The 119,755-nt window shown below is 44.0% G+C and overlaps 6 protein-coding genes across 9 annotated transcripts; 3 read left to right on the top strand and 3 right to left on the bottom strand.

Annotated features, from left to right (window-relative positions):
• Positions 1-3,380: 3,380 nt before the first annotated feature.
• qrsl1 (glutaminyl-tRNA amidotransferase subunit QRSL1) lies at positions 3,381-8,285 on the bottom strand. 2 transcript variants are annotated; one of them, XM_085441688.1, is made up of 11 exons: positions 8,182-8,285; positions 6,686-6,845; positions 6,511-6,609; positions 6,331-6,427; positions 5,318-5,479; positions 5,062-5,237; positions 4,782-4,894; positions 4,394-4,586; positions 4,201-4,318; positions 3,890-4,095; positions 3,381-3,658 (listed from the first exon to the last, which is right to left on the bottom strand). In XM_085441688.1, the coding sequence occupies exons 1-11, from the start codon at positions 8,203-8,205 to the stop codon at positions 3,462-3,464; spliced, it is 1,545 nt and encodes a 514-aa protein (XP_085297814.1). In that variant the 5' UTR covers positions 8,206-8,285; the 3' UTR covers positions 3,381-3,461. The 2 variants fall into 2 exon arrangements, with proteins under 2 accessions (XP_085297814.1, XP_085297815.1); XM_085441689.1 differs by lacking the exon at positions 8,182-8,285 and adding an exon at positions 7,287-7,884.
• A 66-nt stretch (positions 8,286-8,351) lies between these two features.
• Positions 8,352-34,305, top strand: rtn4ip1 (reticulon 4 interacting protein 1). Of its 3 annotated transcripts, XM_085441691.1 has the most exons (10): positions 8,352-8,827; positions 12,919-13,070; positions 14,276-14,344; positions 17,261-17,385; positions 18,542-18,590; positions 19,020-19,156; positions 19,232-19,415; positions 23,989-24,081; positions 24,221-24,306; positions 33,702-33,751. In XM_085441691.1, exons 1-9 carry the CDS (start codon positions 8,545-8,547, stop codon positions 24,290-24,292), a joined length of 1,164 nt encoding a protein of 387 aa, XP_085297817.1. In that variant the 5' UTR covers positions 8,352-8,544; the 3' UTR covers positions 24,293-24,306; positions 33,702-33,751. The 3 variants fall into 3 exon arrangements, with proteins under 3 accessions (XP_085297817.1, XP_085297818.1, XP_085297816.1); XM_085441692.1 differs by lacking the exons at positions 24,221-24,306; positions 33,702-33,751 and adding an exon at positions 30,951-31,487; XM_085441690.1 differs by lacking the exon at positions 24,221-24,306 and having other exon boundaries at positions 8,355-8,827; positions 33,702-34,305.
• On the bottom strand, positions 29,214-32,902 carry LOC146685781 (nucleic acid dioxygenase ALKBH1-like). The gene is made up of 6 exons (XM_085441693.1): positions 32,720-32,902; positions 32,149-32,258; positions 31,481-31,643; positions 30,455-30,545; positions 30,129-30,322; positions 29,214-30,051 (listed from the first exon to the last, which is right to left on the bottom strand). The coding sequence occupies exons 1-6, from the start codon at positions 32,854-32,856 to the stop codon at positions 29,610-29,612; spliced, it is 1,137 nt and encodes a 378-aa protein (XP_085297819.1). The 5' UTR covers positions 32,857-32,902; the 3' UTR covers positions 29,214-29,609.
• On the bottom strand, positions 34,086-89,194 carry LOC146685779 (uncharacterized). The gene is made up of 23 exons (XM_085441687.1): positions 88,799-89,194; positions 64,587-64,719; positions 55,117-56,372; positions 52,737-53,755; positions 44,668-52,229; positions 43,607-43,645; positions 43,414-43,532; positions 43,020-43,197; positions 42,766-42,905; positions 42,230-42,356; positions 41,887-41,922; positions 41,135-41,289; positions 40,789-40,915; positions 40,532-40,677; positions 38,337-38,463; positions 38,228-38,254; positions 38,014-38,126; positions 37,528-37,660; positions 37,306-37,445; positions 36,151-36,274; positions 35,719-35,877; positions 34,910-35,072; positions 34,086-34,705 (listed from the first exon to the last, which is right to left on the bottom strand). The coding sequence occupies exons 1-23, from the start codon at positions 89,152-89,154 to the stop codon at positions 34,617-34,619; spliced, it is 12,468 nt and encodes a 4,155-aa protein (XP_085297813.1). The 5' UTR covers positions 89,155-89,194; the 3' UTR covers positions 34,086-34,616.
• An 853-nt stretch (positions 89,195-90,047) lies between these two features.
• On the top strand, positions 90,048-99,371 carry LOC146685778 (interferon-inducible GTPase 5-like). The gene is made up of 6 exons (XM_085442440.1): positions 90,048-90,154; positions 93,107-93,230; positions 94,108-94,678; positions 95,247-95,437; positions 96,496-97,066; positions 97,671-99,371. The coding sequence occupies exons 1-6, from the start codon at positions 90,048-90,050 to the stop codon at positions 98,306-98,308; spliced, it is 2,202 nt and encodes a 733-aa protein (XP_085298566.1). The 3' UTR covers positions 98,309-99,371.
• Positions 99,372-100,771: 1,400 nt separating this feature from the next.
• LOC146685777 (interferon-inducible GTPase 5-like) lies at positions 100,772-103,986 on the top strand. Its single transcript, XM_085442226.1, has 3 exons — positions 100,772-100,828; positions 102,139-102,704; positions 102,832-103,986. The coding sequence occupies exons 2-3, from the start codon at positions 102,146-102,148 to the stop codon at positions 103,455-103,457; spliced, it is 1,185 nt and encodes a 394-aa protein (XP_085298352.1). The 5' UTR covers positions 100,772-100,828; positions 102,139-102,145; the 3' UTR covers positions 103,458-103,986.
• The last annotated feature ends 15,769 nt before the right edge of the window (positions 103,987-119,755 follow it).

The raw sequence follows: 119,755 nt of genomic DNA, 5'->3' as shown, positions 1-119,755 counted from the left end.
TATTATTATGCATGCTGTTTGCTTAACTATACTCCAGTTTCGGAGTAAAGATAACTTAGCGCTCCATCCAAACGTGGTCACAGTTGTTGGAGGTTTAAAATGAAAACCCAGAAACCAGTGGGTGATGATGTTTTCTTGTCTTTTATATAGTCTTTGTTCTTCTGTGGAGCCGCCCTCCGCTCGTTGTACCTGAGGAGGGTTAAATGCAGAGAGCAGAGCTCTGGTCTTGCATGTTCATTGACGTTTTCAGTCGTCTTCAGCATATTTTAACCCCATTTGCTCAGTGCAACAGTGCAAAGCAACAGCGCAAAGGAAGCTAGGCTCGGTGTAATGTTTATCACCTTAAAGGATCGTATTGACTGTTATGTGCGGTTTTAAGCTCATGCCTCATTAGTTAAGAGCATGCAGATTCCTTCAAACTGAGGAACAGAAACGGCGCCTCCGTCACACTTCAGCAGAGGCAGAACGATGATTTTAATAATTTTATGATGTGTAGAACCATATCATTAAAAACATACTGTACTCTTGGAAACAACTGGGCATGCAGCACCATGACAAGGAGGCTCATTTGAGCCCATCACCACATCCTGTAGAAAAATGGAAGATAAGGTAGAAAGACAACAGAAACCAACATGTATGATTTTAATTGATTTCACCGCTCGAGATGAAACATTTATTGTTTGTAGTATTCCTGTTGTACTACAGGGACTTACTACAGTGATCTCAGATTCCCAGAGGTTTAAGCATTAATGCATGCAAATGCATCCTCTCACACATCCTCATTTCATTTCCTCTCTTTCACACAATCACAAAACCTTAATGTGTGCATCACACATTTGCTTTAAGGACTCCTTCAGGTAAATAACAGAACTCAGGGCTCAACCCAGTATGCACACACCAGCTGAGTGACAGCGAGTTGGGATGCATTAACACTGGTTAAACCATAGACTGTATGTAAAAGATGGAGCTAGTTACCCTGACATCTCCAGTCGGTGTATAACCTCTGCATTTTGAAGCACTGATAGTTTGGCTCATGCTGTGTTGGATGTTTATGGGCAGTTGAGTCCTCAGCTAGCTTGGATACCCGGCTGCATCCATAGACTGCAGGGCTTCATCACACAGACACAGATACCAGCTGAAACACGAGCTTCAAGACAAGTTTATCATCTTTTTAAAAATTTTTTTAAATCCACCAGCATCAGGTGAACAGCAGGAGTTAGGGGCCGTTATGTTTCAGAACATCTTTGCAGAGGAAGAGGAAACCTGCAGAAAGCAGCAGCAGTTTCAAACGGTAAAGGAAACGCGCAGCATTATTTTGAGACTGGCTTCTTCATCCTCGCAGGCCCACGCACTCTGTTCACATCTTCACTGCTTACTCTGCATAAAAGTCAGCTTTTCCTCTCACTCACCTCGTTTCTGTTGTAGTTTGTCACAGTGTGAATAACACGTTTACAGTGTGTTAACACTGCAGTGGCTGAAGTGAGGATTGTTTTTGTTTTTTCCATTTCCAGTCGTACTCTTGTAAACATGTTGAAAATCTGCATTAAATAAAGGATGTTGATAATGCAGAAAGTGTCTGTGCTACCCGTTAGGATTTCTTGCAGTCTCTGAAACTCATGAAGACGACACACGTTGGGATATTTCAGTCTGGACTAACAGAGGAAAACATTTCAGGTTATGCTGTGAAGTCTTGGAGCAGATGATGACATCTTAATGGGAAGTGTTCTCAGTGATATGGCCTTCGCATGAGAACAACATCAGCTTTTCGTTTCACTTCCCCCTCAGAGCTGTCGGGTGAAGCGAGCGTCCTGCTGGGAAACTGGTGCGATGATGGAGTGACATCGATCTCCAGCACTTCAGAGCTGCAGCTTTGGACCCACAGGGAAACATGAATGTGGAATCAGATCTAATGGACAAATCACAGGCAAGAAGAACCTTTGACAGACTGTATGTCAAAGATGGATGTCGCCATTGTGATATCACCACTGGTTAGATGAGGTAAACACAGCCTGGGCCAAACCAGCACAGAGTTGAAGTCTGAAGTGGTTCCTACTGAGGAAGACTGATTTAGTGTCTCTGACTCTAACAGTGACCAAAGGAGGCAACTATACGAATCAGAAAATAAAAAGATGAGACTTCATGATCCAGCCTGGTCACAGACATGTTAGCATGTTAGCAATAAAACTAAAGCACACCGGTGATGTTTGGATTCAGAAATAAGCTCTCAGCTGAAGAACGAGCAGCTCGTGACAGCAGAGGCTGAGCTGTGAAGAGTGCAGCAGACTGTTGTTTACATCCTGACATGTGACACGAGTCCAGGAAAACACAATGTTTGTGTGGCGTGAAAAAAAGCTTTCAAAGCCTTTTACACATCAGCTTTCAGTTTGACAGCTGCAGACCGGCGCCTGCATGCTATTATCAAGCATAACAGGAACCACTCCTCTGCTCTTCGCTTGCACGTCCTCCTCATGTGGGCGACTTTGTAATGAAGACCGGGATCAGATGAGGAGCGATGGAAAGAGTCGGGCAGGTGGGAGGGGTCAAATAAATCCTCACGTCTGCAGGGGACAACGTGAGAAACAATGGCGCATTTTTACCTTCATACTATCTGTAGTGACAATTTCTTTTGTTTGACAAACCAAACATCCCACAATTAAAAGTCAACAAGCCCCTGCTGCACTGAGATCATATTTTGTACGCAGGCAAAAGAAGTCCACTGTCCAAACTTAAAAGTTGCGTTTTTATGGTTTATTCATCCAGTTTGGCAATAACAAGATCACCCCCCCCCCCCCCAGTGCATGCTGGTCCTATACCAGTCTCTTTATTTATAGAAACGTGACACAGAGGTTCTACAACCTCGCTGTTAAACAGGAAACCAGAAGAAACCAGTTAGCGACCAGTTGGCTTGAGTGCTCTTTGGCAAAGAGACTCGTCACAAATGAGTTGTGAGTATATTTGAATCTGCCCGTTTATAAATTAGATGGAAATGATGTGAAAACCTTCAGAGTGACTGCAGAAGGTCCAAACTGGGCAACATCTGTGTGGAGACGATCGCTGTGTGAACAAAGCCTCATGGCACTGCTCACTCAGCCTCTGGGTAACCATTTGGTCACCAAAGCTACTTGCAACATGCTGGGCAACCGTTGTTTCTTAGGAGTTAGATATTGCTTCTCTATTTTTACTCTCGTGTGGCTGTTAGCCAACTTTCCTCTGATTGGCTATAGAAGATATAAAGAGCAGGTGGGAGGGGCTTGAGATACCAGACATGGCCATATTAGGCAGCCACTCATACAGATACGAGATCCAAGCTGTTTAAACTGAGCGTCCCTATGGATCCTAAGAATGTCCTGAAAGGCTGAGGAGTAAAAAAAAGACCTTAGAACAAATGCATGTGTTTATTAGCACGACAAATAAAGTCAGCTGTGACAGACAGTCAAGGTAACGGAGAAGCTTCAAGCTCCTCACGCAGCTCCCGTCTGCTCCCGTCTCGTCATTCCCGAGTCCTCAAAGTCACTGATCGAGGGGAAACCAACCCTCTGCTCGATCCACTGGGCCACGCTGAGCAGCTTTCGGTCTTGGAGAGCGGGAGCTATGAGCTGTAGGCCAATGGGAAGGCCCCGTCTCGACAAAGCCGTCGGCACAGAGACAGCAGGGAGACCTGGTGTGCAGAGAGAGAGAGAGTTGAGAGAAGCTGGATGCTCTAAGTCACAGAGTGAACAGAGAACGCCGCTTCGGCTCAAAAACACCAGTTTCATTTCACTTCATGTGCAGGAGGGAAACGAGAAGCAGCTTCTTAAGCTCCTCAGTTACAGGTGTGCATGGTGTGCTTATCCCCAACATATTTAAATGCTCCTCCCACACTTCCTCTGCATGCAGCTTCAGTGCCTACCTGCCATGTTGGCGGGCTGCGTGAAGACGTCTTCCTGTGCGCTGCGCGTTCGGTTATCTTCCTGAGTGAAGTCGTGGTAACGAGCCGCATCCGTCAGCGTGGTGGGCGTCAGCAGTACATCGACACCAGAGCTGAACACGCGCTGGAAGTCATTCGCAATGAGCCGGCGAACTTTCTGAGCCTTCACAAAGTAGTGCTGGTAGTTCCTGAGGGAAAATAAAAGGACACAATTATTCTTTAGAAAAAGATCGAGAGATGGAGAGGATCACAGGATCCCTCCATGGCTCGGAAACACGACGGCTCAGTCTCACCGTTTTAGCAGGAAGTAGTTCCCAGACAGAATCCTCCCTCTGACGACGTCGTTGAAGCCCTCGTGCCTGCTCGAGGCGTACATGACCTCTGTCGAGGTGTCCATCTGGCTGCGGTGGCCTGCTGGCAGAGTCAGACTTCATCACATCTGCTATAAGAAGTGCCAAACCCACACACCACAGCACGATTCATTACCGTATTCCAGGCCGTCAAACCGGGCCATGTTGGACGCCACCTCGGCGTGGCACAGGACGTGGTAGCACACGATGGAGTACTGCGTATGGGGGAGCGACACTCGCTCCACCCGCGCTCCAGCTTCCTCAAACAAGTCGGCCACGCTGCTCCACTGGGCCAGAGTCTCCTCGGAGAGGCCCGGGGCGTGATACTCCTGACGTGCAGCACAGGAGAGACGGAACAACAGCTCAACATGTTGTTCATACTCGACTTTCATCTACCTGCCTTTGCAATCAATGCAATCATCTCAGCAGCTTCCATGTTAAGGTTCATCTCAGTGCTGACCTCAATATTCACTCCTGCAAAGTAATATGTTGGCGTGTAATGCTGAGGTAGTTTGTAGTGTCACCTTAGGGATGCCCACACAGATGTTCTTAACATCAAAGTCTTCAGGAAGCTCTGTTAGTGATGAAGGGGCGGGAACTGTTGTTGAATCTCTGACGTCGAGGCCTTGGAGGATACCTGCACGACACGACAACATAATCCCAGGTGAGTCGTGCTGTTTGGCCGATGTGCTGCGAAATGAGACAGCTGCAGTTTCCTTTAGAGCGGCAGACATTCTTATTCAGACATTCTTAATCATAGAGCTGCTGCGTGTTGATGTCCAGGGTCACCTGGGGGATTCTCACCTAAGACGACGGCCGCATCGTTCACGCTGCGTGTCATTATGCCCGGGACGTCCATGGAGTTAACGAGGGGGATGAGACCGTGTCTGGACAGCAGACCATACGTGGGCTTCAGGGCCACGACGCCACACAACGACCCGGGGTTTCGTGTGGATCCGCCCGTGTCTGAACCCAAAGCTCTGCCAAGAAGAGCATCACATGTAAACACGGAGATCCTGACAGTCTTACTGAAGACGAGAGCCCGAACAAGTCTCCTCACAGGTAGCTGGTGAGCGAGGCCACAGCTGCGGCGCTTCCACCTGAACTGCCTCCAGTGACGACCCAGTCCGAGTCCGGGTCTGCCTTCGTCCGCTCTCTGTAGGGTGCGGCGTAACCCCAGGGGTTCTTTACGGCGCCGAAAGCACCATCAGTACTGCCCGCACTGCGAGGAAAACAAACGGATCCATATGAGAAAAACTGCAGCTCACCTGCAGAATTCACAGAAATCTTTTTTGTAACCTTTGTTTGTTCAGTGAATTTATCTTTTTAACCACATTTTGATTCCTCCTCACACGAGAATGCTGTGAGTCAGCGCTACACAAAGATGGAGTTTGCAAGTATAACTTAGATGGAACGGGGATGAACATTTTGAATCATGTCCAAAGAACCTGAACAACACCAGTGGGGCAACATGCATGACAATGCACGGCGCCTTGCAGTCATTCAGGCTTCATGACTCTGACAATTCCCAAACAGTAATTTTCCTGGTATGTAGTTTAGTGTTGGATATGAAGATTTTTCCCATCATAACCCTCATTTTACATAATCTGATGATGCAAACAGCTTAACAATACAGACCGACAGGACAGAAGGATCCACATGTAACTCCACAATGACTAGAAAATGAGCCAGGAGGCATCACATGTAGGCACAAAGGTCACCTTTCATCTGCTCTAACTTGTTCTGAGCAGCCACTTATCTCACATGCTGATATGAGCCTGCAAAGTTTACCCAGAATGCACTTTGTCACATTTCCTCCAGCTCAAAGATCCAGTTTAACCTCCCAGTGCTGGTTTCTGTTCCTCTACATCAGAAACATTAAACTGCTGCAGTTTGTTCACACTGTGGTCGATCCATCGCACAGACGACCAGTTCGTTAGTCTGACTCTGCGCTTAGACTGCAACACTTGATGTAGGTGTGAACGGATTTGGTTGCAGATTTTAACAACACTTAAATGTTCAGTCCTGACATCTCTTCTACTTTAATCAAAAATACTGCAAAAACTCAGTTACCCCATTGCAAACTCATCCATGTTGGTCTTCCCCATTAAAACTGCCCCCTGGTCGAGGAGTTTCTGGACCACTGTGGCGTTATAAGGAGGAGTGTAGTCTGCAGGAAAAGCAGGATATATAAGTACTGGGCTGCAATGGAGTGGAAAACAAGTTGTTTTTATTACCCCACTTCACACAGACCTTTAAGCATCCTGGAGGCACATGTGGTCCTGATATTCTCCGTGCAGAAATTATCCTTGACAGCAAACGGGATTCCATCCAGAGGACCTTTGGGCACACCTGAAGGTAGAAGAGATCAAGCAGTGACACCCGAGTCACACGGAACCAAATTGAGCCCGACTCGAGATGTCCTCACCTCGCTGCAGTCTGCGTTCTGCCTGCTGAGCCTGCTCCAGAGCACGCTCCTCTGTCACCGTTATGTAAGCGTTCAGGTGCTGCGTTTTCCTGATGCGATTCAGGCATTTTCTGCAGAGCTCTGTCGGAGAGATTCGTCCCTCCCGCAGCGCTAAAGACACCTGAAGAACGACGATGAAACAGCAGAGCTGGAATCAAACTCGTGCATTTTATTAATAACATTACAGTATCACAAAGAAACTACATCGAAGCTTTTTTAACTGTGACAGTGAAGCAGCAAAAAGAATCAACGCAGGACTGCACATTCAACAGCAGACAGAACAGGCCGATACAGACACAACACAGTGCAGACACAGCAGACTGCTGTTCTGTGGGGGACAGATGGACTGGGAGACTCCCGTGTTTCTTATATATTGCAGTCGATATATAGGAGAAAGATGCATAGCAGTGAGAATGTATGCTAATGATACTGCCTAAGGGAAGCATGTATAATGTAAACAGAATTGGTCCCAGCACTGAACCCTGTGGAACTCCAGACTCTCCATTTACATGAACAAATTAGAATCTGTTAGTGTTTCCTCTTCTTCTGCTTTTTCACTCACCATGTGTTTTTACACCTCACTGAATTTAACCATGAGTTATTAATAATCTCTGGCTCTCTTCCACAGCGCGTCTCACCCCAACCAGTCACAGCAGATGGCTGCCCCTCCCTAAGCTTGGAGATGCCGGAGGTGAGCGCTTGCTCACAGGTGTCATGTGACTGTTGGGTTTTCTGTTTCCTCTGTATAACTGTATGGTCTCGACCTTACAGTATAAAGCAGCTTGAGGCAACTGTTGTTGTGATTTTCTGCTGTAAAAATAAAGTTGAATTGAAAATGTCCTTCACGACATCCATCATCGTCTGAGGTTTTCCGCTTTTCCTCCTGCCTGCAGCTCCATCTTCATCTTCCTTTCTCCAAGATATCCTCTCTCCCTCCTCGGCAGATGTCCAAACCCTCTCAGCCTCTCCCCTCTAACTCTGAGTCCCTCTGATGGACTCGCATCTAATCTTCGCCATCCTGCTCACTCCCAGAGAACATCTAAACACCTTCAGCTGTCTTTTTGTCATTGCCATCGTCTCCAAATCATACACCATAGCATGCCTTCACTTCACAAATGTGCTCTGACCCCCACTGCTGTCTGTGATCCACAGTGCTCTGCGCTTCTCCATCAACATGATGCTCGCTGACCACCTCTCTGTTGTTCCTGCAGCTTTCTCATGAAATAAAGACGTCATTACAAAGCGGCACAAACGGGCTTCATTCGTTATAAACATGTTGCATATCTCAATATGAAACCGCCGCTATTCTCAGCTATGCCTTCATGCTACCTGTACGCGTTTTAGTGGCTGCTAACGCGTCACTGCGTGCTGTCTGATGAAGATGATTCGTCGTCTGTCTGATGAAGACTTCGTGTGTTGGTGAGTCGCTGCGCGGCACAGACACTGCCGTCACTGACCTGCTTTATCGTCCGGCTCAGCATCTCGGAGCACCTTTCACTTTACAAACAACCTTCCCGCAGCGAACGGCCTCTGCGAGCCGCCATGTTTGTTTCCTCTAACACGCTTGCCTGTGATTCGACAGCGGTTTAGTAACTCGCGCTCTGATTGGCGGAGACACCGGAGGAGGAAGCCGGTGTTAGAGAAGAGCGGAAGGACGTTTCCACATGGGGATTTTAAGCATTTCCACTTCGTTTAGATGAATGTGAGACTTCCACGTGTGTTTACATGACAGAGAGAGCAGGTAGGGGCAGATTTCAACCAGCTTCAACTTCTAATCTGCACACGTTGAATGCGCCTGCGCGTCCAGTTGTATTTGTGAGATGCTAAAGATGACTTCTCTGAGACGTTTGGTGCACAGCAGGGTGCTGCTCCACCTGAGCGAGTCTCCAGGTGTGCACAGCTCCCTGCCCAGGTGCGCCAGGCTGCTCAGCACCTCCAGCAGATGCAGGACTGTCATGCCCGCCTGGGTCATTGATAAATACGGAAGCAATGAGGTCTTACGGTTCACCAAGAACGCCAGCTTTCCCATCATCAACTATCCCAATGAGGTGATTGTCAAGGTGTTTGCAGCAGGACTCAGCCCCATCGACGTCGCCATGAGAGGTGAGCGCGATTCAAGGCTGGCAAACGAGAACAGCAGCCGCACAGCGGTTGTTTTCTGCTCTGTGGTCGAAAAGAGTCAGAATGAGAGTGGCCTCTCCTCCACAAACCGCAGCATATCACTGTGGAAAGTCTGTTTCACAGTTTAAATTTTTGCACGCAGGTGCAAGAAAACACATTGTGATAAATCCGTGGTTCTTATCAGGATGAGCCAGAGGCCCGGGCCCAGCTCCAGGGTCCCCCGGGGCAGCTCTTATAGGCACCGTTAGATAAGATATCATTTACTTATCTGAAAATCACTGTAGCCAAAACAATAAACACAGCCTATAACAGGTGAAAAAAAGAAGCTCAGTAATGGAAAAGTGCACAAAAGGAAGAAGATGAATGAATAAATTAAAACTTTTAAGAGTGGAATAATTTAAAAGAGGAATAAAATGTGCATGACTCACTGTGATGATATAAAAACTGTGATTATCACAGAGCTGTTAGTTTAGATCACAGGTGTCAAACTCTGGCCCGCGGGCCAAATTTGGCCCGCAGCCTAATTACATTTGGCCCGCGAAGCCATACCAAATTACTATCAGAGCTGACCTACTGGTATTATACAGCTAATATATATATTGTTTAGTATTAAGCTTTGCTGTTCCATATTCAGTTTTTCAGCTAAACTTGTTTGAGTCCATAAGAAAAGATTCATTCTTATATCTGGAGGAAGATTTTTTTTTTTTTCAATAAATATTAACGTTAGCCCGCGACTTTGTTCCATTTTGAATTTTGGCCCACTGTGTATTTCAGTTTGACACCCCTGGTTTAGATCATTTCAGCTGAAAGTCTTTCTGAAACATGTCACTGGGATGTGTGTGGTGCACCTCAACCACCTGTTTTTGCACAGCATGATTCTTTTGACCTACTCTGAGCACCAGCATTATTAGAGATATCATATTATCAACCACATGCCTGCATGGATAAAATATACAAACAACGGTGTAATAAAACATGTGATTCTGAGGGGGTTGATGGGAAACTGTTCTTTTGGTTGTTTTCAAATCTAATCAAATCACTTTTATTGTCACGTTACATGTGCAGGTACACTGGTACAGTACATGTGAGTGAAATTCTTGTGTGCGAGCTTCACGAGCAACAGAGGTGTGCAATAACATAAGAACAAGCAAATATAAGAATGGCTAAATCTGAGAATTATATGAATAAATATATGTACAATATAAGAGTGTATGCATATTACTGAATGCGTATACTAAATATGTATGTCTACGTGTGTGTACATATGTGTGTGTGTGTATACATATTTTACAAATTAAATAGAGTAAAATAAATAGATAAAATTTACAGAGGTTGGTAGTTGGATATTGTGCAAAACAGTGGCATTACTGTACAGTGTTGAGTGCATAATGTTGAAGTTCCAGTAGTGGAGGTGAGGTGTCTATGACGTGTTCAGCAGTCTGATGGCCTGGTGGAAGAAGCTGTCTCTCAGTCTGCTGGTACGGGACCGGATGCTGCAGAACCTCCTTCCTGATGGAAGTAGTCTGAACAGTTTATGGCTGGGGTGACTGGAGTCCTTGATGATCCTCCCCGCTTTCCTCAGGCACCGCTTCCTGTAGATGTCTTGGAGGGAGGGAAGCTCACCGCCAATTATCCGTTCAGAGCACCGCACTACTCTCTGGAGAGCTTTGCGATTGTAAGCGGTGCTGTTGCCGTACCAGGTGGTGATGCATCCAGTGAGGATGCTCTCAATGGCACAGTGATAGAAGGTCCTGAGGATGTGGGGGCTTGTGCCGAATCTTTTCAGTCTCCTGAGAAAGAAGAGGCGCTGCTGCGCCTTCTTCACTGTTTTGTTTGTGTGTACTGACCACGTAAGATCCTCAGCCAGATGTACACCAAGGAAGCGGAAGCTGCTCACTCTCTCCACAGCAGGGCTGTTGATGGTGATGGGGGTGTGTACTTTTCTGCACCTCCGGAAGTCCACTATCAACTCCTTTGTCTTTGCGACGTTGAGGGTGAGATGGTTGTCTTGACACCAGTGGGTCAGGGCGCTGACCTCCTCCCTGTAAGCCGTCTCATCACCGTTGGTAATAAGACCCACCACTGTAGTGTCGTCCGCAAACTTTACAATGATGTTGGAGCTGTTAGTGGCCGTGCAGTCGTAGGTGTAGAGTGAGTACAGGAGAGGGCTCAGTACACACTGAGCACTAGGGCTGCCACGATTAGTCGACTATCACAATCGTCAACGACTGATTTAATAGTCGACGCTCGTTTGAAGCTTTGTAAGATCACAAAAGACGCAGGAATAAGTAGCAGGATTTAAGAGTGTAATAACGGACTGAAACAGAAGATGGCAGCACTGCATGTACAAGGATGCCAGCTGCCGTTAAACCCCGAAGAAGAAGTACCTCTGTCCCAGAATTCATAGCGCAGCCCAGCTCAGTTTCCAACAATGGCAGCAGCTAGTTAGTTTTAATGTTACTCTTATTATTCTTTCTGGGTCACAAAATAAATGTTTAACATATATTCAGGCGAGAATGTAGCTGTGTAAACCTCAAATATCTGCTCAGTTTATCAAGACACCACATATTTTCAAAAGCGCTCCGATAGCTAGCCGGAGGCAAGGCTCACTAGAGCCGTGAGAACAGCGGACTCCCCGCAAATCATTTTCAAACCCACCACCATCTTTCGCTACTCAGGTTAAACATATATAAGTCACTTAGATAACTTAAAAATGTTATTGTTTGGCTTCTTTTTAGTATTTTATTTGTTCCTGAGTTAATCGGTTTGGCTGAGATTAAAGTTTTTACACAGCTGAATAAACGTCAAGCAGACAGCTGATTATCAGACGTGTGAGATGCTGGAGAATTTACTCCGGTGTCCTGTTATATTTTAGATAGCAAGGAGTTTATTAAATTTCACCAAAACAATCTGCAAATTTCATTAAAATTTAATAAACTATCATCTTGTCTTTATTTTTAGTTAGCACAGACCTTAAACACTTAAAGCTGTAAGCTAATGATGGTTATATAAGAGCAGATGCTGCTTGTGCAATAAGCTGTATGGATGCATGATCTGATTAGTCGACTAATCGCAAAAATAATCGGTGACTAGTCGACTATCAAAATAATCGTTTGTGGCAGCCCTAGTGAGCACCAGTGTTCAGTGTGATGGGGGATGAGGTGATGCTGCCCAGTCTGACCACTTGGCGTCTGTCAGACAGGAAGCTAAGGATCCAGCTGCAGAGGGAGCTGCTCAGTCCTAGATCCTGCAGTTTCCTGTCCAGCTTCGAGGGAACGATGGTATTGAATGCTGAGCTGTAATCTACAAACAGCATTCTCACATACGTGTCTCTCTTCTCCAGGTGTGACAGGGCAGTATGTAGTGTAGTATGTAAACCAGCGATCCCCAACCTTTTTTGCGCCACGGACCGGTCTTTAAGGTGTCGCGGATAAATACAACAAAATAAAACTAGTACCGGTACCGAAAAAAAGAAGATTTATTCATAATACATGTGAAAAGACCCAGGAAAACAGAGTTAACGATAAAAACGATAACAAAATAACGCTGAAAACCGATAAAAACCCTGAAAACCATACATTTCACACCTGAGCCTCAACTCTCGCAGCCCGGTACCAAACGACTCACGGACCGGTACCGGTCCGAGGCACGGGGGTTGGGGACCGCTGATGTAAACACTCCAGCCAACCATCTACTCTATCTGCTGTATCTGAGTAAAGCTTCAGTATGATAAACTTCATCTGTGACCTCTGTACTTTCAAAACGCTCTGTGAAGTAGAAGAGGACCGAGAACGGATCCTTGAGGAGCTGCACGCGTGAATTTGAAAGTAGTAATAATTATAGGAAGTTTGAAGAGGAAGTTTTGGATTCATGCTCCTTTTAATTATGTTGCTAAGTTACTTTAAGAGACACTTTAGGACTGAGGGGCAGGATAAAGGATTAATTTGAACTGTCCAAGAATGAAAATGTGGAGCTGAAAATTACAGTTGGTGAATTACTTTGACGTCCCAGTACAAACATTCATAAACAGCATTAAATCTTTATGTAATAATCATAAACTCTTTCCCCGTCAGGTGGCTACGGCGCAGCTACATTGTCCATGAAGAGAGATCCTTTGAACATCAAGCAGTCGGGCAGTGAGTTTCCTCTCGTTCTGGGCCGGGATGTGTCCGGGGTCATCATGGAGTGCGGCCTGGACGTGAAGCACTTCAGAGAGGGGGACGAGGTAAAGACAAGAGGTGTACGCACAGAGAGCAGAATCCAATTAACTGTGATTCTTCACGGCTGCCGTCAACAAACCCTTTTAAGAGAGAAAATTCAGAAGGCCTCAGGTTTTCCTCTACGCTGTGCTGCTGCTCTCAGAAAGAATGCAACCTTCCTACAAGTTGGCAACATTGCTGACCCGGAAACAATTCCCTGATCTGCTGAAGTCAGTGTTTTTGTTTCTGTGTTAATTTAATCTGACAGTGTTGCACTTGCTAATGGTGCTAACAATCTCAGTGGGCGTGGCAGAGCCCGTGTGATTGGCTACATCCACCTTCAGAGAAACCAGTACAACTTGATCCCAATAGACTTTTATTGGTCGAACATTTGGTTCTGCACTTACGGCATTCATACCTTAACGCGAACACAGTTGTTTTCATCTCTCGCTTTTTTTCTTCCCCTCTCTTTGAAAGAGTAACATAACATTGGCTCCACAGCAAACGGTGTTCAAATGCAAGCGGATGAATCCTGGTGAGGGACATCCATGTATGCGATTCAAGTTTTTCTAGTTTGGAAAGAAACAACAACTAATTATTAGTTTTAGTCAGCATCCGGCTGGCATCAGCCCTCATGAGGCTCCTGGCGTGTGAAATATATTTTACTTTCATCTTCACACTGCGCTGCCCCACAAATATCACAAAGGAAATGAGAGGAAACGTCACACCTTCATAACTTTGTGAGGTTAAACTGTTATCAGTCATAACATCTGGCTTGTTCTCCATTTTGGTAACAAGACCTCAAAAGGTCACAAATGCTCTTTAAATGCTGCATTTTTAAAAAATGTGCTTTTATTTCCTTCTGGGACCTTTCAGTTCACAGCTCCATTTTTATCTTATCACCACCCGTGTTGGTCAAGTTACTTGAAAAAAGTAATTATTTACTAATTATTGATTACGTCTCAAAGAAGGTATTTCATTACTTCAAAAGTAAGGTTAGGGTTCAAAAGTAATTAGTTACTTTATTACTTAGTTTAGTGTGTATGTTTGTGTGTGTGTGTAGGTGTGTGTGCGCTGTGACTTTAAATGTACTGTATTTTTTAACACCCATGAAGTCATTCTGCTTTTTTTACTACATCCGTAACCGTTTCCCAGAGGAGCACATGTGTGAAGTTTCTCTGAACTAGCTGCACAGAAATGCAGATTTGAGCCGTTTGTGTGTCGTCCTCAGGTTTGGGCGGCGATCCCGCCGTGGAAGCAGGGCAGCCTGGCGGAGTTTGTGGTGCTGAGCGCCAACGAGGTAATGCTCAGCGTTATGTATTTAAAATACATAAATGTCTAATTTCTCCTGTTTGTGAAGTGGAAACTTTCATCAGTGTCAGTTCTGCAGAAACAGTTTCCTTATTTATTTAGATTTTTGTTTGTTACACAGTTTAAGTTTCAACATCAGTGTGAAAACAAACAAACAAAATAAACTAAACTGACAGACGGTGACGGTCAGTGAAAGTTAAACTGAAGGTTTTTAGATAAACTCACGGGCACGTCACTGCAACCCCCCCTGGCTTCTGCTCCACGGCTGCTGAGTGGCCCCTCATCTGGGACTCTCGTCAGCTCTTTCGGGGATAGTGGCGCAGCTGCCCCTCTGTTGGTCTTCCTTGGTCTCTTGTGTTCTGAGGGCCTCCCGATGTCTGGAGTTTTGATCTCCACCAGTAGGCAACTTCACCCGTTGCCTACTGGTGGTGGTCAGAGGGCCCGGTGGCGCAGCCTCGCCTCTGTCAGTGCGCCCCAGGGTGGCTACAACATAGCTTGCCATCACCAGTGTGTGAGTGTGTGTGTGGATGACTGTGTAAAGCGCTTTGGGGTCCTTAGGGACTAGTAAAGCGCTATACAAATACCATTTACCATTCATCTCAACTGGCTCCTTTCGATGTGGAGGAGCAGCGGTTCTACTCTGAGCCCCTCCCGGATGGCTGAACTTCTCACCCTATTTCTAAGGGAGAGGCCACCCTTCGGAGGAAGCTCATTTCCGCTGCTTGTATCCGTGATCTCGTTCTTTCGGTCACTACCCACAGTTCGTGACCATAGGTGAAGTTAGGGACATAGATCGACCAGTAAATTGGGAGCTTAGTGTAAAAGCACCACAACAGACCCGTACAGCGTCAGCAGCACCAATCTGTCCTTCTCCCTGGAGGGGTTTAAGTAAGGCGAGATACATAAACTCCTCCACTCGTGGCAAGCACTCATCCCTGACCCAGAGTGGGCACTCCACCCTTTTCCGGCTGAGGACCATGGCCTCAGATTTGGAGGTGCTAATTGTCATTCACACCGTTTCACACTCTGCTGCGAACCGTGATCAAAGCTGATCCAGTGTTCCACGGCCAGGACGAAAACCGCATTGTTCCTCCTGTATTCAAGGTTTGACTAACATACGGACTCTCCTCTCCAGCACCCTGGCATAGACTTTCCCAGGGAGGCTGAGGAGTGTGATTCCCCTGTAGTTGGAACACACCCTCCGGTCCCCTTTCTTAAAGATGGGGACCACCACCCCGGTCTGCCAATCCAGGGGTACTGCCCCTGATCTCCACGCAACATTGTAGAGGCGTGTCAACCAAGACAGCCCTACAACATCCAGAGCCTTCAGGAACTCGGTGTGGACCTTGTCCACACCAGAGGCTCTGCCACCAAGGAGTTGTTTAACTGCCTCCGTGACCTCGCCCCCAGAGATTGGCAGGTCATCCCCTTCGTCCCCAGACTCTGCTTCCACCTCGGAAGATGTGTCAGTGGGATTGAGGAGGTCCTTGAAGTAGTCCTTCCACCGCCCGACAATTTTCTCAGTCGAAGTCAGCAGAACTCCACCCGCACTATACACAGTGCAGGTAGAACACCATTTTCCCCTCCTGAGTCACATGACGGGTTGCTTTTTCCATGGCCTCTCCGAACTCCTCCCACACCCAAGTTTTTGCTTCAGGCACCGCCCGAGCCACCTTCTGCTTAGCCTGTCGGTACCTACCAGCTGCCTCCGGAGTCCCACAGGCTAACCAAGCCTGAGCTCGTTGACTCCCCTCACCTCTGTTGTCCACCACGACAGGCACCAACCACCTTGCGGGCGCAGCTTAGTGCAGCGGCTTCAGCAATTGAGGTGCTGAACACGGTCCATTTGGACTCAATGTCCCCAGTCTTGGAATGCTGTTGAAGCTCTGCCTGAGGTGTGTGTTGAAGCTCTCAAAGACTGGAGCCTCTGCTAGCCTTTCCCAGCACACGCCAGGTCTGTCCAGCGTCCTCCCTCACCTGATCCAACTCACCACCAGGTGGTGAGCAGTTGACAGCTCAGCCCATCTCTTTACCCAAGTGTCCAAAACATATGGCCTCAGGTCTGGTGATACGATTAAAATACATCATCGACCTGTGGCCTAGAGCGTCCTGGTGCTACGTGCACTTATGGACACTCTTATGTTTGAACATGGTGTTCGTTATGGCCAAACTGTGGTTTGCACAGAAGTCCAACAACAAAACACCGCTCGGGTTCAGCGGTAAACCCGGTGCTCCCTAACTCTGTCCCGGGCAGGATGAACTGTTCCCTCGATGGTCTTGTCATAGTGGTCTTCTGAATCGCTCTTTGTGTGGTCCCTCACCCAGGACCAATTTGCCATGGGAGACCCTACCGGGGGGGCAAAAGCCCCCAGACAACGTAGCCCCTGGGATCCCTGGGACACACAAACCCCTCCACCACGATAAGGTAGCGATACGTGGAGGGGCTTCTACTTTTTTAAAGTTTAATTTACTCTGAGTCTATTTTCTTGTAAATGTTCTGGGTTTTTAGCTCATACAGGTGAAGGTTTACTGAGCCTCTGTCTGTTTGTCCTGTCACAGTTCACAAGAACTATAACTCAGTCAGATTTTACATAACGATCTCTGATTGGTCTTAATCTGAATCCTACTCAAGTTCAAGGTCCCATTTGTCACTGTATAGACGATAAGCTATGAACTGTGATGCTTTTTTCTCAAATTTCCTTTTTTTCCCTGTAATATATTTTAATACTGTAATCCTGACTTTTTTTAGCCCAGTCACCCCCACCTTAATTATTTTGAATGACACCAATACTCCTTTTTACTGCTTCACTTCCTCTAAAATGTAGAGATGAGCTGTTTTCATGATGACTACAGGAAGCTGCTGCTCTTATTAACTGCTGCTATTATTACTGTTTGTCCTGTTTAGGTGTCCCACAAACCAAAGTGTCTGAGCCACATCGAGGCTGCTGCCATTCCCTACGTGGCAACCACCGCCTGGTCAGCGCTGGTTAATACTGGCGGTCTGAGAAAGGACAACTGTGCCAACAAGAGGTGAGGACATGGAAAGTTTAATCCATCCCAGTGAAGCTCGCCAACTGTTCCTCCTGAGCCCCTTTTAGCTCGCTTAAGGCGGGATCTAAAAGGAGCCTCGTAAACTCTAGATGCAAATAATATGATGAGTGAAACAATATAATTGATTAATTGACCAATCAGACGAGGCCAAAGTCATGCCACCGCCACCCTAACGATTAGTTAATAACATTTAGCCATTTCATCAAATATTACTTCATTCCTCACAAACTGCTTCTGCATCTGTGCTTTTTGTGGCATAAATAACGACACGGTTTAATCTGTCAGGTGCTGTGGCTCATCTGAGGTTGTACTAACCTCATCTTAGAACCTGATAATTATAAAGATATTTTTTATTAAGTCCTGAGATTGGACCGGGTAATGAGCCCTGACCAGTGTGTTTACAATTTGCACTAATTTACCTGCAAGACAAAACAGAGGGAAAAATGACCTTACCCCACATCAGTCTCAGTGTAAATAAAATGGGCCACCGGAAACATACCAATAAACCAGCTACAGCGATGTAACTAACCTGTGAGTGATGGCCATATCCACCAGGCACCTGCTGACACTTACCTGAAACCCTCATGTGACAATCACGAGGACAAAAACCACCAACTTAGAAATACAATACAAATACGAGCAGCAGGATTGAACCTCGGATCTCATGTTACACAACATGGAAGCATGGAGAGTATTTTTTAACTTCAGGTAAATAAAGTCCTGTTTTAATACATGATGCAGATACATGCAGTAATTTAGAATTATTGTCTTATATTTCTCATATTAGCTGCATTGCCTTGACTTTATCCCATCGCAGCTTTGTTTCTATTTGACCAAAGGTTTCTTCTGCTTAATGTTAGCTTACCTGCTAACATGAACACACCTGTATAACAGTCGCCTCCGACCAACACAACCAGCTGCTTTTTAATGTTTGCCTTTATTAATTGGTTTGATAAAAGACAGTTTTCTCGCCCTTATTTTGAAAGTACCTGCAAGCTGAAAGGAGAAAAAATAAGTTTTTTTTCCTTGTAGTTGTTTTTTTCTTTTTTGGGGGGAAAAGTCGCCGGGTTTCCCTTCAGTTGACCAGGTGATTGCTTCGGTTGTCTCCTTCATTGTTTTGGCTTTTCTGTTGCAGGATTTTGATCCTTGGAGGATCTGGAGGAGTGGGAACGTTTGCTGTACAGGTACGCATGAAAAGCTGGACAATAATGACCACTTGTGGTCACCTAAACACTCGACATGTCACAATGAAGTAACGTTTGATCTGAAAAACGCTCACAGGTTAGACGCTCACCTGGTCTCTGGGAAACATTTAATATTTGATTTAAGCACAGTTAACTCTGACGTCTGATCGCAGACGTAAACCGTTAAAAAACAGCCGGAGTTTTTCCACTAGGTAAAAACACATTAAAGCTAAACATGTAAAATATCCTTAAAATCAGCTTAAACACCATCTCTCTTTAAATATTAGAGAAAAAAAAACAACCGCACTTCTTTAGCTTAAAAAGAACAAATTCTTACATTTTTTCTTCATCATGGTTAAAATGAAAAACTAAACATTTGATTTAACCGAAATGAAACTTGTATACAAGTCTGGTGTTGTTCCTGCTCAGATGGTGAAGGCGTGGGGCGCCCACGTGACCGTTACCTGCTCCCAGAACGCCGAGCAGTTCTTAAGGGGGCTCGGGGCGGACCACGTGGTGGACTACACCGCTGGGCCCGTCGAGGAGCCGCTCAGCGCTCTGGAGAAGTAAGCAGGCCTCACTCCGACTGAATCTCTGCCTCCGTTTGTCATCTTGGTCTGATTTACTTTGTTATCTTTAAGGTTCGACCTGATCCTGGATAATGTCGGGGGTGACACGGAGAGTTGGGCGTTGAAGCTGCTGAAGCCGTGGAGCGGCGCCAAGTACGTCACCCTGGTGACGCCGTTCATGCAGAACACCGACAGGCTGGGTGTAGCTGACGGCATGATGCAGTCCGCCGCTACAGTGGCCAGCAAGGCCTTAAAAGTAAGCTTAGATGGAGTTGTTTAGTTTTCTAACTTTCATAGAAACAGGAGGTTTTTTACACTTTGTTTTCTCGGTTGTAGGGTCGGAATATTAAACCAGCGACAGACACATTCAGTGGTGTTTATTTTCAATTTTAACACCTGGGTTTGGGTACAGCTATAGTGGAAGGTTGGCTCGTATCACTGCCCTTGTTCCTGGTGGGGTTTGTACTCCACCACGCCTGCCCTTGGAGTTCTGTTCATAATGTTCATGAGCAAAGGTTGTAGGTGCAGTGGTCTCAGAATCTCGTGGTAGTTTGCAGGGATGAAAAGTTGCACCTTGAAGTTTAAGGTCATGATTCTCCACCAGAAAAAGGGTGGAGTGCTCACTCTGGGTTGGGGAGGAATTTCTGCCCTGAATGCAGAAGTCTGTGTTTCAGGAGTGCGAGGTGCAGTGTTGCACGCTGTGATGACCCTGAAGGTGCTGATGTTGTGGTTGTTCTACACGCCTACTCTCACCATGTGACTGCAACCTGCGGTAGAGCGAAGGAAGACGATCGAGCTCCTCTGTGAGAGCTGACGGTGAAGAGCCGAGGTTGTTTGGCATCTGATCCAGATGCTGTTTTGGACATGCCATGTTGGGAGGAGCTCCTGGGCCAGACACGGGACTAATGTTTGGCTATTAATGAACAAATCCACACAATAATTCATACAGATGTTTAACTTTGTCTTTTACGTTCCATTTTTGACTGTCTGCCGAGTTGTTCTTACAAAATAATATATTTTTTCTCTCCCAATTGCCAAGTATGGAATCTAAGTTAGAATTAGAACAGATTTATTCCAGTAGTAGCTCTGACTTGTGTCATAATATGTGCAGTTGTGGACTTTCTGCAGATAAATTTAGGTTTGTGTTCCTTTTATACTCTCCACATTTCTTCCAGGTCCCTAAAAATCAGACATGGTACCTGAAGAAACAGGTGGAAAAAATGTGAAAATGCAGCAGGTTACTTTCTGGTGGCTGAGGCCCCGCCCCCTGCTGCAAGGCAGATAAAGAAAACAGTCCTGAACTCCTAAACTCTCTGTCGGAGCAGATGACATCGTCCACCTATACACAGACGCACGCACAAGCACTCACATCCTCTGTGGGTGTTATAGTAACAGCCTGCACTTTGCATGCAGTGCACTCGCCCGACCACAGAATCCACAGCTGTGCTCGGCTCTGCACAGCAAAGGATGCAGAATCAAGATGCAAGGAGATAATCTAGAGTTTTAGAACAATAAGTTACACCCTTCAGTCTTTGTGGAAATATGAGCGGTTACACATTAAGCCACATCTTTTTCTTTTTTTCAATTCAGTAATAAATAAATATATGATTGAAATGGAAACTTTAATTCCAGTTTAACAGCATGAACTTCATTTGCTGTCAGCAAATGAAGTGTAGAAGTCACGGGCACTGGCTGATTCGGTGTTTCCACAATGCTCTGCAGACCTGCCGGTGGGTCTCTCTGCCTTCAGTGTTGGATTCAGGCACTGATAAGCTTCTCTGTTAGGTTGAGATCCGGTGACTGACTTGCTCGTTGTAGAATCTCTCATTTCTTGGGTTGTTTTTGTAGTATCGTATCCACCTGCTGTGGAGCTGTGTATGAATCTGAGCAGAGAGTACAGCCTCGAACACATCACACTCATCCTGCTTCTATCATTCTGGTCTAACTTCATTTGGGTTTAATCTTTCCAAACTGGTTTCCTGAACCCTGCACATAAATGTATTTGAAGCATAATGTGGCCTTCCTGCTCTTTAGCGTAACCAGTGGCTGCGCACTGTGGTCGTAACTCAATATTTCCATTTATGGAGCCGTCTCTTTATTGTTGACATGAAAAAATAACGCCTACGTCCTTCAGTGCGTTCTTGACCTGATTCGATGTGGTGATGATGTTTGTGTAAATCATGGAAATGATTCTGTCATCATACACTTCACTTGTCTCAGGCTGTTATTTATATGTACAGTTAAAACATGTCCCAGACTGTTGATTTGAGCAGTGACATCTTTGGATCTTCGCTTCAGTCTGAACGAACACTTACCAAATATAAGTTCAACACTTTGAGTCAACTTCAAAAATAGTTTGCTTTAATTATCATTAACTAGCAAAGGTTTAGGCCTCGCCCAGTCCTGAAACTGCTCGTCAGTCAGTTGTCCACTTACTTTTGAGCGTCTCAAAATGGGGAGCTGTTTGTAAAAATAGCTGCAGTTCTGTCAAACTAGTCATTCTTGTGGAAATTACATAAAAATGAATAATTGTCCAGAAACCTGTGGGCTCAGTGTAGGTGGGGAATGGAAAATAAACAGCAGTACCATGTGTTGCATGTGTAGAGAGGATTCGTGTCAATTTTTTTCAAATTAAAAAGGAAAGTATTTGTATCTGAAACATCGTCTGAGGTCAGGCAAGTGTGGGTAACTTCAGAAGTAGTTCAGAGTTTCAGGTTAGTCTCATTTTCCACGGCGGCATAAACCACTGTAACTGAAATTCCCCAACACAAAGTTTGTAGTAGCAACCAAATTCTGCATGTAGTTACACACACGGGTAACCGTGCACGAATGATTTTGCAATATCAAATTCACATTGAATGATAATTCGTGGTGCATTTAGTGTTTAAGGATGTTTTTTAGCTCATCTGCGACCTGCAGATCTGATCCTCATTTATGAAAAGCTCTTAGATTTAAGCAATCAGCACAACTTTGAAGCAGGGAGGAGAGTTTAATCAGGAATGACTCATGGACTAAAAGACAAAAGAGAAAGAGGCTGAAATGAAACCAAAACTGAGCGAGAACAAGATGCTGGCATTCAGGACAGAAGAGGTTCATGTTTAGCTCGTTCCAGGCGTCCAAACGTTCATCGTTGGCTTTTTCAAACAAATTAATCTTTTTGTTTTGTTTTGTTTTGTTTTTACAGGTTTCTAAGTGTCATGTTCAAGGCTGAAATATTGTCAGCTCTGTTTTGTTCCCGATCATAAATGTTTACGAATTAAGAAAAAAGAAAAAGAAGCTGCAGTTCCTCTGAGATCCACTAGAGGCTCCAGCAGTGAGGTTCGGCCTGTTTACGGCCTGATACAGAAAGTCTCTCTTCATATCAGCTGCACAGGGGGAGGATGTTTTTGTAATGCACCCGTTTAAAACTTTATTAAGACTTAAAGTTTGCAGTATTTTGGGGGTGTGGCCTCTTTGACTGACAGGTGGATGCTATACATGCTAGCAGTCTGCTCAGCTCCACCTCAGCTATTGCAGACCCGGATCTGCACCTGTATTTGTGCTGTTTGCATGTTTTTATGCAGTTGTGTGACTAATACTGTGGCAGCTGTGACGTTGTTGTGCTAACAGACCATCCAAGAGGCTGGAAACTCAGGACTCTGGCTCCTGTTATGGTAGCTTGACTGCAAAAGGCACAGCTGGGTCACAGTGGCCGTATCCATCTCTTGTATACAGTTGTTGTTTATAAGACTCGAGTTAATTTGCCAAAAAAGGGAAAAACCACAAATTTATTGTCATTTTTCAAAATTTTCTATCAGTGTCGTGTTTGTTCTGGTTTCTCATTTTAAAGTAAATTTAACCTTTGCATCAGGAAGGAGGCGGAAGAAGAGCGTGGATGGCGGTAACAGGGCGGGACTGCCCCACAAACCTTCCATTGTTTTTCTTGTTAAATGTAAAGTTACTGAGTTGATGTCAGACTGTGGGGGTTGCAGGCTGGCACATATTCTACTCACGCTAACTTATTCCAGAATAACATCAGTTTTGAAGATTTGAAGGTGAAGCAGGATGGAGGTATACCTGGAGCAAATCTACAGGAAACAAATGAAACTGTGTGTTTGTGCACTTTGTGTTTTCGCTTCCTTTAACACAGAGACTAAGTTTCCAATCCCCCCCTGCCCACACACACACACACACACCCTGGCCTTCTTTACCACCTTCATCCTGCATATAACCACACAGTGACTGTTTCCATTTCCACAGAAGTGTAAGGGTTGAAATGGGGTTATCTGCTTTTGTCGCACACTGTGTTTGTTGAATATCAGACGATTTGATTCACAGCATTGTCTTATTATTTTGCGCCTACAGAATCTGTGTAATCTGAACTCAGATCTGTGACGGCGCAGGTTTTCCAGCAGCTGATTCATAGTTTGGGTGTTCGGTGACTTGAGTTTTGTGGGTTGTTATCGACTCACAGATGTATTTAAGCAACACGAGCTTTAAAAACAAACAAACCGAAACTGGTGCGAATCTGTCCTTATCCACGTTTTTATCTTTTATTTATTCATATTTTGGTCATTACATCAAATATATTTCTCCCTTTGTGTTTGATGAGATTGAATCAGCACAAATATTAAAAATAAATGGAACTAGAAAATATGTCAGTGGGAACACGATTTAAATTAAAAGAAAGTTTCATAAAGACAACAACAATAATATCAAAATAAGTCATCATGTTTCTGTTTTTTGAAATATATCTTTACATTATGATTGTCTTTTATTTTAAATGTATTAAAGTATTTCAGTGTTCTGTGTTTGTGCTGATTCATTTTTTTTCTGCTGTTTTCGTGCAGCACCTGATGAAAGGAGTTCATTACCGCTGGGGATTCTTTGCACCCAGCGGCTGCGCCTTGGATGAAATCAGGGACATGGTGGATGCAAAACAGGTATGACGCTGTATTTACCCTGCGAGCTGAACATGGATGCTGTTCCATCGTGGTTTAACACTGTTAGCACATTAAATACCACAGACTGTATGTAAAAATGAGCATAGCTACTTCAACTCTGCCTTGTTTTCCTTAATAGCCCCCCTGGTTGGATGTTTCTGGAGACGTCATGGCCTCGTATATATATACACATATACACATATACAGCTGACTCCCACTCCAAAGGTGTGTAGTCTTACCACTACACTACCCAGCTCACAACTTCATATCTCCAGTTCCCCACTTTACCCTCTATCTGAAACGTGCCCTTGTGCAAACCTTCTTCTGTTTGGCTGTTTCCATCAACGGCACCCGTTGCTTGTTAGCTCCGCCTCATTCTCTTTCACCTGGAAGTCCATCATAGCTGCCTCTTTTCATGGAAGACTCCTGTGTTGAGGAATCAAAACCTGTTATTTGTAGTGGGTGGGTGTGGCTTCTGTGCCTCTGACATCATAGAGTTCTAAGAGTTGAAAAAACTGATAAATTGTGTGTTCAGAGCAGCCTGTGCTTTTGGCTTACAGGGTAACTTGTCAATTCAGGTTCTGCAGCCTTAAAGTACGCAGCCTCAACGTTCCTCAAGGGCCGCGTACTTAAAGACCGCTAAGGCCGGAAGTGCTAGGCTTGTGAAATGGGACGGTCTAGCCTTCAGAATTAAGTCATGAGCTCTCTCAGTGGAGTGAAACTCAGCCGTCTGCTCCTTGCTGTCTAAAATATAATCAGACGCTGACGTAGATTCTCGACCATCTCACACTTCTGTTTAATCAGTTTTCTGTTTGACGTTTAGTCAGCTGTGTGAAAATCCCGGAGGAACCCCCCCGAGGGATTAATAAAGTTTTTATTTAATCTAATCTAATAACTTTAATCTCAGCCAAACCGATTTACTCACGAACAAATAAAACACTGAAAAAGGCCAAACAATAACATGTTTAAGTTATTTGAAGTTTACTCAGCTACATTCTCGCCTGAAAATATGTTAAAAGTTTATTTTGCGACCCAGAAAGAGTAACAAGAGTAATGGTGGCTCCAGGAGATTTTCGGGAGGGGCACTGAAATTCGGGATTCTCCTGCAAAAATCGGGAGGGTTGGCATGTACGCACTCTGGAGGAACATGTTATGGCATGACCAACACCAGGGATCTATATAGCAAAAAGAAGAAAGGATCTTTGTATTAGGAATGTTAGAAAAACCAAAAGTAAACCTACTCTAAGCTGTAGCTGGCAGGACTTTTATTGTAACAAACTCAGTGCGAGTGATTTACCAGTAATAACAGTTTAACACTAAAATGGTGGAAGGTGTGGGTCCATCAAGAAGTGAGCAGCTTTCTAAATGCTGTGCATGATGTTTACAAAATGAAACGATGGACAGGTCATTACTATGCTGACTATGGAGCTAGCATGAAGCTTAGATTAGCTGGAAACTCAATGCTTTCTTTCACTCGCTGTCCTTATTTATATTATAGCATTTTGGTCTGTGTGACCTTCGTCAGGTACAGAGATGAAGGTCGCATTAGCATGTTCGTGTGACTTGTTATTTGAATGCTTCAGAAATCCAGAGGTCAATAACAACAGGTCGAGTCTCCTAAAATAGCCACATAATAAAAATAAAGCTGAAAACACGGTTCAGAGTAGAGTAACATGCACATTTTATTTCTCACCTTTCTAAAACTAAAACTACTCTTCTGAAAATGTAGCTTACACCAGTGGTGGCAGCAGTAGAAGGACAGTATGGTGGCTGTGACAGGTTTTGGTGACATTGTTTGTAGATGAAAACAGGTTTATTCTGCCAAGTTCAGATGTGCCAACAGTACAGACACTCTGTACTTAAGTAGAAGTACAGATACTAGTGTTGAAAAATACTCCAGTAAAGTCAAAATACTGATTCAACTTTTACTCAAGTAAAAAAGTACAGGCTCAGAAATGTACTGAAAGTAAAAAGCACCTCTTTGGAGGACATTTCTATTCAATTCAATACAATTATTTATACAATGTCAAATCACAACCACAGCTGTGGCTCCAGCTATTTGTGTCTAAAGCTGCCTGAACCATGTGCTATATTAATGTAATGGTAAAATAATATTATTTGAAAGGAATACAAACTTTATTTCAGTCTAAATTTTCAGTCTAATAATTCTACTCATCTTGAATCAGTTCAGTTGAACATGAGCAGAGAAAAAGAAGGAAAGTAAAAATATGTTTCTATTTCCTGTTGCCTCCATTGTAGAGGGGACTTTGCCTCTAAACAGGAAATGTGTGCGGTCAGGGGTTAAAGTGGATTCAGGAGGTGGGGGGACACTAAAAGTGGTTATAATGTCTCAGTGTGGGGAAAAGAATCAAGCTCACAATAATTAAAAGCTCCAGTAGATTTTCTTAGTGTACAGGCTGTGATCAGCTGACCTGCTGCTCTCTGTGGATGTACACACCTGGATTCATCCAGATGTGAGCAGATGTTTCATGAGTTGTCCTGGCTGATTTCATCCTCTACACTGACAGTACGCTGTTTATGCTCTCTTTATATTAGACACTAGTGATGGCCCGCTTGAAGCTGACGCTCCGGTGCGTGTGTCAAAAAAATCAACACACTGCTTTAGAAGCACTGTATCGAAGCTTGATTCGTTTGGCCAGAGTCACGTGATCAGTGATGTCCGAATGGTTTAAAAGGAAGTGAATCATTTGCGGGATTTGTGGAGTGTTTTGATGGTGACAGATAGCGAACCACTGATCATTCCACTGAGAGATTTGAAACCAGCGAGGAATAGAGGAGGTTCTGTTGTGTGGGAGTATTTTGAGTTGATTTTGGTCAGTCGGGTGGGTTTTCCAGCTTTGTGTTGTGGCCGTTTGCTTTTGTTTTGCGCGTGTTTATTTTATCTTATAATGGGAAAAAACTTAAAATGTCAAAAAAATCTGCTTCCATAATATAAATATCATTAAATAACTTTAGAAAAACTTCCACTTGACTCTTTACATGTAATGTTATAAAAATATATATTTTATTGTTTAATTAATCTGAAAATGTTAGTCTGCCAAATGTGCAGCAATTTAATCTATTTATTCTCTTTAGCTGATAGTTTGTGGGGCCCAGGTAGAATGTATAACTGCATCTCTACCAGTTTCTCTGCACTGCAGCCTCTTCTGTGCCATGTGAAGGGAATTTCCTTAATGCAGGAGAAATGATCTCCATGAAAAGGAACAGGTTCGGCCATCACACACTAGAACAAATTCTCTTCTTAAATAAAAATGAAAAAGGGCTACTTTAAATGCATCATGTTTTTAATTTGCAAGTTCATAAGCATTTTCCCTTTCCCTTACGTCAAGAAGTGATGAAAGTGGTGTATTTGGCTGAGCTTTCCGTCAGAGGTATCTGCCAAAACCCCATATTAGCGTCCAGCTTGCTGAATATGCTGGCACCAGCCAATCTGCCCAATGTTTCCTCCAGCGATGGCAGTATGTACTTCTCTTGACACACAGACTCATTGAGGTGTGTAAGGTCGACACATATGCGTATATCTTCTGTCTTCTTCGGTACCACCACCATGCCTGAGCACCAATCAGTTGGCTCCTCAATCCTGCTGATCACCCCTAGTTCTTCCATACGGGCCAGCTCCTGCTTAACTTTGTCCATCAGAGGCAACGGGATTTTCCGTGGCGTCTTCAAGGAAAAAGGTTGAGCTCCAGGTTTCAGTTTGATGTCGTACGGCTGACGTACTTCACAGCTTTGGGTAGCACTTTTTAAGCGTCTCTATAGTTATGCTCTCAAGACGAGCCACAAGCTCCAGCTTGCTAATGGCAGGTCTCCCCAGCAAAGCAGTTGAGGTGGCGGAGTCACGCCTAAGGCAGAAAACACTGATGGGGGTCTTAGCAACAGGGGGAGCAGGCTTGGGGTATGTCCCAAAGGCCCAGGTCAGCAGGGCACAGGGAAAGGAGAGACGCCAGCTACTCCAGGAAGAGGTCCGAGCAGGTGTGGAGGAGGAGCGAGTAAGTAGAGCTGTAGGCCTTAAGCGGCAGGGAGCATGGACAAGGTGGGAGAGCACCTTGCAGCGCAAGGTCACCTGGGCAAACATCATGCAGGCAGACTTCCACCGGATCCGATTCCTAGTGCAGGCAGTATACGACACTCTGCCAAGCCCAGCAAACCTCCATCTGTGGGGAAAGAGCGAGACACCTGCCTGTCCCCTGTGCTCTGGAAGAGGGACCCTAGAACACCTCCTTAGCAGCTGCCCAAGGGCCCTGGCCGATGGTCGGTATCGTTGGCGGCACGACCAGGTGCTCAGAGTAGTTGCTGAAAAGATTGCCTCAGCAATCAGCACCAGCAAGCATCCTAAGCTAAATGTTGCTTCTTCCTGACGTTGCCGACCTCGGGGAGGACGATATCCCCCCTGTCTTGGCGTCCTGACTCCTCCTTGCCGTAGCACATGTGTTGTACCTCATCACCATGAGAGATAAGCACTGGATTCAAGCAGGACTTGAACTTGTGACTCTCACTCCAAAGGCGTAGAGTCTTACCACTACACTATCCAGCTGATAGCGACATGAGCATCAATATATATATATATATCACATCTTCTATTAAAAAAAAAAAAGAAGAATTAAAAACTTCTTCAAAAAAGTAATTCAGGTATTTATTTTTGTTTGCAGCTATTTTCTTTTTAAAGGTGTCTCAAACTATTTACAGCACAATCAGCTGTTCTGCATCATTGTTCTGACACACACAACAAAACTATTGACTACACTACACACTGATTATGGTGCAAATCTCTCACAGTGAGGGTGTTTTTGGTTTTGTTTTTGCTCACAGGCTTTCGAGCATTTCCTTATAAAACAATGTTTTTACCGTTTCTTCCTGCAGTAAATATAAACAACGATCAACACAATTTAAAAACTGGTATAAAGTCCACACTTTTCCCGTCAGTTGTTCCGTCTGTCCTGCTCACGTCTCCAATGGTTGTACATGTTGTCATTAACGTGTCATAGCCTGTCAACCACGTTGGTTAGCTGCGTATATACGAATGTGAATCGCATCATTGGCTGGACTATGGGATACGGTGGCATCGTTCTGATCCCATATGGGAGCAGCCAGTCACTGACTCACACTGCAAAACAGGATTGTTAAAGTTTTAATTTCAATTCAGGTTAGATTTTTTTGTGCGCAACGCAGATGTTCTGTGCGCAGAGACGTGCCAGCAGTGCGCATGTGCGCAGCTTAGAGGGAACATTGCATACATACATAGAGCTCGATCTGGGTACTGGATTATATCTTCTTTCTTCATGACTACTGCTCACTGAATCATGGACTGTATTCACACAATCGTTAAACAATCATTTTAACAGATTAACAGATCCAGATTAGCACCGACTCCTAAGAGTTCATCTTTAGATCGGGTCTCGTCCCGTCTCTGGCAGCATCTACACACTGACCCACATAAATCCTTTAACAAATAAACCCAGTAACCAAGCAGAAGCCGTCCTTCATGGAGGCCCGTGCTGTAAGTGCCCTCAGTGAGTCTCTGCAGCATAAGGAGAGTCACTGCTGCTCCTCTTCCTCTTTCCGTTCTCTCCATCATCGTATCCGTCCGTCTGTCCAGTGTCTGTGGTTTGGTGAGAACGGGGAGTTTCTGGAAATTTCTGTCCAGGTGCCAGCACCTGTCTGACAGTCACATTCACTCTGGAGCTCTGGATGTACCTGGAGCAGACAGCCCATTCCTCCTCGGACACCGGCTCCACCACGGAGCCTTCCTGTGGTGGGGGGGTCTGGATGCTTCCCCCCGTCTCTAATGCCAGACGCCCCGGAGGTGCGGGGAGGATTCGTGGGACTGCGTGGTACAGAAGGCGGCTGGGCCCTGACATCACCATCACGTCCCCACTGTGCATGAGCATGGCTGTGGGGGGGTCCTGTCTGTGGGGGCCGCCCAGGAGAAAGATGGCTGACTGACCAAAACTGTAAAGACAACACGGAAAAACAGGGAATTCAAACATGTCCTTCGCATAACGACGGTGAAAAAACAAGCGTCCCACCTAAACGACAGCAGCGGTCGAGTGTGGTCCAGCTCCGACTCGTCCACGTGGATTCCCAGAGAAGAGTCTGATCGGTAATAGTTGAGGATTCCCGCTTCCGAGATAAAGCCAGGGAAGCCGCAGGCAGCTGTCACGTGAGCGGAGAGGAGGTGGAGGTCACGTGGGAAAGGAGTGTGACTGCTGGGAGAGTACGTCTGCAAACAGGAGGGGAGGAGTGAGATGAAGAGAAAGGGCGCCACAACAGACCGTGGCAAACGTTTGCTCTGAAACCGTCCCCGCCTGTGCTGCTGGAGGAGCAGCAGTAAAGAGGTGAAGCAGATGCTCACCTTTGTGTCCCAGTTGTAATGATAGCCCAGTGTGACCCAGCGCAGCCTCTCCAGGAGAGTCCGCGCTTCTCGTTTTCCAGCCGGAGAAGATCTGCGGATCAAAGTTTTACATATTGTGTTATTTCTTAAATCTGTAGATCTGGAACACATTGCATTGTTAAATAGTCTGGTCTGTTACTGTACTGGAGCAACTGTAACCCACATAATTTCCTTAGGGATCAGTAAAGTATGCTGATTCTGAAATAGGTTAAAGAGGAAGACGAGGGCACACAGTTTGTTCAAAGATCCGACAGCAGCTGAACAACAGCAGACTTTAAAACAGCGCCACCTAGTGGCACTGAATTCATTAGACACTGCAGCAGTCGAGCACCGAGGATTTTCAGTAATTAAACACTTGAGTTGCTTTTTCTTGCATAAATAGGAAACAGAGGCTCCGAGGTTTTGTTTGCACTCTCATAAACACTAACCCTTCCTCACTTTTTCACTTCACTCTCAGCTTTCACAGCAGAAGGTCACAAAAAGCAGCTGCTCGACACCAACGATGGCAATACGAACATCAGGTTAAAGAAACAATCTGCGCTCCTGTCAACATCAGCGGAACGTCAGGCGAATGTCAGAATTGTCGGGGGAACATCAGAGGAACATTTGGGAAAAATCTGAGGAACATTGGAGAAATGTTCGAGGAACATTGGGGGAAGATCAGAGGAATGTTAGAGGAATGTTGGGGGAGAAAAAGCGGCATTTTAAACGGGGTCATTTGCATAATTTGAGGATTTGGAAGAAGCGAAACGGTTTGAAAATCAGCTGTAAACTCAGAGCTCTGATGGTCTTTAGCCATGCTCAGACCGCCACCTCCAAACACGCACACGCACGCATGACCAGGCGCAGATACACCTGAGCAGCTGGTGGCTGTGGTGGTGTCGCAGTGACCCCTGCTGGTAGTAGACTGTTTACCTTCATCGGGAGGTCGAGCTCCTCCTGCTGTGACCTGTGCAGCATGTACCTGTACACACCTGTGAGTCTCACCTCAGGCTGTGCACGCTCTGTCCCCAGATGTCCTGAGTCTCTAAGGGGGACATGTGCATGTCCAGGTTGCAGATGTTTGGTTTCTGAGGGTAAATCTTCAGACACTGTCGGAGCCAAAACGGCTGCGTGCCGCGCAGGAACGGATCGGAGATGAAGATGAACCCTGGACGAGGAAGAGCGCAGAATCATCATCATCATCATCATCGTGTACCCAGAGCACTAAACTCGGTCCAGTTCATGGGCCATCTTCAGATGAAGCATTTGTTACCGGCTTCATCTGAAGCAAGTAACAAAGACATAAAGCAGCTCGTGTGTTCAGCAGCAGGCCACAGCAGAGTGAATGCAGAGCATCGTCTTCATCCAGCGAGTCCTCGCTGGATGAAGACGATGCTGACATTACGTTCCCAGTGGACAGCCAATCAGAACTGTCCATTACAGTCGAGACCATTCTGCTGAGCTAAACTAAAAACACTTCAGTTCCTGAAACATGGAAAAATGAGACTAACTCTCAGTAACCTGCCTCAGAGCCGGCTTCTCCCTACGCTTTACCTCACAGTACGAGGCGCCGTGAGGCAACTGTCGCTGTTATTTGGTTCTTTACAGCCGGACTGAATTGAACCAGACCGCACGCATCCAAACTTTATTTAAACTCTGACGTGCGCGTGTACCTGGGTGTCCTCGCAGGCCGAAGGCTCGCCACTCTCTGACGGGCTGTAATCCGACTCTAGTGGCTTCTACATCGCTCACCGTGGCGGCGTCGAGGTTAACTGGAACAATCCACACACACACACACACACACACACACACACACACACACACACACATCATTAGCAGACGTCAGGGTTGTAAAATCATTTTCGCTCAGGTGCTGTCTGCACCTGTTCTTCAGCAGACCTGAACCAGTCAGGTGACACCCAGTCCACTGTGACGTTAGTCAGGTGGATTCAGGTGATCTGCAGATTCAGACTGTTCGTGTTTGAACTCTGACCCTCACACCTGTCTGCTGCTTCGACCACCTTCAAACTTCCCTCTGTGACACACAGTCATCGGTATGATCGATGAAATGATCGATCCAGGTGAGTTTGATCAGAAATGAAAGTGGACAGATGAGGGCAGGTGGAGGTAACCTGTGGAACTGTTCACTTTGTTGGTCAGAGAAGTCAAACTTCAAACTGACCCATGAAGAAGAACAAGGAGAAAGATGGCTGCTAAACGCCGGGAGCGCGCTTTGCTCTCACCTGTTCACCGGGCGCACACCTGGAAAAGTCGATGACGTCGCTAAGGTCCGGCGGGGGGTTCCTTCTCCTGTAAAACTTGAATATCTTCCGAAACGAATCCTCTCCACCCTCCACCATGGAGGCTGCCATCTTAGCCATGACGTCACTGTCTTGCACGCCCTGCTCCGGAAGTTAAAAACTAACAAAAATGAAAGAACAAAACAAACAAACAGATATTTAAACAGTTAACAGCGCGAGCGGGGAGAGACTAACTGTAACATGTTTCTATGGCTGTATCCCAATTCAGGGTCTGCAGCCTTAAAGTGCGCAGCCTCAACGATCCTCAAGGGCCGCGTACTTAAAGACCGCTAAGGCCGGAAGTGCGAGGCTTGTGAAAATCTTTTGTTCATTTGTTTGTTTGTTTCTACATGAGCTTTGATCATTCTCTGTAAGATTAAGCTCAGCTATTGAACGGCGTATATTTTAAAGTAAAGGCTTTAAAACCAAGTTAGTACAAACGTCACTAATGTCACATAACTTTGCAGACATGTGGCCAACAGTAATGTTTTAATGTTCTTCGTTATTAAACATTTGCACATAAATAAGTGACATAATATTCAGTACTTAAAGTTTACTCTTCGGGCGCCCCTCATCCGCCGTTTTTTTTCGGCAAAATTATCCACACCACCGCCGCGCTATGCATTCTGGGATATGTTGGGCCACGAAGTCTACACTGCCACAGCCTTAAAATTCAGGGAAATGAAGGACGCATTTCAGGGCCGCATTTCGAGCAGCCTTTGAATTGGGACAGCCTTCGTCGCTTCGCGGTGACGTAATCGGCCTTAAAATGCGGCCTTTAAGGCTGCAGACCCTGAATTGGGATACAGCCATATACTGACTTGGCCACGTTTAATGTGAACATCCTCACTGGAACAGGAGCTGTGACTATAAGGAGAAACACACTTTAAGAGAACTTGCTCACTTATTTGTCTCCTCCCTCTCAGATCCGGCCCGTGGTGGAGGAGACCTTCAGCTTTTCACAAGTGCCTCAGGCCTTTGAGAAGGTGGAGAAGGGTCACGCCCGAGGAAAGACGGTAGTCCAGATCAGCAAAGGGGGCGACGACGTATAGCTCTGCACATCGTGGGCTTTTCTTATTGAGTGCTGTCAATGCTTTTATAGACTCCGCCCACAAAACCAAAGACACATTGCACTTTGTTTTCTATCCAAAGTACATTGTTTACCTTTTCATCAGGTTTGTGTGGCTGTTTCTTTTCCACTGTTTGCTGAGGATCTGAGCAGGTCTCCCTTGAAAAAGAGGTTTTTAATCTCAATGGGATTTTCCCGGTTAAATAAAGGTTAATAATAATAACAAGCACTAAAACTGCTGTCAGCTTAAAAAAAAGCTTTTATTTTTCAGTGACTCAAAGGAAACTCTTCACTAAAATAAAGACATCACATTATTACTTTAATGTGTAACAATATTCTCACATTTACAACCAGCAGAGGGCAGCAGAGTTAAACTCAAGGTCTTTACACTCAGTGGTTCTGTACAAACGACAGTGTGTGTGTGTGTGTGTGTGTGTGTGTGTGTGTGTGTGTGTGTGTGTGTGTGTGTGTGTGTGTAAAAAAATTAAAAACTTTACAGCGGATCACTTTGATCTACAAACAGCTTCTGGAGTGTAAGAGAAGTACCGTACAGGAAAAGGTGCAGCATTGAAACAGGGCAGAGGTCTCGCTGAAGTAAACAGTCTTTGGGTTAAAGGTCAGCTAAAAACATTTTGTTCATCAACGTGAGCTCGTAATCCAGCGCATCGTCTTTCCAAGCAAACACGACAGCAAACATCGGTGTGGGCTCCACGGCTGAGCTGCGTCTGAGGGCCCAGCGTGACGGAGCTCCGTCAGGAGGCCGTGAGAGTCGTCACAGCAGCTCCAAACTCCACCTCTGGTTCAGCTTTCGCTCATCAAACGTGTTGAGGATCACCTGGTTTTTATCGTACTGATGCCCACCTGGAAACAGACGACACAGCTCGAGTTCAGTCATCACTGCAGCACGTGACGCTCACGCGCTCAGATTATTTCAGTCAACTTTTAATTTTGCGTTTTAGTTTTCTTAAAAAAAAGTTATCACTTTTTAATTAGCTCAACGTAAAATGAACAGCAAAGGAAAAAAAAGTAACGTGAACTGAAGGTGTAAAAATAAAGGTGTCTGACCTTTGACCTCCAGGATGAGGTCTGGTTTGAGGTTGCTGTGAACCACACCGTCCGGTCTGATGTTCCACAGCTGGCTATCTTTGCCTCGCTCGGGAGAAACGCAGATACGGCTGCCCGCCATCATCACGCTGCCCGAGGACTCCAGGAAACAGTCCTCAACCACCTGAGGACGCAGAGGAGGAAGTGGTCAGCATTAACAAGGAAACAAGTTCATATTGAAAATGATTAAAATGAACTTGCTGAACATGCTCTACTCTCCCTCTGTAACATGAACCAGCAGGTGGGAAGGGGTGGAGGATAAAGGCTCTTTCAATGGGAGACGCTGAGTTTTTACAAAGTGAGGAAGCAAAAAAGAGAAGAGCCAACAAGTGCAGAACAAAGAGACCCGAAAACATTTGAGACGCACCCTTAAACCCAAAGATTTATAAACAGAAGCAGAAGTAGGACGGATTATCAAACTGAACCCAAGTGCAGGTAAGTACGAGAAATTCAGAATTTAGCACCGAATTAAAAGCCCGAATCTAGCTGTATGTAGTGCTACCGTGGCTGTAGCTCAGGTGGTAGAGCAGGTCTCCTACTAATCTGCACGCCAAACATCCTTGGCATGCGGTCTGGGCAGGATACTAACGCCAAGATACTTCAATTGGAGTCTGAATGTGTGTGAATGTTAGAAGCACTTGCAGGGAATGAGCATGGAAAACGTGCTTGTGTGAATGAGGTTCAGAGTAAATAAGCTCATGTGAGAACCCGTCCATCGCAGGATAAACGCACTGTGCAGCTGTCAGTTTCAGCAGTTTTCGCCGGCGTACCTTGCAGGTGAGATATCCGTCCCGATAGAGCCACACCTGCTCCTCTCCCCCCGACTCCTCCACGGCCTGCACTCTCATCAGCTTGATGTCATCCAGCGTTCCCGTCAGAGACATCATGCATCCCGTCTCCCTGTTCCTCAGGCGGAAGTACATCGGTTTCTGTGTTAGGAGCAACAAGTACAAAATACAGATGTTAGTCACAGTGGACGTCAGGAAGAGATTCACGAAGCATCAGTCTGGCATTCGATGCAAAGACAAACACATTTAACATTTCTACTGAAATAAATAGAAGTCGCTCTCACTTAAAGAGGACCTACTCTGCCTCTCCTGTTCCTGTGGTAGATGTTCATGTTAAACATGACCAAAGTCTCAAATAACACCAATCCAAAAACATCTCAGGTGCTGGCGTTAAATGGGCCAGTCAGGACTTACCTGCAGTAAAGGCCGGAGGGATCCAATCCGCTGAAAGCCGCTATGCTGAAATAAATCAGCCTCTTGGCTTGGTTGGAGGATCAGCTGTCGACCTCTGTAGTTACTGCCCTCATACAACACCCACCTGGAGACAGACGGACATCGTTTTAGCTCGCCAGATTTTATCCATCGTTTCATTCAGTCCACCAAACAAGCCACGAAGCACCGTTTATGGACCTTTCTATGATCCAATCGTGACTGAAAGTTTTAATTAAAGCGCTGAAATAAACACTTTGTGGCAAAAGGGAAAATTTAATGTAAAGCCGGCTGGGGTGTGTAACTACACTAAAACTGGTACAATGCTAACACCTAGTGGTGAAACTTCAAAATTCATGCAAAGCTATAGTTATTAAAATATGTGCAGATATAAAAGCGGTCGATTAAAAGCTGGCAGTAATGGCAATAACTGGGAAATCGGGAAAATCAGCATATCGAGGATATCCGTTTATCATCTGGCTTTTCTTGTCCCACCATTATGGATCAGGCTAAGAGGTCACACGAAGCTGGTTATCAGTTATAATCAGTCTAACACATGCACAGGTCTATTGGCAGCACAGACACAAGCGGTAGTCAGGATAATATCACAATACTGAGGCTTCTAGAAAATGAAGAATATAAAGAAAACCTACAAAAACAGATCTAAATCTACTTTTAGTGAAACAAATCTCAGCTGTTTATTCATCATAAATCCCATTCATTTCAATTAGCTTCACTCTATATTGTCCCCTCATTGTCAGCTCCCTGCAGTGGCTGTATTGCTCCAGCTGGGGGCCCCATCACACAGTTTGAAAGCCTCCAGGTCACAGGAAGTGATGACTTTACATACAAAAGGCTGCTAATAAAATGCGTCCAATTATTTGGATGAAACAAAACATTCACTGGGCTGACTTATAATTCAAGTTCAGTACTTTGTGGTGAACTGCTGAATACTGTTATAAGATAACAATATTTTCATTCACTGTTGCATAATTACGCTTCTATGACCAGGTGTGCAGACACACCTGAAAGGTCCATTCTGAACCAGAACCTGCTGCATATAAAACCTTGGTGCCGATGGCAGGTGTCTGTCACATTTTTAAACCAGCAGAGGCTCAAACGTTCATCTCTGTCACTTACATTCCTCCGTCCACCACCAGGGAGCGTATGCGAGCGTCCAGGCCGGCCTGATGCAGGTTCACAGCTTCGTGTGTCAGCACCACCCTGCGACCTCTGCAGCCCACCTTCGTGAACAGGGCGATGGACGGCAGAGAGAACTCCTGGAGGTGGAGAGCAGAGGGTTGAGTTCACACAGAGCACCACAGAGGGCTGAAGACACGTCCAGGGAGAACAAACACTCACATGTCCTGCAGTCCGGATGGACCGGAAGCTCGAGTCTGAGGACAAGAAGCCCATGGCCTCTGTGCTGGGGTACTCCCCCTCCTCCAGGATGTACATGTTCTCCGTGAACTGGGATCCCTCATGTGCCACCCAGCTGACAACAAATATGCAGTATATTGAATGAAGCCATGCAAAAATGTTACCTCGTGCAGCAGCATTTCTGACCCCTCATGACTTCATAAGTACAGATGATAACCACATGACTTCAATTCTGATAAAAACACATTTGAAGTTCGATAAACTGCAACCAAATCAATTTTCCACCCACTCCAAGAGTCAATCTTTTTTGTTTAACAAACTCTGAGCATTAAAATCAGAAGATAAGAGTTTAATTCCTGACGTTCCTGAGGAACAGAAACAAACATTGTTCTATATGAGAACGTCTTACAGGAGAGTACTCTGAAAAGGACAAAGATTCCCTAAAACAGGCTTGTGGTGGTTGTTTACCTGCCAGCCAGCACCTTACAGGACCTGGGTGTGAAGTCTTCATCCAGAGCTGCCGCGCTGTCCTCCAGACACACCAGCCGTCCCTGGAAGTGCTCCTCAGAGTAGAGCTGGACCTGTAACACATCCAAACAGCCTCAGCGACCCAGCAGCACACACTAACAGAGACTCCTCATCATTTCTGATTGATGCCGAGCTGCACACGAACGAGCGATACCTTGAATTTTGTGGTTCCCATGCTGTCCTGCAGAACAAACAGTTGTTAGAGATGCACCTTTTATGACGTTAAGCCTTTGTGTGATTAACGGATGCTGATGGTTTCTTACGTGGAACACGGGCTGTATGGATGCGATCCTGAAGTTCTGAGCTCCCCAGTCCTCCGGGTTTGCGTACATGCCTTTCTCCAGGACGTAGAGTTCTCCGCTGAACCCAGGCTTCTCAAAGGCCACCCACCTGCAACGACAACCAGCTAAGAAATGAAACTACAGCCTCCATGTTTTCATCTGCATCACAAGCTATGCAGTGAATCCTGTAACCGTGAGAAGCACACGAGCCACGATTTACCCACTCATTACATGGATGAAGTTTATGTTTAGGATACTCTTACAGGGATGTCTGCTGAAACTGGAAACCACCTAACTCCAAAGAAACCAAAACAAAAGCCATTGTTGCTCTAAAATCAAGGAAGTGCTTGCAAACAGCACATCTTCAGGTTTCTCTGAATAATGACTTGAGCTGCAGCATTATCTGTATAAACAGGCCGAGTCTCGTCTCAGAGGCGGTAAAATGACAGGCGAGGCCGTCGCAGAGCTAACAGCAGAGTGTTGGGCAAACAAATCCAACCAGCTTTGAAAACCAACAAAGAAATCTTCCCTGTAAAAACTAACAGACTTGCTTTAGAGTTTTTTAGCCCTGTATCGCACGAGTTTTGAATATTTAATCAGCGCTGGCCAGTGTTGGTCAAGTTACTTGAAAAAAAGTAATCAGTAACTAATTACTGATTACCTCCCCCAAAAAGTAATCCCGTTACTTTACTGATTACTTATTTTCAAAAGTAATTAATTACTTAGTTACTTAGTTACTTTTTAAAAACACGATTTACAACCTGAAGAGGTGATAAAGCGATAGATCTTTCAGCCCAATTCTACTTTTTCTGCATAATCCATCATACAAAATGTAATCAAATGGAAAAGTCTCTTTTTAACTTGTTTTATTAGTTTTAATCTTTTAACTTTATGCATCAAGCAAAAATTTTATTATATGCAACATTCTCTGACTGGAAGAAATTTGTTTAATATTTAAACCTATTTTCTGCACATTCCAGCACATAAAATATTTTTTTTTGTGTTTACACTCAGTCTTTCAAATAGATGCAAGTAAAACACAGCAGAAAATAAATAAAGTCAAAGACTCAGCGGTCCTGTTGCTCTATTTTCACCTGTAAAGCAGGAGTTGGGTAGACGGAGGTTTACCCTGGTGCAGGTGTGTCGCAGCAGTCAGTGGAAGGATACGGCAGTTTCTCTGTGAGTTTCCCATTACGTCGTAGCTACTCGGTGCTTGCTTGGAAGTTTAGGGTTTTTTTTCGCTGTAAAAAGATGTTTTCTTCCCACGCACGATGGACGCTAATGTTTTTGTCACTTTTTATGGAATCAAACTCAAAGTAAGGTCAGTACTTCCACGCTTTAAATGCTGCACGCTCATACTCTCTCCCGTACTTGATATATGATCCACTGTTGATCTGCACACAGCTGTTGTCACTAACGGCGCACTCGCTTACGTCACTGTCGTGAGACATTCTCGCAAAAAAATCACGGTTTTAGTAACGCAGTAACGCAGCGTTCCTACGGGAAAGTAAAGGTAATCTAATTACCGTTTTTGCAATAGTAATCCCTTACTTTACTCGTTACTTGAAAAAAGTAATTGGATTACAGTAACGCGTTACAAGTAACGCGTTACTGCCCATCTCTGGCGCTGGCACATCTCAACGATCAGCTGGAGAGAAACTGTGGGAGTGGTTTGGGTGAACTGGCCCTTTAAAGTGTTGGAAAAAGAGAAACCCACAGATATTCATTACTGATTATCAGCACATACCACGCTACTTTTATCTTCAGTTCAATTTGATTCCATTTATTTATGTATCACTAAAGTTATTAAGTTATCACTAGAGTTATTTATGCATCACTAAATCACAACAACAGTCACCTAAAGTGCTTTATACTGTAATCACGAACTCATGAACTCTAAACTTTCACATCCTACGAGTTGCCTCTAACGCCCTCTGATAGTAACTAAATTCTGTTTTTGTAAAGCTCCGCCCTCGGGAAGCTTCCTTTCATCAATTCCATGAATGGATCCGTTTTACAGGCTCGTCCATAATCCATCCTCTGAGGCTGTAGGCGTGTATGTTTGCGTGTGCTGTGATAAAACACTGTAACGTGAGAAGCACACGCCCGAAACCTGAGAGAGAGAACATGAGTTTGAGCTTTGTGTTCATTTCTTTCTTCTTGTGTGTCTGACTTACACTCCACCAGTGACATCGACAGACTGGGTCTTTGCACCGTGGCCGGTCTCCTCCAGGTTGACGACGGGTCCCAGCAGGTTGGTGCTGAGGCTCCGCTCACCGAAGTCCTGCTCGCTGAACAGCTTAACGTGCGGGGACAGGAAGTCCTGACGAAGAAGGCGACACAGACAAAAAGTTTAAAAAAGAGAAATCACTGCATCAGATGGAAACGCCCTCCAACCAGGAGCCTGCGGGTTAGCGTCTCAGGTGATACGTACTGCGATTACAGGCCGAAGTGACTGCAGCCCATCCTCAGATCCCCCCCAGTGGCTGCAGTGAGGGTATTCCCCCTCCTCCAGGATGTACTGCTGGCCTTCAAAGTCTGCCTCCTGGTAGCCCACCCAGCTTCAACGTTGATACAAAGACACATTACAGACCTTTCCAACTGATATTTGTAGCACGTATAACAGTAAAGCCTTTTAAAGATCCCTGTTTAAAGTGCACTGTGCAGCTTTTCCATGTGTTCGATGTGCAACACGACTGTAACCTGACAAAGTGAGCCAGCTTCTAAGAATGTGACATTTAGGATTTGGAATGATGATGATGCCCCTGATAAATACTCACAGGCCGCCGAGGACCTTCAGAGACCCGACTGCACACAGCGTCTTCTTGTTCACAGCAGGTTCGTCGGATTCTTCGTCCGGCTCTTGTACGTTGTAGATGTCGTTGTGAACCTCTAAACACTCGCCGTCAAAGTTGGGCTTCTCGTACAGTAAGGCCTGCACGACAGACACACAAGCAGGAGTTTTTACCTCTGTGTGTTTTTAGCCCACTCCTGCCTAAAGGTACAATCCCATTCATTCCACAGATTAGTAGTGTAACATATTTCACATCCATCAGTGGAAACAGGCTAAAGTTCAGGCTGTAGGCTTGGAGCTGTCAGCGTACAAGGAGCTGATGGGGGAAAATGCCTGAGCATGCTCGTTACAGGAGGTCTTTCTTTGGCCTGTTCCTAAAGATATCGCAACTAAACTCGTAGGAAAAGAAATACATTTTGGGGAAACATGATGTGAAGACATCATTGGACTATTTTTTGGTGTTTTTTCATAGCACATTCTCCTTCAACCAACAGCTTCACAGGAATTCAGCCTCATCTCAACCACAGTGAGATCTGTAACAGGAAATTCATCCTTTTTCCTTTGAATTCTTCCCCAGGCCACTGAATCTGAGCCAAGTCATCAAACATAATGAATCGTGTCAGCCAAACATGTCTGGACTGAACTAAGCTCGTCACTTTAGGTCCGACTGAGATTCTCAGGAAACACAGCTGATGTGTGCAGCAGGTATTTACAGATGCGACGTAGAACAGAACAAACCTTGACTTCATTGGGACACTCCACTTTTATCAGCCCCTGTAATAAAGACGCACTCTATCAGACTCAGGTAACTCAAAGAATTACAGTAAAGTGCAAACGTTCACAGGTCAGCCACAACATTAGAACCACCTGTGCTAACTGAGATTAAACATTGTTCTATGACTAAAATAAACACAGCGATGTTTCTGCTAACAGATGATTTTCTGACCTTTTATGTTTGAAATCAAGTTTGCTTCCTGATGTATCCGACCCTGACACACTCCACTGTAATAAACTTCACCGGTTTTAATGTTGTGGCTGATCAGACTGCATAGCATCATATTGTGTATTCCCTGTACTTTACCATTCGGAGGGGTCGGAGCGAGCCTACGAAGGGCTCAGGGAAGCCCCAGGCCTCCGGGCAGGGATACTCTCCCACCTCCAGCACGCCCACGAACCCTCCAAACCCTGGATCGGTGTACACCAGCCAGCTGCAGACAGACACGAGACGGGGAGGAAAGTTGAGCAGGATTTCAACATTTAAGGGTTACTTTCCTGAAAGAAAACGTTAATCTTTGACACAATGGAGGGAATAATGAGCACTCTCACTACTCCCTCCACCCATCAGGAATCTGCTGCAGTTAACTGGGACAACCACAAGCTCCGGCCTGCCGCCTGCATTCCTTCACACACAGAACTCAGATGGATGATTTCCCATCAAACTTTATCTTTCTGTGCTCTTGAACCTCCACAGCGTTCCTGCTCCGGTTCAGACATCATAACTAATAATGTAAACAAATTAAAACATTCTTTTTCTGGCATTTAATCTCAGATTTGTAATGAGCCTGTACCACCAACAACAGCAAATTCCCATTTAAGGACATTTAAGGCTCCACTTACACTCCAGAATGGACCTTAATGGAGCCGGTGGTCTGTGGGATGCCATAGGAGCTGACCTCTACGGTGTCATCAAAGTAGGACGCCATCCTGCCCAAGCCGTTCACTTCTGAGAACAGGTCAATCTGGGGCATGCTGTAGTCCTATGAAACACACAAAAATAACACTGTGTGAGAGCTTTGACAGTTCATTTCTTCATTTACAATAAGCCTGGAAAACTGAGCTTTTTGAATCAGGTTAAATGAAACCCAACTCACCCTCACTGCCAGTCGAATGGAGCCGATGACCACAGGCGCTGTGGGAATAGGTTCACCTATCTCATCTAGCGTTGCAGGACTTTCCTCCTCTGCCCAGACATTCACGATGCCATCTGTAGGACCTTCTTCCAGAGCGATGATACGGCCCTGGAAACCAGGCTTCTCATACAGGACCCAGCTAAAGAGACACAATCACGTAATTCTACACTTTTCACAGAACAAGCACCAAAGGTTTCAGAGGACAGTTCAGTCACATCACCTGGATAAGTTAAAATGTGCTGCTACGTTACAATGGTCAAGTTTGTTTTGGGTTAAATCAAAACGGAGTGTTTTTCCATTAACTATGTCAACGTGTGATCATCACACTGAAGCGTGGATGCATGCTAACGCGTACCATCCTCTGATGACTCTGACTGATATGATGGGGGACAGCTTCATGGTGGTGGCATCTTCTACATCAGAGTAGAGCTCAAAGGCCTCTCCTCCAAACTGAGCATGCTCGTGTATGATGATCTAGATCAAGACAGACATGTCACTGGAATCCATCATTAGAAATTCAATCTATGTTTAGATATACACTGCAGTACCTTTCCAGGCCTTTTGTGGAACCCTCTTACTGCAGGAATCTGCAAGAAGAGTTGGAAAAGATTTAGGTTACAAACTTAAAGCTGAATTTTAAATATTACTTTGAGTGGTCATCTGAACTGAGTGTGTCCTGATGGCCCTGGCCATGTGAGTCGAATGCTTTTTTATTCTAGAACCGTTTTGTCTGTGTGACCTCAGTAAACACGTTGCTGACACCTCTAGTTTTTAGTTTTAAGGCAGTCGTTGGTTTCCACGTCAGGTTTGGGATGGTAGTCCTCCTTATTTTAACCCTGGTTACCCTGGAGTAACCTGCTGTCAGTTACCTGAGTGCTCACACAGCAACTTTAAGTATTAATTCATTACTTTTAGTGAAGTCCCATTCATTTAACAGTTACAGTTACAATAATACTTTTACCCAAGAGCTTCTTTCTTTCCCTAGTTCAGGTTTTATTTTAGACTTCCTAACAGGAGCAGTGCATGCTAAGAGACGTCAACAGAAATAAAAGATGTAAACGTGCTACATTTTTAGCAAGATTAGTGTAAAGTGTACTCTTAGCAGTCTGTTAAAGTTACTGTTAGTTTGGTATTTTAATCATCTGTGCAGTAAATGTTTTTGCCTCATTTTGTTCTACCTTAAAGTCAACAGCAAACATTAATTTGTTTTGATCAGTTTCCAGTGCTCCTGTTTCCTTTCATGCCCGCGGCAGAGAAACAAACAGTGTGATTATTTAAAGACACATTTCTTTTTATAGGTCTGCTTTATTTGCCTGTAGATGCAAATACTTCATCTCAGCCTGGAAGACAAGCCGATCTTGGAAGAAACTTCCTCTGAGAATTCCACATTGAGGACACGTTCATCTTTCCTGTCCTTACTTGTAAATGATTCACAGTTTGGTTGCAAAAGCATCACATAACAGTGTGAAGGTGGGGCGTGTGTGGCCATGGATATAAACTAGGAACTTATGAGTGCTTTGCAGATTTTCTTAGCTGATTAAAACCCATTCAGGCTTTGAGAATCCTTCCTGCTAACAGGCAAAGATATCATTTAAAGTCTCGTGCCTACCTTTGGCTTTGAAGTTGTCTTTTGAAATCCATTTGGAGGGCGCTGCTGGATGTAGTTGGTGATTGGAAGTTCTTCAGGGCTCTTCAGGTTCAGATCCACTTTAGATAGACCTGCTATCAGGTCCTGGTCCATAGCGATGCTCTCCTTTGTATTCTGGTTAGTTTGAATTGTCTGCGCTGTGGAGGTCTCCGTTTCTTTTTTGTTCTTCTTCAGTAATTTCTCTAAATGTTCAGGCAGCTTTATGTCAGAGAACGAGGGCAGCACAAGAGGAGGAGGAGAGGAGGAGCTAAAGACTGACTCACTAACTCTTCCTGTACCACCTCCTGTGACCGGGCTTTGATCGACGCCCATCCCACCCATGTGTGTGGCCTCAGGCTTTGATGAATCAGCAGCTTCCACGTTTCTGAGTGAGGGCATGCCCTGCTGCTGGTCAGAGGAAGGTGTGCTATTTGAGGCAGAGGAAACTTCCTCTGTACTCTTCCTGGTGGAACGAGTGGTAAGTAAGCTGGAGAGGATGGAAATCTTATTAAGTCTTGACGTAAGCTTCACAGGCTCTTCTCCATTGTCTTGCCCCTCTTTTCCTGCTTCAGCTTTGGCCCCCTCCTGGAGTGCAGATTTACCTTCAACCTCATCAAGTGTTTTTGCTTGCTGTTCAAGAGTGGGTGTGGCATTTTTTTCCAGAGTTTGGCCATTCCTTTGATTTCCCTTTTGTTTAAGAATTGTCGTAGGTAAAAGGTCAATAAAGGTTCGTCCATTTTTCCTTAAGCCAAACTGGAATTCCTCAGGATCGAACGTTTTCTCGAAGTGGTCCTCCTTAATGGCCGGCAAGACAAAATGTGGAGGTTGAGACTTTTTATGAACATGCTTCTTTGGAGGCAGTGCGAAAGGCATCCCACCTTCCTTAATGTTCCTGATAAAATCATCGGCATCAAGAGGGTCATCCACACTAGCGGACGTGTTAAATCTTCTTTTGTGGACCCTTCTCTTCTTCTGATGAGATTCCACATCTAACCAGCTGGAAGGAAAGTCTGCATTTGATTGCAGACTTGGGGATGAAGTGGATGATTTCTCTGCAGTCTGTAGTCCTTTTTTGAAAGCACTACCTAGAACATCTGTTTCTCTTTTTTCTTTTGTGTCTTTGTCCTTCAGGAACACCTCGCTGGAACCAACCGTGGGTGATTCTTTCTTGGCATTCATCTTTGAAGCCTTTAGTTTCTCATCCACTCCAACAACCTCTTTAATGAGGTTTTTCTGTTCCTGTTTGCCAGCTGCTCCAGCCATGGAAACACTTGATGTTACAGTTAATTCAGGATCTTTAGTTGTTTTCTTCAGATCCTTTGTTGCTACAGCCTTTGATTCCGGTTCCTGGTTAGTACCTGGAGCTGTGTGAGGTTCAGTAATTGTCTCTGGTTTCTTTATTTGCACAACTTTGACAGGTGTGCTCTTCTGGTCCTTTTGACTGCTAATTTCACTGTTAGCCTTTTCATTTTCCAAACTCTCTGCTGATGAGATCTTGGAGTCAGGACTCCCTTTATTTTCCACAGAACCCTGAGTTTTGCTTTCCATGTCATCTGTAGATTCTGTCTTTGCAGTCTCTGGTCCCTGTTGTAGACCAGGTTGTGGACATTTGGATTCTGTTGACTTATTCAGTTCTGGTATTGTCATGTCTGCATTCTGCTTGTCGCTAACTTTAGTTGCCACCTCACTCACCAGGCTCTCTGCTAATGAATCCTTGGTTTCAGGAGCCTGGACCTGCTGTTTGCTAACATTATTATCAGCACTTGCAGTTGTCGCAACTTTGACTTCGGTTTTTTCATTGGCACCTTCAGAGCCACCTGAGGTCAGTTCTTGGGTTGCGTCTGTATTTTGGATCTCTGTTGTCTTAACCTGAACTTGTGCTCTGACCGTCTCTGGTTTCTGTTCAGATTCATGAAGTTTAGATTCTGTCAGTTCTTTCTGGTCTTGGACTTCAGCCTTTACAGGTTGGATTCCAGCATCACTATGAGTCTGCAAAGTTTCTTTCTCACTCACGAGGCTCTCTGCTGATGAATCCTTGGTGTCACCTTTCTCTTCAGCTTCATCAGCATCCTTTAGGTCCTGATTTTGACTTTCTGCTGCCTCCTGCAGAGATTCTGCTTTTAGAGCAGATGTTGGACTTGTGGATTCTGCTGATTTGTCACCCTCTTTTTTTGTTATGCTCCCATCTTGATTGTTAACGGTTACAGGAGCCTGGATCTGCTGGTTGCTAACATCATTATCAGCATTTGCAGTTGATGCAACTTTGACTTCGGTTTTTTCATTGGCACCTTCAGAGCCACCTGAGGTCAGTTCTTGGGTTGCATCTGTATTTTGGATCTCTGTTGTCTTAACCCGAACTTGTGCTCTGACCGTCTCTGGTTTCTGTTCAGATTCATAAAGTTTAGATTCAGTCAGCTCTTTTTGGTCTTGGACTTCAGCCTTTACAGGTTTCAAGTCCTGTTGGATTCCAGCATCACTATGAGTCTGCAAAGCCGCCGTCTTATTTACTGAGCTTTCTGCAAATGAATTCTTTTTAGCTCCATCAGCATCCTTTAGGCCTCTAATTTGGCTTTCTGTTGCTTCCTGTGGAGATTCTGATTTTAGAACAGATGCTTGACTTGTGGATTCTGCTGATTTGTCACCCTCTTGTTTCGTTATGCTCCCATCTTGGTTGTTAAGGGTTACAGGAGCCTGGACCTGCTGGTTGCTAACATCATTATCAGCATTTGCAGTTGATGCAACTTTGACTTCAGTCTTTTCATTAGCACCTTCAGCACTAGAGCCACCCGAGGTCAGTTCTTGGGTTGCATCTGTATTTTGGATCTCTGTCTTCTGCTGACTTTCAGCTCTGACTGTCTCTGGTTTCTGTTTAACTTTATGATCTTGAATTTCAGATGTGGTTGAGCTCGTTTCCTCTACAGGCTTCAAATCCTGTTGGATTCCAGCATCACTATGAGGTTGCCAAGTTTCTTTCTCACTCACGAGGCTCTCTGCTGATGAATCCTTGGTGTCACCTTTCTCTTCAGCTTCATCAGCATTCTTTAGGTCTTGATTTTGACTTTCTGCTGCCTCCTGCAGAGATTCTGCTTTTAGAGCAGATGTTGGACTTGTGGATTCTGCCGATTTGTCACTCTCTTGTTTCGTTATGCTCCCATCTTGGTTGCTAACAGTTACAGGAGCCTGGACCTGCTGTTTGCTAACATCATTATTAGCATTTGCAGTTGATGCAACTTTGACTTCAGTTTTTTCATTGGCACCTTCAGAGCCACCCGAGGTCAGTTCTTGGGTTGCGTCTGTATTTTGGATCTCTGTTGTCTTAAGCTGAACTTCTGCTCCGACCGTCTCTGGTTTCTGTTCAGATTCATAAAGTTTAGATTCAGTCAGCTCTTTTTGGTCTTGGACTTCAGCCTTTACAGGTTTCAAGTCCTGTTGGATTCCAGCATCACTATGAGTCTGCAAAGCCGCTGTCTTATTTACTGAGCTTTCTGCAAATGAATTCTTTTTAGCTCCATCAGCATCCTTTAGGCCTCTAATTTGGCTTTCTGTTGCTTCTTGTGGAGATTCTGATTTTAGAACAGATGCTTGACTCGTGGATTCTGCTGATTTGTCACCCTCTTGTTTTGTTATGCTCCCATCTTGGTTGTTAACGGTTACAGGAGCCTGGACCTGCTGGTTGCTAACATCATTATCAGCATTTGCAGTTGATGCAACTTTGACTTCAGTCTTTTCATTGGCACCTTCAGCACTAGAGCCACCCGAGGTCAGTTCGTGGGTTGCATCTGTATTTTGGATCTCTGTCTTCTGCTGACTTTCAGCTCTGACTGTCTCTGGTTTTTGTTTAACTTCATGATCTTGAATTTCAGATGTGGTTGAGCTCGTTTCCTCTACAGGCTTCAAATCCTGTTGGATTCCAGCATCACTATGAGTCTGCAAAGTTTCTTTCTCACTCACGAGGCTCTCTGCTGATGAATCCTTGGTGTCACCTTTCTCTTCAGCTTCATCCGCATCCTTTAGGTCCTGATTTTGACTTTCTGCTGCCTCCTGCAGAGATTCTGCTTTTAGAGCAGATGTTGGACTTGTGGATTCTGCTGATTTGTCACTCTCTTGTTTCGTTATGCTCCCATCTTGGTTGTTAAGGGTTACAGGAGCCTGGACCTGCTGTTTGCTAACATCATTATCAGCATTTGCAGTTGTCGCAACTTTGACTTCAGTTTTTTCATTGGCACCTTCAGAGCCACCCGAGGTCAGTTCTTGGGTTGCGTCTGTATTTTGGATCTCTGTTGTCTTAACCTGAACTTCTGCTCCGACCGTCTCTGGTTTCTGTTCAGATTCATGAAGTTTAGATTCGGTCAGCTCTTTTTGGTCTTGGACTTCAGCCTTTACAGGTTTCAAGTCCTGTTGGATTCCAGCATCACTATGAGTCTGCAAAGCCGCCGTCTTATTTACTGAGCTTTCTGCAAATGAATCCTTGGTGTCACCTTTCTCTTCAGCTTCATCAGCATCCTTTAGGTCTTGATTTTGCCTTTCTGCTGCCTCCTGCAGAGATTCTGCTTTTAGAGCAGATGTTGGACTTGTGGATTCTGCTGATTTGTCACTCTCTTGTTTCGTTATGCTCCCATCTTGGTTGTTAAGGGTTACAGGAGCCTGGACCTGCTGTTTACTAACATCATTATCAGCATTTGCAGTTGATGCAACTTTGACTTCAGTCTTTTCATTGGCACCTTCAGAGCCACCCGAGGTCAGTTCTTGGGTTGCGTCTGTATTTTGGATCTCTGTTGTTTTAACCTCAACTTGTCCTCTGACCGTCTCTGGTTTCTGTTCAGATTCATAAAGTTTAGATTCGGTCAGTTCCTCTTTGTTGTCAACTTCAACCTTTACAGACTTCAGGTCCTGTTGGATTCCAGCATCACTGTTAGTACCCAAAGTTCTTGGCTTGTTCACCAAGCTTTCTGCTGATGAATCCTTGGTCTCATTCTTGTCTTTAGGTTCCACACAGACAGCCTTTAGGTCTTGAATCTGGATTTCTGCCTGCACGACAGACTCTGGTTGTACTATTCCCACTCGCTTTTTCAGACCAGATTTTAGACCAGATTTGTTACCATCCTTGTTTTCTGTCTTTTCTTTGGTTTTTGAACCTGTTGATTGGTTAATCTCTGGTTTGGTAACATTTCCATCTTGGTCAGTCTGTTGTTTGCTAACACTATTAGCATTCATATTAGCATTCATATCGCCCATCTCCTTTTTCAGGCTTTCTACTGATGAATCACTGACTTCTGTCTTTTCTCTGGTACCTTCTGTACTAGTGTTTACTGAGATCAGTTCTTGAACTATCACCTTTTCTTGGCTCTCCAATGTCTTCTCTTGAAGTGATTTTTCTTGGGCTGGTTTTGTTATACTTTCACCTCGAAGTTCAACTTCATTATCTGCAGTCACTGCATCATTCCCCAGACTGTCCACTGACAGGTCACTGGTTTTGGTTTTTTCTTTGGTGTCTTCAGTACTTAGAGAAGTCTGGTCTTGAATAACATCCATAATCCGGCTCTTCAGCATCTTCTCCTGACCTCCAGTTTTTACCATTTCTGGTTTCTGGTCTAATTTATCATCTGGATCTTTGACTGGTTTTGTTGTGTCCTTATCCAGGTCTCCAACAATTATGGACTTTTGGTCTTCCTGGATGTTAGATTTAATGTCAGCATTCACAGCTTCAGTCACACTCACCAAGCTATGCATTGACAAATCCTCTGTAGCTTCAGTGCTGGCAGCTTTTACTTCTTTAGTTGTATCTGATTTTAAAATATGTTTTTCTGATGTCTTCTTTGAGGCTTTCACCTCTGCAAGGTCCTGATTTAGATTAGCCTTTGTTGTAATGTCCTCACCTTGGTCTTTAGCAGCGGCCGCCTTCTTGTTTTCTTGAGCCACGTTCAATAAAGTCTTCTTTTCTTTATCAGCTTCAGCATCGAACATGTTCATGTCGTTTACTTCTGGAGTTCGTTTTTCTTTTACATCTCTGTCACGTTTGTCGTCCAGACTTGTGTCTTCACCTCCGACTTCCTCATTTTTTGTCAGAAGCAGTTTGGATTCATTTTTCACTTCTGATGCTTTTGTTTTCACACCGCTGCTCTCGGTGTTTTCTTTCAAAGACATCTCAGGCTGCTGTTTTGTAGTTTCATGGAGTATTGCTCGCTCCTCCCTCGTTTGTTCTTTCAGAGCGTTTGTAATCCCTGTCTGTGTTTCTTCCTTGGATTCAGCTGATAAACCTCTGTCCTCTGATGACAGATGTGCTGATTTCTCTGAATTTCTTATGGCTCTCTCTGCGGTTATGCCCTTGAGCGCCTCTTTGCAACTATTCTGTGACTCAGTGCTTTCCACTGCTGTGTCACTGAGCGTTTCATTTGGTTTTGAGCCTTTCCCTTCAGATCCTCCTGCGAGTAAAAGAGCCTCTTTGTGCAACTGATTTTCAACATTCTTGGACAATTCACCAACAGTCACAGCCTCTGTTTGAATGCCCAACCTCTCTGCTGGTTTCCTGCCACCCTCCTCTTTGCTTTTCTCCTCTACTTCAACATCTTTTGCTAAGGCCCTGTTTAATGTCAGGGACGTGTCCCTATCGTTTGTTAATTGATCCTCCCTTGATAAATCCTTTTGCTGCTCTGTATTGGCTGGTTTAGACTGATCTGAGTCATCCTTTGACATCAGTTTAGCAGGAAAACTGCTGCTGTTTATCTTTTGCTTGGAAGTGAATGCTTTTATTTTATTACCAGGAATACGTCCACGTATCTCCCTTTGAACGCTGTCACCCTCAGCGGGTTTGCTTAGCATGTCAGCTTCATCCTCAGGAGCTTGTTTTGTGTCGTGAGTTCGTGGTGCCGTGTTTTTATTTATGTTTCCTGTTAGCTTCAGTGTTTTCAGTGACGGGGATTTCGGTTCTCGTGTTGTGTTTTTATTTTGAATAACAGACACGTTTTCCGCTCGACTTCCATCAGTAACTTGAGACTGAATTGCTTTGTCGATCTCGCAGTTCGACTGCACCTCGGCTCCTGTGTCCGGAGCACTTTCTGTAATAACTGCGTCGCTGTTTTGCAACCACTGGATGTTTGAAATGTCTTCAGTTGCTGTACTGGTTCCGATCTCTTTTTCTTTCACTTTGGTTTCATCGGTGTGTTTTATAATACATTCCTCTCCCTCCGACTTGAATTTAAATACGTCTTTCGCCGTGACGCTTTCAGGTGCTTTTACATCCGTCTCTGTGTTGTGATTTGAGTCCTCAGAATTCCCACTTTGGGAACGTTGTCTGGGTTTTAGTTTATTGGAGCTTCTCTGGCCTCTTGTGGGAAGTTTGCTCACAGACGACGAAGTCTCAGGGGAATCTTTTGCAGGCATTTTTTGGTGCTGTTTGATGTTTTCGTTCCATTTAAAGATCCTTGATGAGACGGTTTTCTCTTGTTTGGTGGGAGGTGGAGAGATGCTGGAGGTCGGAGTATCGCTCTCACCATGGATTCTTTTAGAAAAGGTTTTGGGTGGTTTCACTGGTGGGACATTTCCTGCTGGGAAAAACAAAAAACACAGACAGACAGGAAATTATGGATCTTATGATGGAGCAGAGACACCGCCAAAATAAAAAATAAACAGGTTAAAATATTAGGAGTAAATACCAGTAACTGTATCAGAGCTTTACAGTGATATTTTTAACACAAAAATAACTTTGTAATTTCAGGAACAGGTGGGACAGGATAATGGAAAACTGTGTGTAATACATGCATGTCTATTATTAACTTTATATGTTTTATTTGATTGCATTTTATTGGCAATTATTCCATATTTAGGCAACTGTTTTTCAGATAATAATAATAACCTAAATATTTGGTTTTTCTGCAGAAACATCTGCAAACCAGATGTTTGTCCAGATCCAACAGATGAAAAACAGTCTGTATTTTCATCAAGATCTCTGTATGAAACCCCGCTTGTTCATTTTAGTTGCCCCTGGGTTTCATATGTCCTCCTTCACCGCCCCTCATGTCGCCTGGTCCGACATGCTATTCGAGCTTTCTTACCTTTCTTTGGACTTTCGGGTAGCGGTGGCGGCGTCTCACTCCCAGGACTCTCGTCAGCTGTTGCATCTTTCTGCTCTCGACTTGTCTTCTGGACTGTTTTAGGTCTGTCCGAGTCCATCTGACCCGATGAAACCCTTCTATGGGTTATATCAACCTTCTTTCTCGTCGGAGATGAAACGGGCAGCCGGCTCTCCACATCGTTCTGCTGCTGTGTTTTTTTGACGTCCGGACTTTCCCCATGTGGTGGGTGTCCACTTTTACCGCTTCTCTCCTCATTTTCCACGTCATTTAGCAAGTTCACAGACTCAAAGTCCTCATCTGATTTGTCCTTACTGAGTTTTGTTCCGGTCCTAGTTTTCGTGGGAGAAATGTTCCCCGACACCGATTTTCCTCCTTTGGTTTCCTCAAAGCTTGGTTTCCTTCCAGGTCTGGCTGCAGTTGTTGGAGATTTCAGAGTCTCTTTGGTCCTAGGTTGTTTTTGTAGTTTGGGCCCTGAGGTGTCCGGCGCCGATGTCTTATCTGGTGTCACTGGCGATTTCACGTCTGCGTCTGATGTTGATCTTTTGGGGATTTTAGACTTTGAACCCGCAGCACCGGAGGGAGCGCGGGTTTGGTCTTTTAATGCTGGCAACAAAGTTTCCACTTTTGTGCCCTCTGTGGAGCCCTTTGCCTTTGTTGGGACATTCTTGGCCTTGTTTCCAGCTGCAGAGGTCGGGGTCTTTGTTCCACTCGCCGTGGTATGTCGGCTTTCTGCTGCTCCTATAACTCCTCGTTTCTGGGCTGCAGCCTGGTCGGCTGCTTGGCCTCTCGCCGCTGATTCTGCAGCTGCTGGCTTCTTTTTGTACATGTCTGACGCTGCAGAAGTGTCATCGAAGTCTGAGGCCTCCAAGTCTGTTTTACCTTTAACTATGGCTTCCGGAGTAATTGCCTCAGAGGGTGAAGACTCGTCTTCTCGTGTGGGCCGATCGAGGGTTGTGTCCTTAAAATCAGCATCGTTGTTGTTTTGGAGGATCAGCCGTCTGTCAGAAAACACAGAAAACATTTAATGACAGCTGTAGACACACTTTATGTATCCACACAAGTAGATAGATCCTACGCTGTGAAAACCACCAAGTGTTATAGCAAAATAGATTCTGGCTTTGTAATACTTTGTTGCATAAATGATAAAAAAAAAAATGTTTGAAAAATAATTAAATGCAGCATATTTAGACCATCAGTTGTGCCTTTGGAGGCCATTAAGATAAATTTATGGCTAAAAATCCAGAGAAGGAAAAGATATCCTGGATATTACAGCCCCCCGGTGAAGTCACTGTTACAACTTGAATCCTCAGGGTCCTCAGATAGCTAATGCTAGCACTATTACAGTGAAGCACGAGTCCAAAGAAGAGTTTACTGCCAACTGGCTCTAAATCCACAGATCCAACGAGCTGCTGACGCAACAGACATGAGAAAGAACAAAGCAGCCATGAAGCAGAGAAAAGAAAAACAGCCAAAATTACAGCAACACAAGACGAGGACAAAGGAAGACCTGGAGCTGAGCTCACAAGCCCTTCTCCCCTCCCAGAGTGGGTAAATCCACCTGACTGTCCAATACATGGATGGAATTTCTGAGCCTCTGCCTGACTGAGCTTCCACTTTTAAGACAGCAAATAAGAAAACTACTTTTAAAACTCTGTGTTGTCCTTAAAATTATAAATCAGACGCTTAGCAGGGAGATTTCAGCCGAACATCAGAGCAGCAGCTGTAAATGCCAAATGTTTTCCTCAGTTTACACCTGCACAACACGACCAAAGGGAAAAACTGCATCTGCGAGTCTTCATGTGAAAGGTCACATGTTGTAGTGTTTTCTGACCTGATTAAGTTCAAATATCGCTCAAACATTTTGTGTCTCTTTTCTAATCATGCCATAAAAATGCTTCACACATGCAGAGTTTCCACTGTTCTCCTGCACGATGACGGTAAACCTGGATGAACTGTGCCGTCTGTAAAACCACCTGCAGAATCAACCGTGTGTAGAAACTTTAAGCACTCCTCCCGAGGCTGAGCGTTTCCACGGCATCCTGAGGTCAAACATGAGACCTGCTGGTTGTAATGACTAACTGGAGGTAGTGAACGAACACCAAAGGTTAACACAGAACAGCTGACCTACATTTGATAAATCTAGTAAAGTGTCAGAAGCTTAAAGAAGGTGTTTCTGAGTGGCTGGATGTTGGGTGGATGAATATTTCAGCGCCTCCCTGCAGGTTTTAGCCCCATTGTTCAGCCCTGGCACAAAGCACCATGGGAACTCGGAGCTCGGGTTGCATGCAGGCTGAGCTCTGTTTCTCTGGATCAAAGAGGCTGTAAAAGCAGAGGAAAATGAAAACAGACAGACACTCACGGTTTCGCCTCTGTTGTGTTTGAGCTCTTTGAAGTTGAGCCTTCGTCCACACTCGGCTCGGGGCCGGTGTGCACCTCGGCAACAGCTTTGCTCTTCGAAGGCAGACTCACAGTCCTGCGTGTGACCCGGCTTGATCTTGTCCGGTGTCGCTCCTGAACCGGAGGAGAACTCCTTGTTGAGTCTGTGTCCGGCCCCTCCGGCTGCTCCGTGGGGGTCTGGACCTCCCCCACAGTCTGTGACAGGGAGGAGAGTGAATGTGGCAGGCTGCCACTGAGCGGAGGAGTCTCTGAGGGGGTGGGAGGGCTCTCTGGTGCTCCCTCATTCTCTGAGTCGTCCTCTGGAATTACTGTGGCAGGTACGGCCAAAAGAGGAGGCGAGTCTGCTCTAAAGCCCTCCTCCTTTTTCATTACATCCCTTTCTTTCTCCCACTCCACCTCCTCCTCTCCCAGGTGTGTCTCCACCCATATGGCTTTGTGGAACAAGACAGGAGACTCGCCTCGGGGTTTTTCCTCTCTCGTGGTTGCACTTTCTCCCGACAGGCTGCTGGTGGATATTCGAGTGCTCGTCCTGGGTCCTCCTGAGTTTTCCCTCTTCCGGTCCGGAGGCTTTCCCTCCTGTTTGAACAAAGTTATTCCTCTCAGCGCCGTGCTGTGGCCCTTCTCTCCAACCTTCACCGATGCTTTCTTTGATGCTAAGCTTATGGAGGTTAGGTTAGGAGACTTTGGGGACTCCACAGCCTTGGAAAGTGGGATCTGAAGTGACGTCAGTGTGGTCGGGCTGATGATATCATCCTCACTGCTGCTCTCTGGTCTCTTCAGTACTTTTTGTTCCAAATTCACCTGCAGCCGTTTGCTCACTTCCTCCACCACGGATTCAGCGAAGCCCACTTCTGACTTCAAACCGGGATCTGGATCTGGCTCGGTGGCAGATGCAGGGTCTGTGGAAGTCATGATTGCATCCAGCTCCTTCACGCTGCTTCTCCCGGTGCTGTTACTGTCTGCAAACGGCAAGTCCGCCTCTACTGTGACCTGCGAGGCCCTGCTGGAGGCGCTCCGGCTGGAGCTCTGGCTCACAGTGTCGCTGTGCTCAGCATTTAACCCATTTTCTGGCTCAGATTGGGCCGAACGTGGAGACAAGGGGGATGCCGGGGAGCTGTCGGTGGAGGTGCTCGAATGATTCCGGCTGCTGCTCTTCTTCCTCTTGGAGCTGAAGAAGTTGGTGAGACGGCCGAACACTGATTTCTTCTCCTCCGAACTCTAAAAAGAAAAGAGGACAGGCAGGAAAGATGAACACTGAGATGTAAGACTGCATTAAGAATGAAATGTGCACAAAAACAACCTGGTGTACTTCCTCTGAGGTTGAGCTGCATCGTGCGCTCTGCCTGTCCTGGACTCCTTGAAACACAAATACAGTCTGGGCCTAAAGTTATCCCACCACCATCACCTCATTTTTCCTTTTCATCTATTTTTATACATTTGAATCATTTTTGAAGTTCAAGGAAATCCCCTGAAAACAGATCCTGTTATATAATCAGAGCCAAGAACAAGAAAGAAGAGTCTGCAGGTTATTTGGCTCCAAGTAAAAACTGAAGCTTTAAATGTTTGTCGATCCTCGTCAGGCAAACTGAGAAGATGAGAAGGAGCGAGTGTTTGTCAGAAGCTCCAACTAATCCAAATCACTGCTGAGCAGCAGGAACTGCAACATGGCAGCCAGAGAGGAGGCGGCGACGGGGAAACATCATCAAAAACAAACAGCAGCCATTCATTGGAAATAAATGTAAAGTAACTGTCGCAGCAGGATTAACAGTAACAGACTGAGTTTGATATTTCTGCAGAAGCACTGAACAGATAATTACGCTCTGAGCTTTTGACTTTCTCTACATGATTACATGCAATTAGACTTTAAATGTATTTCTGTATTTTTTCCCTGTGAGAAGACTGATGGATGTGTTTGTTCATACGGTGTGTTTATAAAAATCGAACAGCCGATTCTTTCATCCTGATGCTTTAATAAGTGAAAATCAGACTCGGATTCATCTCTCAGTCGAGCTGAGACGAGACGAGCCGGCTTTTCTGTAGAAATGAAAACTGGCAGGTGCCTTCATCGACATGCCTTTGAGTCACAGACGAGAATACCTGAAAGATTTTCTAGATAAATATTCTTCCTCAGTCAGAAATGCAAATCGTTGGAATTTACCTTCCTTTAAAAGGTGCGACTGCAATCAATAAGAGTTCTTTCAATTTCAGCTGAAAACATGTTTTATAATTTGGACAGAATATGATCCTGATACACAGACGCAGGTAAAAACAGATCTTTCATAAACTAACTGGTTTTAAGCAGCCAGTTATCCCACATGAGCTTTGAAGGTTTGCCCAAAATGTAGAAACTTTTCAGATTTGGTTGATCTTATCAGCTTCATTTACTCACAAACACATGGATGGACTGGCTGAGTGACTCTGAACAGGAGCAGCTCTCTGTGTAATGTGAGGTAAGCTGTACAGTCAGCACGGCCACACTGTGAACACAAGCTCTTATAACAGCTTATCGTTACCTCACTTTCATTTTTCACTCATACTCATGTTTAAAGCAGCATTTTGTTACATTTTAACCACCTGAGCTCCTTTACTTTGGATATTTGTTTTATTTTGAGCTTATTTACTTTGCTTATAACAAAAGTTGGGAAATACGGGAAGGTCAAACAAAAGCAGAAGCATTGTTAAAGCAAACCCTCTCTTAAAATCTTTATTCTCTCTTATTATGAAATATTTTTCACCATTTTTTGTGTAAAGAGTGAAAAGCTGAACTAAACGCAGACACCCTGCAGTGAATGACACGCAGCAGTAAAACTGAATGACTAACTAAGACACAAACACTTTCATTCCCACAGCTCACAGATTCAAACGGCTCAGAACAAACCCGGAAAACAAACATGGAATATCGGAGCAGGTGGAAGAACAGCAGAGACGTCCACAGTCCAGTTTGAAGCCCGGATGCTCATAATGCACGCACTGCAAAACTAAAGCTGGCAGTTGTCACAAAAAACAAAGAGCACATGTTAGAACAAGAAGCAGGAGCCACAGCAGCTACGCACCATCCTGACTTCCTGGAGTCCAAACTGCAGAAATCCAAGTTCTGTGTCAAAGTTAGTCCCCAAAATCACACAAAACTGCGCCGAGAACCGACGACTAATCACACCTTGTAGAAGAATTCAAACGCTTAAAGCTTCCTCCTCCTCGGGCAGCACTGACTGCCTCTACCTGAGCGTGTCACGGCTCTGAGACGTGGGCTTTGCCTCCTACATCACAGACAGTGTGTGAAAAAAAACAATATTGTGAAAGCCAGCTGGAATTCTCAATCCAGTAAAAAATGAGAGGGTGTGGACGAGGCTGGCGCAGAGCAGCACACCCTTCCTCATTCTAAAGCGTGCGTGTGAATGGGACGCCTGTTATCTGCTGCCGGCTTCACGAACAGATCATTTAGGTCTCAGTGTCGTGTAGAGGAACCACACGGCTGTGACGGAGGAGCATTTCTCTGGGAGACAAACCCATTTCAACACCCTCACTCTGCTTTCCAGCATTTCCATATTTTCACTGAGCAAACAGCAGCTGAGGCCGGCTCAGGCTCAGTTTTTCCAGTTCATATCCAAACAGAAACAAACCACGGAAAACAAAGTGGAAGTGCGGCTACTTTACCTACTTTAAGGGCCTGAAATCCAGAGTGTGTCGAAACCCGGAGGGATTACTCTCCTTCCACCTTTGCCCGCCATGTATTAGTCCACCAACCGCTGCCCTTCTGTTTACCCAAAGCAGGGACAAATGTCAGGTAGGTGGGGACTGAGCTCCATATCAGTGTGAATTATGCCCCACGTCCTTATCTCTTAGACTGTAATAAAAACACGCGGGAAAGATAACGGAGATCAAAATGAAAGAGCGCAGGACGCCTGAGCTTCAGCTTTTACACACGAGTTAATTAAAGCTTCTTATAGTTAGAAATGAACTGCAATCGTTTCACACACTACATATGAAAAGCTTTATAAATATACATTATACTGTGTATTAATGAAGGCATTTATTTTATATGAATCTTATGCATTTAACCCAACGTCATTTATTTACTGAGGGCTTTTATTGTTAGTAATTTTGGCATTTTATGTCCCCCATAGATTTTGGTCCTCCCACAGACACAAATAGCACAGGAGGACGGGTTTGGCAGGTTTCTGTTTATGGGAAGTAGCTCCGGGCCAATAGGATCCAACAGGATTATATGCATGTCATTTTAAAGGAGAAGCACATTGTTACAGTAACTGTTTTTAAAAACTATGTCCACAAACAACATTCTTCATATTCTTTAAGTCTGTAATAAAATATTTGTCCGGACTGACATCAGGAAAATGATCTATGGAGGAACAAAGTCCCAAATGAACGAATGTGTCATTAAACGCAACAACACCTAATAAGTCACAATCAGAGCTGAGTAATATCTGCATTTATTTGATGATTTTAGCATTTTTGGTCTTCCACAGTAATGAACACATATCCAACTGTGTTTTTGTCACTTCCTGTTTGACTCTATACGACTTGAAAGCAGCTGAGAACATGAAGTCATCAGTTTACTGAGCGCAGAGATCAGAGGGTGTAACACCAGGTCAGATTAATGGCATCAAGGTTAAACTCAGAGTTGCTACCTGACTTAATCACCATGGTAACTGATACTGAACACATCACTAAGTCGGGAGCAGGCTATGATCAGGATTTTAAAATTGGACTTCCACAGATTCTTTTATTTACAGCATGTTTGAAGTTTGATATAGATCATCTGGTGTGTGTGTGTGTGTGTGTGTGTGTGTGTGTGTGTGTGTGTGTGTGTGTGTGTGTGTGTGTGTGTGTGTGATGTTAGGCCGTAAACAACCTGTGCAGAAGTCTAAATGTTATTATGCTGGAAACACAGAACACACAGCAGCTCAGTCACTGTTTGTTTTACCTGAAACAAACAGCAGTGACTGTTGCTTTACATGGATCCAGTCTCACAGCTGTAAGCTTCACCTGTCACCAATAAACAGCAGCACTGAGCGCGCTCAGACATAAATTCATCCGCTTGAATGTAAATGCTTATTTTACTGCTGCGAGCACGAAATCAGCAGATTAATGATTTTCTGCAACATTCATCTCTCAGTCTTTTATTTTACCGTTTGATCTTCTCTGTTCTTTAAACGTTTTTGTGACTTTTAATCATCATCTTTTCATCATCACCATCTGCATATGTCTCTGATTGGAGTAAAGCAGCATTTTGTGCAGGACAAAGGTCACGTGACCTACAAGCGTGCATAGATCCTGAATCTGCAAGCCCGGCATAACAGAGAACGTTAATAACCATCGTGGTATCGAGATCATCTCAGACTCGGAGGCTTTGTTGATCCAGTTTTGTGAACTTTCTTGGTTGTGTATCTCTGATGAGCTGCAAGCTTTCGGTTCAGTCCTAAATCAACATCTCTGAGAAGTTGAGAGACTCCTCGTCCTCTGAGACCACAGCGTCCATCTTTGTCGTGATGTTCATCTATCGTCCACCTGGGCCTTACACAGAGTTTCTGTCTGATTTCTCAGACTTTTTATCTGATTTAGTTCTCAGCTCAGATAAAATAATTATTGTGGGTGATTTTAACATCCATGTAGATGCTAAAAATGACAGCCTCAACATGGCATTTAATCTGTTATTAGACTCAATTGGTTTCTCTCAAAATGTAAAAGAACCCACCCACCACTTTAATCACACTCTAGATCTTGTTTTAACATATGGCATAGAAACTGAACATTTAACAGTGTTTCCTGAAAACCCTCTCCTGTCTGATCATTTCCTGATAACATTTACATTTACAATAATTGATTACACAGCGGTGGAGAGTAGACTTTATCACAGTAGATGTCTTTCTGAAAGCGCTGTAACTAAGTTTAAGAATATAATCCACCCACTGTTATCATCTTCAATGCCCTGTACCAACACAGAGCAGAGCAGCTATCTGAACACTACTCCAACAGAGGTCGATTATCTTGTTAATAATTTCACCTCCTCACTACGTACGACTCTGGATACTGTAGCTCCAGTGAAAACTAAGGTCTCTAATCAGAAGTACCTGACTCCGTGGTATAATTCTCAAACACGTACCCTAAAGCAGATGACTCGTAATCTGGAGAGGAAATGGCGTGTCACAAATTTAGAGGATCATCATTTAGCCTGGAGAAATAGTTTGCTGCTTTATAAGAAAGCCCTCCGCAAAGCCAGAACATCTTACTATTCATCACTGATTGAAGAAAATAAGAACAACCCCAGGTTTCTCTTCAGCACTGTAGCCAGGCTGACAAAAAGTCAGAGCTCTTTTGAGCCAACCATCCCTTTAACGTTAACTAGTAATGACTTCATGAACTTCTTCACAAATAAAATTTTTATCATTAGAGAAAAAATTACCAGTAATCATCCCACAGATGTAATATTATCTGCAGCTACTCTTAGTACCATCGATGTTAAGTTAGACTCTTTTTCTCTAATTGATCTTTCTGAGTTAACTTCAATAATTACTTCCTCCAAGCCATCAACGTTCGATACTGTCGACCATAATATCCTATTAGAGCGATTAGAACATGCTGTAGGTATTACAGGTACTGCACTGCAGTGGTTTGTATCATATCTATCTAATAGACTCCAGTTTGTGCATGTAAATGGAGAGTCCTCTTCACACACTGAGGTTAATTATGGAGTTCCACAGGGTTCAGTGCTAGGACCAATTCTGTTTACATTATACATGCTTCCCTTAGGCAGCATCATTAGAAGACATAGCATACATTTTCACTGCTATGCAGATGACACCCAGCTCTATCTGTCCATGAAGCCAGATAACACACACTAATTAGTTAAACTGCAGGAATGTCTTAAAGACATAAAGACCTGGATGGCTGCTAACTTTCTGCTTCTTAATTCAGATCAAACTGAGGTTATTGTACTCGGCCCTGAAAAGCCTAGGAATATGGTATCTAACCAGATTCTTACTCTGGATGGCATTACCTTGGCCTCCAGTAACACTGTGAGGAACCTTGGAGTCATTTTTGACCAGGACATGTCCTTCAACGCACATATTAAACAAATATGTAAGACTGCGTTCTTCCATTTGCGCAACATCTCTAAAATTAGAAATATCCTGTCTCAGAGTGACGCTGAAAAACTAGTTCATGCTTTTATTACTTCCAGGCTGGACGACTGTAATTCATTATTATCAGGATGTCCAAAAAACTCACTGAAAAGCCTTCAGCTAATCCAAAATGCTGCAGCAAGAGTACTGACAGGGACTAGAAAGAGAGAGCAGATTTCTCCTGTTTTGGCTTCCCTTCATTGGCTTCCTGTTAAATCCAGAATTGAATTCAAAATCCTGCTCCTCACATACAAGGTCTTAAATAATCAGGCCCCATCTTATCTTAATGACCTTGTAGTACCATATCACCCTATTAGAGCACTTCGCTCTCGCTCTGCAGGCTTACTTGTTGTTCCTAGAGTATTTAAAAGTAGAATGGGAGGGAGAGCCTTCAGTTTTCAGGCCCCTCTTCTGTAGAACCAGCTTCCAGTTTGGATTTAGGAGACAGACACTATCTCTACTTTTAAGATTAGGCTTCAAACTTTCCTTTTTGCTAAAGCATATAGTTAGGGCTGGACCAGGTGACCCTGAATCCTCCCTTTGTTATGCTGCAATAGACGTAGGCTGCCGGGGATTCCCATGATGCATTGAGTTTTTCCTTTCCAGTCACCTTTCTCACTCACTATGTATTAATAGACCTCTCTGCATTGAATCATATCTGTTATTAACCTCTGTCTCTCTTCCACAGCATGTCTTTATCCTGTCTTCCTTCTCTCACCCCAACCGGTCGCAGCAGATGGCCCCGCCCCTCCCTGAGCCTGGTTCTGCCGGAGGTTTCTTCCTGTTAAAAGGGAGTTTTTCCTTCCCACTATTGCCAAAGTGCTTGCTCATAGGGGGTCATATGATTGTTGGGTTTTTCTCTGTATCTATGAAGCGCCTTGAGGCGACTTATGTTGTGATTTGGCGCTATATAAATAAAATTGAATTGAATGTTTGGATGCACAGTGTTTCCACGCAGTGCCGCCTTGATGCTCTGAATAACGACCTCACTTCCTTTTCCCACTATCACAGCTGCTGACTCAGCAAATGTTCTGCAGGAAACTGGAGCTGTGTTTTTACCAAGTGAACAATGTCAGCAGGTTGAACTCGTTAGTCAGTCAAATCCAGCCGAGCGCCGTTTGCTGCTTCAATGAAGATAAAATCATAGGAAATCTGACCGCCTAACACGGCTAATGCAGCTAATCTGCTCCGGATGCACTTCTGATCCATTTCTTCCACTTCGCGCGTCTGAACTTGCCGTTTTTATGTTTCCAAAGTCTCAAACTTTCTGACGTCTTGCAGATTTTTAAATAAAACAGTGTCTAACAAAGAAGTGCTGCACAGGTAGATTTGGAGGAAATGCCCTCGCAGAGCCGTCAGTGCTGCCGTTTATTAAACCAACAGTGACGATTTATAAAGACATCTGCTCGTGTTTGAATACGATGACACGGTCAGCTGGCAGCAAACATGATGGCTCATGAAACAATGTGATCAATCAGCTGATCGAGTCACATAAACTCTGAACCATCTTCATGTTTCTGTTTATTTAAAAAGGACTATGAATAGACTTAAATTCAGTGTGTAAATATGTCAGATTTCGCCACTAATTTTCATCTAAATCACAGTTATGGACAAACAATAAAAACTAAGAACCAGGCCTCAAGAAATCAAAAACTAAATAACTGGACCAGTAAAGTAATGCAAACAGAGCTGAAGCTGAAACCACGACACATAATCTCTTCTCTGCTTTCATCTGGACCTCATGGACGAGGCGCCCGAGAAACAAACCAGAAAATCTCAAAACGGCTAAAAATAAAAATCTGAAAAAAAAAAAAAAAAAAAGCAGATTTGACAACATCTGGAGTGAAAGTATAGAAGATCACTCTCCTGTGAGAGACGGCAGAGGTCCTAATGATCTGACTCCCAGATTTTCCATCGATCACCAGGATGTTCCACATGTTCTAACTGATGAGACAAAAAAACTAAACACTAAAACCTTCATCCCAGCTCTGAAGCATCTCTGAGCTCAAACTACACAGAGAGGATTAACTGATGATCCAAAGGAAGCAACAAGAACAAACCCCTGACCTATGAGCCGACAGCTGATCGATCAATATCACCCAGAATCCGAGTGATTGTCAGCAGCTAAGAGTTTCTGCACTCACAGAGTTCAATAAAGACGTGAAGATAAATTCATTTTGTATATTTGTTTAATATTGATCTGCTTCTCCTCTCAGGGTGGAATATAAGCTGCTCTGACGTTATGCACACGTAGGTATGCATCTGTAATCTCTGATGATTAACTCAGACCCACCTTGGAGTGTTTGGAGGGTGACATCAGGCTTCCCGGCGCTGCGTTCATGTCGAGGCTGATCACGGACGTCCAGTCAGACTCGGTCTGGTAGCTGAACTCTGTGGAAACGCTCATCTGGTCGGGGTCGAGGCTCCTGGTGCACAGAGGCAGGAAACAGAGGGGAGAGGATGTTATGTCACCGACCTTTGTTTCTGCTCTCATTGTGCTTGTGCGTGTGTCTGTGTTCATTAAAACACACACTTCACAACAGAAAAACACAACAACGTCCCAGGAGATGAACCACTAAGCAAAGCACATCCTCAAATCCTCCAATCTGAACCCCAAACTCAGCAGTTAGCTGAAGTAAACACAAACATGCCGCAGTGATAGAAACACCATCACGTCCTGCTGTCCTCCACCTGAAACACACAACACCACAGAAACATGAACAGCTGTGCACAGCAGCTGCACTTTCTGTCTTTCCCATTATCACTGGTAAGATTTCCAATTACTCTGAAAAATGATGGACTTTAAAAACATGAAGGATTAAAATTAATTTCCCGTCTAAAAGTCAAAGTTCTGCTTAAAACCTCACGATGACTACATCTGTCATTATAATGACAGCTCTCCTGCTAACACACTACAGATAAAGCACCATATTAGACTAGCATGTATGCATGTTATTTAATGTCCTCAAGTGCAAACACACACCCATGCACGCGCACACACACCCATGCAAACACACGTGCTGCTTCACGTCAAAGCTGCTGTGTTGGTTTTCTTCTCACACCTCTGATTGTTTTAGAGGTTAAACAAACGAACAGGCGAGCCAGAAAAATGACACCTGACGAGGAACGCTCGCTCCCTGCATGCACGCCGCTCAGACCGAGCAATTAGAGCGCCGCAGAGGATTGTAGAGCACGTGTGAGGCATGAGGAGATGTAAGTACTTCAAGGAGGAGCAGTTTCATGCAGCGTTTACAGACTGAACGCTGCTGCAGTCGTGCAGGACGTCAGCAGGCCTCCATGTGTTGTGCTCGTCTTCATTTAGAGTTTGACTCCATCATCAGAGTGCAACACAAAGGCAGTTAAACTGTTCCTAACTGGACAGTGAGGCAGAAACCATTGTGTGCGCTCTCTTTATCCCTGCTGAGTTTTCTCTAGCTTTGCTTTTTGCTGCTGACAGCATGAGACGCTACCTGCAGCCTCTCAGGTGGAACAGGCGAGGACATCCATGGGTGTCATCATGAGGTTTGCTGTGTCTCTGAGCACAGTCTGCAGAGTGAGGAGGAGATGCCAGGAGACAGCTCATCATACGGGGGGGACCTGGAAAGGACCTCCTCCATCAGCAGGATCATGCTGATGGAGGATGGTATGTGCTCCTTTGTGTGAGGAGGAACGGGATGAGCCTTCAGCTGCTCCCTCATGTGACTCCCAAAGTCTCGTCTAACACTTAAGTTCAGCTCTAGATCAGTGAAAGAACGTCTGGTCGACATCATCTGACCACAACAATCTTTCTGTACCTGCAGCTGTCCTGAGCTCACAACTGCTTTTTAAATTAATCTGTTCATTTCTTCACTGAATCAAACTGAGTTTGACACTGTGCTTTAGCTGCCCAAAGGTGTTACCAAGATGGCTGCTAAGTGATGAAATAAACTTCTAGAAGACAGCTGGCTTAAAGTGGGAGGAGCTTGTTTCAGACAGAGGATGTACTAAGGGGCAACACCAAAGCCCAGTATAAGATAAAGAAGGATTATTTTGAACTGTGACTCATGCAAAGCTGCTCTGGTTGAGTCCAAGTGTAAAAACATGGAGCTGGAAATGAGCAGTACAATAACGAATGACAACAACTGTTCATAAAGTTGCTACACTGTGAGGTTTCAAACACAAACAGCAGGACACGAGTGGCTGTAATACCTTCTTAACCCACAAGGAGGCAGAGTTTGACTGTTGCTTGCTGCAGGAACTCACATCAGGTAACGTGACTCAGTTTGTCTGTCGGTCAGATTGTGCAGTTACCTCTGACTGTATCATGACCTCGTCATCATGTACAGACTCCTGTCTTTGTAAATAAAGTTAAAATGAATCGTGCAGCTGTGCAGGTGGGACTCGTCTGTGCTTCACACTCTGATCCACCATGTTTATTTCTTTGTGGTGTGAAACCTGATAAAACAGGCTATCAGCCTGTTTTATCAAGGTTATCAGGCTCCTTGATAAGCGCCAGGTGATGTTACATGTGTCTGATGAAGACAATCTGTTCACTCTGATCCAAACTCCTGTTGTGAGGAGCTTTCTATTGATAAAGCTTAGAAAGGTTTAAGGTAGTTGGGGGGGAAACATGAATGATTGAAAAACCTGCAAAAACTTTATTTCACCACAAACTGTCCAAACCAATCAGCACGTTCTTCTGCCAGGAAATATTTTCATTTTTATAAAGTTTCACTGAAAGGTCACAGACTTGTTATTTTGTGATTGGACACGTGTGAGACTGACCGGCCGGTCACCGGTCGGGCCGAGAACACTGGAAATCGTCTGATTCCGGTCCCTGGCCGATCGATCGGTGCATCACTATTAAAAATAAGAGCTGTTACAAAGATGGCTGACGAGAATAACAAACAAGGCAAAACGTCTTCTGAGTAAAATGTCCAGGTAAGACTTCACAGCCTTACTGAGATTCCTTTGAACAGTCTCGCCTCAGCCTGTCTGGGGTTTCCTCATTTTTCCTGAAATGTCTCAACATCTCATCAACAGACAAGCATCGACGTGCCGCCTCCAATCAGCCTTTTGGGAACCGAATCCTTGAGTGTGATCGTGCCGGCACATGTGGACGGAGAGAGGAAGCAGCATCTCTGCAGCCCCTCTGTGCTCGCCTCCAGCACGAGAGCTGATTTAAAACGTGGAGCGGTGGGATTTCACTCACTGGCTGTCATGTCGTCACTGCGGCAGCAGATAGATGTGCCCTGCAGTGATGCGACATGTACATACTTGGAGGTGGTTTCACCAGAACAGGAGGGATGTTCACGGTCTCTGCAGAAGGAAACTTTCAGGGGGAAAACAGAAGCAGGTCAAATATTTGTCCTCTCCATAAATAGATTCATACAGGGAGTGCAGAATTATTGGGGAAATGAGTATTTTGTCCACATCATCCTCTTCATGCATGTTGTCTTACTCCAAGCTGTATAGGCTCGAAAGCCTACTACCAATTAAGCATATTAGGTGATGTGCATCTCTGTAATGAGAAGGGGTGTGGTCTAATGACATCAACACCCTATATCAGGTGTGCATAATTATTAGGCAACGTCCTTTCCTTTGGCAAAATGGGTCAAAAGAAGGACTTGACAGGCTCAGAAAAGTCAAAAATAGTGAGATATCTTGCAGAGGGATGCAGCAGTCTCAAAATTGCAAAGCTTCTGAAGCGTGATCATCGAACAATCAAGCGTTTCATTCAAAATAGTCAACAGGGTCGCAAGAAGCGTGTGGAAAAACCAAGGCGCAAAATAACTGCCCATGAACTGAGAAAAGTCAAGCGTGCAGCTGCCAAGATGCCACTTGCCACCAGTTTGGCCATATTTCATAGCTGCAACATCACTGGAGTGCCCAAAAGCACAAGGTGTGCAATACTCAGAGAAAGGCTGAAAGACGACCACCACTGAACAAGACACACAAGCTGAAACGTCAAGACTGGGCCAAGAAATATCTCAAGACTGGTTTTTCTAAGGTTTTATGGACTGATGAAATGAGAGTGAGTCTTGATGGGCCAGATGGATGGGCCCGTGGCTGGATTGGTAAAGGGCAGAGAGCTCCAGTCTGACTCAGACGCCAGCAAGGTGGAGGTGGAGTACTGGTTTGGGCTGGTATCATCAAAGATGAGCTTGTGGGGCCTTTTCGGGTCGAGGATGGAGTCAAGCTCAACTCCCAGTCCTACTGCCAGTTTCTGGAAGACACCTTCTTCAAGCAGTGGTACAGGAAGAAGTCTGCATCCTTCAAGAAAAACATGATTTTCATGCAGGACAATGCTCCATCACACGCGTCCAAGTACTCCACAGCGTGGCTGGCAAGAAAGGGTATAAAAGAAGAAAAACTAATGACATGGCCTCCTTGTTCACCTGATCTGAACCCCATTGAGAACCTGTGGTCCATCATCAAATGCGAGATTTACAAGGAGGGAAAACAGTACACCTCTCTGAACAGTGTCTGGGAGGCTGTGGTTGCTGCTGCACGCAATGTTGATGGTGAACAGATCAAAACACTGACAGAATCCATGGATGGCAGGCTTTTGAGTGTCCTTGCAAAGAAAGGTGGCTATATTGGTCGCTGATTTGTTTTTGTTTTGTTTTTGAATGTCAGAAATGTATATTTGTTGAATGTGGAGATGTTATATTGGTTTCACTGGTAAAAATAAATAATTGAAATGGGTATATATTTGTTTTTTGTTAAGTTGCCTAATAATTCTGCACAGTAATAGTCACCTGCACACACAGATATCCCCCTAAAATAGCTAAAACTAAAAACAAACTAAAAACTACTTCCAAAAACATTCAGCTTTGATATTAATGAGTTTTTTGGGTTCATTGAGAACATGGTTGTTGTTCAATAATAAAATTATTCCTCAAAAATACAACTTGCCTAATAATTCTGCACTCCCTGTATGATGAGCAAAGCTGTCATGCAGCGGCTGCATGACAGCTTTGCTAACAACACTTTGCATGTTCCTCAAACAAATTTATGTATTGAGACAGTTTGATTCATCCATGTAAAGGATCTTAGTTTTCTACAGCGTGGAAGCTCGGTCTGCAGATGTGCTCCTGTTTCTGCTGAACTTCAGTCGAATTAAACCAAAGTGACTCCATAAACCAAAACAGGTCACATGACTGAGTTCAGAGACAGCTTTGTGTGTCCTGCACATTCTGCAGCCTGCTGCGAGTCCAACACCACCTCCTGCCTGTATTTCCACACAGCTGGAAAAATCTGTGAACAGATGTCAGAGAACAAAGAACCCTCACACAGAGGGAAAACTGTGAGCTGTGCATCCTTACTTTTAAAAAAAAAGTGAGTGTAACCTCTGACCCTGTTAAAGATGACTTGAGGGTGAAAATGCGTCTCCCACACTGTCAGCGATCGGCACAAACCAGCCCCGACTTGTGTGAATCTTCTCTTTATTGCAGCAGACAAAGATCTACTGTTACTGATGTTAAAAAACAATGTGTGCTGTTATGTTAATACACCAAGGCAACAGATGTCAGTGTGTCAGGGTTAGAATTCACAGATTTGATTAACAGCAGAAATTAAACAGCAGGCGGGTGGAGGTCGAGCGGGTGTAGAAAGGCTTCATTCTTCAAACCAACGCCCCCCCCCCCCCCCCCCGACCCACGAGGAGGGTTTTTTAGGAGAAGGAGTATAATTATTGACCTTCACCAGCACAGGAAATGCAAACATGCTTATTTTAAATGATTATTTTTAAAGTTTAATTACTTATCAAGAATGATCTATTCTTGTTCTATAAACTTCAGGTTAAATTTTACATGCACACAGACTCTGATACTGTGAAAGACGCTTTTTGTAGTCAACCTCTGCAAATTTCAACTGAAACTGTCACCAGCAGGGGGCAGCGTTTCTCCAGTACATGTCTGAGATGTTTTCAGACTGCTGCTGTTTAACTCCTGATATTTACTTTTAACTTCATCTTTTTCTTGAGAGGCTCTGCTTTTCATCATTTTAAATAAAATCTCTTCTTTTTGCTTGTTAAATAAAAGTTAGATTGGGTCACAGCACCATCTCCTGGTACAATCTGGTATTACATGGAAGTACAGCATGGACCTTGTTCAGCTTTAGTTGACGTCTCCTCAACGCACGGATGCTTTGGATATGATTTTTTAAAGGATGTTTTGATAGACTTTGTTAATCATATATAATAAATTTTTAAATTATTTTTTGTTTAATTGACTTAATTTAGTCGTGTTGCAATTATTCACCAAAACTTTGATACTGATATACGTTTCATGTCTGCACCTCTTTAAAACAGCTGTATTTTAACACAAGCCATGATATTTATCTAAAAATAGTTACATTTTCTTTGTTTACTCATTAAAAATTAGTATATCATTATAAAATATTTAATAATTTTCCTTTTTAGGTTATGCTTTTCGTCACACTGACAATAAGCTGCATTTACCACATAAAAAAAATGCTGCACTGCATTTTTAAGCTAATTTTATGACAAAGCAAGTCAGAAGTTGTGGTTTTCTGAATTCTTCGGTGGTGTGATAAAGTTTCATCTTTTTCTGAGTTCCTTCTATGGAAAGGGGAGAAACAGAAAGACGTCCGTAGACGCTTTTATTATTATGTGTTTCCTCCTTCCTTTCCAAAGTCAACATGTCAGCATTATTAGCAGCGTGTTCTCGCCGTACTGACAGTTTTTCTTCCGAAGAGGAAGTGTTCTCTGTATTTTATTCCTGTGCAGGACGGAGATGCACGGGTGAAAACAGGATTCGTTTTCCAAACATGGAACATGTCTGCACTTTAAAACGCTCGAAAGCGTTCACAAACACTTGGCCTGGTTTTGCCTGCACGCCACAGCAGCAGCAGTTATTGGTGCAGTGGAAGCAGAGCGGCTGCAGCTTACTGGCTGCTGCAGACCCGCCCCGTGTCTGGCAAACATTCAGCCTGCAGCGGTCGTTCCAGGCACTCCCTAAACGCTCAGCCAATTTCACAAACAACAGCTGGTTTGGGTTCTCAGAGCAAAGCGCCTGTTTGTATTTCTATACAGCACTTTGGGTTCGTCTATCAGCTTTTAACATGAATTATTCTGAGCAAACAGAAGCACAGCAGAGGGCGGCTCTTTCGCCACACTTTAGCTGAGTATTCAGCTCAAAGTTTCTATTGGGCAACTTCACCCTGGAGAAAGGCTTCAGTCCAGCTCTCGTCTCCACTGTGGCCTGTATTCTTTCACTTTTTGTCCATCTTCCATCAGCAGCTCCCGGTGACTCATTAAAGCCCTCGTACAGCAAACAGAGGCTGAGTCAGCCGCTGAATCCTGTCCATCCCTTGTTTAGTTTATTCAGTAGCTGCTGCTGGTTTGATCAGTATTTCTTAACATTACAGATATTAATCTCTGCTGTGGATTCATTTTACTCTGCTAGTTTGGTGGGAGTTTGTGCATGCACATGCTTGTGTTATGTACTCAGAGTTACTGAAGCTTCGACATGCATGAAAGGCAGATTTCACCTTTTTCACAGTCAGAATTTATTCTGTGTCTGAGCTTTCGTAACGCTGCAGCAGAGCGACAAGAGAAAGGGAGGTTCCAGCTGGAACTGTTTTGGGGAAGGGCAGCCTCATCTCATGTTTGCAGTTGCTACGGACACTTTATTAGGTACACCTCTAGTATCAGTTAAAGTCCTTTTTGCCTTCAGATCTGCCCCATTTCTTCATGGCACAGATTCAACAAAGTGCTGGAAACATTCCTCGGAGATTTTGGTCCATGTTGACATGACATCATCACACAGCTGCTGCTGATTTGACAGCTGCATGGTGAGAATCTCCTGTTCCCCCACATCCCAAAGGTTCAGAGATAAGAAACCAGTTTGAGATGATGTGAGCTTTGGGACAGTGAGCATTATCCTGCTGGAAACAGCCATCAGCAGATGGTACACTGTGGTTATAAAGGGATGGACATGGTCAGCAACAACACTCAGGTAGGCTGCAGAGATTAAACTGAGCCATCATCCTCCACATCATTGCACAACCTTCAGCAACCTGAACTATTGAAACAAGGCAGGATGGATCCATCACATCATTTATATAAACTTTACCATTCAAACGTTTCTGCAGACAGAAACTCAGCACACAACATTTTTCAGACCTTCCATCGCCCAGTCTGGGTTTGTTATACCCTCAGTGGTACCCAGTGCAGTCGTCTGCTGCTGCAGCCCATAATGTTTGATGTGTTGTGCGAGTGGTTAACGAGTGGTTATCTGTTCCTGTTGCCTTCCTATCAGCTCAAAGCAGTCTGCCCATTCTCATCTGACTGCTGACGTCAACAAGGAAGGTTTTCCTCAGAACTGCTGCTCACCGAATAGGTCAAAGGTCATCTTCACCATGCCTTCATGCCTCTACGCACTGAGTTGTTGCCATGTGACTGGCTGATTAGATATTTGTGCAAACAAGTAGTTAAACAGGCGTACCTGTGTACCTGTGAGTGTATCCTGCCCTCTCAATCAAACATGACATAGATTTTGTGCAGTAGTACAAAATGATCTCAAATGTGCTGGAAACAGCTTCTTTTACAGTCCTGGGGCGTGCTGCACGAGAGCACGCTTCACTTAAGCCTTTGTGTTCATGAACGGGGTCACACAAGTCCAACAGCAAATGTGTCACAGGACGGAGGACGGTCATATTTACTCCAGTTTCACACAACACAAAACAGGGCAATGTTGTGTTTGTGCTGGAGTTACACTCAGCCAACCTGAGAGCCTTTCAACACACAGCACACACAAGCTGTGACAGAAAGAGACAAAAACACACACGGCATCATTCAGCCTCCTTAAAATAATCCATCCTTCAGAATCACACAAACAATGAATGTTTTCAGTATTCGACTAATCCAATCTCAGAGGCTAATCGCTCATGTTAACAACAATAATGGCTGCAGGTACACAAACACAGACACACGCTGAAAATAAAAGCAAAGCTTCCACTCCATCCCACATTACAAACCTAAACATCCTCCACACAATATTACATTTACACCAATAATCCTCCTGGTTTATCGAGCCATTATAACATTATCAACACCTTGAACAAAGGAGTGTGAAGCTGATGCTGGTTCACAGAAGCAGGTTGTGTTGATGGTGAAGATGCATTTCCAGATTTACCAGTTGCAGCTGTTGTTGTTCTTCTGTAATCCAGTTATTATTGAAGCTGGAACTTTGGCAGCAGGCGTGTTTCCAGCTTATCAGATGACTTTGTAACAATCTGAGCTGGTTTTGTCATGTAGCAGCGCACTTTGCAACAATATGCACACAAAATCCAGTAATTTGGATTTATTTACAGTCAGACGGGCACTTCCACCTGGAATGTGCTGATTCCTAGAATCCGAAGATTTTGGAGGATGTAAACAAAAAGTGTTGCTGTAGAGGCAGAAAGTTCAGTCGCATGTTTTTAGCTTGAATCTGTTCATGTTCCATCAACAATAACAGCACGCCGAATTAGCTGCTAGCAATTCCTACATGACTGAACTTGTGGATACTAGATTACTTTGTGATTGAGTCGAGGAGCACTGCAGTAAATAAATATATTTAGAAATCCCACTAGTCTCATAAGCTTCACTAGACTGATCCAGAGATGCTGTATCGAGGTGAGGGATTGTAGCATATACTCTTTAACAGGCTGCTGAGCTCAGCGAGCTGTGAAACATGGAAAATGATATTAACACAGTCTTTTCCTTCAATGGCCTCGACAGCATCATCATGCACAATCACAAGAACCTGCTCAGGTGCATTTCCTGCTTCCAAGGATATCACACTTCCACTGACTGAGTTTTAACCGAGTTATCGTTTCACAGTTTCTGGCCATCCAGCTCTAAAGCTGTGAAAACACCAACATGCTGACAGCAACAGGAAAATATTTATGGTCGGAGAACAATGGCCTCACATCTCCCTTTGATGAGAACAATTCATTCTGACTTCTTCTGTCTATCACACCTCCACCTCTTCACTTGCATTAAACCATTATCATCTGCAGCATACCAGAAAATGTTGTTTTGTTGCACACAGGCGTGGTGATGTAGTCTAATCAAAACAGCGACTGAACAGAGACATGGAGGACCCGTCCAGTATCCTTTACAAAACTGGTTTTGTGTCAGTGCTTACGCAAAATAAACAAACTTGAGCTCTTACTTTTAACCACAGATGCTCCTCCAAGGGAAAAGGCAGCGATCTGTAGCTCTGCATTCAGCTCTCAGGTTTAACACGTTTAAGACGAGCAGTCACAGTGGAAACAACCAGAAGAGCTGAAAAAGCTTAAACAGACTGAAAGCTGTCGGAACGAAAAGTGTCTACAAAGAGAAGCCAACATAGCAGTTTCTCAGGGTTGCATTCTTCTGAATGTCCAGCAGGGGGCGACTCCTGTGGTTGTGGCTCTGTTTCTTTGCTTTCTTGAAAAGTTGAGAAAAGACAGACTTTTCAAACGCCACCACAGCTGTCAGCTTTCACTCAAACACTCGAGCGCTACCGTTAACCAATCAAATCGCTTCCTGCAAACATCCAGAACGAGTGAGGTGGGCGCTCGTTTGGTTTAGCATCAAAATGCAGGAGAAGCTGATCGTTGTGGCAAGTAATCCTGTCAAAGGTGGACATCACCACCGTGAGGTTCCCCACTGGTCTCTGGGTGATCGTCTTTTCTGAAAGTCAGAATCACCAAACTTCAGGGAACGGGCTTCATGTTTTCTTTAATATGACCAGAAATGAGTGACTGAGCCCAAAACTGATCAGGAAACTATTCAGAGGTCAGAGCTGAGGGTCATTTTACCACAGACGTCTGCAGAACCACTGTGTTTGCAGCCACGCTCTTTAAATCGAACAAAACGTGCAGAGAACAAGAACATCATGCCGACCTGGACAAGAAGATGAGCCTTCATTTTCCTGACCGCACCTCAAATGTGTGATAATATTTCAGTACAGCCCCGGAAATGTAATAGTTCTCAATCTGCTGGTGAACCAATTCAGTCTTTGTAGAGCAGATTCGCTACGGCAGCTCTTTACCATCGAGGTTGGTAATAAAACGTTTCCACCTGTTGTGCAGACCAGCGGCCAAAAAGATACTCAAGCAAAGGAATTAAAGAGTCAATAAATGTGTCTCTGAGCTCTTCTTCTATCATGTAAAAACATGTAATGTGGATCAAACGGCTGTTCCTCCCTCTCAGCTGTGTCAGTTAAAATAAAGATCCTATATCCCTCATGAACAATAGAGTTTGGCAGCAGGACAAGAGACGTTTCTCAGAACCTTCTGCATTATTAGGCCAGAACAAAGGTTACAATATCCGCCTAATTGGCTCGTCAAAAAGTGGTTAAGAAGGTGGTTTTATGTCAAGACAAATCATGTTTTATGGAGCTCCTCAGAAGCCCGAACAACATGACAGAGGTGACTTTCTACGAGCAGAAACAGGACGTATTACTCAACGTTCAAAACCTGTTTCAGGCCCCACGTTTCACTGCCTGCTCCCTGCAGCGACGTCCTCGACATACGAGCTGATTCTTTTGTTTTCAGCTAACCCGAGTCATCGCCTCATCACCCTCTTCCTCCCAATCAATCTGCACTATCAGAACTGGGTCAAAGATTAGCTCAGTCAGCATGTAAGGAAGCAGAAATCAATACGTTCATTACGAAAAGACAACAACTGTAGAGATGACTGCAGAAAAATCCACGTGTCATTACATCATTTACTGATGGCTCCAATCAATACTGTCTAACATCACATATAAGTCAGTTCTACCATTGATGCTTCAGAATACAAGCAGCATTTAACCATGCAATCTAAATCAATATAAACATTTTATAATGTGAACAGGTTGTTGTGCACCAGTCGCAGTGACAGAGTGTTTCCTGCTGTGTCTCGTCAGTGTTATATGAATGAACAGGTGTGGACAGGTGTGCTGCATGCATTCAGCTGCGAGCTGAAGCTCAGGTCTGAGCCTCCAAATCTTGTTTTCTTTTCTGTTTTTTAACTTTTTGCACAGAATAATGACCAAATAGAAGCTTTAAAAAAACGTGAGATTTAATCAGATTTTATTTATTCAACTTGTCTCGTTTAAAAATGAACCCAAAATTAAGTTGGTACGATAAATGTCCAGTAACAAAACAAAAACCTATTAAAAGTTGACAGAAGGGAGAAGCCTGAAAAGGTTCAACTGTAGCCGAATACACGAGACAAAAACCTGTAAGTTACTGTACTGTAGTTTACTGTTAGTGTAAATGTGGTTTAATACAGAGCAGAAATATTAGTGTTGACAGACAGTCAATAGGAATAACAGGAATATTCTGGATATTAGGACTAGTGCTGGGCCATATCCTGCTGTTCACAGTAACACCGGTTTAATGTTGGGCAACGATAAGAAAATGAGATATTGTGATAGAATATGGGTAAAACGCGCATGCGCAGTGCCTTTGTTTTCATACGCACATGGCGGAAAAAGCATGGCGGCGACGGAGAATGAGAAGGGTGAAAGCGGATCGTTGAATGAAACGATGAACCAGAACTGGTTTGTAAAAATGCTGCAACTTCAGTGGTGTGGAACTGGTTTAGCTTTCGTCCGTCAGATACACAACAAAGCACTATTTTTGGTAGAGCGTGCTAGTGGGGCGTCGTTATTACCGTGTTGTTTGGAAAATACGGCGCACATAAAATCAATCCTTTGATTTTCTGTAAAGTCGACAGTGCCCCTTATAATCCCGTGTGCCTTATGTTTGAATTCTGTTTGTGTTTACTGATCTCGAAACTATTTTATGTACACGGCGCTCGAAAATCTGTCAAACGTTTTAGTGCGACTTTGCTAAGTTACGAAGCCGCACTGCTTGATGGATTGTCGGAGCATTACGGCTATCATAGGCAGGAGCCTCGCGGAGTGATACGTACAGTGCTTCAACATAATATTACCGTATTGTGTGTGTATAACCTCTTTAAGTGTTGTGGATATTATACATGGTTATGCTGAGGATATGTCGGCCAGTTTCCACTGGAAATGCCTTTTGGTTAAACTGTCAGCAACGAATTTGCATTTGCACTGTTACATTTGTATATAACTTTAATGCACATAAAAAACAGCTGCTTGTTTAAGTGAAAATACACTGATGGGGTTTTTTGCACTAATAAAGTTGTGGAGTTGTAAAGTATTTTGTCTTGTGTCAATTACATCATCAGTTATATTGTTATTGCAAATTTTCAAATGTATATCGTGAAAACTATTTTGGTCATATCGCCCTGCTCTGTTTGGGTACAGGACTGCATATTTATTTATGAGTGATAATTTAGAGCTTTATGAACTTTTTCCCCACTTTAAGATTTGCTTCAGTCAAATTAAATCGGGGGTAATAAAATGCAGTATAAGAAAAACATGCAAATGCTGGAGTCTGAATTATGGTACAATAATTGAAAAGGGCTGAAAATTCAACCATGTAGACGCTTTTCAGCTGAAGAGACGGTTCAAGCTTCACTCATCTGTGACCTCTGACCTTACTAGAAAGAAAAAAAAAAAGTCCCTGATTTAACCTCTGACAGTATCGACTGATCACCTGTGAGCTCTTGATTCTTCCTCCTTTAGAGGAAATATTTTCTCATCCAAAGTGAGAATTTTAATATTCAAAGCAGATGGAAATCCCCTCTCAGCAAATATGTGATTTATTATCACTATCGATAAAACCTGAAGAGACATGACTGCAGTACATGTGATGGGAACACATCCAAAAGCCTTTCACATGATTCACTCACAACCAGCAAACTCTTCAGAAGTCTGACAGATTCGTTTCCAGGGAACCACCAACGATCATCTGCACACTGATCGAGTGCTCGCTGCGGCCTTCAGCACAGCTGCTACCACGACCGCTGTACTGCACTGACCCAATGCTGTTGTCGTCCTTGGATGAAGGACGACAACAGCATGAAACTATTTCTAACATCACTGAAGAAAAAAGATGAGAAACTAATCAGACTTCACCCCAAAATGATTCTTTGAGGTGAGTAACCCTGCGTCCGCAGCAGCGGTTTTAGTTTCTGTGTTCGCTGGGGGTGTGGCCTAACACTACCTGCTGATACAGCAATTTTGTCAAACTTAAAACTCAGAACCGAGATGTACCGACTAATCCACAAATCACGCTCTCACCTCTCTCGGGTACACCTGAGGGTTTACACATCGTAAAATCTGAGGTTCAGATGGTTTTACTACAAGTCAGAATTATAGTCTGACGTTTCTAATCTGGATTACCTTCCTCTAGAAAAAAAAAAACACACACACACACACACACACACACACACACTACAGCCTTTAAGCTTAATCGATACCTCTGCAGGGAATCTATGGACCTACGATTTTCTCTCTTTCAGTCAGTCTGAAAAATAACAGCAAAAGGAGGAGCAGGAAGCGACAGTGAACAGACTGTGCCATGTGTAGAGAGAAAAACTAAATCCAAACTAGAAATGCAGCAAATCAACAAGAATAAGGAAACACTGACCTCAAACTTCTGATTTTCCAACTTTAAAACAAAAGATTTGGCTTTATTTTCTTACATCACAGGTTATCTTGGCTGTTAATGTCAAATCTGCTGATGTACATCAATGAAATAACAGTAAAACACTCAGCCGAGTATTTCTGGAGCCAACGAGCAAACAAAGCAGCATTTAAATGTAACACCCGTCCCACGTTCTATTGAGAGGGGCCCTGGGTTCCTGTTGTTACTTTCCTATTGATACTCCCTTTTTAATGCTTATGGTATTAAATATGCAATAAAACTACACTATATGGAAATAATATTAAATAATATTAATGAACAAATTGAAATAATGAGCTACTTATATAGCCAGGGCTATACCCTCCCCCTTCTGAATGTCTGAATGTCCCCATCAGACCTATTTTCATTAGGCCAGTTAAAATCTCACTAAAGAGTACTGGCTAGGGCATTAACATTTAGGAGTCAGGGTCGCAGCAAATCTGAATTACCATACCTCGGTAACTAATAGTCACAGGTCTGTCAGTGGGCCTTCCAAGTTCATCATAACTGAGGCGCAAAACAGGTCTCACTCTCCTTTTTGTTTGGAGGTCATAGGTTGAGTCAGCACCCCCAACTGAGATACTAGGTGTAGGAACATCTCTGTCCTCCAGCTCTTCAGCCTCCACCAAGTCTTGGTGTTGCTGTGAACTTTCCTCCGTCTGATCTACTACTACTGAGAGTTCTTCCCCCTGTTCCTCCACCTCGGACAATTCATGAACACTGGAATGATCACTTTCCATATGGTCAGGAAGGCTCACAACCTCCTCACGTCGAGGTTCAACACTGTCGCGAAAGGCTAAAGGAGGTTCATAGTAGACACACTGTTCTTCAGACTCTGAGGACCAATCATCTTCACTCAGATGCTCCAAATTTTGTGTCTGACTTTCATCTTCACACCTTACTTGCTGTGCCCTGGTCCTTGGTCTCTTTGGTCGCGCTGTCTTTTCTGATGGAGCAGACATCCTGACCATGTAACCAATGGGCAGCAGGTGATCCCTATGCACGGTCCTCACAATACCAGTTCCTCTCTCTGGTTTTACACGATACACAGGGAGATTGGGTAACTTGGCAATCACTATGTAAGGTAGTGAGTTCCATCTGTCTTGTAGTTTGTGCTTTCCTGTGAGGCCCAGATTCCGAACCAGCACCCGATCACCTTCCTCAAGTGTCTGATTCCGAACTCTCGCATCATACAGTCTCTTGTTTCGTTCATTGTTCCTGGAAGCTGCATCAGCGGCTAGCTGGTAAGCTTTTTGAAGTTCTTTTCTCATGTTAGCCACATACTGGTGGTGCTTTAAGTCATTTTCTTCATCTGACCCCACACCAAAACACAGGTCAATGGGTAGTCGCGCCTCTCTTCCAAACATGAGGAAGTAGGGCGAGTATCCTGTGGCATCATTTCTAGTGGTGTTGTAAGCATGTACTAGCTGGCTTATATGCTGGCTCCACTTAGGCTTTTTAGCTGGATCCAGGGTGCCCAACATTGCCAGCAAAGTACGGTTGAAACGCTCAGGCTGCGGGTCACCCTGAGGGTGGTAGGGTGACGTTCGGGACTTACGAATGCCCAGCAGGGTCAATAGCTCCTTAATGAGCTTGCTCTCAAAATCTCTACCCTGGTCTGAGTGAATGCGAGCCGGCAATCCATAATGCACAAAGAACTTTTCAAAAAGGACTTTGGCGACAGTCAGTGCTCTCTGATCTTTTGTGGGAAATGCTTGAGCATACCTGGTGTAATGATCAGTGACAACCAGCACATTAGCCATGCCTTTAGAGTCTGGCTCAATAGAAAGAAAGTCTATGCAGACCAGGTCTAGAGGGCCATTACTGGTAATGTGCTGTAAAGGGGCAGCTTTCTGTGGGATGGACTTCCTAGCTACACACCTTCCACAGTTCTGTATGTATGTTGCAACTTCAGATGCCACTCTGGGCCAGTAAAACCGATCTTTAATGAGCTCTGTAGTTCGTTCTGTGCCCAGGTGACCAGCATCATCATGCACTGATTTTAGTACCATTGGCCGATACTTAGCAGGCAAGACGATCTGACTCACTTCTCGACCAGAGGGTCTTGTGGTGACTCTGTACAGAAGGCCACGCTTAACCTTTAACTTGGATCTTTCTCGTATCAGCAACACAACATCTGGGTTTGCATGCGTGGAAGCTGAAACACTTTGGTTTCTCTCAACCTGAGGTTTCACCACACCTATAACTGGATCAGAGTCTTGGGCTTCTGACAGTTCTTTCAGGCTTAGCTGTTCCAGCGGGCCCACTTCTATCTGAGTGAAGTTTGCATATAAAGCTGGAATGGCGTCTGGCGAAACACCCAGCTGGTCAACAAATCTGGTGGTGTGTTCTTGAAAACCATCTGTAGTGATCCGACGACACAAAGCTTTTACCCCAGAAGGTGGGATATCCACCCATCCATCTGTTGTGTCTTGCGGACTCCTGGACAGTGAGTCGGCATCCACATTTTCACGGCCGAGCTTATATTGAATGCTAAAATCATAGGTGGAGAGTGCTGCTAGCCACCGATGACCTGTCGCGTTCAACCTGGCAGTGGTCAGGACGTAGGTGAGTGGGTTATTATCAGTTCTCAACGTGAACTTAGCCCCATAAAGGTAGTCATGGAACTTTTCCACTACTGCCCATTTCAGAGCCAAAAACTCCAGTTGGTGAACTGGGTAGTTCCGTTCTGCATGACTCAACTTGCGGCTGGCAAACGCTACCGGGCGGAGTCCTTCTGGGCACTCTTGGTTCAGGACTGCTCCTAGCCCATCCAAACTTGCATCAACATGTAGGATGTATGGTTTGGCTGGATCAGCAAATGCCAAGACTGGAGCATGTGTGAGCTTGTAAACAATGCTCTGAAAGGCGTCATCACAAGCTGGGGTCCACCGATCACCAAAAGGCTCGGCAACTCGAAAGTAGCTATTTTGCTTTCCTTTAGTGACACCCTTTTTGCTACCCTGTGCAGGAGGATATCCCTTGGTCAGTTCTGTCAAAGGGCGGACTATGGCGGAGTAGTTCTCGATGAACCGCCGGTAGTATCCACAAAATCCGAGAAAAGATCTTAGGGATTTCAGATCAGTGGGTTTCTTCCAGTGAGTCACCGCACTCACTTTCTCAGGATCAGTGGCAACTCCAGAAGCAGAGACAATGTGTCCCAAGAACTTCACCTGGGGTTGGCAAAATTGGCATTTGTCAATGGAGGTACTACAGGTGGGACCAACACTCCAGCTGGGAGGTTTGTAGATTCGCCCACCTCCACCATTAGAATACTTTTGTCTAATGGCTGCTGTTGTTCCACCTTACAAACTGCATACTGTACTGCACAAGGAGGGATAGTGATTGGCCCGGGGCCTTGCCACTTCACATGACCCACCACGCCTGTTTGTTGGCTAATGAGTGATGAGGGCAGTTCTGAGGAGAGACTATTTATCCTCAGTCAGTGAATCTCATCTTTCCCTCCTACCTCTTCACAATCTCTCAGCAGAGAATGCAGTTTCTGGGAGTTAGTGCCAATGATGACAGGAACCGGGTCTGGGCTCTTTGGATCTGGACACACCAAGGCCAAGACAGTGACTGTCTCTACAGCTTCCTTTGAGTTGGGGGGGAAACCCACCTCAACTGCCACACACCCCTTGTATGGGTAGTTGGAATCACTCAGTCCCCATATGGCGAGATCTTTTAAAGGAAGAATGGGCACATTGGGGATGAAACGGGAATACCAGCTCTCAAATATAATGGTGACTCGAGAGCCGCTGTCAAGGAGAGCTTTACATGGTTGTCCCTCTATGGTCACATCATGGACGGGCCAACCAATCCTTCTGGGAGTCCACCCTGTGAGGATGTGTGCAAGGAACTTTTCCGGATGGAACCGACCTGTGTGGGCTCAGAAGCGCCACCTGTAGCTCCTTTTCCCTCTTTGCTCCTACGAAGGGCTCCGAGTAGCCTCTGAATTACTTTGGCAGTGTTTTCAGGAGCCATGCAGTGGGTGGCAATATGGCCATTCTCCCCACACCGGTAACAGAAGTAACTTTCTGAATCTTTTGCAGCATATGGTCTGTTTACCTTGCTTCGTCTGGCTCTCCCATCTCTCTTTGTTGAGTCAGTTTGGGTTAAACCCTGTGACACTGCCATAACGGTCAGCTGGTGTTGTAACTGTTGAACTTGCTGCTTTAACTGTTGGACTTCATTCTCCGCGCCAGTCTCAGCAACTTTCTTGGTTTGTTTCAACATTAGCTCGGCATCTGAGCGCTTGCTTGTTAACTCTTTAAGCTCAGAGCGTAACTCTTTGAGCTCGGCTTTGAGCTCTTGAACCTCTGTCGATTTGGCTTTTGTCTCTTCGCCAACTTTCACTTGTCTAACTGTGGTGTTTGACTCATGCCTCACTCTTGCATGGTCTTCTTCTTCTCGAATCTCACTGAGCAGCTTCAGGAAAGCGGGTGGCTCTTCCTTTCTTTCTCTGAGTCTTAGCTGCAGTAACATTATCTCTGACTCAGTTGCACCCCGTATAAGCTGGTCAATACGTGCACGGTCGACTCGATGGCTAGGGAGACCCCCTCTCTGCACTACCTTGGTCAGAGAGCGTTCCAGTCTTCTCAGGAAGTCTGACAGCTTTTCTCCTCGCTGTTGACCCAGGCTCCTGAAGGCGAGGTACAAGTCTTCACCTGACTCCAGGGATCCAAATGCACTTTCTAGAGACTCTACATAGCTCTCCGGGCTAGCATCAGGGTTATCTCGCCGTACAGCTTGGATGATCTCCAACACCGGTCCCTTTAGGCTCTCAACTACTCTCCTTCACTTCTCTCTCTCAGAGCAGTCACACTCTTCAATCATCAGGCGAGCCTGCTCAACCCAGCTATCAAGGCTCTCTTCACCTGCTGGAGTGGGAGAGTGGCCAGAGAATATCCGCAGACGTCGAGATGCAGTATTCTCACTGGTAGGTCGCATAGTTTTCGCTAACTTGTCTCCGACTGCCCGAATGATGGATTCAGGGGAGTTTTCCTGTGGGGTTTCAGTAGACAGCAAGGCACTAACATCATCAATTGTTTTGCCTTCTTCTACCATTAGTTTCTTAAGCTTGGCTGAGAAGTCATCAACTGACCTCACAGATTCTGTGAGGAGGGAAATCTTCCAGACAGGACCTCCATTCAATGGCTGTACATGTGGTGGTATGCGGTCTGGCTGAGTAGCTTGACGGCATTCACACAGCACAAGGTTATTGCCTGTCTGGGTGTCTCTTAGTCTATCTCTCACTTTTACTCTTCCAAAAGCTTTCACTGACTGAGCTGTCTCTTCAATGTCTGATAAGTCAAAATCAGAAGGAACATCATGCAGTACAAAAGTCCGGTTTGGGTCTATACCTGCTTTACTGCACCAGCTACTAAGCTCAGGTGCAATTTGAGACTCTTTTCGAGTAGTTATCATACAAACCCTAATGCTGGTGTGCTAGGCTGTGAAAATCTGTAAACAAAATACTCCTTTAAAGAACAAACTAGAAAAGTTAAGCACGGGAGTATCCCAGCGGTGCCTCCATAATTGTGTAACACCCGTCCCACGTTCTATTGAGAGGGGCCCTGGGTTCCTGTTGTTACTTTCCTATTGATACTCCCTTTTTAATGCTTATGGTATTAAATATGCAATAAAACTACACTATATGGAAATAAATCACACACAAGCAGGTATACATTCTTGAACACATTAAACATTTGCAATTAACTATCAATATTAATGAACAAATTGAAATAATGAGCTACTTATATAGCCAGGGCTACATAAAGATGTAGTCAGCTCTCAGAGCACATCTCTCCTGTGCACGAGTCATGAGGTGGTGACTCAGTCATGTTTGATAAAGATCTTTAGTCCCAGTAAATCGATCAGATTCATGAGAAGCATCTTTATCCTCAGAAACAACAACAAACATCAGAATCATCTCAGTGACGATGACTTCAACACAGAAAAAACAAACTCGTTTCCCAGAAAGATTAGTCGTCATTACAAAACTACACAAACTGATGAATCACAAAATTTCACCTCGATCTACAAGCAGCTACGAGTGTGTGCATCGGCCTGGTTTACTTGTTAAATCCTGCACTGAGACCACAGGGCTCGCTCACACTGGTGTCAAACCTCCACGCCCTCACATCAAGCTGTGCGCTCAGTGCGAGCGGCTCCCGCTGAAGGGCGTGACACCTTCATCCAGTCTGCACGATCAGATCGCCTCAGGACGCTGCGAGCATGAAACTCCACACAGACAAATGTACAGAGAAGACTTTAGAGATAACTCAGCGACTGTTGATTCTGTTTATAGGCTCAATTCTTTCTGATTCCTGATGCTTTTCCAGGATCTAGATCTCGTCTTTTTATATCTGCAGAGATAAAAGAAGGTTTATTCCTTCAAAACTGTTCCTTTATATTTAAGGAAACATCAAACTTAAACTTTGCTTTTCTGACTCCATCAGAACTCATCTGCTTTCAGTGTGTTTGGAGTTTTTACTTCTCTGGTTTGTAGAAACGACTGAGAACAAAAAAAGAAACATTTTCTGTCTGGCAGGTTTGAAACGCCTCCGCACGTCAAATCCATTTAGTACATTTTGGTTACGCTTTGTTTCAAAAAGGAGGCGTGTCCAGTTTCACAGCCAGATACGCCGATTTGTCACATCCAGAGTGACAAGACGCCAACATCGGTGATCTTCACAGTCAGTCCATCTATTGTATGGCACAGTAAACCAACATAGAACTGAAATGAACAGATCAGTTCTCACAGACACCTGGTGGAGCTTTCTGACTGAATCAGCAGGATAACTGCAGTGATGCATCTGTCCTACTGAGGTTTTCGGCATCAATGCGACATCGAAACAGAGCAGAACAGAGCGTGTGACTCTGGTGCTTCATGTCATCATGTCACTGCTCTGCTGCTGTCACAAAAACGCCGCCATGATGAAAGGAAGTGATAAGCTGAGATGTTTACGATTCTTAAGGACTGTGTAATCTCTCTACAGACATTGTGGTGACTGCAGCAGGTACACAGCTGCAGGTTTTAGGATAGATGCATTTTTATCCTCTGATGTAAACACGACAGAAGCAGAGGAATAACTTAGATGTGCTGTGGCTGTTTTTCCTGAATAACCTCTCCTGATTTTGGATCCTCGTGGATCCTCAAACTCATCCCAAAACAGACATGAGACGAATGTATGAGGAGGAAACATGCAGGTCACTCGTGAATCATGTCTGCATGCGAGGATAAAATATAATCCCTGAATCAGTCCGAGAGGAAAGCCGGGTGAAGGATTGCCGTGACATCCACACCTGAAGCCTTCGTCTAAACGTGACCTGCACTCTTCACCTGTTACAGAAACAATGTGAAGCTGTCAGTGATAGATTGCCTTGCAGTGAGATCACCGTGCAGACCCTGGTATGTTTATGATGACAGATGAGACCTGTATCCGAGTGCTGATGAATTCCTGCTGGAATCTGTAACCAGAGCAGCACTTTGAAACTTTCATGTTGGTTGGAGGAAGCAGGAAGTCGCAGCCTGTTCAGAGTCAGAGAGAAACACGAGGAACTCGGAAAGCTTTAGTGTCGAGAGGAAAAATACCAAAGTCTGTCCCTCTTCTTCAGAATCCACCTGTGAGACAGGTGTGCAGGCTTCATTTAAAGGCAGGGGAATTACTTCATTATTATATCCGGGTCCAAGTACATTCAGCTCCCAAAGGCCAAAGTTTGAGTTAAAAATGATCCAGATTCTATCAGCTCTAATAAAACGATCAGTGTTTCTGTTCTCCAGATGTTAGACATGCATGGTAGAGGATTATGAGATTCGCAGGATGTTTGATAGTTTCCATGTAAAGATGATATAAACATTCAAAATGAACTAGAAAGAAAACCTGAGTCACAATAATGTGCAAAGTTGTTATCAGCCACAGAGCTATAAGCACATGAGAACAGGGCAGACAGAGGACGGGGTTGAACTTCATGTCAAGGGTCCCTGACAGCACGAGACAAACGCCGTCACATGACAGGAAGAAGACAATGAAAACAAACCAAACTTCAGCCAAGAACGTCTGAGAGGATCCATCATAGCACGAGGTCAGTCATTAATATGCTGCGTGGTTTGGATTATGTTTGAACCTTAGTTTCACTTTAACCTCACACGGAGCCCGAGGGCCGGATGCTGCACCATACCCAGGTCTGACGAAGAGGATGGTGCTCATCTTTATCACATCAGTGTGGTTATGGAGACTGTTGGAGACAAACTGGAGCTCAGGTCTGTTAGCACAGCTGCCATGTTATTGATCAGATAATGTGGCCACGCCCCCAAGTCTTATTCTAAGTTAAACAGGTGACTTATAAAACAAATCGCCTGAGATTATCTACAGAGACAAAAACAGGCTTCGTTAACACTTCAGCTCCTGATGGTGAACAATCAGATCCTACTGATCATCCAACCAAACACTCAGCAGCACGAACGGCCTGATTTAGTTTACATCATAACAACGATCAGGATGAAGCTTTATTCAGTTCGTCTCGTTACTCAGTGACTCAGTACTTTCTTAGACAATGTGGCGAGCACCATCTATATTTGGACTTCACAGGTAAACGTGTCACGCCCTGCACGGCAGGTTTTTAATGTTTTCTAATTACTGTCTCACAACAAACATGCTGCAGGTAACCTGACAATGTGCAACAACAACAGCTGACTCTGAGCTCCAACCATCAGCGTGCTTAAGAGAAAAGACAGAGAACAGAAATATCCGGGTTAAATAAAGAGCTGGAAAGTCATCGTAACCACTTGAGGTCGAGTGGTTTATCTTTGAAACTCTAATTTAACCAGGAGCAGTGACTCAGAGGGGATAACTGCTCGTAGAGCTACTCAAGGCGAGCAAGAACTAGACCAGCAGGGTGCCACAGATTCACTACCATCCTCTCAGACAAAGGTCCGTGTTATAATAACTCCATAAACATGCATTAGGAAACGTGGCTGCTCCGTAAATGTTAGCTAATGAAGCAAAATCAGTTTTATTCCACTGAGTGCTGGAGTACAAGGGGGTCAGTACCACCCCAGGCCCACCTTGACCTGAAGAGTTTGAGTTTGAATGAGTTATTTGAGGGCACGGGTCAGTCACTCATCACGGTCCCACACAGAGAAGACCTCGTGTGTCAAATTAACCATTTAATCTGCATATTTCTACAACACAACCTCCACCTTTCTCCTGCGGTGCCTGTTTAACTCCCTCGACATTTTTCTGGTGATGCACACAAAGCCGTGCATGACTAAACTAGCTCAGCTCAGAGCTGCTGCGTTCTGATTTCAAAAAAGCGCCAGAGGCGGTAAACAGCCACTCTGAGACGCTCACTTCAGCAGCTCCCTCGCTTCCTCAAACACAGAGCTGTAACTACCAACAGCGAGGTCCTGGGACAGTGAGGGGCCAAAGCCAGGCACGGGGGGTCTTATTTAGATTTTAGATCGATATACAGAAGATCAATATATTCAAGCATTACTTACAGTACAGGCTGCTTACCAACAGGCTGCCCTGATGCCTTGGATCACAATTAAATCTTCAAATAGATTAAATTAGTCTAAATGTGAGCAAATCTAAAAACATTAAAGAGACAGATGCCAGATAACAGACATACTTTGGCCTAATCTCCACTACGTTTGACCCAAATGTGTCCAAAGATGCAGATGTGGGACAGAGACATGTCTGTTATTTTGGAAAGCACAAACATGATCATAATATAAACACGTGAATCTGTGAAATAACGAAAAACAAAAACAAACATGGATGTGGGACAGTGCAAATCTAACCCGGGTAAGGAGCTCCCGTGTGTGCCACATGTGGGCTAAACAGAACACTGTCTGGCACTGTGACCTGCATCAGCGCGCGTTCAAAGCTGCATCACTGCGGACTGTGTGACCTCCGCTTACAGCTGAAGTCTGAACGCTCAGAATAACTTCAGTGAAAGTTCCTGTCTTACTTGTAGCTGCTGAAGCTCTCCAGCTCATCGGTGTCAGGGAAGAACACCTCTCCTCCTCCTCCTCCTCCTCCTCGGTCTTTGTCTTTGGATTTCTTCCGTTTCAGCTTGAACGGCAGCAGCCGCCGTTTCTTCTTTTCTTTCTGGGAATTGAGTGAAGAGTCCCCGGGTAGAGTCGGGTTGTCTCCCGGGCTGAGAGAGCCGGGGCTCCAGGGTAGCCCCCCCGGGATGTCCGCGGGGTTGGTCCCTGCACCCACTACATCTTTGAGGGACCCCGACCTCTTCAGCTCCTTCTTCTCCTTCTCCGGTGATTTGAGGCTGAATAGTTTCCGGACTTTGAGCGTGCTGGACTTACTCATGGTGTCCGCTGTGTGAGCAGGAGCACAGCTGCTCGCTGCAGGAGCACTCAGGCACTGACTCTCCGGGCGAACCTGCAGAGCGGGTTACCGCGAGCGCACGGACGTGCCCACACCGGGTGCGCGCAATCAGGTAGAAGAAAGGTGAACCAATAAGAGATCCCCAAAAAGAAAACACAAGACTGCACCTCAGACTTTAACAGTTCAAATAAAATCATATTTTATTGTTATTCTCTCTCTGTGCGCCTATCATAGACTGTATATAAAAGATGGAAGTAGGCACCATCACCAACTGTAATTTTTATCTGTTTGAAACTTTACAATAAAGTTGAACTTTAAACAGATGACTTTAAAAAAATAAACAAACATGTGTCATAAAGGTAGAAATTATCTACAGAGACCAAATCAGGTTTTTCTTTTTTAAATCAGACTGAACGTGTTTCTTTCTGCTGTGAAGTTTAAACTGTGGGACTGACTCACTGCTGGAGCCTCCGGTGGATGCTACAGGAAGTGCAACTTTTAATGCTAATTAAAAAATATGAAAGTTTGTTGTTCCAATCAGCTTCCACCTTGGCAGGCCTTCAGCTGGCGCCAGTGGGATAGCTGCATGAGTGAAGATGGTGAATGTTTGGGTTTAGTGCGAACAACTGCATCCAATTTCCACAGTTGGCCTAATGTTCGTCACTGGTCACCAGTTATCTCAATATCTCAATCGTATCCATATGGCGTTCAAAACACAGTCTGAGTACTCACAGCCAATCGTCTATCATGTCGGGCAGCCTTGTGGGATTTCAAACAGCTGTAGCCGCTGCTTGTTCTTCGATAAGCCGGGTCTGAGCCAGCTCCGTTCAGCCAGAACTCTGTTATTGTGGTTCCAAATTGGTAGATGTCGTTCAATGTCTTCCATCGAGAGTGTCACCAGACACACGACCCAACTGAGCATCGAGTATCCGGCAGCAAACGTCTCCGCAGGACAATCGGGCTCTCCCAAGCCCAGGAAGCTGTCAATTCCGTTACGGGACCAGTTGATCAAATCCATAATTCTTTAGGTTTTAAAGAACAAGACTGAGAAACTCTTTGAGGGTTAGAGTTAGACGAGACTAGACGAACACATAGAAGCAGCAGCAGGGACGATAAGGGAGAGAGAGGGGAAAGATGCGTCCGCCTGCTCCGAGAGCCAAAGAAACTCTCTTTGGACAGTTCATGACTGAGTGTGAAGCCATCAGCTTCCTCGTGTCGCGCACTCTGACCTCCACAGCAGCAGCATGAGCCCAAAAAGAGTCAGAGTGCCAACCTCTGGGGCTGAAATAAACTCAATGCAGGAGTCCACGACCTGCACCTGTTATACAAGAGATGCTTTTTAATGGTCGATTATATATAAATAGATATTATATTGAAGACATTTAAACTTAAGTGTGAATATTTTTACACTTAAGTCCAAATATTGATCACACACAGATACAAGTGAACAGATGAGAAGCTCACCTTGAACGCACCTCTCTGATTTTGTACTGAACTCTCTCATTCTTACCTCAGGACTGACATCGCTGTCGTCTCTGAGACACAAAAGACTTTTTCAGCAGGTACTCATCAGCTGAAACTTGAGTGTACAGATTCCCGGAAGATGGATTTCAAAACTGGGATTGACTCTGTTGTTTCTGGGCTGATCAGAGAGAATGATGCCGAGGCCTCTGATACACTGATCACTGCACTGAGGTGTTCAGATCCAGAACTTTTTAAAAGCACTTCCTGAACATCATCAGGAGGCATGATGATCATAAAGTCTTTGTAGGTTGCTGTGAAAGAGAGGGCCACTGATGCTGCAGTCACTGTGTGCTTCCTCTGCTGCCGTCAGTGCAGCTGTGGGGCCTTCAGGAGGTTTTTTGATGCAGACAGTGGTGAACAGCACAACATGCTGTCAGAGAGTCTCTGCAGAAATGAGACATTAAGACCAAGTACATAATGTGTGTGACAGCACCAACATGCTGGAGTACTGGGGTAAGCAGGTCTGGTCTAACTGGGCAGTTCAGGAGTTGAATTGTCTTTAATAAAGTCCCACAGAAGCACTGGTTACATCCAAGTTCTTTCCAGTCTTAATTCAGTGCAGCGATAGTTGAATGGAGTCAACGGAGTCATAGATCACTACAGAAACAGTCACACCAGCGTCAATTTGTTGGCACCAGCAATAACTCAAAATGTCCACAAGAGGCCACTGTAGACCTTAAATAGCACATGATGGCAAAACTGTTTAATTAAACAGTGGAACAGTCCTTTAACTCATTCCAGAGGGGTTACGGGGGGGTTATGACCCCCCCAATAATCAGACCCAACCAATATAACTCCCCCAATAAAATAATGAATTATCTCGCATAATTAGGCTGTTGATCTTCTTTACTCATTTCAGGTATTACCAGCAAAATAGTTGCATGTTTAATCATCTGGGAATTTACCCAAATTTACTTAATTATTTAGACAGAGATCTTGACCCCCCCCCCCCCCCCCCCCCAAATGTGCAGCACAAAGTTACACCAATCTCTTACCGTACACTACTAAATCTCCATTTGCACTATTTGCCTATTTTGCACCACTATGCCTTCTTACTTGAATATTGTATATTGTATATTGCATAGCTTTTTTTTTTGTTATACGTAAAATTGTATTGTACTTATTTAAATTTTTACTTTTTAATTATTTTATTTGCATTTTTCTAATCACTAGGGTTTGAGAGTAACGCAATTTCTATTCTGTGTATGTCCTGTACATGTGGCAGAATTGACAAATAAAGTTGACTTGACTTGACTTGACAATGTTCTTAATACAGGTGGATGTAATTATCGTGGCCACTGCTATTGAATTTGTACTAAATATAATCTTGCCACCATAACGTCAAGAGTACAGTAAAAATTGATCAGTGTGACATATAATCTTCACATGCCTGAATAGGTGTAACCACAACCACACGAAGTTGGGTTAAAACGGCAATGCTGTGCAACCGAATATCGACTCTGTAGTAACACAAAGAGGTAACGAAGCAGAATCCAGTAGAAGGAGGAAGATGTTGCAGCAAAGCTGAGGAAGATCAGGTGATTGTCTGGCAGGTAAACAACAGGTCTGAACTGACACCTGCCTGGCCATGAGGAGTGATGGCCTTCCCCAAATTGTTTTCTCAATTCCTGTTTCTCTATCAGTCACGGTCAAATCTAAACGAGGATGTGGTCTCAGCTCGTGAAATCAAACTGAATCAAATGTAAATGTCATTAAATGTGTCCTTGTTGGTCAGCGATAGACGGAGGAGACACTCTGTATCCTCCAGCCTCAGAGTGGACGTGACTTATTTATGGACAAGTCATTCCTATTTACTCAAACTCCCTGCACTCAGCGTTGTTGAGCAGCGTTGTTGGGTGCTCTGTGTAAATATGCTTCTGCCCTGCTTGTGGTGCTGTTTGTCTGTGATACAGCTGTCATATAGATGTTGGTCTGACACTCTACAAGCTATGATAAGTATCTAAATGGCCTTTACACAGATGGCTGTAAAACCTGGTTTTACTGGAGTTATTAATTGTTAATCATTAGCTGAGTGCAGCGTGATGGTCTATACCTTTATGTTGGTAAAGAATAAATTCAGTGTCTAACTCAAGTCTAACACAAAAGTTCCAACTTTGTTCACTTTGTGATGAAGCTGCTCTTCATCAGAAAGTGAACAAAGTTGTACTGAGGAATGAAGAGCACAGGAGGAGGCCTCTGCTGTTTGACATGAGCAGCGTCACTCTGCAGCTCTTTGTGCTCCACCTGTAGCTGCTGCTCATCCATCAGCATCTAACAGGTCACTTTCAGTGTTTCAGGCCCTGCAGGATCGTGTTTGCAGTATGTTTGTATGTTTGTTTTAGAACAGTGATCATTTTAGAACCGCTGACAGCTACAGAGACGACCAAAGATCATCGTGAGCTGTTTTCAGGGGGCGGAGCTACAGGTCACATGTACAGGTGGGAACAGAGTTCACTCTAAAGCTCTATAACAGACTGACCTCCACCATCAGACTCACTGCTGCATGCAGTACTTCTCATCAGCACAGCACGCAGGTAAACCTCCATCAACTTTCCAAGTTCTGTCTGCAGAATCTACTGTGACGGTCCTCGGTCAGTTTACGTTTTACTCTTTGAATGATGGTTTTCTGTTGTATTATATTTATTGTTCCTGGTTTCTGTTCTGTCTCTGTGCCTCGCCTCATGTTTCCATGTCTCAGTGTCTAGACTGTGTCATGCTGAAAGTCTCATGCTTCCTGTTTTATTGTGATAGTCCCTGTCCTGCGTTCAGTGTATTGAGTTTTGCTTCTCTGTGGCCCTATGTCTACTTTGTTTATTGCTGGTTCATCTGTTCTTCATCCTCTGCTTTCCTCTGTCGATGTTTCCATGTCTCAGGTTCTGTGTTCCTAGTTTCAGGCTTTTGTAATGTTTTATATTTTCCTCATGTTCTTTAGTTTAGCTTTTCCGTCCCCCTCGTCGTTGTTGCTTTGTAGTATTTCTGTTTAGCCAACGTAAAGACTCGCCTTTCGTTAATACCCACCTCATCGCCGTGTGTCTGTGCCTCCTCTCTCATCTCCACACGGTCTGCCTCACAGACTGTGATATCATCTCACCTGTTCTTACTCTGAACATGTCGTGTTTGTCTCAAATAGGTACGATGTGTACAATCATTTGTGTGTAACTGTTGAGGACTCACAAGCGCGTGCTTCAATCCACACACAAATACGAAACAATCTGATCACAAAACTATTTTACATCACCTGTCAGATCAAAGGAAATAATATTGTGATTAACAGAGATTGGAAATTATAGTTTTAATAAAATAAGGAAAAACACAAAGTTTAAATCATGTTTCACTGAAACAGTCTTCAGTCTTTACATTAGACTGTTTGTAGAAAACAAAAATGTAACACGGGTAGTTTCTTCTCTACAGCCATCAGGGACCAGCGTGAGTCTTCAGCCTGAGCGTGAATCAGTTACAAGAGAAATGAAGAAAGCTCTGCAACACACCGACAGACCATCAGATGTTGGAAAGATCATGGAGTCACTACAGGACAACAACACCCAACTAAATATCGCCATCACAGGAGAATCTGGCTCTGGGAAATCCACCTTTGTTAACGCTCTCAGAGACCTGTCCGATGGTGACGAGGGAGCTGCTCCTACTGGTGTTACAGAAACCACCTCAGAGGTCGCACCGTACCCCCATCCAAACTATCCCAATGTTACTTTTTGGGATCTCCCTGGAATCGGCACCACCAAGTTTCCAGCTGAAGAGTACCTGGAGCTTGTTGGATTTGAGAAGTTTGACTTCTTCATCATCATCTCAGCCGTTCGCTTCAGAGAAAATGACGTGAAACTGGCTCAGGAGATTCAGAGGATGGAGAAGAAGTTCTACTTTGTTCGCTCAAAGATTGACATCGATTTACGAGCTGAAGAAAGAAGTCAGAGAGAGTTTAAGGTGGAGAAGACTCTTTCACAAATCAGACAAGACTGCATTCAAGGTGAGTGTCACATGAGATCATTTATAAGAGTGAGACCAGTTTCTGGATTTAATGATGGTGATGCAGTTGTTGGAGAGTTCAGGCCACAGTTGGACAGTTAAACTCTGTTTGTTTTATGACTGTGTGGCTGCAGGATGCTGGACTGCTTTAGTTCATCCTCTGTTAATCTCCTTCCTTTAGGCCATAGGTGTCAAACTCTGGCCCGTGGGCCAAATTTGGCCCGCAGCCTAATTACATTTGGCCCGCGAAGCCATACCAAATTACTATTAGAGCTGGCCTACTGGTATTATACAGCTAATATATATATTGTTTAGTATTAAGCTTTGCTTGTTCCATATTCAGTTTTTCAGCAAAACGTGTTTGAGTCCATTAGAAAAGATTCATTCTTATATCTGGAGGAATAAATATATTTCAATAAATATTAACGTTAGCCCGCGACTTTGTTTCAGTTTTGAATTTTGGCCCACTGTGTATTTGAGTTTAACACCCCTGCTTTAGGCCAACTTTCTGCTGATTGGCTGCCCCTCACTGACACACACGTGCACGTTTCTTTCCTTCTCTGACGCAGGACTCACAGGATTAGGCATCAAGACTCCGCAGGTCTTCCTGGTGTCCAGCTTTCAGCTCCGCCAGTATGACTTCTCCCTCTTACACAAAGCCTTAGAGAGCGGCCTTCCTGAAAGCAAGAGAGATGCTCTGCTGTTGGCCACGCCCAGTATCAGCCGCGAGATCATCAACAAGAAGAAAGAAGCTTTCAAGGTAAGATTGTACTGTCAGCCACTCTGTCTACAGCTTTACTGGAGTCTGATCAGCATACTCAAGGCTTTTTTTCTTAATCTGCCCTCACTCATCATAACATCAACATTCACTCGAACAAAGGAGGTTATCAGCCAAGGTTTATCAGTCTAAGAGCAAATTCATATAAGAGAGGCCAGGGTGACACCATGCAACAGACCTGAACACGTTTGATTCTACAAATAAAGAGAAAACTATGATGTTAGAAACATAAGAAGAGACGAAGAGAAGAAGCAGAAGCAGATAATCTCAGTGAGATGACCCATGTGACGAGTCTGGGGTTCACATTGAGGCTTATACAGTTTATGGGTGAAAATATTTACCTCTGTTGTGGGGACATCACCGTTTATAAATCTGATATAACTGTGTCTACATGAAGACACTGTCTTTCAGCAGAATCATAATAAACATCTCAATTTTCTTAAAGCCCCAAAAGCACAACATACGATGTAAGACGCGCTAATGTTGTTTGTTTTTGTGCAAAATTACCATGAAATCTTACATAATTAAAATTACTACAATATTAATAATATGCTATAATTATTATATAATTATTATTACTCGCTGCCTGTTATTATAGTGTGCCTTCTTTAAGTATTTGTAAGTAATAACACTGTAATTTCAAATAAAATACATAAAAAATCTTTTTAATTACAGAGAACTTTTTCTTTCGATTGGGGAAATTTTTATAAACTGTTATTGAAATTTGTTTTTAGAATAAATTTCAATACTTCGGTGCTTTAAAACTAAAAAAGTGTAAGTTGATTTTGTATCAATATAATTCGACTCAAAAATAGATTAAAAGTAAACACAGACAGACCTAAAGGTGTGCGATGCACATGAATATAATAAAATACAATAAAGTGGCTCAGTTCACAGCATGCTAAGCTATTGTAGTCAATTCTCTGTGGAATATTAAGCAGAGTGTGTCATGTTTTGTGTGATGATGATCTAAGATTAAATAAAGCAAAAGAACCCGAAAAAAAGCCCCAAAGTTTAAAGTTCCTCTTTTTTCATTCCAGGTATCAGAGACAAGCACAGACAACCAATTTGAAATTGAAACTGTGAGAGAAGAAATTAAAGAAGCTCTGCTGAACAATGACAAATCACTGGCTATCACAAAGATCAAGGAGTTACTGGACAAGGAGAGGAACACTCCACTGAATATCGCCATCACAGGAGAATCTGGCTCTGGGAAATCCACCTTTGTTAATGCCTTCAGGGGCATGGACAACAGAGAGGAGGGAGCGGCCCTGACCGGTGTTGTAGAAACCACCTCAGAGGTCACACCGTACCCCCATCCAAACTATCCCAAGGTTACTTTATGGGATCTCCCTGGAATCGGCACCACCAAGTTTCCAGCTGAAGAGTACCTGGAGCTTGTTGGATTTGAGAAGTTTGACTTCTTCATCATCGTCTCAGCCGATCGCTTCAGAGAAAATGACGTGAAACTGGCTCAGGAGATTCAGAGGATGGAGAAGAAGTTCTACTTTGTTCGATCAAAGATTGACAACGATTTACGAGCCGAGAGAAGAAAGAGAAACTTCAGCAAAGAGGAGACTCTTAGGAAAATGAGGGAAAACTGCATTCAAGGTGAGACTGATTTGTGTGTTCATCATCTCATACCAAAAACGTTTGTTCACCAAAGCTTACTGAGAGAAAGCTGCTTGAACATCACCATCCGGGGTGATAGATGAGGTACAGCCCAGACAGGAGGAGGATGATTGTCCTGATGATGGTGACACAGCTGCTGAAGAAGTCAGGCAGATGCTGGATAGATGAACTTTGTTATAAGGAAACTTTATTATACTTATTATAGTGTTTGGGAGGATCTTGCAGTCTGATATTGTCAGGTGATTTTGTATTAAGATAGTTCTCGATGAGCTTTAGTCACAGACGTCAAAATCATTTTTGTTGCAGTCGGTAGCTTAAATGTTACACATAAAGTGGCACAGTGTATTTTAAAATATAACTATTTAATAAGGAATATATTGCAACAGTAAGCTATAAAATCACCAATATGAAAACACGACTCCAGTCTGTATGTGGTGGCTTACAAGTTACACTATGAGTTCAAATCCTTTACACATGTATGAAGTCAGTCGGCTCACTGAATCTGCTGAATGATAAAATGCAGTTTTAGATGTTTTTATTATTTTGTATCTTATCATCATACGGTGTGTTTTTTCTGTGTCAGGACTCAGAGATTTAGGCGTTGAGGCTCCGCAGGTGTTCCTGGTGTCCAGCTTTGAGCTCCACCTGTACGACTTCTCTCTCTTACATGAGACCTTAGACAGAGACCTTCCTGAACACAAAAGACATGCTCTGCTGCGCGCCATGCCCAACATCAGCCTGGAGATCATCGACAAGAAGAAAAAAACTTTCAAGCGCCGATTGTATTGGTTGTCCGCTCTGTCTGCAGCTGTAGCTGCTGTTCCAGTTCCTGGGCTTTCTATTGCTGTTGACATAGCGGTGCTAGTTGGTGCTGTCACGGATTACGTCTTTGGGTTTGGTCTTGATATCAAGTCTCTGCAGAGACTGTCTGCCAGCACAGGCGTGTCATACGCCGATCTGCGTGCCGTCATCGTTTCTCCGCTGGCTGCGGTGAAAATATCGAAAGAGCTCCTCCTGAAAGTGTTGAGCCAAATTGCAGGAGCAGCTACATTTATGGCACTGGAGGAAGTTTCCAGATTCATTCCAATAGTTGGAATCCCGCTGGCAATGGTGTTCTCTTTTACCACAACTTACAGACTTTTGAATTTCATCCTCAACCAGCTCGCTGAAGACGCCCAGAAGGTGTTTAAAAAAGCTCTGGGTCTGAACACCTCAGTGTGATTTAAATAGTTAAAGGTGATAAAGTGACACATTTAAAACAGAAGGGTATGAAATAAAATTCCTAAATCATTGAATATGCAGTGAATCCAGCTGTAAACCAGCATCCTTACAGCTGATCAGTGCATCAGAGGCCTCAGCAGGTCTCATGTCCTCAGAAACAACAGAGGAACCTCTCCCACCTTTACACAGCAACACAATAATGTGGCCTTTATATCCATCCATCCTGCCTCCATCTATCCATCCTGCCTCCATCCATCCATCCATCCATCCTGCCTCCATCCATCCATCCTGCCTCCATCCATCCATCCATCCTGCATCCATCCATTCTGCGCAGGTGCGTCCGCCCTCCCTGCATGGCACCGCAGGCCACGCCCCACCACACATATAGTTAGGGCTGGATCAGGAGACCCTGAAGTTACGCTGTGTAGCAGGGGTGTGGTCTTTGGCTCTGCTGCAGTGGAGGGGTGGTGCAGCGGGCTCAAGGGGCAGTGCCAGGGAGGTTGAGTCAGGTGGAAGGAATCACATAGATGAACTCTGTTCCTTCTTTAATGACGCCGAGGACCGGCGTGCAGACAACTGGAAAAATGGCCACAGAGAAATCAGAGGTGGCGAGCTGGAAGCACTGTGTGTGCCATAACGTTAAATAAAAGAAAGAAACAGTTACAGAACGCTGTGTGGCTCTGAGTCTTTCACACGCTGGAATAGCTGTAGGCTGCTGGGGGATTCCCATGATGCACCGAGTGTTTCTTCTTCTGGATAAATAAAACTTTAATTGAATTGTTGTTAGATTTTCTTTTCTCCATTTTCGATTTTGTGCTGCGTTCTTTTTTTCTCTCCTTTGCATCCTCCCGCAACCAATCACAGAAGAGAGTTCATCCTCCCCGATTCTAGTTCTGCTGGAAGTCTCTTCCTGTTAAAATGGAGTTCTTCCTCCCCACTGTACCAAAGTGCTCCTCATCATCTGATTGTTGAGGTGTTCTCTGTAACATTGTAGGGTCTTTATCTTTTAATATAAATTTCACTGAGCTTTTCGTGAGTTGGTGCTGTATAAATAAAACTGGAGTAAATGTAAACGTCATTATGTCCTTGTTGGTCAGCCACAGCAGGAGGAGACCTGCTTTGTATCCTGTCAATAACACCTCCAGCCTCAAAGTGAAAACAAAAACAGAATGAAGACTGAAGAGTCATTTATGACACATTATTCTTCTTAATTCTCTTCATCCAGACTCACTGAGTGCAGTGTCTGAGTTCATCTGCTGTAGATGGTGCAGTTTGTCAGTGAAGATATCACTGTGACCTGACTGAATGGTTACCGCCCTGTCATCGAAACTATGATAAGACTCTACATTGTACTCATGCAGCTGGCTGTAAAACCAGGCTTTAAGCATTCAGTGTTTACTGTAGCTGATACTGAAACTCTAATTACGCTTACGGTTCATCATTAACTGACGTTTTCCCAATGATTAACTTTCTTTTTCAACATTATAGGACATAATCAGTCTAAGCCACTGCTGAAACCATCAATACAGCACACTTTCTTCACTGAGAGATGGAAGTCAGCTTCAGCAGGAGTCCTGTTACAAGTTGGTTAGATAGTAGAGCCCACAGGGTGAGGAGCATCTCTAAAGTACTTATCAGAGTGGATATTTCACAGTGGATGATGGTAGAAAGACAGATTTACTGAGGAGTCCCAGTCAAACTAACTACTCAGTGGTTATTTAACACAAAGTAGTTATCCTGGAGCCAGTCTGGATCATTTAAATAAAAAAGCAATTAAGCCTCCAGAGGGTCCTGCACAGCTCCAGCTGTCAGAGTCTGAGCCTGAGGGTGTTGCCTGAATCGAGGCCCTGATTTCCAGCACTTAGACTGGACGGCAGACGTCACGCTGGTTTCTCCACTGTCTTTATCATCGGCCGCCTGCCCAGCCCTCAGACGGTCTTTGCCACCTTTGTTCATGGCCTCCTCCAAAGCCCCCAGAGTGAATGACACTCTGCTGCTGAACATAACACACACTCAGAAAAATAAATGATTACATTACTGATGTCAACAGGCATCAGTTCACTGGTATTTTGCACAAATGACAGTAAGGTCAAAACCTCCCAGAAAAGCCGCCTTTTAACAAATCGATTTGAAATGATTGAGTAAATTATTTACAGAGCTAAAACTGAATTCATGAAGAACATGAATAACACAGTTACAAAAAGCTGGCAGTTCACAGGCTCCAGGAATAAATTCAAATCTCACTATTAACTTAAGTTTCAAGTCTCTGCAGAATCCTGCTTACAGTGCCCTGTGCACGCTCGTCTTTGGAGCGGTGATCATTTCTTAACCACTCACAGCTACAGAAAGGACCCAAGATCAGACATGCTTTGCTGTTTTCAGGGGGCGGAGCTACAGGACACACATATAGGTGGAGGTTCAGAGTTCAGAGACCAGTACGCACACTGACTTCCACCAGATCCATCCATCATCAGACTCACTGCTGGGTACAGCTCTTATCATCACTCCAACAGCACGCAGGTAAACCTCCATCATGTGATCACACTTTCTGCAAACTTCTTGCTGCTGTCAAGTGTCCCTGCTCTTGATTGGTTTAGAGGGTCGTTCTCGTGTTTCTGTGTCATTAATGCAGCAGATTCCATTCTGCTGTCACAGAGAAAGCACGTACACACTGCTTTCAGGACATCTGTGGGTTTGTGGTTGTAATTAAGCTACGAATACGGAAGCTTTACACACACGCACACACACAATCTGATTTTAATAGTCTCAGTCTCTCCAACTAAGAGAATAAATACTTTTAGATTTTTTTTTTAGATGATTGCAGGTTACCATAAACTTTCTAAAATTCTAAAATGACTGAAGGCACACCTGCAGGTTCGTTTAAATAACCGGTTAATGAAATTAAAAAGTGTCACAGCTAGTTTTTGTTGCCATATTCTCATTGATCTCTTCTTTCTAAAGACTCAGACACGTAAGAAGTGTTCCTCAGTATCAGACAGCTTTGCTCAGTTAGAACTTCCTGGTTCGTACTTCGCAGTTTGACTCGGGAGTCCAGGCTTTCCAGGACACACAGCTGGAGCTGCAGTGTACTTAATGACATCACAGCTCAGCTGCACGTGTTTTTATTGCCGTTACTCGTTTCACTGTGGTTAATATTTACAATGGAAACTGTGCACGATGCGCTTCATTAGCCACATATACACTTCTTCTTCTTCTTCTTTTTAACAAAGGTCAAAACTATAATTTTAAGCACTTTGTTAGATGATCGGCCATAAAAGGAGCATCATGGGAGAAAATGTGGAAATAAGAAATAACTGATTTGTTCATTAATTTACGTTGGAGCGATCTTTAAATGGGATTAAAAAAATTGCACAGCGCACTGAAATAAATACTGAATAATCTACAGACGTCTCAGTAACTGTGCTTTATGAGCTAATATGAATCAGCACTGACCCGCCTTCAGTCTTATTCATGTTCTTTACTAGTTTTCTTCTAACATCCATGTTTATGGTCTGTTTCATGTCTAAAAGCCTCACATTTAAACAAGAACAGTCACTACATGACTGATGATACACTCACAGCTTCTCATGGAGCAACATGTTAAACTAGTTTTATTTTTTATTCCAGTGGCCTCCCAAAACTTAAAATAGACATATTCCAAAAATTGGGATCCCACCTGAAAATCAACTTTAAAGATTGAACTTCGGGTTTTGGTTTAATCCGATCATAACGAATGACTAAATTTAAATGTCAAATTAAAGTAGCTAAATACAAATTCTGCAGTTTAAGAAAAAAGTCAAATTTTCCACATTTTTTCTCCTTTTTTTAAGGATCAGCATGGAGGACCCAGATGACTTATATATGGAAGACATTCCTGGAGTTAAAGAAGCCCTGCAGAACAACGACACTGCTGCAGCAGCTGCAAAGATTCAAGAAAATTTAAAACAACAACATAATATCCCACTAAATATCGCCATCACAGGAGAGTCTGGGGCTGGTAAATCCACCTTTGTTAATGCCTTCAGAGGACTATGTGATGATGAGGAGGGAGCTGCTCCTACTGGTGTTACAGAAACCACCTCAGAGGCCACACCGTACCCCCATCCAAACCATCCCAATGTTATGTTGTGGGATCTCCCTGGGATCGGCACCACCAAGTTTCCAGCTAAGAAGTACCTGAAGCTTGTTGGATTTGAGAAGTTTGACTTCTTCATCATCATCTCAGCCACTCGCTTCATGGAAAATGACGTGAAACTGGCTCAGGAGATACAGAAGATGAAGAAAAAGTTCTACTTTGTTCACTCAAAGGTTGACAACGATATAAATGCTGAGAGAAGAAAGAGAGACTTCAGTGCAGAGAGGACTCTCAAAGTAATCAGAGACGACTGCGTTCAGAGTGAGTGTCTGATCACTTACAGCTCAGTGGGAGCACTTTATGGATTCACTTTAATATTTGGGTCTTAACTTTACATTATTTGTTTTTATGTGTGTAATCATGTTAACATGTTCCTTCTGTGAAACAGGACTCGGAGGATTAGGCTTCGAGTCTCCGCAGGTGTTCCTGGTGTCCAGCTTTGAGCTCCACCTGTACGACTTCAATCTCTTACATCAGACCTTAGACAGAGACCTTCCTTCAAAGAAGAGAGATGCTCTGCTGTTCGTCATGCCCAACATCAACCCAGAGATCATCAGGAAGAAGAAAGAAGCTTTCAAGCACCGATTATATTGGTTGGCCACTCTGTCTGCAGCTGGAGCAGCTGTTCCACTTCCTGGTCTTTCTATTGCTGTTGATGTTGCTGTTCTGGTTGGTGCCGTCACAGATTATGTTTTTGCGTTTGGTCTCGATATCCCGTCTCTGAAGAGACTTTCTGACAGAACAGGTGTGCCATATGCTGATCTGCAGGCTGTCATCATTTCACCACTGGCTGCAGCAGAAATAACTACAGAGCTCCTCTTGAAGGTCATGACCCAAGTGGGACGCACAGCTACATTAATTGTAGCAGAGGAAGTATCCAGATTTATTCCGTTTATTGGAATCCCAGTAGCCATGGGTTTCTCTTTCATCACAACGTATAAAGTTCTGAATGTTATCCTCAGTGAGCTCGCTGAAGATGCTGAGAAGGTGTTTGAAAAAGCTCTGGGTCAGTAAACCTCAAATGAAGCTTAGTGACTGTGTGCTGTGTGTAAATTCTCCTAAACGACTGAATCCAGGCACCAGTTTAGCTCACAGGTTGAACAGGTGACCTCATGTGTGGCTAAATGCAGAGTCCTAGATTTGACCTCTGACCCTGATGTGTGTCTGCTCCACACTCTCGCTCTCATTGCAATATTTAAAAAAGGCAAAACAATATATATGTACTGAGTCACAGTCAGCTGCACATTTATCTTTCACAGTGATCAGAATAAATTTGATCCTGTTTGACAGATAAAACCTGTTTATAATGTAGAGGAGCTGCTGAATCATTGCTGTGATGCTTTTTCACATTGTGTGTGTAATCAGCTGATATGATGGCTGCTGTTTTTATCTGAACTTGTATTTTATTTGTGATTTAGTAAAATGATAAAACAGTTTGTGTTCACTGCCCTCCAGTGGTCAGAATCAGGAACTACAACACAACTGATATAAACTGTTTGTAACCATCAGCCATGTTAATAATAAAATGCTGTTTATAAACACATTAGCATTAGTGTAAGTGTGTTTGATTTGTTTTTAAGATAATAGATTTCACTGAATCAGTTTCAATTTAATTTTATTTATATGGCTCATTCACAACAACTGTCCAATTATTTATCAGTTAGAAAAGCACAGAAATGGTGGGAAAGTATTTTAGAGACACTCTGGTAAAAGGTGGATGCTGATGGAGCAGCGATATAAAGGCCGATCAGGAAGTGGAAGCAGGTGTGCTGATCGTTGAGGAAGATCAGCTGATTGTCTGGCAGGTTTGGGTCTGACTGCAGTTCTTAATCTAACATTCAGTTGTGATTCTGTGAACACACACAAAATATAACTCACTAAATAAAGCCAATAAGAGAGGAATCCTTTACAGGAAAACTGAAGCTTCCTCATGTTTCATGTTTTCTAATCTGATCTCAAACATCAAGAACACAAAAGGAAACTTTTCTTTATTCTTATTCCTGTTTCGAGATGGACATCTGCCCCAACTCCAAATGGAAAGTCCCATTATAAACACACATCTAACAAGCTGCTTATTTTCATCTTTACTCTCCAAAATCAGCCAAATAACCATCAAACTTGGGACGTGTATCATGTCAGCTTGTTTGTACATAAGGAAAAAACTTGTATGCAGAACACTGAGGCAGACCAAAAGTGAATACATCACCACAAAGTCAACACAAGCCTTTGTTCACCCACAGACAGACTTTAAAATACAAAATATGAGTAACTGTATTCCGTTACAGTTACCGTTTAAAAAGGTGGTATTCAGAATACAGTTACTTTGTTGAAATAAATGGATTACACTGCGGTACTTTCCTGTTTCATTTTGTCGCGGGTCAGGACTGTTTGGGTTTTGTTTGACAGCTACGTGCTGTTGTTCCAGGCGGCAGCGTTACGGTTGCCATGGTTACAGGGCGACGCTCTCTCTCTCTCTCTCTGCGACTGTGTGTTTCCTGGGTGAGAGAGCGCCTTTTCGTTGTTGTTGTCCTTGTTGTTGTGCTAAGCTAACAGGCAGAATGCTACAAGCATAGCTCTAAAGAATGTAGCATCATGGGCAGTGTAGTCCGTGTTGCTGGGAGAAAGGACTGCCATACACGTTATGGGTCTGTGAGCGCGAGGAGGGAGAAAAAGGGGAGTGGAAAGGTACGAGTTGTCATCGAGCAAAAACGGGAGCTGGAAGCATGTAAATATAATAATAACCACTTCAGCCAAGAAGAGTGCCTGACGAGCCCAGTTGTAAGTAAGCTATTAAGACTCGACTGTACACCGTGTTCGTGTTTTTCTCCGAAAACAATAAGTTCCATTGGAGCAGTCTTTCAACGCCTCTCTCTGTCTCTCGCAAGAAAAGTTGACCCACACAACAAAGTAAAGCTATTTTTTGGCTACGAGCCGACAGGGACCCCGCCACATTAGTCAGAGGTCCCTTTACTACAGTTCGAAGTCGCGGACCTTCAGTAATAGTAATAAATCACACAGCAATAGTACATTCACGTTGTTGTAAAAAGCATGATAATATATTAAGTAATCCAAAGTATTCAGAATACGTTACTGTCATTGAGTAACGTAACGGAATACGTTACAGAATACATTTTGGGGCATGTATTCTGTATTGGAATACATTTTAAAAGTAACCTTCCCAACACTGCTCGTGAGTTAGAGCATCCAACCCGAGTGGAGCGTTCTGATCGCGCAGTGAGTAAAACAGCATTCTCCCTGGATGCATACATGTCCACGGTCGCCTGACCGAATCGCAGCCAGATCTGCTTCACCACCTCTGGGTGAAGCTTCCAGTCTCCGTACAGTGGGTTGCCCCTGGAGAGAAGATCTGCTCCAAAGTTCAAGATTCTTAGCACATGAGCTGCTCTCAGTGACAGCAGGTGAACACTGCTTCCAGACAATCAGCCTGTGTGCCAGTGTGTGTAACTTGGGGGACCCCAGACCCCCTTGTCTGTTGATGTAGGCCACAACAGTGGAATTGTCCAACCTCACTAAAACATGATGACCTCTCAGCCAAGGGAGAAAGTGTTGCCAGCAGTTCCAGACAGTTTACGTGGGTGGAGTGCATGTGAGGGCCCCATTCCCCATTCACTGTTCTGCCTTCGTGGGTGTCCCCCCAGCCCGAAAGATAGGCATCTGAGACCACCTTCCTGGCTGAGGTGACGGGCTCATCTACATTATCACAGCCGTGGAAATTCGAGTCTCCATGGGCTGCGTTATGGCAGACATTGCTCTGTTTTTCACCATGTTTGATTTTTTTCATGTGTTTTACAACACTCGACAGCGCCCTCGGCAAACTGCCTGGATGCACGTGTCAGGACTTTTTTACTGACAGAGCCGCTGCCTTGTAGCACTTATCTGTGAGGCTAGACTGGAAGCAGTCTGTTTTGGGGCGGAGGGATGGAGCCGATGAGGACAGAGACGTCTTCGGGTGAAGATGGCTCACTACCAACGGCTCCACTTGTGGCATCTGGTGGAGGCCGATAGACTCCATCCCCTCACAATCCAGCAGAGAGCTCCCTGTGATGGGGTGTTTCTTGCTGTGAGATAGCGGCCACGTCACCGCTATGTCATCGAGTAGTTCTGGGAAAACAGGCAACACATGCTTCCCTGTCTTTGTCGCCTTCTGCAATTTCTTACCGTCAAAACGAGCTTTTACAACCTCGATTTGTATGTCGGGCCACGGGATGTTGAGCCTAGCAGCTGCGCGTTTGCACATGTCCTGCATGTCGAGATCCAGGGGAGACGGCGGTGTCGGTTTTTCAACCTCGCCGGTAGCTGAGGGCTTTGTAGCCCAGCTCATGCTAGCCAAGGAGGTGGAATCTTCCTCGTCGTCGTCAGACAGCAGGAGTTCCGAGTCAGCCGACTCATCTCCATCCTTGTTAGCATCTCCTCCCCGGGTGACTCCAGCATGGGGGGAAAAAAAACTCCCATTCTCCGTGTGCCTCCAGCGACGGGAAAGCAGTCGCAATGGGCTGAGGGTCTTCCTCTGCCCAGCTCGGCCCTGGTGTTGTGGCCAAATCATTGGGCATCTCAATTTCTCCTTGCGCTGAAGCAGCCTCACACAGCAAAGGGTCACCACCCGACAGGTTAGCCTGGCGAGCTAGCCTGCGGTGGAGTAGTTTGCATGGGAAAGCCGCGCAGTGGACACAGTTGTGTGTGGGTGTCAAGGCAGCCTGAGCGTGTGATAAGCCTAGCCATGCCACACACACAGGGTGTGTATCCCAGGCAGAAATCTTCTTGCCGCAAGGACAATGTTTTACAACTTCGTTGTCAGTCATAGCCATGGCTAGCTAGAGGGTTGCGCACGTTAGCGAGACCGACACTGAGTGTGGAGAATATTGCTATTCCTCAGCTAGTGTGGGGTGAAAAGTAGTGCTACTTTTCTACAGGTATTGCTACCTAACAGCTGAAACTGCTAGCGCCAAAGGGTATTGCTACCTGATGGTGAAGCTAGTGGTACCTTTATTAGTGTTGCTACTTCGCTTTAGGAAAGTATTGCTACTTAACACCAGCACTAGCTACTGAACAGTATTGCTACTGCTTGTATGCTAGTGGACAACTGAAAAGCTGGGAACAAAACGCTCGGTGACCGAGTTGTTCACTCAAATCTGTGGACAGTTTAGCTTTAGCACCCAATAGCACAGTTGTCTACAGGCGTCTGTGAGAAGCGAGAAGAGGTTTTTCAATGACATCTGATGCTATGTCAGCCTATTATATAGGGAAGCACTAGCCCTCCTGACATGGGGATCACTTAGTCAGCCTCTAAGGGCTGGCGTAATGGTATTTGAGCTTCTGATGAGGTCACACAGGAGGCGTTCCCATAGTGAGACACGGAACGAATGCTATGAAAGAGAACCTCTGATTACTTGTTTGTCAATAATAATCTCGCCCCATTATTTCACGAAACACCCGATGCACGGGTGAGGGCTGTTAAAATAAGCTCTGCATTTTTGGCATATATGATAAAACCTCATCCACGAACAGTGTTGGTCAAGTTACTTGAAAAGAGTAATCAGTAACTAATTACTGATTACCCCCCCCCCAAAAAGTAATCCCGTTACTTTACTGATTACTTATTTTCAAAAGTAATTAATTACTTAGTTACTTTTTAAAAACACGATTTACAACCTGAATAGGTGATAAAGCGATAGATCTTTCAGCCCAATTCTACTTTTTCTGCATAATCCATCATACAAAATGTAATCAAATGGAAAAGTCTCTTTTTAACTTGTTTTATTAGTTTTAATCTTTTAACTTTATGCATCAAGCAAAAATTTTATTATATGCAACATTCTCTGACTGGAAGAAATTTGTTTAATATTTAAACCTATTTTCTGCACATTCCAGCACATAAAATATATATTTTTTGTGTTTACACTCAGTCTTTCAAATAGATGCAAGTAAAACACAGCAGAAAATAAATAAAGTCAAAGACTCAGCGGTCCTGTTGCTCTATTTTCACCTGTAAAGCAGGAGTTGGGTAGGCGGAGGTTTACCCTGGTGCAGGTGTGCCACAGCAGTCAGTGGAAGGATACGGCAGTTTCTCTGTGAGTTTCCCATTACGTCGTAGCTACTCGGAGCTTGCTTGGAAGTTTAGGGGTTTTTTTCGCTGTAAAAAGATGTTTTCTTCCCACGCACAATGCTAACGGACGCTAATGTTTTTGTCACTTTTTATGGAATCAAACTCAAAGTAAGGTCAGTACTTCCACGCTTTAAACGCTGCACGCTCATACTCTCTCCCGTACTCGATATATGATCCACTGTTGATCTGCACACAGCTGTTGTCACTAACGGCGCACTCGCTTACGTCACTGTCGTGAGACATTCTCGCAAAAAAATCACGGTTTTAGTAACGCAGTAACGCAGCGTTCCTACGGGAAAGTAAAGGTAATCTAATTACCGTTTTTGCAATAGTAATCCCTTACTTTACTCGTTACTTGAAAAAAGTAATCGGATTACAGTAACGCGTTACAAGTAACGCGTTACTGCCCATCTCTGTCCACGAACATGTCCTTTTGTCTGTCACCACCATCACGACCTCCGCCGACATTAGCTTGACAGTCAGACGCATCCTGATTAGCATCATCGGGCAAAGAGAGTCAGTACATTTTTTCCACTCTTGCCCTGTCTCACAAGTGAAAGGCATCTCTGAAGAATACCAGAATACTTTTCAGCCTTCTCATATACTTCCAAATCTGATAGCTGCAGCACTTCAGCCATAGCTTTGTTGAGCTCATTTTGCACTACATGTCTGATGGAAGCTGCATTTTGCTGCTGATGGTTTAACATGTCCAACTGCTGCTGTGGAACCAAAAACATTTTCTGTGTGTGCTCCATTTTCACCTTTTGCTGTAAGACTGGTGATGAAGGGTATGGCAGCCCCTAATAACGGCAACAAAAATCCTCCAGATTAGTTGATGGATCTCATCTTTTTCAAAATTGTCCTTTTTGTCTGCAACCAGCCTGATCCCCCCCCCCCCCCTTTTTTTTTTTTTTTTTTTTTTGCTGTCTGCTGTTGGTCAGTCAGCAGGACGTTACCCTTCAAAGCACTGAGAGCCATCTCACACAGCCCATTAATAAAATCCATGTTAGGCATTACTAATAATATTCCTCCATACACTAGGCAGGGATTTATACAACTCCTCCAGCAGTGCAAAGTTTTTCCACATCCGTGAAGACGACATCCTTTTTTACCTCTTTAACAACTTGACGGTCTGATAACAATTTGGTTCCAAGTCTTAAATAGTCAGGCATTCTCGATTTATAATCTATTAGAAAATACCTGTATGAGGTAGATGTGTCATCATTAAAAGCTTCTAAGTAGTATTTTGTACTACGTGGAAACATCCGTCTACCTAAAATTGAGATTTGGTATTTATCTGTAGGGTTAATAAACAGAATTAAGTAACTAGTGTTCAGTGAAATTGTTCTACTGGATTTTCCCTGCCTAAACCAATTCTGAACTAAACACATGCAGCCCAAGTTCCTCTGATGAACGTATTGTGTGAACATGTTTTGAAGTTCTACGCTGTTAGAAGCTGTAACATCGTTGATAATGTGCAAGTTGCTCTTATCGGGAGGTAAAAGGTCATCGTCACGCAGAGATTCTGGTACAACATTCACAAAGGTGATTTTTCTTATCTGGAGAAGCTGTTTAAAGGCTGCCAGCAGGAGTAGATGTAAACAATATTATCAGTTTTGGTTGAAATAATGCTGGACGCATTTTCAATGACGCTTTTGACAAAGAAAGTCTTTCTACAATTACTCAGCCCACTAATAACCAGACTAAATGGGTGCTGAAGCGTTCCATCAAAGGCTTGATCCTGCTCAGTATCCATGAGGGAGCGTTGTATAATCAGGCAGCACCTTCCCTTGTTATAGACCACCTGACCTGATGGTGTCAGACACAGCAACTAAATGTGCATCCCCTGTTGGCCACAAATACCCGGACTAAGCCTTTCAATGATTCGGGGGTAACGACTTTAGAGTTAACAGCACTGAGTGTTACACCTTTACACTTAACCTGAGTCTTACCCTTTTTTGTGCTAAAGCATAGGGTTTTGGACCACCGGAGACAAACTCTGTACTGTGATCATCCTCCTCTCCAGACCCACCATCACTGAGCTCATCAGTCAGCTCGCCGAGATATGAGCCTAATGGAAGCGCCCACTCACTGGGATGAGAGGTGAAGACAACTGAATCTGTAACAAGTCATACAACACGAGCCTTGCATAAGCTGTTGTCATTGACAAAGACATTCACATCCTTCACCGGCGACCCTCTACCATCAGCGTGACACCACTGGACCATAGCTACATCATCAGAGATGAAACAAAGCTGATGTCATAGTGGTCACTAAACATCACTAATCATCTGTCAGGGTCTGTAATCAGCTCACAAGATGGCATTTCTGCTCACATGGAGAACCGCAGTTTATTACAACTGCTGATTTGTGTTTAAAGAAAAAACAAAAACAAAACAATCTTAGTGCGTTCTGATGTCCTTTGTCTTCAAACTTCTGCTGTTTCTCAGCTGCTTTCACATTTTTTGGGTAACCAGATGCCTGCTGCTTGAATTTCAAAAATGTTTTGACATATGGTTTAAACAGTGTGTCAGTCTTGTTCTCAGAGCAACCACCTTCTCACAACTCGCGTAATACAGCTCACCATATCAGAGCTTAGGGTTAGGGTACATGCACGAGCAGAGGTAGCAAAGCTGAGGTCTGCTGTGTTGGTGTTTATTATGGAAAGTTAGTTGTAGTAGCTCAGCCTTCACCCACAGCCCAGAGTCTGAACAGCAGTAACAAGAAATCAGGTTACAGAATCATTAATGACCCTTTAAAGAAAGGACACCGAGGGAGTCTAACAAACAGTAATGTTTGCCTAAAGCTGATGCAAAGCTACTTTAATACATTAAAAAAAGAAAATCTGCTGTTATCAGCCTAAAATATATCAAGAAAGGATCAGCAAGCTAAGAGGAGCCAAACCAATAATTTTAATTTGTGTTGAGTGTAAAAACCACTGGGGAAAAAAAAAAAAAAAAAAAAAGCTGCATCGCCATCATTAGGAAGAGGGCCGTTTTCCTCCAGGGAGACGCATACCAGAAAACATCCCAAAATTTGTCTCACTCTGAAATACATGATCACATAGGAAACTCACCTTCCTACAGGAAGTCTCCTCTTTGCTTGAGTCTCTTTCTTTTCTCAGCTTGTATATTGTTGTCAATCTTTGAGCGAACGAAGCAGAACAGTTCTTGTGAGCATGCTCACAAGAACAAATGTTATGATATTCTTGTGAATATCATAACATTTTAAAACTTAGCATACTCTGCTTAATGTGTCACAATTAAGTTAATAAAAATGAAATGAAAAACAAACATTTGATCTATGCTGAAGTGAAATTCTGCAGATACAAAATTTAAAAAAGAACAATATTAAGTAGAGCACTGATATAATTTTAGTTCAATGAAAATAATATTTCAGTTAAATTCATTTCTCATTGAGTCAAATGTCTTCATTCACAAACAGTGCTGTCTTACACGCCACACGTCTGAACATCAGACTCATCGTTTGGCTGAATGTAGTGTGAGTCCTCTTATCTCTGTGTTTATTATTCTCCTGTTTCAGAGTTGTTGATTTGATTGTTGTTAATTACATTCACCTGCGTCTCCTCCCCCTCCTGCGTCTAATCTACAATCATTTACTTCTGCATGAAATGATTCGAGTGCCGCCTCCTCCAATGAGAAACATCATTAAATGACGATAAAACAGTGATTAAAAATCTCTGAAGAACTGCAGCAACTAAAAAGACAAAGGATGAATGCTGCAGAAATAAAGGTTGATTCTGTTCATCTGAACGTGAACCTTTTGCGATTTACTTACCTGGATGACTGAGCATCCATCAAGACCTTCATTGAAGGAATCAGATTTCTAATTTTGTTCACATTTATTTTATGCTCCTTTTGCAACCTTTCAATTTTATTTCCCAAAGACTCTGCAGTGAGTTTGACATTGTGTTTTGCAGCCAGACCCTCAAATGCTTCGAGTTTTTGGAGACTTTTCTAGTCATTCTGACTTTAGAAAAATCCCTGACTCAGCTTATTACAGATGATTCAAACCACATTTTGACAAATCAGTCATTTCAAATTCATAATGAATGCGATAAGTTACACGTCTTTAATGCATCATAAACAGCTCAGCAGACTTTTCACCAGTGGACACGTCACAAATAACCGCTGCAATCAGTGTTTTCTTCCATACACAGCCGTTTATTGCATGTCTGGCTTTATGTTTCCACAGCTGAGATTCTGTGTGTACAATTACAGTTTCAGTGCAGCGTGAGTCTGTTCACACTGAAGTGATTCCATTTCTCAATGACCTCTTGAAATCCATAAAAGCAAATAACTGCAGTATTTCAATGTGGATGAAGTGACTTGATATCAATGAATCCACTCCAAGGATGAAGTAGGGAATGCTGCTTTGCTGTTTTTAATCAGTCTCCAAACATTTTCCACTGAGCATTTATCGAATATTTCAGCAATCCATCCACATCGCAGTCAAACCCGAGCACGTACAAACTACTTGAAGGCTCGAGACAAGACAAGACGACTGACACGCACAAGCGAACACGGTCAACAAAAACCACACTGTCCCTACTCACCCATTCTCAAGGCCGCCCGACCGGTAACCAGGTGAATGTATTTCCCACTCGTTCATTAAGAAATTCACACTGAAATTTTAAAATTAAAAAAAAAAAAAAATCTTTTGACAAGTTTGGTTATATTCCACTGAACACAGTGAGGCATGAGGGTAACACCTCCCACGTGACAAAGAAGCTAACCGTAATCTCTGGAATAGACAAGCAACACCATACACACAACACTTTATCACCACAAAGTCCATATGGCTCCAACACTGTGTTTGGAAAGTATTTGTTTTTCTAAATTTTGACAAAAAAAGATTTTCAAAGATATATTGCAGCAATGCAAAGTTTGTACAAGACAAATGTTGGGGTTTTTTTTTTGCAAATGTTGATATTTTACCTACAAATTGATGTGAAATATGATGTCTGCAAAGACCTAAGTTGTGGATTTTAGCTAGAACAGCATAATTAATATCTGTATTATTCCTCTGACCCTGTCTGCTGACAGGTCCTCTGGTGCTGAGGTGGACTCCTCCTGTGATTTAGCCCACTTACTTACAGAGACAGAGAGACTGATTCCCTTCTTTTCCACTGTCTCATCCACACTTTCACACACAGCTGGTGATGCTTAAGACCACTGACTCACATTTTTGGATTCTTATTTTCTTTTGAACCCAGAGATTTTTGGACTCTACCCTTCAGATAAGTTTTTATTTGGGTCTGTGTACAATAAGCTGCTGTGAGGGATGTTCTCTTTGTGTGAGTGATGTTTGGGATTTTCATGGAAATTCAACTTGTGTAATCAGATTTTTCTAGAAGCGTTTCAAAGTCAGGTTACCAGGGTGCGCCCGACATTGAGACCTGAGGACTAACACGTGGCCAAGTCTTTATGCTGGTAGTTTTATGTATTAAAATGTTTTTTGTAATTTTCTTTTTCATCATTGTGGCATAAACCTGTGGTTGTCAAATCTGTGGTTCGGTTCACTAAAGCTGGTTTGTTCTTTAAATTTGCATCCCTGCCTCTGCGTCTCATTTAAACACACGGCTGTGCTCCTGTAATCAAACCTGTTGGTCCATTAATATAATCTATTCAATAATTGTCACCACTGTGTGACAAGAATAAAACAACATCCTCCAAACCTGCAGCAGGAGAATAAAAACTGTTCAGGGTTCTTGATGTTTAAGATCAGATTTTTGAAACTAGATGAAAACACGAGGAATGTTTAATTTTCCTGTAAATCTTTCCTCTATTTATTGTCCTTATATAGTTTGCTATTATTAATACACACAGCATCACAACCAATTGTTAAATTTAAAAACTGCAGTCACAGTTTCTCATCATTTCAGACCAGGCCACCAACTGCATTTTATTTTTATTTTATTTTATCCATTTTATTCTACTGACCCTCATCCACCTTTTACCAGCTTGTCCTTCATTTGCTTTTTGTATTTCCAGCCTCTAAAATTTCTTCCTGTCTTGTTTTGTGTGTTTGCTCCTTGAATTCAGAGCTCTGACCTTCTGTCCTTCTCTCTGCTGTGTTTCTGTCACAGCCACTTCTCTCTGACTGGGATTGGCTGCTCAGCCTGAAATGTTCTGCAGGAAAACCAAGACTCATATTTCCAATGACTGTAAAATTACTGTAGGTTCATTTTTTAGAACAAGTCACTGAAAGTCGCTCAGTTTAGTTTCAGATTATAATTATAGATTTGTATACATGTACCAAATAAATCATTGCGTTATGGAGTAAACAGGGACCTATATTACATTTACCTGTAATGATACATTCCAATGAAGCTGAGAGTTCAGTGATTCACCAGGTTTACTTATCCCACCCCCCAGTTTAGGAGGATATTATGAAATATGCTAAAATACATTTTATTAATACCAGACAGGAATGATGAAGATGAACATTACTGTTCATAGGGATCGTTGGTGTTGTAGTTCCTCACTGTGACCACTGGAGGGCAGTGAACTCTGATCACACTCTACAGTCAACAGCAAACAAACGCCACAGAGCAGTTTCTTTTCTACACACGTCTGCTTATCACATGACATCAAACACTCAGATTCAAAAAATCAGTTTCATCATTTTATTAAATCAGAGAAAATGTAATTTCCGATGAGAGATGCCACATCAAAAAGTGTTTAAACTCATTACACAAAAAAAAGAAAAAACAACACTATTCAGCAGCTCTTCTACATTTTACAAAGTTTATAATGTTGCCACAGTTCATATCTGTGATCACATTTGTTCCTGTGTTGATGTGAAGCTGGGAGAAGTTACTGTTGTTTCTGCTGTGATCAGAGGAAATGAGACCTGCTGAGGCCTCGATCACACTGATCAGTTTCATTGTCTTTTATTTTTACAGACCCAGAGCTTTTTCAAACACCTCAGCAATTTCAGTGAGCTGGTTGAGGACAACATTCATAACTTTGTTGTGAAAGAGAGACGCATTGCTGCTGGGATTCCAATGAATGGAATAAATCTGGATGCTTCCTCTGCTACAATTAATGTAGCTACGCACCCAAGTTGGGTCATGACCTTCTGGAGGAGCTTTTTAGTTATTTCTGCTGCAGTCAGTGGTGAAATGATGACAGCACGCGGATAAGAGTAGGGCACACCTGTTCTGTAAAAAGGTCTCTTCAAAGACAGGATATTGAGACCAAATGCATGAACATAATCTGTGACTGCACCAACCAGCACAGCAGCATCAACTTTAGCAGAGAGACCAGGAACTGGAACAGCTGCTCCAGCTGCAGACAGAGTGGCCAACCAATATAATCGGCGCTTGCTTCTTCTTGCTGATTATCTCTGGGTTGATCACTCAGGTGAGTGATCACAATAGATGAGTGACAGGTGAGTCACCCATCTACTGTGATCAAGGTAGAGTAGGTGAGGACAGAGGCAGGGAGCTTGGTCCTGCTCTGCCCTGGCGAGGGAGGGATGAGCAAAAAACAACAGCAACAACATCCTGGAGACCATGACAGAAGTTAGGGTACCTTAAATGATAACATTAATAAACAAAATAGCATCATTAATCCAACATTTAACGCTCAGAAATATATTTGGGGAGCATTCTTTTGAAGACCTGCTTCACTTCCACCACATACGCCACTACAATCTGTAGTTCATTTTTCTCTAGGGCAGTCTCCTGTTCAGATGACCTCAGTTCAGTCTCCAGTGTCACCGCTACCTGTAGCTCAGTCTTCAGTTCTGTCGGCCACTCAACCATCCATCATCTCTATGCAGCGAGAAAATCTCATATCTATCGATCGATCGATAGATATATGCTATACAAATAATATGATATGTGATAGTATGAACATTTACTTAAAAGCTCTTGTAGTGTACATAGTAATAGTGTGATGCAGAACAAACCTGTTGGAGGCTGGGACAGCACAGTGTGAGGACACAGCATAGAGCTTTATACCAGCAGACAAAGGAACTCAGTGTTCAGGTGACTATTCTTTATGGAGACAGGATATTCTTCATTTCCCTGGAAGAATGTGATAAGTGGACTTTAGTGTACAGGAAAGGGTAACGGTTAATTCCACAGAGCAGTCTTTGTGGTTCACATAAAAGTTAATAATCTCCATGGAAACCAGTTATGTTTATTCACTAGCTGATAAAGAAAGGTCTGAGTCTGGGAAATTCAAAACTGTGCATGTTTAAACAAGGCTATAATCATGTTGGGTTTAACCAAATTTAGATTCAACAGTATTTCTGTGACAGAAACTCATACTGTGGTGTCACCTAAAAAAACTTAACAGGGCAGCAAAGTTGTTTGTACAGAAGCACATAATAGATTTCTAATCGTTTGGAGTCTTGTGTTGTCTCAGCATGTCAAAAGAAAGACTCTCCTTATGCAATTTTCTGATACCCAGAGTCTGTATTAGTGTGAATGTATTAATATGTTGAAAGTATCAACAGATATTTACACGGATTTGTCACTTAATCTTGAAAATAAAGAGACAAACACGTTGCAGTCAGTTAATGATTAATGCAGTAGTGTGAAAAGAAGCCAGTGAAGAAAAAATGCTCAATGTGTTATGTCAAGCTGGATGATTCTACTGCAGTGGAACAAAGTAATGGCTCCCTGGCTTCAATCAGTTGGTGGGGGTGTGTAGTTGAGGTGTAGTCGCTGGTTATGTCCCAATTCAGGAGCTGCATCCTTCTGAGGACCCGGCCTTCACGCTCTACATGGGCCGGGTCCTCCAAAGACCAAGAAGGCTGGAAGTGCGAGGCTGTGAAATTGGACGGTCTAGCCTTCAGATTTGCGTCACCGCTGTCTCGGTTTAGTTTAATAAACTCGGCCGTCTGCTCCTTTCTATCTAAAATATAACAGGACACTGGAGTAAATTCTTGACCATCTCACACATCTGTTTGATCAGTTTTCTGTTTGACGTTTATTCACCTGCGCTATGAATTCTGGGATTGGTTGGGCCATGAAGGATACACCTGACCCATCCTTCAAATCTGGGGAAATTAAGGACGAATTTGTCGGCCGCATTTGGATCAGCTTTTGAATTGGGATGGCCTTTGTCGCCTCGCTGTGACATAATTGGCCTTCAAATGCGGCCTCCGAAGGACACGGCCCCTTCATTGGGACATAGCATTTGTCTCAGCTGCAGAGGAGGGGTGGTGCAGCAGGCTCGTGGATGCTGGCACGCCAGCTGCAGCTCATCAAGCGATCACGCTCTTCTTTCTTGAGTGCCAGCAGTTCCAGGGAGAAGGAGTGTGGTGGGGAGAGAGCTGGAAAGCTGAAGAATAATAGAACTGAAATCAGCTGCTCCTCCCGCCGGGCCCTCAGCCCGAGCTCTGCCCGAGCTCTGGCCCGTACTTGACCCTACACCTGCTGTTTTTGGGCGTGTGGGAAAGTTACTCAGCAGCAGGAGGTGGGACTACTGGTACCTTTAAAAGGGGGCCTGGGAAAGCCCTCAGGGCTTTTTTCCTGCTGTCTGTCCGTTGGGGTTGGTCCCAACCTGCATGCGCTTACGGCGAACACCCTAGGGGAGCTTTGCTTTTCCTTCTGTTTTGCTGAGCTGCACTGTTCAATAAAACAGCTGGCAGAGAACTTTGCTCCTCTCCTGTGATTTTTGTGTTTTTGACTTTAATTGAAATTGGGAAGCTGAGATTCACCTATTGCTAATCTGAAGAATTACTCTCAATTGTGACAACTACAGCGTCTCTTTGTCTACTTAACAGTGGTTATTATTCAAGGAGCTTTATTGTGTAACCCGGGTTAAAAAGGTGCATAAATAGTAAAAGATAAGTGAAGGCTGAGAATATAAATATCAAAGAGTTCATTTATTTAAATTTTCTTGTTTATTAAAAAGGTAAAAGTTCATGTAAAATGATTAAAAACATGTTTGCATTGTTTAAAATAAGTTATCTTTCTTTTCTTGTGAATTGTTTGTGAGAACTGTAATTTCCTATGGGGATAAGGTCTGTGATGGTAACACAGGGTGGAGAAGGAAAAAGAAAAAGAGAGGAGAGCGTGCTAGTAGTAAGTGTGTTTTGACTTTTCGGACAGATAAGTCACAGTGTCGGTAAGCTAGTGACATAACACGTAAATTTTCAGCGTGAGTCTGCTGGACTGTGTGCTTTGTTTCTTGCGGCCGTGCACGCATTAAGTTAAAGTGAGGCTAACCCAGCCGTTCGCTAATAAGGACTACTGTAGGCTGCCGTTTCGCTAAAGTTGTGGAACGTAACAAGCTGCAGAGGATCGTTACCGAACTGGATAACGACGGACAGACCCCAGATAGTCACTCTGAGTGCCCTTGTCACTCAGAGTACCTCTGGCAACGTGGAAAGCTAAAACAGGTAGCTTGTGGAGCACGTGGAGATCACGGACCTTCCTCATCTTTGTGCTACTGCATTCAGAGCGGAGTGTTTCTGAAGGAGCTGAAGACAACTTGTTGCCTGGATTAATCTGGTGGGAATTGCACGTTTCACAAGGTACTGAGTTTATTTATTTATTTTTTGCTCGTTGAGTGAAGAACTTCCGGTTGGGAGATCGTTTTGGATTTATACTGGATCAATACAGGCCTGCAACGTAGGGTTTATCTCTGCCGGCTTTAGGTTTAGTTTGGGACTATAATTGTTTTATCACTGGTGGTTTACACTGTATGTGTGGAGATTCTGTGTACAGTGGGTAAATTGCTGTGTGTGTTTTCTTGGTTTGCCTGAATACTGAAATCTGCCATTTTATTATTTTCTTTGTCAAGGGAAAATTGTATTTAGTAGTCAGTATAATCTTTTAGTGATATAAGTTTGCATATGGTAGAATACTGCATGTAGTTATTTGTATTAGGAAATATTCAACCATGTATACTTAGAGGCATATAAACAATTGTGTAGTGACAGGATGTGTGATTTTCAGCAGGCTTGGTTCACCCCCACATCCTGGGAGCATGGGAAAGAGCTCGTACCTTGTTTTATTGTTTTACGGTAGGATTAACATAGCTATGTCTGTTTTAGTTTAAGTGCCTTCTTTACATATAGATGAACTGCTGGACTTCCTCACTGTGTTATCCAGGGTGAGGGGGGGGTCACCCTTCTCCTGACCAAGGATGTACCTTTTGTGCTTCATGACCCTTTGATCAGCAGCACACACACACACACACAC

This window comes from Copadichromis virginalis, linkage group LG19 (assembly GCF_057382275.1).
Source record: "Copadichromis virginalis isolate Kocher_CV1m ecotype Utaka linkage group LG19, C_Virginalis_male_GT1.1, whole genome shotgun sequence".
In the NCBI taxonomy this organism is placed as follows: domain Eukaryota; kingdom Metazoa; phylum Chordata; class Actinopteri; order Cichliformes; family Cichlidae; genus Copadichromis; species Copadichromis virginalis.
Note: the sequence above shows the minus strand (reverse complement) of the source record. Positions and strands in the feature narration are given on the sequence as shown.

Excerpts from the sequence above, each read along its gene's own strand:
- qrsl1 (XM_085441688.1), bottom strand. The coding sequence starts at position 8,205 with ATGCTGAGCCGGACGATAAAGCAG. Across the intron at positions 5,480-6,330 it reads ATGGATGAGTTTGCAATGGG|TGCGGGCAGTACTGATGGTG; the intron begins GTAACTGAGTTT and ends TTTTCCTCGCAG. Across the intron at positions 4,587-4,781 it reads TCTGTGTGGGCATCCCTAAG|GAGTATCACGCCCCGGGCCT; the intron begins GTGACACTACAA and ends GCTGCACGTCAG.
- rtn4ip1 (XM_085441690.1), top strand. The coding sequence starts at position 8,545 with ATGCTAAAGATGACTTCTCTGAGACGTTTGGTGCACAGCAGGGTGCTG. Across the intron at positions 13,071-14,275 it reads ACTTCAGAGAGGGGGACGAG|GTTTGGGCGGCGATCCCGCC; the intron begins GTAAAGACAAGA and ends TGTCGTCCTCAG. Across the intron at positions 14,345-17,260 it reads TGGTGCTGAGCGCCAACGAG|GTGTCCCACAAACCAAAGTG; the intron begins GTAATGCTCAGC and ends TGTCCTGTTTAG.
- LOC146685781 (XM_085441693.1), bottom strand. The coding sequence starts at position 32,856 with ATGGCTAAGATGGCAGCCTCCATGGTGGAGGGTGGAGAGGATTCGTTT. Across the intron at positions 31,644-32,148 it reads CGGCCTGCGAGGACACCCAG|GGTTCATCTTCATCTCCGAT; the intron begins GTACACGCGCAC and ends TTCCTCGTCCAG. Across the intron at positions 30,546-31,480 it reads CAGAGCGTGCACAGCCTGAG|ATCTTCTCCGGCTGGAAAAC; the intron begins GTGAGACTCACA and ends TTTGATCCGCAG.
- LOC146685779 (XM_085441687.1), bottom strand. The coding sequence starts at position 89,154 with ATGAGTAAGTCCAGCACGCTCAAAGTCCGGAAACTATTCAGCCTCAAA. Across the intron at positions 53,756-55,116 it reads AACACAACAGAGGCGAAACC|ACGGCTGATCCTCCAAAACA; the intron begins GTGAGTGTCTGT and ends GTTTTCTGACAG. Across the intron at positions 42,906-43,019 it reads CCATTCGACTGGCAGTGAGG|GACTACAGCATGCCCCAGAT; the intron begins GTGAGTTGGGTT and ends TGTGTTTCATAG.
- LOC146685778 (XM_085442440.1), top strand. The coding sequence starts at position 90,048 with ATGTCTTCCATCGAGAGTGTCACCAGACACACGACCCAACTGAGCATC. Across the intron at positions 90,155-93,106 it reads TCTCCCAAGCCCAGGAAGCT|GGGGCGGAGCTACAGGTCAC; the intron begins GTCAATTCCGTT and ends AGCTGTTTTCAG. Across the intron at positions 95,438-96,495 it reads AGAAGAAAGAAGCTTTCAAG|GTATCAGAGACAAGCACAGA; the intron begins GTAAGATTGTAC and ends TTTTCATTCCAG.
- LOC146685777 (XM_085442226.1), top strand. The coding sequence starts at position 102,146 with ATGGAGGACCCAGATGACTTATATATGGAAGACATTCCTGGAGTTAAA. Across the intron at positions 102,705-102,831 it reads CAGAGACGACTGCGTTCAGA|GACTCGGAGGATTAGGCTTC; the intron begins GTGAGTGTCTGA and ends TCTGTGAAACAG.